Here is a 144,179-nt window from a genome sequence, read left to right as displayed (position 1 = left end):
AGGTGTTAATAATAAAGTTTAAAAAAATACAAAGACATAGAAAAAATATTTCATTTAAATAAAAAGACCCACACAACCCTCATTAGCCATTTTATTGAGAATAAAAAAAATATGCTGTCCTTGAAGTAGTCCTCGAATCTGATGTAGTCCAACGACCGAACTTGTAAAATAACACTAACACACAAAAATAATTAGTAACACATAAAGAAGCAAAACAATTATTATTCTTATCTTTACTGGGTCCAGCGCTGGAGCCACAATGTCAGCGAGCTGGGCCCTGTATCTAATCCTATCATGTGTGATACTGTCTACTGAGCCACTGTATCGAATCCTGTCATGTATGATACTGTCTGCGGAGCTGTGTATGTAATCCAACCATGTTTGATACTGTCTGCTGAGCCACTGTAACTAATCCTGTCCATATTTTATAGGGTCGTAGTGCTATAGATATGCTGTCTCCTATATATATATACACACACACACACACACACACACACACACACATATACATTTTTTTAAATATCCCACATGTGGCCGTAGTGTGCTACTGGACTGAAACAAAGGCCTCAGAAGCAAAGGTGCACCTTGTGGATTTTGGGGCCATCTTTTTATTAGAATATATTTTAGGCACCTTGTAAGGTTAGAAGTGGTCTTGTGGTGCCAAAACAATGGAAACACCACAAAAAAATGTTTTGCACCATGTCGCATTTTCAAACCCCCTAAGGTACCAGTACCATTTTGGAAACTACATCCCCCAAGGAATTCAGGAATTCATCTAGAGTTATAGTGAACATTTTGACCCCACAGGTGAATTGCAGAAATTAGTACATCATAGATGTTTCAGATTGAAAATTGCAATTTTTCCACAAATATTCTATTTCAGGGCCTAATATGTTGTGTCCAGCTTGTGCCACTGTAGACACACATCCCATAAATTGTTAAGCAGGTCCTCCGAAGTACGGTAATACCCACAGGACTCTGGTATAAACTGCTATTTGGACACACTGCCAGACTTTAGAAGAACCGCCATTTGGCAGAATTTCTTGGTAGTGGTTTTGTTTGGGGTTTTACTCGTGTTTCAGCTTATAATGTGGGGGCATATGTAGGCTGGGCGGAAATACATTAGGGTATAATAGGGTAATGTAAAAATGAGGTAAATGAATAATAAAATTAATAATCCATGTATTGGTGTAGTACGCTTTGTATCAATCCTTTATTCATAGGCCAGATTTTTTGAGGCAGGTGTTGCACTGATAAATGGTGTCCTTTCTTTTACCCTTTATGAAACACACTGCACTTTTTTTGCGTCCTTCCCTTGTTTACAGTTTGGGGAACTCACGGCATATGCATAAGCCATGAGTAAGGATGCAGGAGGTGTCTGAAACGCGTAGGCTATCTACACCATTGAACCTCTCTCTGTACTAGGATATTATCATGCCGATTTTGCTTTTAAATTATTAAATAAAACTTGGAAAAAGTTTCCTTTTTACCCTTATCAGCGCTGGATCCAATTTCTGTTCTCTGCTTCTACTTCCTGATCGTTTGCCGACACGAGGACCCGAGCGTGACTAGCAGTGCAAGTCTGCATACAAGGTGAGCTGGAGGCTTGCTCTTTCTTCTTTCATTCATATATACCACTTATGCTTATGTCTACATGCAAATTTCTTCATAAAACCACCAGATTTGAAGAGACCAAAAGCGTTTCAAACTGGAAATTAAAAAATAAGTAACAAACTATAAAATACATGGATTACACACCTTAAAAAGCGAGTGCAGCACCCAACCCTATATGTTTACTGAAAGCAGACAAGCTGACAATTGCAGTTGTCTTGACGTGCTGTTGGCAGCCATGTCCACCTTCTAGTAACTGATAAAAACAGGATTTTTTTTTACATGGATTAAAACATACCTTTGCAACTAAAACTCATATACAAGCAGAGGTTAACACACAAAAACACACAAAAACAATGTAAAAGTTATAGATCAAGGTGGGCAAACTTCATATACACAACAAAAGTCTACATTAACAACTAATGACAATTAATAACTATTTATGTTATGAGCTTGCTTCTGGCACAGCATCTATGCATAAGGCTTGCATCTAGAAGTGTATACCGTATATAGATTAAACTTTTGAAAGTGGCTTTTTTTGCTAAAGGGCGGGAGATTTGCTTTGAAGGGCTGTGCACACCGCACTGCTCTTCACCCTTATTACCGCGCACAGCCTAACTACATGGGCTGCGCACGCCTGGGGTACTGAATGTGTAAATATAGGACTATGCATAATAATTTCATATAACAACTGTGCGCACTGTAGGTAGGTATGTATGCTTACGTAATCAAATAGATGGTCTGTCAACCAAGCCTAGGCAGGGAGTCATACAAGTTTGGAAAGTTTATATGCTATTACTGATACATACACAAATATTTTCAGCTATTGTCAGCCAAATAGGGAACCTTTTGTTGAAAATTTGAATCCCACCCCTGGCTACTATGCTGCCTAGATGAAAAAAAACTATACTTTGCCTTGATTCTGCAAAAATTGAGCGAATAAACACAAAAAGACCGCAATGTGCGAGAACAGCTTTATCCTAATATATAATCGCAGATCCCCAAACCTAATCGAATGCGATTTTTATAGTGGAACTAGTTACAAGCGATTGTTTATGGCAACTGTCAGTGGATGAAAATGTATTTTCTAACTGATGGAAATCTTTTCCAGCCATCAGATATGTATTAGATATTCGTCTTTTTTCATTAGGTTTTTATTCTCTTGCAATGTTATAAATAATGTTCTTCTATTACTGATTTGGGATCGCTAATGGCGTTCTTACTATTTATTTCGGTATCCATTTAATAAAGGACACGTAGGAACTGGGAATCACCTGAACACCGTCTGCACTATTCCTATATTTTTTTATTTATGCAATGTAGGTAGCAATTATAGTTGTGGTAATGAAATTACTTCGTATCGTTTAACATGAGATGTGTCTATATGTATTGATGGATTTATATATATATATATATATATATATATATATATATATATATATATATATATAAAAACTAAAAATCCAGCAGCACCGATAGAGTTTTTAGGTGCAAGCCCTAAGGAACAGACCAAGGTCCCAACTTTATAGCCCCATGTGCAACGTTTTAGCTTTGTCCTCTAGAGCCTTTCTCAAACCTATATAGATATATATCTATCTATATATATAGATAGATAGATATATATCTATATAGATATCTATCTATATAGCTATATAGATAGATATCTATATAGATATATCTATATAGACAGATATATATATGTGGAAGTGTACTGTATCTATTTATTTAATTCTTCGATTGTTTTTTCTGTTTTTAGTTGTATGTAAACTAAACTAGATGGCCAAATTATGTGGCACTCCTCCTAATTATGGAGTTTATGTGTTTCAGCTACATTCAATGAAAACAAGTACACAAAATCAAGCACACTGCCATGTAACAAATATTACGGACATAAATTGGTAGTAGTATGGGTCATACTAAGGATCTTAGTGACTTTAAATGTGGCATCATAAGTGCCAGGTTTGGGAACAGGAGTTGATGAATGGATTTGGCTGGTTTTAATTGAAATTGGTGCCCATCACATACACTCAGAAGGTGGCGAGATGGGGTGAATACATCATTATTGACGTTAACTTTAATGTCCTGAATTTTAAGGATTATTTCAAAAGAACAATAATTCTCTGATCACTCAAAGTAACTAGCAACCTTTTCTCTGCAGAGATAGAATTTCTATGTAAGGGTATGTTCACACGCTTAACCAAAAATGTCTCAATATACGGAGCTGTTTTCAAGGGAAAAAAGCTCCAGATTTTCAGACGTTTTTTAAGCCACTTGCGGTTTTCTCTGCATTTTTGTAGCATTTTTTTACGGTCGTTTTTAAAAAAAACGGCCCGTCGGAACAGAACACCGTTTTTCCCATTAAAATCAAATGGCAGATGTTTGGAGGCATTCTGATACCGATTTATCGTCCGTTTTTCAGCCGTTTACGGCCTGAGAAACGTCAGAAAATAAGCCGTGTGTACATACCCCAAGGGGAAAAAAATCCAGGTACAAAATTAAATGGTGCAATAAACGTAATTTTTTTTTAAACTACATTTTACCTCTGTAAATCGCCTTATATAGAGTACCATGAAAAAATGCCTTTTCTATGGTCTTGCCAATAGGAGAGGAGGAACTCACACCCTCGTCTTGATGCTCCTTGGGAAATACAATGAAAGAAATAAACAATAATGTATCATTTATAATGGATTTCACCTCAATTACATCACATTAAACAGAAGAAGCACACGCTATATATCTTAAGGCCCTTTTTCACCGGCTGACACTCGGCCGGTGAAGCGAGCGCTGATCAACGAGACATGATTGATCGGTGCTCGCTTTCTCCAGTCACACGGAGCTATGGATGGGGATGAGCGGTAGTTACTCTGATTGCTTATCCCCATCCATCATTATCATGTTTACACAGGGAGAAGTGCTGCCGACAACGATAATCTTTTACTTTTTTAAAACGATACGAAAAGCAGATGATCGAGAGTTTGCTCGTTCATATGCTGACTTTCCCCAATTTAAACAGGGCAATTATCGTCAATGAGCGTTATATTAATGCTCATCTGCCCGATAATCATCTTGTGTAAAACCCCCTTTACCTGTCTCCTGCGTCAAAATCTGGCAAAGCTGATAATAGTGTGCATCATTTAGATAATGGTGGTCAACTTTAGATAAGAAAAACGAATGTCCTGACAAGACACCCTCTAAGGGTCCTTTTAGATGGCCCGATATGGGCCAAGAAAAATGAGCGCCAATCGAGACAGCATTGTTCGTTCATCGGCTGATCGTTACACTGTTTACACAGAGCTATGATCGAGAATGAACGTTTGTATGAACGCTCCTTCGCTTGATTATTAGCGCATGCAAAAGAACTTTAGCAGATTATCCAGAAAAAGGACCCTACAGTTTAGCCCAAGCACAGCTTGGGCAGAGTAACTGCAGTAGAAGCATCTTTTGTAAAGACTCTAGCTCCAGCTAGAACGGGGCTAAACGCGTAAGAATCTTGACTTTAAAACGAGAACGAGATTGCGGTTATAGGCCCGTTCTAACCAGAGCTAGCGCAGGTTAAATTGGGAGCTGCATAAACTGTACTTGCAGGCCTCACTTCAGCCTGTGTGGAGGAAGGGAGGGTGGCAGTGGGGGAAGTTCTGATAGTCAAGAGGGAGAGTAGAGCAATCTGTTATCCTTCTCCTGTCCCTGTATGTTTTCAGATGACCCAAAGTGGTTGGGTACCATGGACTTTTATTCATGATATCGACCCCGCCACTAGTAAACAGAGAGCAAGACATGACCCAGCTGTTTGACCCCCGTGACACCTAAGTGATTTTACAGAAAAAAAACATAAAAACAAACTTTTTTCACTTACACAATGTTTTATCATTGAAAAAATAAATAAAAAGTAACGACACATAGCTGGTATAGCAAGGCAAGTATTAATCATCAACAGTGATAACATAGCAATACATTATTGTGGATATGATGGCGCACAGTTAGAATTCTGAATCCAAGCGCTGCAAACTCAGGAATAAAAGTGAACCGTATGGTTCCCATAAACAATAGCTTTCTTGTACAAGAAGGTGGTATTAATTGAGGAAATAAGCTCTGTAAGAGACGGAATCGTTGAGCTCCGCCAATACCGTTTTAGGACTAGTTTAGCAATCAAAATTATTTTACAAACCAAGACAGGAAATTTCCCGAGTACCTATAAAAAGTAGGGCTTATTGGGTTGTGATGTTAATCTGCATGTGTAACATGTCCGATATCAACTGGAAAACAGAACACCAATAAGATGTTAGACTTGGGCATTGATAGAGGATATTGCATAGTGTACCTTCACAACTGTAGTTTATTATTTAATTATGTTTCTTATATAGCGTCAACAAATTCCACAGTGCTGTACAGATGTTGTCCTTACTAACTATCCCCAACTGTATGTTTTTTTGGGGTGTGGGAGGAAATCGGAGTACACAAAAGAAAGCAACGCAAACAGGGGAATAAAATACAAACTCCATGTAGATGTTGTCCTTAGTTGGATTTGAACCCAGGACACCAGTACTTCAAGGCAATCATCCAAACCACTAAGCCTTCATGCTGCCTAACTTCACCAGCATGTGTGTAGAGAGCTTGGATACATATAATGCAAACGATCAGGCGTAAAATACCAATGAATACCCATTCATTGTCAGTGAAAGATATGCCCATCTCCTTTTCCCATAATCTAAAGTTATAGGTTTTATTAAATTAACTATGGTCATTCAGTAGACTGCAGATAGGTTTAGGGTCCTTAATCCTCTTATTGTAGATATTGAATATAGAAGAATTGCAGAGGATTGAGACAATATTGCATGGACATTGGACATTGCATGACCGGAGGTGTCAAATTTGCAAATATTTGTAGCAGTCTCTTCGAGGAAGCGAAAACTGTATAGAGAGGTTTGTAAATGACATGAGAAGAACACCGCTAAAAAAGAGATACTGTTTTGGACCCATAAAGCAATATTTAAGTTAGGGATAGCTAAAGACAGTATTTCCAATTTAATGTGTGTTTTTGATATGACTATAATATTGTCTGAGTAGTTGTGAAATTTAATCCAACTAGTCAAGGATGCCCGTGTAAGTGGAGAGATATGAAATGCCACGAGGATCTTCCAAAGGATAGTGGAGACGATGGAATAGAAGAGGTCAAGTCCTGTAAGCAGCAATGAAGGAGGCTGTCATGTCCATGGCTGCGGGCCGTCAGGTTCACTCACCTCCTGACGGCCGCAGCCATGGGTCAGTGAGAGCTGGCCCCAGTCTCCTCCTCAGGAGACGCCAGTGCTCACTTCCACTCACATTGGCCAGGTCCCATAGGGTGCGTGCGCACGCTCGTGCCTGTTAATAAAGGGGCAGCGGACTTTAATGCTAAATTAGCCCATGAGCCCCCTAGACTATAAGAAGGGCCCAGCCCCTTCCTGCAGTGCCTGAGCATTGTTTGTCGTATCCTAGTTTGCCTAAGCAAATGGTCTCCCAGTGTTTTCCTGTTCCCAGTGTATCCTGTATCTTGTATCCCGTGCTATCCTGGTCAAGTGCCATGCTGTGCTGTGGTCGTGCTGTGCTGTATTCCACGCCTGTCCGGCTGCTCCACGCCTGATGTCTACCCGCTGCCTAGTCCCAGCCGAGCCTGCCTTGCTACTGTCCGAGCAGGCACAGGTACCCTATACGAACTATAGACTTTGACCTGATCCCTGTTGGCCAGCTGCCATACTGCCAAGGCGGTACGGCCCAGTGGGTCCACAAACCCTACGTGACAGTACGCTCAGGCCATGGACCCTGCTGGTCGATCCAAGACCAAGATGACATCACAAAAGATGCGGACGGATATGCTGGACCTCCGGTCTCCACAGGACCAACTCCTCCAGGCCTTGAACATTCTCGCACGTCGGCAGGAAACACGAGCTGCCGTTCTTCCTACTACACATCCTGGCAGTACTGATCCTCAGACTACACCTCCTGGCAGTGTTGATCCTCGTTTTTCTTTGCCACTTCCTGACCGCTATGATGGAGACGCAGGTACCTGTCATGGATTTTTGAACCAGTGCCAGATCCACTTCAGCCTGTATCCTAGGGCATTTTTGTCTCATGGCACAAGGGTCGCTTTCATCATCTCTCTTCTTACTTGCAAGGCCCTTGCATGGGCGAACCCTATCTGGGAGAGTCAAGGCCCATAGACCCGTGACTTCCAGGGGTTCCTCCGGACATTTTGCACGGTGTTTGAGGAGCCTGGACGAGTCTCCTCTGCAGTGGCTTCCTTGCTAAACCTACGCCAAGGAGACATCTCTGTGGGTGAGTATGCCATCCACTTCCGCACCCTGGCGGGAGAACTGTTGTGGAACAATGAGGCCTTGGTGGCTACATTCTGGTATGGACTGTCTCCTAAAATTAAGGACGAACTTGCCGCTCGAGACCTGCCATCTACCCTGGATGACCTCATCCTTCTGGCTGCCCGGATTGATAGAAAGCTCAGAGAACGGCTCCAAGAAGTTCATCGGGAGGGAGCCCTTCCTAGTCCGGTCCCTACCTTGCAGCAACCCCTGCCGTCCTCAGATGCCGATCCTCCTAAGGAGTATGTGAGGATGGACCAATGTATGCTATCTACCCAGGAGAGACAACACAGACGCACTTCGGGACTGTCTTTATTGCGGCCTCGGAGGCCATCTTGTGCGTCTATGTCCCCAAAAGCCCCAAAGCCTACTGTTAGTAGGAAAGACAACCTTGGGCAAAGAAGGACTCCCATCTAAACTGTCCATACCCTTGACCATAGTGTCCGATGAGAAAACGCATCAGGTCTCTGCGTATCTGGACTCTGGATCCGCTGCTAATTTCATTTGTAGAGACCTGGTGGACCTTCTTCAATTACCCACTACCCCTCTGGAGAGACCGTTGATGGTTGCATCGGTAAATGGACTACCTCTACCAGACCCAGTTATATCTGTCATCAAGCCGCTGAGGCTCCAAGTAGGGGCTCTCCACTCCGAACTTCTGTCATTTTATGTCCTATCCAAAGCCGTTAAACGTGTGCTGCTGAGCCATCCTTGGCTCTGACTACATTCCACAGTCCTGGACTGGAACTCTGGAGAGGTTCTCCAGTGGGGCCCTGAGAGTCACAGCCGATGCCTGGTGCAGATTCCTTCGGCTCAGCCTTCTCTTCCTCGGTCATTGGCAGGATTGCCTGGTTATTATGCTGTATTTTTGGACGTCTTCAGCAAAAGGGAGGCGTAGACACTGCCCCCACACCGGGCGTATGACTGTCCTATCGAGCTGATTCCTGGTGCATCCCTTCCCCATGGTAGGATATATCCTCTCTCCTTGCCAGAGACTCTGTCCATGTCCGCCTATGTTAAAGAGAACTTGGAGAGGGCTTCATACGGAAGTCTTCCTCCCCGGCAGGAGTCAGGTTCTTCTTCATCAAAAAGAAGGATGGCTCCTTGCGTCCTGGTATTGACTACCGGGGTCTCAATCAAATCACGGTGAAGAATAAGTATCCGTTGCCACTGATCTCTGAATTATTCGATCATATACGTGTTGCCAAGATCTTTTCCAAACTAGACCTGCGTGGAGCTTACAATCTGAATCCGGATTCGCTGGGATGACGAATGGAAGACTGCATTTAACACCCGTGATGGACGCTATGAATATCCTGTAATGCCCTTCGGCCTGTGCAATGCTCCCGCGGTCTTCCAGTAGTTCGTTAATGACATTTTCCGTGACCTCCTCTATGTTTGTGTTGTGGTCTATCTTGATGGCATCTTGATTTTTTTCTCCAAATTCTATGACGCATCAGAGACATGTCCATCAAGTTTTGCTGCGGTTAAGGAAGAATCGTCTGTACGCCAAGATGAAGAAGTGCGTGTTTGAAAAAGATGCTCTACCCTTCCTGGGCTACATTGTCTCGAATAGAGGTCTCAAGATGGATCCTCAAAAGGTAAAGTCTGTCCTGGAATGGCCACGCCCTCAAGGCTTGAGGGCCATACAGCGCTTTCTGGGATTTGCCAATTTTTACAGACAGTTTATTCCAAACTTCTCCTCACTGAATTCTCCTATCTCTAACCTCACTAAGAAGGGCATGAACGCCAAGGTCTGGACTCCTGAGGCAAAGTCCGCATTCAATAACCTGAAGAGTGCCTTCACGTCAGCCTCTTTCCTCCATCATCCAGAAGTTTCCCTACAGTTCTCGTTGAAGGTGGACGCATCCCCTGTCGGTGCTAGTTACATAGTTACTTAGTTACATAGTTACATAGTTTGTACGGTTGAAAAAAGACACATGTCCATCAAGTTCAACCAAGGGATGGGAAAGGGGAAGTGGGATGGGAAAGGGGAAGTAAAAAATTACTACACATAGGAGCTAATATTTTTTTGTTCTAGTAAATGATCTAAGCCTTTTTTAAAGCCATCTACTGTCCCTGCTGTGACCAGCTCCTGCGGTAGGCTATTCCATAAATTCACCGTTCTCACAGTAAAGAAGGCTTGTCGCCTCTGCAGGTTGAACCTTTCTTTTTCCAGCCGGAGGGAGTGCCCCCTTGTTTTTTGAGGGGGTTTTACATGGAACAGGATTTCACCATATTTTTTGTATGTGCCATTCATATATTTATATAAGTTAATCATGTCCCCCCTTAGTCGTCTTTTCTCAAGGCTAAATAGGTTTAGTTCTTTTAATCTTTCCTCATAACTTAGATTCTCCATGCTCCTTATTAGCTTCGTTGCTCTTGTTTGTATTTTTTTCCAACTCCAGGGCATCCTTTCTATGAACTGGAGCCCAGAATTGGACTGCATATTCTAGATGAGGCCTCACTAATGCTTTGTAAAGTGGTAATATTACATCCCTGTCTCGCGAGTCCATGCCTCTTTTGATACACGACAATATTTTGCTGGCCTTTGAAGCAGCTGATTGACACTGCATGCTGTTATTTAGTTTATGATTTACAAGTACACCCAGATCCTTCTCAACAAGTGAATCCGCCAGTGTAGCTCCCCCTAGGACATATGAGGCATGCAGGTTGTTCGTACCCAGGTGCATAACTTTACATTTATCTACATTAAACTTCATTTGCCAAGTGGACACCCAAACACTTAGTTTGTTTAAATCTGCCTGCAATTCACAAACATCTTCCATAGTCTGAACTATATTGCATAGCTTGGTGTCATCTGCAAAAATAGTAATAGTGCTAATAATCCCATCCTCTATATCATTAATAAATAAGTTGAATAATAGTGGTCCCAGCACTGAACCCTGGGGTACACCACTTATAACTGGGGACCATTCAGAGTAGGAATCATTGACCACAAATCCCTGGATACGGTCCTTGAGCCAATTCTCAATCCAATTACAAACTATACTTTCTAAACCTATAGTCCTTAATTTACCCATTAGACGTCTATGGGGGACAGTGTCAAATGCCTTTGCAAAGTCCAAAAACACTATATCCACAGCGACCCCTCTGTCTAGGCTTCTGCTTACCTCTTCATAAAAACAAATCAGGTTGGTTTGACAGCTTCTGTCCTTTGTAAAACCGTGCTGGCTGTCACTTATAATACTATTTATTGTCACATAATTCTGTATATAGTCCCTCAATAGCCCCTCAAGCATGTTCCCCACAATTGATGTTAAGCTTACTGGTCTATAATTACCCGGCGAAGACCTAGAGCCCTTTTTGAAAATAGGCACCACATTTGCCCTGCGCCAGTCCCTTGGCACTTTACCAGTCATGAGAGACTCTCTAAATATTATGAAGAGGGGGACAGAAATAACTGAACTAAGCTCCTTAAGAACTCTAGGGTGTAACCCATCTCTTTATATTTTACAAAGGCTACAGCTGTACCCTCAGATTTTTATTTTTTAAATGCCCTTTTTTTGTCATGTATTGCCCTTTTTACGGAAGGTGTAAGCCATGTGGGGTTTAATTTTAGTCGTTTATACTTGTTACCTGTAGGAATAAATTTTGCACTATAATTACCCAAAGTAGATTTGAAAATCTCCCATTTATCATTTGTCCCATTATTTAACATTAGTTCTTCCCAGTCTATATCCTGAATTTCAGCCCTCATCCTGGGGAAATTGGCCTTCTTAAAATTAAATGTTTTTGCCCTCCCAGCCTGCGTTTGTTTTTTACAGTATAGGTAAAATGTAACTATATTGTGATCACTGTTACAGAGGCTTTCACAAACATTGACGTTCGCAACAAGATCTGCATTATTAGAAATGACCAGATCCAACAGAGCTTCACCTCTAGTTGGGTCTTCCACAAACTGGCCCATAAAATTTTCCTGCAACAGGTTGAGGAAATGTCTCCCCTTTGCAGTTGAAGCCGAACCATGACACCAATTAATATCCCGGAAATTAAAATCTCCCATTATCACTACAGTGCCCGCCTGTGCAGCCCGCTCCATCTGTTTATATATTTGACCTTCTATCTCTTCAGTTATATTGGGGGGTCTATAGATTACACCAAAAGTATTTTTTTCAGTGTTTACCTCCCTTTCTAGTTCCACCCACAAGGTTTCAACCTCCTCACAGTATTCACCCACTATTGTCTCATTCACACTCGCCTTCATATCGCTTCCCACATACAGACATACACCACCGCTTTTCCTATTTGCCCTGTCTTTCCGAAACAGTGTAAAACCCTGTAGATTTACAGCCCAATCATGTGAAGAGTCCAGCCATGTCTCAGCAACACCAACTATATCTATATCTTCTTCCAGTATCAAGGCCTCCAGCTCCCCCATTTTGCTTGCTAGACTTCTGGCATTTGTGAACATACACTTTAACTTGCCTTTAAATGTTTCACTTTCAGTATCAGAAATGTGATTATTTGACATTTGGGCCTTTTTATTTTCACTGCTGTTTTGTAATGAAAGGATCTCCTTATCTTGTTGCCTAGTCCTCTCCCCAACTCTCCCCATTGGAACCTCTCCTGTTCCAGAGAGGTTCTAATGGCAAGTCAATGGTATGTGGATATTTCTCCAGGGAGGACCTTTGTGCGCCTGGCTCACAGAGGGAGAATCTTCCGCTGGGGACACTCCTCTAGACTGGCAGGTCACGCAGGGACCCGTTAAACCTGGGATCTGATTGCCTGTCATTTCTGGTGGTCCACGCTGCCCAAGGACATTATGGACTTTGTTTCTTCTTGCTCAGTGTGTGCAGCTAACAAAGTCGCTCACTCCAGACCTGCTGGCCTGCTCCAGCCATTGCCTGTGCCCGATGCTCCCTGGCAGCATATTGCTATGAACTTTATCACTGACCTGCCTCTCTCTGCTGGATGCAATACTGTCTGGGTGGTGGTCGATCAATTTTCGAAAATTGCCCACTTCGTTCCTCTGACCGGTCTTCCTCTGCCCAAGCTTCCTCTGCCCAAGCTTTTCATCCAACACATCTTCCACCTGCACGGATTGCCACAGCATATTGTTGCTCCCGTGGGTCTAATTCTCCTACAATAATCACACCAGCGTGTCTACAAGGAATACACCGTTCTTTATCGTCTATGGCCAACACCCACAAATTCCTCGCCTGATACGAGAAGAGTACCTCCTCAGTTTCTTCCTGGCATGAAGGTCTGGCTGTCCTCCAGGAATATTCGACTGAGGGTGCCATCATTCAAATTTGCTCCAAGGTTCCTCCCACCCTTTGAGATTTTGCAGCATATCAACCCTGTCGCCTACAAGATTCGGCTGCCTCCTACCCTCAGCATCCCCAACTCCTTCCATGTCTCTCTCCTGAAACCAGTGGTTCAGAACCGCTTTACCAAGACTCCTAGCCCTGCGGTTGCCTCCAGCAGCCCTTCAGACACCTTCGAGGATAAGGAGATCTTGGACACCAAGAAAGTGAGAGGAAAGACTTTTTATTTGGTGGATTGGAGGTGGTTTGGCCCTGAAGAGAGGTCATGGGAGCCAGAGGAGAACCTCAATGCTCCTACCCTTCTGAAGAAGTTTCTCTCTCGCTCTGGCCCCAAGACGAGTGGGCGTAAGAGGGAGGATACTGTCATGTCCATGGCTGTGGGCCGTCAGGTTCACTCACCTCATGACGGCCGCAGCCATGGGTCGGCGAGCGCTGGTCCCAGTCTCCTCCTCAGGAGACGCCATCACTCACTTCCACTCACCTTGGCCGGGTCCTGTAGGGTGCGCACGCACGCTCGTGCCCACTCTTAAAAGGGCAGCGCGCACCGGACTTTAATGCTAAATTAGCCCATGAGCCCCCTGGACTATAAGAAGGGCCCAGCCCCTTCCTGCAGGGCCTGAGCGTTGTTTGTCATATCCTAGTTTGTCTAAGCAAATGGTCTCCCAGTGTTTTCCAGTTCCCAGTGTATCCTATATCTTGTATCCCGTGCTATCTTGGTCAAGTGCCGTGCTGTGGTCGTGCTGTGCTGTATTGCACGCCTGTCCAGCTACTCCATGCCTGACGTCTACCCGCTGCCTAGTCCCAGCCGAGCCTGCCATGCTACTGTCCTAGCTGCCACAGGTACCCAATACGAACTATAGACTTTGACCTGATCCCTGTTGGCCAGCTGCCATACCGCCAAGGCAGTACGGCCCAGTGGGTCCACGAACCCTATGTGACAGAGGCCCTGTGGTCCCACCATCACATGATCCTCCCCATCTGAGTTCAGGTTAGTGGCATTATCCGGTAGCGGCAAAGCGGTCATGCTGTCTCTGGAAGGCAAGTAGCTACTTCTCTGAACAGGTATGGCATCTTCCCACTGCTCTGAATGTCCTGCCATTTGTTCAGATGCAAGGATTTCCGCTTGTGATTCCTTATTGGTGCCATCTTGGTCACACCTCGGCTTGTGAGGGAATTATAAATCACGGATTTTCTCCAGTCCTTTTTGCAGTTTCTTTCTCTGAGGCATTTCGGAACTCGTATGACTCGGTCAGAAGGTTCAGTTAAATCAGAGGTCGGTTGTAAATTGCTATAGTTGCGGTAAAGGTGCAGGAGCTAAGCACTCATGTGGCCATTTAGTTCAGAAGCCAATTCACGTCCCCATAACATATTATTTATACTGCCTTAAAAATAAATCCTGAAGAAAAAACCAATGGCATAATTGATTTTTTTTCCCAGAGTTCAGAAAATTAACACCTATCCTGTGGATACGTGATAATTTTCAGTTCTGGATCAACCCCTCTAAAGGGTTTGTGCCACAATGGACATTTATCACCTATCCCCACTACTGATCAATAGTACCAGGGTAACACAGCACATTACATCGACACTGCTGGGCTGCGTCAGGACATAATTTGCAGAGGGCAGCAGAAGAGGCCCAGGGAGCGAGAAATGGTAAATACAAGTAGGATGCCTTATCTGAGGGCTGAATATAGAATTTTTTCATTTTCTCTGGTCTGAAAATCTGATCAATTAAAGAGTCTCGTCTGGGGTCTGAATTTCTTTGTGTTGCTATAAAGGCTCAGGATTGTAGCAGAAGTGGGGAGCCAAAGATGTTTTGGCAGGAAACTCTGCAGTCATCAGGAGAAGTCGTCATGGCGCTCTGTCCGATTGAAAAGAAAAGGTTAGCGAATGACTATATTGAGAGAATACATCACCTGTGAGTCACTGGCTTTATAGAGGAGCTGTTGCCTCTCCTGACATGTCTCTTATAGGAAAAACTTGTATTCCCCATGAGAAAACAATTCTGAAGCATCTAACATGTGTTGTGAAAAAGGACTGGCCTACATAGTAGTTACATTGTTGGTAAGGTTAAAAAAAGACACTGGTCCATCAAGTCCAACCTATAATTCTATCGTGTTAATCCTGAGGAAGGCAAAACCCCCATGAGGTTAATGCCAATTGCCTCATTAGGGAAAAAATTACTCCCTGACTTAAAATATGGCAATCAGAATAAATCCGTGAATCAATTTCCCATCTCCAGAAGCTATTACTCATAACCTGTAATATTATCTTTTTCAAGAAAGGCATCAAGACTCTTCTTGAACTTGATCAAAGAATCAACCATCACAACATCCTGTGGCAGAGAGTTCCATAGTCTCACTGCTCTCACAGTAAAGAATCCCCATCTGTGAAGGTGGTGAAACCATTTTTCTCTAGATGTAGAGGATGTCCCCTTGCCCTTGTTACAGGCCTAGGTGTAAAAAGATCATTAGAAAGATCACTGAACTGTCCAATTATATATTTGTACATTGTAATTAGATCTCCCCTAAGCTGTTTTTTTTCCCTAAACTGAATAGTCCCAATTTTGATAAGCTTTTTTGGTATTGCAATCTGCCCATTCCCTTAATTACCTTGTTCACCCTTCTTTGCACCCGTTCCAGTTCATCCATGTCCTTCTTATACACAAGTGCCCAAAATTGTACGCAATATTCCTAGTGATTAGTATAAAGACAAAACTATATTCTTGTCATGAGCATCTATGCCTCTTTTGATGCATCCCAAGATTTTATTTGCCTTGGCAGCAGCTGCCTGTTACTGGTTGCTAAAGGTAAATGTACAGAATCAAGCTCAGCATATAAATACAGCACCAGAACCAAGCTCAGTACATATATACATCATAACAACCAAGCTAAAAACATGTATATATGTACGGAGCTTGGTTTTGGTGCTGTATTTATGTACTAAGCTTTGTTGTGGTGCTGTATATATATACTGAGCTTGGTTTGGGTGGTGTATATGTCTACGGCTATGGGGTATGTGGACTCACTAGGCTGCTCCGCCATAGCGGAGTAGCAGCTGGCCAAACAATAGTCAATGATAGTCTTTAGGACAAGAGTACCTGGATAGAAGATTCAACAGACTCTCGACTTGGCAAGCCGTAAAAAGGCTATTGCATCGGAATAAAGCCCATTAACTATTATTAAGCCCTGATGTACTCACATTATAAGCTGAAATATAAGTAAAACCCCAAACAGTACAACTGACAAGAAAAATCTGCGCTCCAAAAGCCAAATGGTGCTCCCTCCCTTCTGAGCCCTATAGTGTGCACAAACAGCAGTTTACGTCCACATATATGGCATCGCCATACTCTGGAAAACCAGCTTAGCAGTTTACTTGGTGTGTGTCTTCGGTGGCACAAACTGGGCACAACATATTGTGCACTAAAATGGCACATCAGCGGAACATTGAAATTTTCACTTTGCACCATCTGCTGCACATTAATTACTAATGAAAAAACACCTGTGAGGCAAAATGCTCACTACACCTCTTAAAATGTCTTAAGGGGTGTAGTTTCTGAAATAGGGTTCACTACTTGGGGGTATGTTTTACTATTTGACCTCAGAGCCCTGCAATTGTGTGCCAATGCTGTGAAAATCACCAAATAGAGACCTCAAATGCGCATGTTGCTCTTCACTGCTGAGCCCTGTCATATGTCCAGGCAAATGATAAATGCCTTGAGGGGTGTCATTTTCAAAATGTGGTCACTTCTTTGGGGCTTCCACTGTACTCTGGTACCTTAGGGTTTTACAAATGCGACGTGGTGCCCAAAAACCAATCCAGCAAAATCTGCATGCCAAATAGCGCTCCTGCCTTTCTGAGCCCTGCCGTGTGTCCAAACAGCAGTTTATGAACTCAAGTGGGGTATTTCCATACTCTGGAGAAATTGCTTTACAAATGTTGGGGTGATTTTTCTCCTTTATCCCTTGTAAAATGAAAAAATTCAACTATTAATTTTTACGGCCTAATTCCAATCAATTCTGCAAAAGACCAGTGGGGTCTAAATGCTAACTATACCCCTAGATAGATTCCATAAGGGGTCTAGTTTCCCAAATGGGTCACTTTTTGGGGGTTCCTACTGTTTTGGCCCCGCAGGTACTTAGCAAATGTGACATGTCACATGAAAACCATTCCAGCTAAATATTAACTCCAAATGGCGCTCCTTCCCTTTTGAGCCCTGCCATGTGTCCAAACAGCAGTTTATGACCACTTAGGGGGTATTGCCGTAATCGTGAGAAATTGCCAAATTTCGTGACAAGAGAGATGTTCTCATGTTAACATCCATTCACTCAGACAGCAGCAGCCACATTCCTGTACGCAGGAGTAGTAGTACTGTCCATAAGCCTGTGTGCATACAGGACTACGTGTGTATGGGTGGGGTGTACCTTGCAGACAGTGGCGGATTATCATATGGGCGGTTCGGGTGGCCGCCCGAGGCCCACGGCTCCCAGGGGGCCCATGGCCACCCGAACCGCACATCATTTAAAAAAAACTGCATTGCAGCGCGCTATCGCTGCTAATGGGGAGGAGGGGCAGGCTGAGAGGGAATAGGGCCGCACCGTCCGCCCTGCTGCCTTTCTCAGGGGGTGGTGGCGCAACTGAAACCAGCCACCGCCACCCCCTCCTGCACTAAATGTACCTGCGTCTATAGAATGCAGGTACAATTACATGCATAAGCGCTGAATGGCCGGGTATGTTCCATGCACAACCATTCAGCGCCTTACAATGACGGCAGGGCAGAATGAGTTGTCCCGCCAAACTTGTTGAAAGGCGCTGATTGGCAGGGGAAGTCATTCTGCCCTGCCAATCAACGATGGTAGCGATGTGATGACGTCATCGCACCGCTTCCATTGTTGAAGGGCACTGATTGAAGGGGCATGTCCTTCTGCCCTGCCAGTCAGCGCCTTTCAATGACACAAGCGGCGAGATGGCGTCGCTCAGCCTCAGCAGACTTGCTATGAAGAGAGCAGGCCTGCATTAACACAGGACAGCTTGGGAACGGGATCTCAGTGAGTATGTAAATTTTGTTGTTTTCAACTAAAAAGTGTGGGCAGCATTATATACAGGAAGGAGGGCTGTATATGGGGCACAATCTACAGGGCAGGCTTTATGTGGGACACAATCTACAGGGGAAGCTTTATGTGGGACAATCTACAGGGAGACTATATGTAGGGCGCTATATGTAGAGCGCCATCTACAGAGGGCTATATGTGGGGCACAATTTACAGGGGAGGCTTTATGTGGGACACAATCTACAGGGAGACTATATGTATGGCACTATATACAGGGTGCGCTATATGTAGAGCGCAACCTACAGGGGGCTATATGTGGGGCAAAATCTACAGGGGAAGCTTTATGTGGGATACAATCTACAGGGGGACTATATGTAGGGCTCTATATACAGGGGGAGCTATATATAGAGCGATATCTTCAGGGGCTATATGTTGAGCGCTATCAACAGGGGGGCTATATGTGGGGCACTATCTACAGTGGGCTCTATGGGGGCACTATTTATGGGAGCACTATCTACAGGGGGCTCTATGGAGGCACTATCTACAGGGGACTCTATGGGGCACGTTCTACAGGGAGCACTATGTGTGTGTGTGTGTGTGTGTGTGTGTGTGTGTGTGTGTGTGTGTGTGTGTGTGTGTGTGGGACACAGTGTATGGTGCAATTATAATGAGGGCACAGTGTATGGCGTTATTATAATTAGAGGTGCAGTGTATGGTACTATTATATATAGGGACGTATTGTGCGGCACCATGATAACTTTATCTTTGTTTATAGATGCAGAAATGTTTGAAAAGTGAGAAGCTGAAGACATCTGAGCGGAAACCTGCAGAAATGGGTCATTGCCAGGAGAAGTCATAGAGCTCTGGACCGGATGGAGAAGAAAAGAGAAAAAGAAGAACTAGAATCTGAAATGAAGTCACCGGTAAGTCACTTAATGTAAATTTTTATTCTGCCTCTAATCAGTACTGTAGTCACTGTATGATCTGCAGCGAGATGATGGGTGGTATGATTGGGAAACAGCAACTCCCAGCATATCCTTACCATTATTTGGTCCATGCCGGGAGCTGTAGTTTTATCCATACAAGCCTATACGGCAGTGGTTGTACTAAATTGAGCTGTATTTGTGCTGGTGCTGTATTTATGTACTGAGCTTGGTTCTGGGTCTGTATTTATGTACTGAGCTTGGTTCTGGGGCTGTATTTATGTACTGAGCTTGTTTCTGGTACTGTCTTTATGTACTGAGCTCGGTTCTGATGTTGTATATATGTAGTTAGCTCTGTTCTAGTACTGTATATATGTACTGAGGTTTGTTCTGGTGATGTATATATGTACTGAGCTTGGTTCTGGTGTTGTATTTATGTGCTGAGCTTGGTTCTGGTACACTGTTTCAGTAAGTCCCATAGAGCTGAATGGTAGTTACGTAATCAGCGTAGCTCGCATGCTACGCTGCTTCCGTAACTGCCATTCACTACTATGAGTTACAGAAAGTTCATGGTCAGGAAGTGGCCGAGAGGCAGTGATAGCAGAAAGAGGTAGAACATGGTTTAGGGGGCCCGGTACTAGAGATAGATGCGAGCCCCATCTCTGGGAACTGCACCTATCGGACAGGATCCACAGGAAATGTCATAAATTTCCCTCATGGGAAAACCCCTTTAAAGTGTAATTAAACTTCCAAAAAACTTCTGACATGTCATAGTGAAATGTCAGAAGTTTTGATCGGTGGCGGTCCGAGCACTGAGACCCCCATGGATCGCTAAAACAAAGTGGCAGAAGCGCTCAGGTGACCGCTGTGCCGCTTAGTTTCTGATCTTCTTTTCTCGGAAACCACTCCGTACATCACTCCGGGGATATTTTTGAACACAGGAGAAACAGCGTGATAGATTTTGGGGTGTGTTTCTTCATTCTCAAGTTCACTTTACCAAGAAATCTGATTTTAAAATTATACATTTGTGAAAAAATTTAAATTAGATGTTTTTACACCTGCTTTGCATGAATGCTTACAAAAAAACTATTGGGTCAAAATACTTACAACACCCTTAATAAATAACTTAAGGGGTGTAGTTTTCAAAGTAGGGTCATTTATGGGGGTTTCCATCATTCTGACACATATGAGCCTCTGAATACTTGGCTTGGTGCAGGAAAATAAAATGTACTTTAAAATTTATCAACTTATTATTACATTTATAAGTCTTCTAAATTGATATTTTTTTTTCAAAAGTGCTGCCAGATGAAAACATATATTTAATAAAAAAATTGTACATATATGACATATTGCAGTTCAAAATAGGGAAACATTTAAATTTTTACAAAATGTCATCAATTTTTTTATTTTTTAAAATAATTTACGCAAATCGTATCAGTCTATTTTTACCGCTAAAATTAAGTACAACACGTGACGAAAAAACAATGTCAGAATTACTTGGATATACAAAACGATTGCAGACATAGTAGCCTGTTAACGCGATGACATAATAGAACGTCAGTTTGCATTAACAGGCCAACGCCGGTGACGTAATAGTATGTCACATGGTGTTAAGGAGTTAAAGTTGGGTCCACACATACCAAAAATGCAGATTTTCCAAGTGGATTTGTTCATGGAAACTCCAAAGCAGATTAGATTATCAGTCGTGGGTGTCACGTTGGGTACGTGGACCCACTGGGCCGTACCGCCTTGACGGTATAGCAAATGGCCAACAGGACACAGGCCACAGTCTATAGTTCGTATAGTGCACCTGTGGTAGCTCGGACAGTTGTAAGACAGGCTCGGCTGGGACTAGGCAGCAGGCAGGCGCCAGGCATGGTATACAGCATAGCACAACTTCAGCTCAACACGGCACTTGACCAGGATAGCACGGGACACAGGTTACAGGTAGCAGGAACGGGAAACACTGGGAACTGGAAAAAACTAGGAGACCATTTGCTAAGACAAACTTAAGGTAAGACAACAACGCTCAGGCAAGGCAGCAAGGGGCTGGGCCCCTCTTATAGTCCAGGGTGCTCATGGGCTAATTTAGACTTAAACTCAGGTGCGCGCGCTGGCCCTTTAAGCGGAAGTGAGCGCTGGCGTCTCCTGAGGAGGAGGCTGGGGCCAGCGCTCGCAGATCCATGGCTGCAGCCGTCAGGAGGTGAGTGAGCCTGACGGCCTGCGGCCATGGGCATGACAATGGGGATAAGATTTTTAACTCCCTGTGAAATCCGCACTGAAAATAGCCAGCAATTTACAGTACAATATGTGTGGATAGGGTTTTAAAATCCATCTGTATATAGCTAAAAACGAATTTGTGATTTTCAACATGGATTTTTCACTTTGAAATGCGTGGGATGAAATCCACATCAAAATCAACACAAATGCGGATTTTGTCATGAGTTCGACATGGATTTTAAGCAAAGTACAAGGAAAATCTGGAGTATTTTTATTGTTTAATACAGCTTATTTTAAAGAGAGAACTTGTAGTAATAATAATAATAATAATAATAATAATAATAATAATAATAATAATAATAAGAAGAAGAAGAAGAAGAAGAAGAAGAAGAAGAGGAAGAAGAAGAAGAAGAAGAAGGTGTGGGACACTACCTATGGAATATGGACCACAGGACATTTGTATAAAGGTGGATGGACATGCTTTCCTTTCCCTGAGTTGGATTTATTATCGATTTTACCTGTTATGTTCACTAGAGTCAGGGTCTATTCACACATCACGGTCATATGACAGTTTCGTGAAAAATAACGGCAAAATTACAATATAACTGCAATGTGTGAATAGACCTTTAGGCCTCATGGACACGACCGTAGCCATGTGCACGTCCGTGATTTTTGGGTCGACCGGCCGCGGAGTTACACCCATGAGCCACCCGAAAATCGCGGGCCGTGCATATGGCCGCGTCCATTATTTGCTATGAACATGGACCGCAGAACACGGCCGTAATAAGACATGTCCGTTCTTTCCGCGGTCCAGGCTCCTGGGCCATGCACGGACCGTGGTTGTGTGCATGGGCCCATAGGAATGAATGGGGCCGCAATTCTCCGGTGGATTTTCGGGGGAAGTGTGGCTGCAAAAGCACGTTTGTGTGCATGGGGCCTTAGGCCACGTTCAGACATGGTTGAATTACTGTTGAATTCCGCTGCGGACAGTCCGCAATGGAATTCTGCAGCAGCCGTTTTTTACATTTGTTTCCATACATTTTTAGGAAACTTAGTTCAGACGTTGCGGAAAATAACTGTGCGGAAATTAGGCTGTGGTGCAGAATTTTCCCTCCAGAGTATGCTCATTATGTTGCAGAGAAGCAGCGGAATTCCACTGCGGATTTCAGCCTTTGCAATGCAAAAATTGAAATCTGTGGTAAGTCTGCTGTGATATCTACAACGTCTGAATTACCTGTTAAATATGCAAATGTTGGTGCAGATTTGTTACGTAACTGCCCCGAATCTGCACCAACATTTGAAGCGGAAAAATTCTGCCACGTGAGAACGTGGTCTTAGGGTATGTTCACACGCAGTGAGCAATAACATCTCTAAATACGGAGCTGTTTTCAAGGGAAAACAGCTTCTGATTTTCAGAAGTTTTTTAAGCCACTCGCGATTTTCGCTGCGTTTTTTACGGCCGTTTTTGGAGCTTTTTTCCCTAGAGTCAATGAAAAACGGCTCCAAGAACGTCCCAAGAAGTGACCTGTACTTATTTTTTGTGACCGTTTTTTTTACGCGTAAAAAAGCAGCGAAAAACGCTCTGTCAGAACAGAAAGCCGTTTTCCCATTGGGCAGATCTTTGGAGGCGTTCTGCTTACGATTTCTCGGCCGTTTTTCGGCCATTAACGGAATTAGGCCGTGTGAACATACCCTTAGACTATCTAGAAAGCTCATCAGAATTCCAAACCTATGCCCTCTGATCCCGTAATCATGGAATGGATAAGGGTATGTGCACACGGCTTTTTCGTGCAGTAAACGGCCGAAAAATGGCCGAAAAATCGGAAGCAGAATGCCTCCAAACATCTGGCCTTTAATTTGAATGGGAAAAACGTTGTTCAGTTTTGAAAAACGAAGTGCATGTCACTTCTTGAGCTGTTTCTGGAGCAGTTTTTCATTGACTCTATAGAAAAACAGCTCCAAAAATGGCCGTAAAAAACGCAAATGCAAGATGCTAAAAAAAAAGTCTGAAACAGCTCTGTATTTTCAGACATTTTTGGGTTTGTGTGTGCACATACCCTTAAGCCTTATATACATGAGTGTGGCGCATCTCGGACGTGAAAAACTACAGTTTTTCACATTCGAGGTGCATCCGTGCTCTGCGCTGCGGGACGCGATGTCTCACATCCCCCATAGATGAGAATCTATGGAGGGATGCGTGACGCGTGAAAAAATAGGACATGTCCTATTTTCTCACGGACCCTTCACACGGTCCGTTGAAACAACGGCTGTGTGAACGGCCACATTGAATTACAAAAGTCCGTGGGATGGCCGTTGTTTCAATGGCCGTCACACAGACGTTTACCACGCTCGTGTAAATAAGGCCTTAGTGAGATGAATATGTTGCTGCATACAGTGGAATTAGTGAAAGGGCATGACCACACGTGGCGGATTTCCTCCGCAACTGTCCGCATCAATGCCGCACAGAATCTGCGTTGCAGATTCTGCTGCGGATCTGCACAAAATGTGCAGTACATTGATGCGGACTAGCTGCTGCGGACTGCGGGAAAAGTGCTTCCCTTCTCCCTATCAGTGCAGGATAGAGAGAAGGGACAGCACTTTCCCTAGTGAAAGTAAACGATTTTCATACTTACCGGCCGTTGTCTTGGTGACGCGTCCCTCTTTCGGCATCCAGCCCGACCTCCCTGGATGACGCGCCAGTCCATGTGACCGCTGCAGCCTGTGCTTGGCCTGTGATTGGCTGTAGCCGTCACTTAGACTGAAACGTCATCCTGGGAGGCCGGACTGGAGACAGACGCAGGGAGTTCTCGGTAAGTATGAACTTATATATTTTTTTACAGATACATGTATATTGAGATCGGTAGTCACTGTCCCGGGTGCAGAAACAGTTACTGCCGATCGCTTAACTCTTTCAGCACCCTGGACAGTGACTATTTACAGACGTCTCCTAGCAACGCTCCCGTCATTACGGGAGCCCCATTGACTTCCTAGAAATACATAGGTCCAGCCAGAATGAAGAAATGTCATGGTAGTAAAACCAATACGCTCCGCAGCACACATAAGATCTGCGGACTTCATTGCGGAATTTTGACTCTCCATTGAAGTCAATGGAGAAATTCCGCCATGAGTCCGCCACTGCTCCGCAACAGACAGAGCATGCTGCGGACACCAAATTCCGCTCCGCAGCCTATGCTCCGCAGCGGAATTTTACGCCTCGTCTAAACGAACACTGCTAAATTAAAGTGTAAGTCAATGGACAAACGGCTCCGCTGCGGATTAACGCTGCGGAGTGTCCGCAGCGGAATTTAAGTGAAATTCCGCCACGTGTGAACCCAGCCAAACACACCACAAAAAAAAAAAAAAAAACTAGGACATTTTATTTTCAACTTTAAGCAAAATGAACCACATGGATTATTTAATATAGAGTATACAATATTTAAAATATTCTTTTAAAAAGTTTTTCTAAAGGGTGTGAAAATGGAATGCTTCCATTACATCTTCTAACTCCAAGATGAACAAAATAAAAAATAATTGCAGTAAGTTGTATCTTTGACCACTGCTTTTATAGTGGGTGAGATTCTATGATGTGCTCGGAAAGCATTGCTGTGCCCTTTCCTTGAATAGTCTGGCTGAGTGTGAAGGTATCCTCATTAAGAGAAAGTTAAAAGACTCTTGCTCGACAAGAAGTGGGCCAAATTAGGGGTATATAGAACAGCAGGTGAAAAACAAATGTCAGTGATCAAAGAATCTGCAATTCTTAAATAAAGCTATTACACAACCTTGAAATTTGTTCCAAGCTTGTAAAATATTTTGATCAAATGGAAGCAGTAAGAAGAAATCGCATGTATTTAAATAACTATATAAAGATACCTTATTAGTAAGATCATTAGTAATAACTGCTACTGTATTTAGATATTTATTTCTTAATAAGACTGTATTTATCATGAATGATGACTTTGCTCAATGACAAAAGAGATTTATGGTGCCCGTACATGATGCGGCTTAGCCACGGTAGTTGCCTAGAACCTTGCTACAAAACCGCACGTGGTTTCATCTAGAATTTTGCAATACTGCTTTCGCCCACGCCCTGTACAGGTAGAGAACGTTGTTTCTCAACCCTGCGGCAAATACCGCAGTGCGGTCAGATTATACATGGGCACCTTTAGGCCGGGTTCCCACGTAGCGGAATTTCGGCAATGGAATTCTGTGTGGAAATTCGGCAGCATTTACAGTAACAGAAAAGTGCATGAGATTTAGAAAATCTCATGCCCACACTGCGGATAAAATACGCAGCGACAACATTGACCTGCAGTGCAGATTTTAAATCCTCAGCATTTCAATTTCTGCATTTCCATTCCTTTTCTGTTGTGAGTTTTCCCCATTGAATTCAATGGGAATCTAAAAGCTGCAACAAATATCCAAATGTTGCAACTTTTGCAGCGGAATCGCAAACCATGGGAACCTGCTCTTATACTACATGCAGAAAATCCGCACTTTTATTTATTTATTCGTTTTTAGGTGTGGATTTTACATTTTGATGCAGATTTTATGCTGCAGATTTTGGTGCATTTTTTTTTATAAACTTGTAAGATACAATTCGCAAATGGAAATGCAATATAAATTGACATGCTGCAGATTTTAAAATCCGCATCACAGGTCAATTTGTGTGCAGAAAAAATCTGCAATGTGTAGCTAACATTACTTGAACTCTCATTTACTTTGCTGGTACTGTATTAGGCCTGATTCACACGAGCGCTGCGCATCTCGGACGTGAAAAACTGCCGTGATATCTGTCACGAGCATGGCATATGCGTGAAAATCACGCAGCCACGCAGCACATGCTAATGACACACGCAACTGCAACGCGCAAAAAACGCAGCGTGTGAATAAGGCCTTAATCAGTTGCAGAAAATCCTCAGTGTTTACGCTGTGTCTATTCGTATACTTAAAGCAGATCTGTCAGCTAAACCCTTTAGGCTGGGTTCACATGTGGCGGAATTTCACTTGAATTTCGTTGCGGACACTCCGCAGCGTTAATCCGCAGCGGAGCCGTTTCTCCATTGACTTCCACTTTAATTTAGAAGTGTTCGTTTAGACGTTGAGTAAAATTCCGCTGCGGAGCATAGGCTGCGGAGCGGCATTTGGTGTCCGCAGCATGCTCTATCTGTTGCGGAGCAGTGGCGGACTGGTTGCGGACTCATGGCGGAATTTCTCCATTGACTTCAATGGAGATTCTAAATTCCGCAATGAAGTCCGCAGCTGTCATGCACATGTTATGTGTGCTGCGGATGCGTCTTGCTTTTTTAACATGACATTTCTTCATTCTGGCTGGACCTATGTATTTCTAGGTCTACAGCCAGACTGAGGAAGTCAATGGGGCTCCCGTAATTACGGGAGCGTTGCTAGGAGACGTCAGTAAATAGTCACTGTCCCGGGTGCTGAAAGAGTTAAGCGATCGGCAGTAACTGTTTCTGCACCCTGAACAGTGACTACCGATCCCAATATACAGCAACCTGTAAAAAAATAGAAGTTCATACTTACCGAGAACTCCCTGCTTCTGTCTCCAGTCCGGCTTCCCAGGATGACGTTTCAGTCTAAGTGACGGCTGCAGCCAATCACATGGACTGCTGCGTCATCCAGGGAGGTAGGGCTGGATGCCGAAAGAGGGACGCGTCACCAAGACAACGGCCGGTAAGTATGAAATTCGTTTACTTTCACTAGGGAAAGTGCTGTCCCTTCTCTCTATCCTGAACTGCTAGAGAGAAGGGAAGCACTTTTTCCGCAGTCCGCAGCAGCTAGTCCGCATCAATTTACTGCACATTTTGGGCAGATCCGTAGTGTAATCCGCAACCCGGATTAGGTGCGGCATTGATGCGGACAGTTGCGGAGGAAATCCGCCACGTGGGGGCATGCCCTTAGGGCACATTCAGAGGTGGCGGAATTGCTGTGGAATTCCGCTGTGGACAGTCCGCAGTGGAATTCTCCAGCAGGCCATTTTTTACATTTGTTTCAATACATTTTTAGGCAAGTTAGTTCAGACGTTGCGGAAAACTCCGCTGCGGACCATAGGCTGCGGTGCGGAATTTTCAGTCCGCAGCATGCACTGTCTGTTGCGGAGAAGAAGCAGAAAGTCACTGCGTATTTCCGCCTTTGCAATGCAAAAACTGAAATCTGTGGCAAGTCCGCTGTGATATCTGCAACGTCTGAATTAACTGTCAAATATGCAAATGTTGGTGCAGAATCGTTGCGTAATTGCCCCAAATCTGCACCAACATTTGCAGCGGATAAAACTCCTCCACGTCTGAATGTGCCCTTAAAGACCCAGACATTTTTAAGTTTTTGTTTTTTTACTCCTTGCCTTCCAAGAGCCATAACTTTTTTATTTTTCTGTCAATAGAGTGGTGGAAGGCTTATTTTTTGTGGGGGGAGTTGTAGTTTCTATTGGCATCATTTAAAGTACCATATAATGTATTGGGAAACAGAAAAAAAATTATTTGTGGGGATATTTGGAAAAAACTCAAACCCCTGTTTTTTGGGTTTTGTTTTTACAGCTTTCACCATGCGTTAAAAATGACAACTTAACTTTATTCTGTGGCTCAATACGATTATGGTGATACCAAATTTATATAGTTTTTTTTTATATGTTACTACTTTTACGAAGAAAAGACTTATTGTTAAAAAAAAATATTTCACCACGTTGTTTTTACCACATTCTGAGAGCCATAACTGTTTTATTTTTTCGTCTATTGAGCAGTGTGACGGCTTATTCTTTCTGAGACAAGCTTTAGTTTTTTATTGGTACCATTTTTTTGGTATATACAAATTTTTTTATCACTTTTTTTACATTTTTTTACATTTACATTTTAGCGACCAAAAAACAACGATTCTGGTGTTTGAATTTTTTTCTTTTTACGTCGTTACTGTGCGAGTTAAATAATGGTATATTGTAATAGTTTGGTCTTTTATGGAAGCAACGATAGCAATTTTGTCTATTTTTTACATTTTGCTTGGGGAAAAATGAGAAAAGTGGGTTTTTAAATGTAATATTTTTTTTATACTCCTCTAAAAATGATTTATCTTTTTTTTTACACTTTTTATTAGTCCCAATTAGGAGACTTGAACCGGCACCCCTTATATTGTCATCTTAACAGACTTCTGCTAAGCCCTGCCACAAGCATGGCTTAGCAGAGGCAGACAAAAGACAATCCTGGGGGCCACCCCATCCTTCTAACGGTTTAAATGCCGCAATCGCTATTGACCGCAGCCAGGGCCGGCCTTAGTTTGGATGGCTCCCTGTGCGGGATTTTCTATTGCTGCCCTCCACAAACCCCAAAAATTAACCACATATATATATATATATATATATAGACACACGCACATACTGGAATATATATACTATACATACATAGAGGCACATATTTAGACATACAGGCAAATATACACACAAACAAACACACACGAGGCATGTATACACACATAATGGGTCTTATACAAATACATATAGGTAAATATATGGACATGCAGGCCCAAATATACCCACACAGGCACATATATACAAAGAAAAGATAGTTACCTGCAGTCCTATGTCACACCATAGATACACAGTGATAGCTCTCTGAGTACAGATAATGTAGTAGATGTTACCTGCAGTCCTATGTAACACTACAGATAACACAGTGATAACTCTCTGAGTACAGATAATGTAGTAGCTGTTACCTGCAGTCCAATGTCACACCATAGATACACAGTGATAGCTCTCTGTGTACAGATAATGTAGTAGATGTTACCTGCAGTCCTATGTAACACTACAGATAACACAGTGATAACTCTCTGAGTACAGATAATGTAGTAGCTGTTACCTGCAGTCCAATGTCACACCATAGATACACAGTGATAGCTCTCTGACTACAGATAATGCAGTAGATGTTACCTGCAGTCCTATGTAACACCACATATAACACAGTGATAACTCTGAGTATAGATAATGTAGTATATGCACACACAAAAATATATACACATACAGATACATATCTAGGCACTTAGACCCACAAATACACATACCTGTAGTCCTATGTAACACCACAGATAACACAGTGATAACTCTTTTAATACAAATAATGTAGTAGATGTTACCTGCAGTGCTATGTAACGCCACAGATAACGCACAGTGATAACTCTCTGATTACAGATAATGTATTAGTGTTACCTGCAGTCCTACGTGACACCGCAGATAACACACATAGTGATAACTCTTTGATTACAGATAATGTATTAGTGCTACCTGCAGTCATGGCCGGCCTTAGGTACGTGCACAGGGCGCCGCCCACCGCACCGTAAGGGGGGCGCCACCGGGAGTACATACCGCGCCATGGCCACTACTCGGGACGCCAGGGGGTCAGGTGCCACTCACTTACTGCACCGACCTCATACTGGCTGCCCCGCTCGTCCGCTCACCCTGTCCTGCGTCCTGAATAATGAGACAGGCGTGATGACATCATTCAGGACGCAAGACAGGGAGGAGACACCTGTGCGCTTCCAGGGCTGATTGAGACACCGAGGGAACGTTTTCTCCAGGGTGGCTCCAGCTCCAGCAGGAAGCGTTTGCCGGAAGCCGAGCAGATAAGTCACTGACTGAATGTGGGAACTGATGGGGTTCGAAAAAGGGCAATAATGACAAATGGACAGAGGATTCAGTGCCACCTTGGTGCCCATTTGCCACTTATTGCCCCTTTAATGTCCTTCTATAAGGTACCCCCTTGATGCCCATTTGCCATTTTGTTGCCCCGTTATTGTTCTTCTGTGACAAAAGATGCTCAAGGCTACAGGGGCAGTAAATGGCTATCAAGGGGCCACCAAACAGAAGGACGCTAAAGGGGCAATAGGTGGCAAATGGGCACCATGGTGGCACTGAAAGGCGCTAAAGTGTTAATAAATGTCAAATCGGCACAGAATTCAGTGCCTTCATAGTGCACATTTACCATTTGTTGCCCTTTTAAACCCCGTTCAGATTACGTGAACAGCTATGTACACCTTTTACATTTTTTTTATTTTTTTTCTATAAAAATCAGTGTGTTTGGTGCAACTTTGTAATTACATTTAAGGCTTCGTCCACATCTGTGTCAGGGCTCGATTCAGGCGTTCCATCTGAGCTTTCCGTCAGAACGGAGCCCTGACTGAAACCAACAGAAACCATAGGTTTCCGTTTGCATCACCATTGATTTCAATGATGACGGATCCGGTGCAAATGGTTTGCGTTTGTCTCCGTTGTGCAAGGGTTCCGTCATTGTGACGGAATCAAAAGCACAGTCGACTACATTATTGATTCAGTCAGGGTTCCGTTCTGACGGAAAGCTCAGATGGATTGCCTGAACGGAGCCCTGACGCACATGTGAACGGAGCCTTTTAAACTATTTTTACTTTTTGAGATACAGCTGTTTTGTATTCTATATAAAGAGCAGCCGTATCTAGCGCTGAGACCTGAGTTCGTCAGGTCGGTGGGAATGACGGGTTCAGTGTCAGCGGGTCCTGTGTGTCGACGGTTCATAACTTAGATGTGATTGATAACAGGTGGATCCTGCGTGTCAGAGACACAGGACCTGCTGACACTGAACCCGCCAGTCCCACTGGCCTGACGGATTGAGGGCTCAGCGCTAGATACTGCTGCGTTGTATACAGAATACAAACAGCTGTATCTCAAAAAGTAAAAATCGTTTTTAATAAAAAGTATTTATTTAGAAAGTTGCACAAAACACACTGATTATTTAAAAAAAAAAAAAAAAAAAAAAACGATTTCAAAGGTGGGCATAGCCTTTAAAGTGGTTGTCCAGAATACAAATTAAACATTTTGTTGAAGCAGCAGGAGGAGTTAAAATAAAAAAAATAACTTATACTTACCTCTCTCCTCCCAGACGTTCCTGCTCTGTGGGCTCCCGTCAGATCTGTTCTCTATTTGAACATACATCATCGCTGCAGCCTATTAATGGCCTCAGCGGCGTTCAGCTGAGACCAGTAATTAGCTGTGGTGGTGATGTACTGTCAACGTGATGTCACCGCTGCAATCACTCTGTGTACACACAGAACAGAGATGACAGAAACCCTCCTCACAGGATCGTCTGGGAGGAGAGCGGTAATTATCAGGGCCGGCTCCAGGTTTATGTGGGTCCTTGGGCGACACAAGACTTAGTAGGCCCCTTTGCGGGGACACTCACGGCGGCAGGAAAATGGCAGAAAATGTCACTTTGTGCCCCCATATAGACGTTAGGCCCTGTTTATGCCCCTATATAGAAGTTAGGCCCACAGTTTGTACCCCCATAAGTTTAGCACCCTCCGTAGATAGTGCCACACAGCCTCCCTCCCAGGTAGTGCCACACAGCCCCCACCTCCCTGGTAGTGCCACACAGCCCGCTCCTCCCTGGTAGTGTCACACAGCCCCCCTTCCTGGTAGTGCCACAAAGCGCCCCCTCCAAGTTAGTGCCACAAAGCCCCCACCTCCCAGGTAGTGCCACACAGCCCCTTCCTCCCCGATAGTGTCACACAGCTCCCCCTCCCTGGTAGTGTCCCACAGCCCCCCTCCCTGGTAGTTCCACACAGCCCCCCTCCCTGGTAGTTGCACCTTTGGGGTTCCCTCTAGGAGTGGAATCACCAGCCAGAACATTGCCGACACTCTGGGTGGGGAGTCCGCTTCAGGAGCAGCCCCTCACGTCACTGTCTATATATGGACAGTGTTTTACTAGGCAGCCCCAGAGCCATAGTCCTGGCAGAGCACTACTAGCACTCTGCTCTGGGACTGCTGCTCTGCTCCTGACATCAATGTTCATATATGGACAGTGATGCCGTGACGACGGCAGCATCAGCACCCGGCGGCTGAGTGGGCCCCCCAACGGTAGTGGGCCCCGGCACCTGCCTGGGTTCGCTGGGTGCTGACGCCGGCCCTGGTAAGTATGGGCTGCTTTTTTATTTGAACCCCTACTCTCCTACTGCAACATAAAAAGTTTAAACCCGGACAATCCCTTTAACCTCTTAACACTATCCATGTATGTATGGCGTATGTGCATTCCAATAATATTTCCAATCTGTGTTATCTGTGGTGTTAAGTAGGACTGAAGGTAAAACTAATACATTATATGTAATCAGAGAGTTATCACTGTGTGCTATCTGTGATGTTACATATGGCTGCAGTTAACACTACTACATTATCTGTACTCAGAGAGTTATCAATGTGTTATCTGCCGTCGGGCTCATCTATAACGAGACTGACAAGACTGCCTTTGCCGAGAGTCAGCTGGTGACCTTACGTCAGGGTAAGAGACCCGTTGAGGAGTACTGTTCTGACTAAAGGAAGTGGTGTGTAGCTTCTCGGTGGAATGACCCTGCCTTGAGATGCCAGTTTAGATTGGGTCTGTCGAACGCCCTGAAAGACCTGTTAGTTAGCTATCCCTCTTCTGACTCTCTAGATCAGGTTATGGCTTTAGCGGTACGTCTTGACCGACGTCTCAGGGAACGATGACTTGAACATTTTTGTGCCTTCTCCTCTGGCTCCCCTATGATGGCTCCCGAGGTTCCGTTGCTTCGTTCTTTCACGGAAAACTCGGATGAACCAATGCAACTCGGGGCCTCCGTGTCTCCCCAACAACATAGAGAGCTCCGCAGGAAGAATGGTCTCTGCTTCTACTGTGGGGATGAGAGGCATCAAGTAAACAACTGTCCTAGGCGTAAGAATAAGCAGCCAGAAAACTTCTGCGCCTAAGTGACCATCGGGGAGGTTGCTTGGGCGCACAGGTATTTCCCGTAAATATGAAACCTAATAAGATCTTGCTTCCCTTTCAGGTCTCTTTTGAGGGTAGGTCTGCCACCGGCAGTGCCTTCGTGGATTCAGGGTCTTCTGCTAATATTATGTCTGTGGAATTTGCAATGTCTCTAGCTATGCCATTGATTGATTTACCTAAACCTGTCCCGGTAGTGGGTATTGACTCATCTCCACTTGCTAATGGTTATTTTACGCAGCATACCCCTATTTTTGAACACATTGTTGGCTCCATTCTTTTGGAGCAGTGTTCTGTACTGGTGATGCAGGGATTATCGTCCGATTTGGTTTTAGGCCTTCTCTGGTTGCAGATGCATAATCCCACGTTTAACTGGAATACGGGGGATCTTACTAAATGGGGTAATGAATGCATGACGTCCTGTTTTTCTATTAATTTTATTTCTCTCCCTGAGGAGGTGAACACTCTACCTGAGTTTATTCAGGACTTTGCTGATGTTTTTTCTAAAAAGAAAGTTACCTCCTCATAGAGAATACGATTGCACTATCGATTTGGTACCAGGAGCTAAGCTCCCTAAGGGTAGAATATTTAATCGCTCTTGTCCCGAACGTGAAGCCATGAGAGAATATATCCAGGAAAGCCTGGCCAAGGGTTACATTCGCCCCTCTACTTCTCCTGTAGGTGCTGGCTTCTTCTTCGTAGGGAACAAGGATGGTGGTCTTAGGCCGTGCATCGATTACCGAAACTTGAATAAGGTCACTGTAAGGAACCAGTATCCCCTTCCTTTGATTCCTGATCTCTTCAATCAGGTTCAAGGGGCCCAATGGTTCTCTAAGTTTGATCTTCGGGGGGCTTATAACCTTATCCGAATCAGAGAAGGGGATGAGTGGAAGACTGTGTTTAACATGCCCGAAGGTCATTTCGAATACCTCGTCATGCCCTTTGGGTTGTGTAATGCTCCCGCGTTCTTCCAGAAGTTCATTAATGAGATTTTAAGAGACTACCTGGGGGTATGTCTTGTAGTGTACCTTGATGGCATACTTGTGTTTTCCAAGGACTGGTCCTCCCACATTGAGCATGTCAGGAAAGTGCTCCAGGCCCTTCGGGAAAACAAACTGTTTGCTAAAACCAAAAAATGTGTGTTTGGGGTGCAGGAGATACAATTTTTGGGTCATATACTCACTCCATATGAATTCCGCATGGACCCTGCCAAGGTTCAGGCTGTGGCTGAATGGGTCCAACCTGCCTCCCTGAAGGCGTTACAGTGCTTCCTGGGGTTTGCTAATTAGCACAGGAGATTTATTGCTAACTTCTCGGTCATCGCTAAGCCTCTTACGGATCTGACTCGCAAGGGTGCTGATATCCTCCACTGGCCTCCGGAGGCGGTCCAGGCTTTTGAGATCCTTAAGAAGTGCTTTATCTCTGCCCCAGTGCTGATTCAGCCTAACCAAATGGAGCCATTCATCGTGGAGGTTGACGCCTCCGAGGTGGGAGTGGGTGCTGTCTTGTCCCAGGGTACTAGGTCTCTCACACATCTCCGTCCCTGTGCCTACTTCTCCAGGAAGTTCTCGTCTACTGAGAGTAACTATGACGTTGGCAACCGCAAACTCTTAGCCATTAAATGGGCATTTGAAGAGTGGCACTACTTCTTGGAGGGGGCTAGGCACCAGGTAACGGTCCTTACCGACCACAAGAATCTGGTTTTCCTAGAATCTACCCGGAGGCTAAACCCGAGACAAGCTCGATGGGCGTTGTTTTTTACCAGATTCAACTTTGTGGTCACCTATAGGGCTGGGTCTAAAAATATTAAAGCTGATGCACTGTCGCGTAGCTTCATGGCTAGCCCTCCTTCGGAGGAGGATCCTGATGTGTTTTGCCCCCAGGTATAATCATATCCTCTCTTGATTCTGACTTAGTCTCCGAAATTGCGGCTGATCAAGGTTCAGCTCCCGGGAACCTTCCTGAGAACAAGCTGTTTGCTCCCCTGCAATTCTGGCTAAGGGTACTCAGGGAAAATCATGACTCTGCACTATCTGGCCATCCTGAGAGGACTAATCAGTCTCTAGAACAATATTTAAGGTGTTTTATCTCTGACTGTCAATATGATTGGGTCTCCTTCATTCCCCTCGCCGAATTTTCCCTTAATAACCGGGTCAGTAACTCGTCAGGGGTCTCCCCCTTTTTCTGTAATTTTGGGTTTAATCCACGGTTCTCCTCCGTTTCACCTGGTGGTTCCAACAATCCCGAGGTAGATGTAGTTCATCGGGAACTGTGCACAGTCTGGGCCCAGGTTTAGAATAACCTTGAGGCGTCCCAGAGCATACAAAAGACTCGGGCGGATAAAAGACGTTCTGCTAACCCCTTGTTTGTGGTCGGGGATCTGGTGTGGCTGTCTTCAAAAAACTTGCGCCTTAAAGTTCCGTCCAAAAAGTTTGCTCCCCGGTATATAGGGCCGTACAAGGTCATTGAGGTCCTTAACCCTGTCTCCTTCCGGCTGGAGTTACCCCCGTCCTTTCAAATACACGACGTGTTTCATGCCTCCCTCCTGAAACGCTGCTGCCCGTCTTTGGCTACCTCGAGGAAACCCCCGGTACCTGTTCTCACCCCTGAAGGGGTAGAATTCGAGGTGGCCAAGATTGTGGACAGCAGGATGGTCCAAGGCTCCCTCCAGTACCTGGTCCATTGGAGAGGATACGGGCCTGAGGAGAGGACTTGGGTACCCGCCCGGAATGTTTAGGCTGGGTTATTGCTCAGGAGGTTCCATCTTCGGTTCCCCAATAAACCAGGTCCACCTAGGAAGGGTCCAGTGGCCCCTCATAAAAGAGGGGGTACTGTAAAGGATCTGCCAGACACAGCTTCTGTGTCGACGCCCGTGGTTAATCAGTCAGCATCTGTCCCTAGGTCTGATAGAGTGACTCGATCTCCTACCACTCAGGGTAATAGGCTGAGGAGTGGGAAAACCTATCACAGCCTGGGAAGACGGTTCTAGCTCCCGCCCTTGGTCTATTTATACCTTCATTTGTCCTTTGCCTGTGATTCTAGTGATTTCTGGCTCTGCTGTTCCTGCTATCATTGACCTCTGCTTCATACTGACCCTGCTTGACTGACTATTCTCCTGTTCTCCTTTTATTATCGCATACTCTCCAGGATTGACTCGACTCGTTCACCACTCTGTTGCTCACTGTGTTTCCGTGGGCAACTTCCCCTCTTCCCTTGCTTCTGTGTTCCCTTGTCTTTTTTGTTTGTCGTTCACATAGTGAGCGTAGGGACCGTTGCCCAGTTGTACGCCGTCGCCTAGGTAGGCAGGGACTAAGTAGGCAGGGACTAAGTGGTGGGTAGATTAGGGCTCACCTCTCCGTTTCCCTACCCCGACATTACATTATCACTGTGTTATCTGTGGTGTTACGTAGGACTGCAGGTAACACTAATACATTATCTGTAATCAGAGAGTTATCACTGTGTGTTATCTGTGATGTTGCATAGGACTGCAGGTAACATCTACATTGTCTGTACTCAGAGAGTTATCACTGTGTTATCTGTGGTGTTACATAGGGCTGCAGGCAATGTCTACTACATTATCTGTACTCAGAGAGTTATCACTGTGTTATCTGTGGTGTTACATAGGACTGCAGGTAACATCTACATTATCTGTACTCAGAGAGTGATCACTGTTATCTGTGGTGTTACATAGGACTGCAGGTAACATCTACTACATTATCTGTAATCAGAGAGTTATCACTGTGTTATCTGTAGTGTTATGTAGGACTGCAGGTAACATCTATTACATTATCTGTAATCAGAGAGTTATCACTGTGTTATCTGTGGTGTTACATAGGACTGCAGGCAATATCTACTACATTATCTGTACTCCGAGAGTTATAACTGTTATCTGTGGTGTTACATAGGACTGCAGGTAACACTACATTATCTATACTCCGAGAGTTATCACTGTTATCTGTGGCGTTACATAGGACTGCAGGTAACATCTACTACATTATCTGTAATCAGAGAGTTATCACGGTGTTATCTGTAGTGTTATGTAGGACTGCAGGTAACATCTATTACATTATCTGTAATCAGAGAGTTATCACTGTGTTATCTGTGGTGTTACATAGGACTGCAGGCAATATCTACTACATTATCTGTACTCCGAGAGTTATCACTGTTATCTGTGGCGTTACATAGGACTGCAGGTAACTATCTGTTCTGTGTATATATGTGCCTGCGTGGGTATATTTGGGCCTGTATGTCCATATATTTACCTATATGTATTTGTATAAGACCCATTATGTGTGTATACATGCCTCGCGCGCGTGTGTGTGTGTGTGTGTGTATGTTTCTATATATATATATATATATGTATATATATATATATATATATATATATATATATATATATATATAGTATGTATATTTGCCTATATGTCTAAATATGTGCCTCTATGTATGTATAGCATACAGTGAAGGAAATAAGTATTTGATCCCTTGCTGATTTTGTAAGTTTGCCCACTGTCAAAGACATGAACAGTCTAGAATTTTTAGGCTAGGTTAATTTTACCAGTGAGAGATAGATTATATATAAAAAAAAAAAGAAAATCACATTGTCAAAATTATATACAGGGTGGGCCATTTATATGGATACACCTAAATAAAATGGGAATGGTTGGTGATATTAACTTCCTGTTTGTGGCACATTAGTATATGGGAGGGGGGAAACTTTTCAAGCTGGGTGTTGACCATGGTGGCCATTTTGAAGTCGGCCATTTTGTATCCAACTTTAGTTTTTTCAATGGGAAGAGGGTCATGTGACACATCAAACTTATCGAGAATTTCACAAGAAAAACAATGGTGTGCTTGGTTTTAACGTTACTTTATTCTTTCATGAGTTATTTACAAGTTTCTGACCACTTATAAAATGTGTTCAAAGTGCTGCCCATTGTGTTGGATTGTCAATGCAACCCTCTTCTCCCACTCTTCACACACTGATAGCAACACCGCAGAAGAAATGCTAGCACAGGCTTCCAGTATCCGTAGTTTCAGTTGCTGCACATCTCGTATCTTCACAGCATAGACAATTGCCTTCAGATGACCCCAAAGATAAAAGTCTAAGGGGGTCAGATCGGGAGGCATTTCTTCTGCGGTGTTGCTATCAGTGTGTGAAGAGTGGGAGAAGAGGGTTGCATTGACAATCCAACACAATGGGCAGCACTTTGAACACATTTTATAAGTGGTCAGAAACTTGTAAATAACTCATGAAAGAATAAAGTAACGTTAAAACCAAGCACACCATTGTTTTTTTTGTGAAATTCTCGAAAAGTTTGATGTGTCACATGACCCTCTTCCCATTGAAAAAACTAAAGTTGGATACAAAATGGCCGACTTCAAAATGGCCGCCATGGTCAACACCCAGCTTGAAAAGTTTCCCCCCTCCCATATACTAATGTGCCACAAACAGGAAGTTAATATCACCAACCATTCCCATTTTATTTAGGTGTATCCATATAAATGGCCCACCCTGTATATTTATTTGCATTGTGCACAGCGAAATAAGCATTTGATCCCTTTGGCAAACAAGACTTAATACTTGGTGGTAAAACCCTTGTTGGCAAGCACAGCAGTCAGACGTTTTTTGTAGTTAATGATGAGGTTTGCACACATGTTAGATGGAATTTTGGCCCACTCCTCTTTGCAGATCATCTGTAAATCATAAAGATTTTGAGGCTGTCGCTTGGCAACTCGGATCTTCAGCTCCCTCCATAAGTTTTCGATGGGATTAAGGTCTGGAGACTGGCTAGGCCACTCCATGACCTTAATGTGCTTCTTTTTGAGCCACTCCTTTGTTGCCTTGGCTGTATGTTTCGTGTCATTGTCGTGCTGGAAGACCCAGCCACGAGTCATTTTTAATGTCCTGGTGGAGGGAAGGAGATTGTCACTCAGGATTTGACGGTACATGGCTCCATCCATTCTCCCATTGATGCGGTGAAGTAGTCCTGTGCCCTTAGCAGAGAAACACCCCCAAAACATAATGTTTCCACCTCCATGCTTGACAGTGGGGACAGTGTTCTTTGGGTCATAGGCAGCATTTCTCTTCCTCCAAAAACGGCGAGTTGAGTTAATGCCAAAGAGCTCAATTTTAGTCTCATCTGACCACAGCACCTTCTCCCAATCACTCTCAGAATCATCCAGATGTTCATTTGCAAACTTCAGACGGGCCTGTACATGTGCCTTCTTGAGCAGGGGGACCTTGCGGGCACTGCAGGATTTTAATCCATTACGGCGTAATGTGTTACCAATGGTTTTCTTGGTGACTGTGGTCCCAGCTGCCTTGAGATCATTAACAAGTTCCCCCCGTGTAGTTTTCGGCTGAGCTCTCACCTTCCTCAGGATCAAGGATACCCCACGAGGTGAGATTTTGCATGGAGCCCCAGATCGATGTCGATTGACAGTCATTTTGTATGTCTTCCATTTTCTTACTATTGCACCAACAGTTGTCTCCTTCTCACCCAGCGTCTTACTTATGGTTTTGTAGCCCATTCCAGCCTTGTGCAGGTCTATGATCTTGTCCCTGACATCCTTAGAAAGCTCTTTGGTCTTGCCCATGTTGTAGAGGTTAGAGTCAGACTGATTAATTGGGTCTGTGGACAGGAGTCTTTTATACTGGTGACCATTTAAGACAGCTGTCTTTAATGCAGGCACCAAGTTGATTTGGAGCGTGTAACTGGTCTGGAGGAGGCTGAACTCTTAATGGTTGGTAGGGGATCAAATACTTATTTCTCTGTGCACAATGCAAATAAATATATATAATTTTGACTATGTGATTTTCTTTTTTTTTTTTTTAAATAATCTATCTCTCACTGGTAAAATTAACCTAGCCTAAAAATTCTAGACTGTTCATGACTTTGACAGTGAGCAAACTTACAAAATCAGCAAGGGATCAAATACTTATTTCCTCCACTGTATATGTTCCAGTATGTGCCTGTCTATATATGTATATATATATATATATATATATATATATATATATATATATATATATATACATATGTGGTTCATTTTTTTGTTTTGTGGGGGAGCAATAGGGAGTCTCGCACAGGGCACCATCCAACCTAAGGCCGGCCCTGCCTGCAGTCATATGCAACACCACAGATAACACAGTGATAACTCTTTGATTACAGATAATGTATTAGTATTACCTGCAGTCTTACATAACACCACAGATAACACACATAGTGATAACTCTCTGATTACAGATAATGTAGTAGATGTTATCTGTAGTTCTATGTAACACCACAGATAACACAGTGATAACTCTCTGATTACAGATAATGTATTAGTGTTACCTGCAGTCCAACGTAACACCACAGATAACACACAGTTGTACATGCAATATTGTTGGAATGCACATCTGCCATACATACACGGATAGTGTTAAGATGTTAAAGGGATTGTCCGGGTTTAAACTTTTTATGTGGCAGCAGGAGAGGAGGGCTTCAAATAAAAAAGCAGCCATACTTACCAGTGAGTAAAAATAGTTTAATAAGGCTCTGTTCACATGTGCGTCAGGGCTCCGTTCAGGCGTTCCATCTGAGCTTTCCGTCAGAACGGAACCCTGACTGAATCAATACTGTAGTCGACTGCGCTTTTCATTCCATCAAAACGACGGAACCCTTGCACAACGGAGACAAACGGAAACCATTTGCACCGGATCCGTCATCATTGAAATCAATGGTGATGAAAACAGAAACCTACGGTTTCCGTTTGTTTGAGTCAGGGCTCCGTTCTGACGGAAAGCTCAGATGGAATGCCAGAAGGGATCCCTGACACAGATGTGAACGAAGCCTTCAATGTAATTACAAAGTTGCACCAAGTTGATTTTTATAGAAAAAAAATTAAAAAAATGTAAAAGGTGTACATAGCTTTTCACGTAATCTGAACAGGGTTTAAAAGGGCAACAAATGGTAAATGTGCACTATGAAGGCACTGAATTCTGTGCCCATTTGACATTTATTAACTTTTTTAGTGCCTTTCAGTGCCACCATGGTGCCCATTTGCCACTTATTGCCCCTTTAGCGTCCTTCTATTTGGTGGCCCCTTGATGCCCATTTGCCAGTTACTGCCCCTGTAGCCTTTAGCATATTTTGTCACAGAAGAACAATAAAGGGGCCGCAAAATGGCAAATGGGCATCAGGGGGCACTGAATAGAAGGACACTAAAGGGGCAATAAGTGGCAAATGGGCACCAAGTTGGCACTAAATCCTCTGTCCATTTGCCATTGTTGCCCTTTTTAGAACCTCATCAGTTCCCCATTCAAAAAAGTCCAGTCAGTGACTTACCTGGGTTTCTGGCAAACACTGCCTGCTGGAGCTGGAGCCGCCCTGGAGAAAACGTTCCCTCGGTGTCCCCACCAGCCCAGGAAACGCACAGGAAGCGCAGTGTTTCCTCCCTGTCCTGCGTCCTGAATGATGTCATCATGCCTATCTCGTCATTCAGGACGCAGGACAGGGTGAGCGGATAAGCGGTGGCCAGGGCAGGGGCAGCCAGTATTGAGTTCAGTGCAGTAAGTGGGTGGTACCTGACCCGTTTGGCGCCCCGAGTAGTGGCCATGGCACGGGGCATGTACACGTGGTGGCGCCCCCCTTACAGCGCGGCGGGCAGCACCCTGTGCGGCCACACTAGTTGCATGTACCTATGGCCGGCCATGACCGCAGCATTTTACTAGTTAAATGGTCAGGTACAGCCTATGGGGCGGGAAAGGCATAATATGCTGCCCTATGTAAGGTCAGTATATTACAGCTACAGGTCTGAACTAGTAGCTGAAAACGCAACAAAAATGAGGCTATTCAATTTACAAAAAATATGGCTTAGCGGCAATCTAACTACAATAAACTAATTTTCCGCCACATAAATGACAACATCTGCTATTTGTTGCAGCTTTTACCTCCCCTTTGAACTCCAAGGGTATGTTCACACGCTTAACAATAAACGGCTGTAAATACGGAGGTGTTTTCAAGGGAGAACAGCCCCTGATTTTCAGCTGTTTTTTAAGCCGCTAGCGGTTTTTTGGGCATTTTTTACGGCCGTTTTTGGAGTTGTTTTTTCTATTGAGGCAATGAAAAACGGCTCCAAAAATGGGGCGTAAAATAACACCCCATTGAAATGAATGGACAGATGTTTGCAGGCGTTCTGCTTCCGATTTTTCAGCCATTTTTTGGGACTCAGACACAAATGAATACTATAGGCTGCAGGTCACGTTAGGCCTGCAGCCTATAAGGCTCCCTGCACAGGATGGCATGATGAGGTACTGCATCACGCCAGTCTGCGCGTGTGTCTAGTCTGGAGGATTCACACGCGTCCAGCTGGCGCGGCCGACACGGGGTAAGGTAAGTAAACCTTATATATTTTTTTAGGTCGGGACTATCGCTGTGTATATATTCAAGGAGGGGGGGATTGCTCCGTTACACTATATACAAGGGGGAGTGCTGGGTGGCCCTATGTACAAAGGGGGAGCACTGTGTGCACTATATACAAGGGGGTAGCGCTATGTGGCCCTATATACAAGGGGGGAAGCGCTGTGTAGCCCTATATACAAGGGGGGGAAGTGCTGTGTGACCCTATATACAAGGGGGGAGGGGAGCACTGTGTGGCACTATATACAAGGGGGAGGGGAGCGCTGTGTGGCAATATATACAAAGGGGGAGCACTGTGTGCACCGTATACAAGGGGAGGAGCACTGTGTGCACCATATACAAGGGTGGAGCGCTAAGTGGCCCTATATGCAAAGGGCGGAGCGCTGTGTGACACTATATACAAGGGGGGAGCGCTGTGTGACACTATGTACAAAGGGGAGGGCTGTGTAGCACTATATACAAGGGGGGCTGTGTGGCGCTGTCCAGCGGTATGTGTGTAGCGCTCTTTACACGGGGGACTCTGTGGCGCTTTTTACAAGAGGGGGAGGGCTTTGTGGCGCTCTCTACTGGGGGGGCTGTATGGCACTATCTACAGGGGGCTGTGTGTGGCGCTATCTATGGGGGTGTGTAATATCTACAGGGGCTGTGCTTGGCACTATGTACAGGGGGATGTGTGTATGTGGTGTTTTGCAGTATATGGTATTATTATATTCAGGCGCACAGTGTTTGGTGCTATTATATTTAGGGGCACAGTGTGTGGCACCATGATAATTTTATTTTCGTTTATAGGTGTGGAACTGTTTGAAAAGTGAGGAGCCGAAGACATCTGAGTGCCAAATTCTTGTATTTCACAAAAAGTCTTTCTGCATTCCAGGATGGATAGACAATTCCAATTGTCAGGAGGATGTGTCCCTGCACAGTTGTGAAGGATGGAGTGGACAGAAGTTAATGTTTATAATAATTTTCTTTCTTTCTTTAATAAAATATAGACTTAGGAGTTGTGTACATAATTGTGATGAAGCAATAGTAGGATTAGATAAGTATACGTGGCAAGATGGCCCCTGGACAGGGACTACGCCCTAATACAATAACAAGTCACTTCCTGGTATGAACGAACTATGAACTATGAAGACATATCTAAAGGACCAGATAAGGGTGAACCTATCCAAGGATGACACAAGTAACAAGAGGCTTATAGTGATACGTGCTTTTATAAAAGTGTGATAACATGTACCCACCCCCAGGAGAAAGGAGATATAGAACAAATGTGTGTAATAAAGCAGTGACGCCTCTCCTGACACTGAGTAAGGAGCTTTGTACCAGACTCTGTGTGGTGTGATTCCTTTCGTACGAACTCAGCGTATTATCCCTGCCGGTTGAGACTGATTAGTACCCGAACATTTGGCACCCAACGTGGGGCCACACTCGAGGGACAAGCCGTGTCCGTGATCAACGACCCCCAGACGCCTCAACATCGAATCGCCAGCCACGCTCCCAGGAAGTCTGATCAGCTTCAAATAAAACACGGTAAGGTTAAGTTCATGTTTATGAATATTGGCTCTTATTCGTGTGGGAGAGTGAGCAGGTGATAAGGTACCGAGGTATTTGGAGTCGATCCCGGCCACACTCTCAGCGACAGAGAGTTAACCCACTGTGTGGCTCCAAGAATCATAGTATAGATAGTCGCGTCTCGCCGGCATAGGTGATAAGTATAAGTGTAATAATTCAATTAGTCGCAGGGTATAGTTTGATACCATTAAGACGACAGAGACAGACAGTCAGTTATAATTGTGTTTTGTGTTCAGAAACATCGAGAATAAGGTTTCATTCTCAGGACGGTGTTAAATATAGAACAGTATGTTTAATGTGTTTAAAACAAAGAGACAGGCAAAGGAATGTGGTCTATTAACCGCAAAAGAGATAGTAGAAAAAAGAGAAGGCAAGAAGAATGTAGAAAATAGTAAGAAAGTTATGCACATATGTGGCATATTTATAGATGGAAGGTTACAACCAGGAGAATGGGCTGCAGCTCTTAGGGAAAACAAGGGAAGATTAAGTGACGAAGGAAAGTTAGATGAAGCATTAGCTTGGCAAAGAACAGCCATAGCCATAACTAAAGACAAGTTTACTGAGCAAGAAATACGAGACAGAAAGGGTAAAATCATCAAATATGTGTATTACAAAGAACGTGTCCAGCCACCGCCCTATAATGGCGACGGTGGAATTCTAACTTCGTGGGAGTGTCCCAGTTGTGGTCAACAGAACCCGCCCCAAGTTGAATATTGTGTATCATGTCACTTTCCACGCCCCGATCCTCCCATATATGCCACGCCTTCGGCACCACTCCCCGCCCCAGGAGGCCATCTTGGAACACCTAAACCTGTTGTTCCGTTATATCCGGTACTCACACAAGAAGGTGGATTTTATAAGCCCCCTCCGGAGGATAAGGTCACAGCTGACGTTCCTCTAATGCCAGTGACCACCCGTAGCGCCAACCCCCTTATATCCACTACACCCATCGCCCATCAATTAGCGGCCAGAAGGAGACGTATCCATCCTAATGATGATGCCCAATCCGAACATTCGGAGGGAGAATGGGGGGAAGAGATTACAATTACAATCCCGCCTGCTATACCTCCTTCACAGTCACCGCCTCCCCCTAGTCGTCCGCTACCCCTCCCTCTGGCTGTACGGCCACCCGTGGCCCCCCGACCACAATTCCCAGAATGGCCAGCGCCACCCCCTGAATCCTTTCCGGAACAATGGAATCCCCAGATACAGCGTATGATATGGGAAGGGAATTCACTTTTAACAGTGGGACACGGGAATATGGTCACCCAAAGGGTAGACGCCATAGTGAACGCTGCCAATATGAATCTACAACATAGGGGTGGATTGGCAAGAGCCATCATCGAACATGGCGGTGCTTCCATTCAATCCGATTGTGATGACATCGTCCAGCTTTTAGGGCCACTCCCAACAGGACACGCTGTTCTCACGCGTCCGGGCCTTCTCCCCTGTAAAGTTATTATTCATGCAGTAGGGCCCCTGTACAACCCTGCTAAACACTCCGAATGTGTAGCCTTGTTAAAACAAAGTGTCTGTTCAGTGCTTGACCTTGTTGAAAATAAAGTTTTCACTACGTTGGCCCTGCCCCTCCTTGGTGCAGGCATATTTGGATTTCCCCTCTATCAGTGTGCCGAGACTATAATCACCACAATAAAAGAACAGGCCCCCGTGCGCTCCATTCAAGAAATCCGAATCGTTAGTACTGACCCCTCAGCGATAGCGGCCGCAGTAACTGCCCTTAAATCCCCATTTTCGCCATCTCTACCCGTAGACCCTCCTTCTAATCCCTGTGATACTCCAGTTCTAGCCCACGAACCTACCTCCCCCGAATGTCCTAAACCTGGTGTCTTGACCCGAGCATCCCCGGTCCCCCTTCTCAATCACCTACCCCCAACGACCTATGCCCCGTTCACCCCACCCCAAGTCCAAAGCATATGTGCAATCCTAGAAGACCCAGAGAAAAATCCTATGGGATTTTACCGAAAGCTACGCCAAGTGCAGCAAACTTATTCCCCCACTTGGAAAGATTTGCTACACGTATCCAGTATTAAAGCCGGGGATAGGTTCTGGCCAATCATTAGCTCCGCTCTAGACACCGATAGAGTAGGTGACGACTGTACGTACCACTCCGGTGTTGAATTCACCCGCCAAATAAAAGCCTGGGCGCAGGACAGAATTGGGGACTCTACCACCAATATATCCGATTGCACAAAAGACAGTAGGTGTGATCCAGCGCAGGGAAAAATAAATCCAACTTCCAGGTAAGTTAAAACGGAAACTCGTTCCAATTTTATTGGTATGACATAAAAAACGCCAGGAGACTTGGCTCCTGCAGAGGAAAGGTGGATGAATGGAGAGAAAGTAGGTGTGTGGAGCCTACGCGTTTCAGACGATCTCCTCGTCCTTAATCATGGCTGAAAAATGAGTGATTTGACTGTTGGGGTGAGAACTTATATCCGGTTTAATGCAGGTGTGTTAAATTGCGGTTCAGGAGACTGGAGGTGGAACGCAACCACATGTCCAGTCTCTCGTCGTGTCCTATCCTCCGTCTAACCCAGACGTCTGTGAATCACAGCGCCAGGACCAGGGATGGAATCATGGTAAGTATATATGTAGCTATCTTATATATTTGTTAATAGCAATCAGCTACGTCCATATTGATCTTTTGAAAAAACGGGGGGGTTTCGGCGTATATTTAAGGAGAACAAAATTATAGGTATATTTGAACTAGACCGGATATAAGCTCTAGATGACAAACACCCCATTCGTCAAAATACGGTTTGGTGTGAAAAAGGATAGTGTGAATGCACCCTAGGTGCAAAAAATCTAAAAGAAATAAAATGTGACTAGCACTGGCGTATATATCTCCATGCATTTAAACTTTTGTTTGGACATCGAAGTAGTGTAGTGTACCAAAGCACAACAGATCAAATTTGACAGTTTGCGGTTGTTAGTGTACTGCTACCTGTACAATAAGAGTATATGGTCAGAGAACCTATAATAACCTTCTAACACCAGAAAAACAATGGCCATATATTATAGTTTGGACGAATCTCACAACATTTCTTACCCCTTGTACTTGTTGTTAATTTAAAAGCAAAAACCTTTTTGTTTGTATATAATACAATTCATAGGTATACAGGGAAAACTACCGCTCATAAGAATATATTTATATTAGTATGCTTATCAGATAAGGGGTTCGATCTTCAAAATTGAACTTTGCTTTGCTATTGATTTGATATTTTTTTTTTTTTTTTTTTTTTTACTATTAGATCAGTCCTATCATAACCCCCATCATGTAAATCATTGGCTCAGTCTCAATAAAATAAATATAAAGTTCGATCATAATATTAGAAATCCAGAACTCGTCAGATAATAAACTTGAGTTTTTATCCAAGAATTCCCTAGTGTCGGGGGTGGTATGCTAAGATTTACCCCGACGGCTTTTTCTCGTATAAAAATGCGAATATAATCCCAAGACGGAAGGGACATTATAGTCCTGGCCAGCTTTGTTTAAATTTGTTACTATGAACACTGTTTCGTTACAAAAAAAAAAAAAAAAAAAAAAAAAAAAAAAAATATGAAATCAATAGCAAAGCAAAGTTCAATTTTGAAGATCGAACCCCTTATCTGATAAGCATACTAATATAAATATATTCTTATGAGCGGTAGTTTTCCCTGTATACCTATGAATTGTATTATATACAAACAAAAAGGTTTTTGCTTTTAAATTAACAACAAGTACAAGGGGTAAGAAATGTTGTGAGATTCGTCCAAACTATAATATATGGCCATTGTTTTTCTGGTGTTAGAAGGTTATTATAGGTTCTCTGACCATATACTCTTATTGTACAGGTAGCAGTACACTAACAACCGCAAACTGTCAAATTTGATCTGTTGTGCTTTGGTACACTACACTACTTCGATGTCCAAACAAAAGTTTAAATGCATGGAGATATATACGCCAGTGCTAGTCACATTTTATTTCTTTTAGATTTTTTGCACCTAGGGTGCATTCACACTATCCTTTTTCACACCAAACCGTATTTTGACGAATGGGGTGTTTGTCATCTAGAGCTTATATCCGGTCTAGTTCAAATATACCTATAATTTTGTTCTCCTTAAATATACGCCGAAACCCCCCCGTTTTTTCAAAAGATCAATATGGACGTAGCTGATTGCTATTAACAAATATATAAGATAGCTACATATATACTTACCATGATTCCATCCCTGGTCCTGGCGCTGTGATTCACAGACGTCTGGGTTAGACGGAGGATAGGACACGACGAGAGACTGGACATGTGGTTGCGTTCCACCTCCAGTCTCCTGAACCGCAATTTAACACACCTGCATTAAACCGGATATAAGTTCTCACCCCAACAGTCAAATCACTCATTTTTCAGCCATGATTAAGGACGAGGAGATCGTCTGAAACGCGTAGGCTCCACACACCTACTTTCTCTCCATTCATCCACCTTTCCTCTGCAGGAGCCAAGTCTCCTGGCGTTTTTTATGTCATACCAATAAAATTGGAACGAGTTTCCGTTTTAACTTACCTGGAAGTTGGATTTATTTTTCCCTGCGCTGGATCACACCTACTGTCTTTTGTGTCTCTACCGACGTGTGCCGACACGGGGATCCTGGCGCAACGGGCACTAAACTCATTCATTGCCCTAAGGTGAGCTGGAGGTTCCCTCCTATCTTTTTTCTCCATATCCGATTGCACTCAGGAAGAGAAAGAATCTGTCGAGAAGTTTTTTACACGTATCCAAATGCTGTTTCAAGACCAAGGATATGACATGCAGAAGAAAGTACAGAAGACGCTTCTCGTATCATCCTTCGTTACAGGACTCAGAGATCCTGTAAAAACCAAACTTTGCACCACCCGCCCAGAATACCCCGACATGGAACCCCGTCAAGTTCTTCTCATTGCCAAGGCTATAGATAGACAACTACAAGCTTCCTTGCAACACCCGACACCCAAGCCCGGACCCCTTATGCTTGCGGACATCGGTCCCCATCCCTTTTCGTCAGTACCTACCCCTATGTATACTCATCCACCACCACAATTTTCTCGCCCATCATTACAGAATTACCCATATTTGCAGGAACATCGCCCCTCACCCCGAAGACGGGATGATATCGTTTGTTACAATTGTGGGCGACCAGGACATTTCCGTAGCCAATGCCGTTCTCCTAGAGAAACTCAAGACACAAGCCGCAACCATCCCCCACCACCTAGGTATCCTCGTCCACCTCCAACCTTTAACGGACCAGATAGGCATCCACCACTACAGCCAGACAGACCATAGGATAAAGGCAAGCCCGCAGAACTCATGGCCCTAACCAACCCCCGTATTGGACCCATTTCCTCCGTCTATCTCACTGTAGACGGCCATGAGCTTCCTTTTCTAGTAGACACGGGTGCAGCCACCTCCGTAATCAAGACTTCTGACCTACCCTCCTCCTGTGCTCTTTCTGAAGACTTTCTTTCCTGCATTGGAGTCGATGGAGTCGCCACTACGTCACTTCTTACGCAGCCTCTACCTATTGGGAAAAGTCAGAAATACGTCTCTCAATTTATAGTGTCAAAGACTTGCCCATTAAACCTTTTAGGAGCCGACCTCTTACACAAGCTCAAAGCCCATATTATATACGATGAATTGGGAATGCACCTTTCTACCAGTATCTCTCTTACGGACGAAGATACCTGTCTCCTCCGAACTGTACCGTTGTTTTTATCTGCTACGTGCACCACACTCCTCAACCTCGGATATTCCACCGGATGTAGCCAGTTCTTTACCCCCCTCCCTCTGGTCCACCGGACCTGACGATATAGGCAAGCTACCTGTCCCTCCTGTCCGTGTTTTTCTCAAAGATCCTACGGTGCCACCGCCTCGTATTCCCCAATACCCCTTACGTCGTGACCAAGAAACATCTCTGCAGCTACAAATCCAAGCCCTTCTGGACAAAGGTGCGCTAGTCCAGTGTATTTCACCAGCCAACACTCCACTTTTTCCTGTCAAAAAGAAATCAATACCGGGTTCCCCTACTGTTTATAGATTAGTTCAAGACTTACGCGCTATCAATGCAGTAACTATCATGGAAACTCCAGTGGTGCCTAACCCACACACGCTCCTCAGTAACATTCCCCCTTCACATTCGTCCTTCACCGTTATTGACCTAGCCAATGCATTTTTCTTTGTACCATTACATCAAGACTCCCAGTATCTTTTCGCTTTCACTCATCAAGGCGCCCAGTACACTTGGACTGTCATGCCTCAAGGTGCGCAGAACTCCCCAAATCACTTCACTCAAGCCCTCACGTCTTCTCTTCTACCATGGATAGCTGCACATCCGGAAGCCACCCTTCTCCAATATGTTGACGACTTACTCCTATCAGCACCAAACACCTCCGTGTGTTCAGTTCTCTCTCTAAGTCTTCTCACATTTCTCGCACAAATTAACTGCAAAGTCTCCAAAAAGAAACTGCAATGGTGTGCCCCCAAAGTTATCTTTCTAGGACACTGTATCTCACAAGGATCACGACATCTCACCTCGGAACGAGTCTCTACTATTCTTGCCATACCTCTCCCTACTGGCCTTACGCAATTGCAGGCCTTTTTAGGAATGGTAACCTACTGTCGACAATGGATTCCCAACGCATCTCAACTCATGCATCCTCTATACGCCTGCGTTTCTGATCCCTCCTGGATGCCCAATCTCCCCCTTATTGCTGTACAATCGTTCCGTGAACTACAACATACCATTTCTACAGCCCCAGCCCTGGGCATCCCCAACTACCAACTACCTTTCCAACTATACATCTCAGAAAACCAAGGCCATGCATCTGCTGTCCTCACTCAAACACATGGAGGAAAACCTAGACCTATTGGGTACTTCTCGGCAAAACTGGACCCTGTATCGCAAGCCGCACCCATGTGCCTACGAGCTGTGCTGGCTGCACAGATATTACTGGACAAAACATCACCCTTTATTCTCGGACATCCAGTCACCATTTTAGCTCCACATGACTTATCCGCAATCATACTTCAAAGTCAACAAAAACAACTTTCCTTACAACGACGTATGCGTCTTCAATGTTCTCTTCTCCTTCCAGACAACGTCACTTTACAGCGCTGCCATACGCTCAATCCGGCCACCCTTCTGCCCCTTGTAAGGGGGGATCAAGACCAAGAACCCCATACAGAATCAGATCATGCACAATCTCATGACTGCTTACAACTTATGCAGCAGCAAGCAACATCTCCCTCCACGGTATCTGACACTCCACTTGACAACCCGGACCTCATTCTTTTCACTGATGGATCACGTTATGCTGATGAACAAGGTAAATTCCACACTGGATACGCTGTGGTATCACTGCACGAAACCATCCGAGCAGGCCGGATGCCACCCCACAAATCTGCACAAGAAGCTGAATTAAAAGCCCTCACAGAGGCATGCCACGAAGCGGCCAACCACACAGCTAACATATATACGGATTCCAGATACGCCTTCGGTGTGGCTCACGACTTTGGACAGATCTGGGCAATCAGAGGTTTTGCAACAGCTGCTGGTACCCCAATCAGGCATGCGCAAGCTGTGGCTGAATTACTTGAAGCCTTGACTCGTCCAGAAAAAGTGGCCATACTCAAGACCAAAGCCCATGGAAAAGCCCAAACAGAAGAAGCACAAGGAAATAAGCTGGCAGACGAGACGGCAAAATGGGCAGCAACTTACGGAAAAGAGTCAGAAGGGAGTCCGGATCAAACAAGCTACCTTCAGATTATGACTAGGTCACGGGCCAGAGAACAGATACCAAATGTGGAAGGGACCGACACCATCAACCAAGTTACCATCTTCCAGAACAATAGTACCCCTGAGGACAGACAGCAATGGCAGACGGAAGGAGCAAGTGTGGATAAACAAGGAATATGGAGAAAGGACAAACGAGTTGCCCTCCCGAGAGCCCTGTACCCAGCAATTGTACAGTGGGCACACGGTCCTACCCACCGAGGGAAAAACCAGATGGTAACGGCAATCAACAAACTATACCTGGCCCCAGGAATATCCACCCCTGTCACCCAGTATTGCCGGACATGCATAATCTGCAATCGATGCAACCCTGGAAGGACTATGACCACTCCTGCAAAACACCTCGCCAGGACATCCTATCCGTTTCAAAGAATTCAAATAGATCACACACAACTGCCTAAAAGTGGCAAATACGAATATCTACTAGTGGTAATCGATATGTTTTCAGGATGGCCCGAGGCTTACCCGGTCACCAATATGACAGCCAGGACTACGGCAAAGAAACTTATGAAAGAAGTAATATGCAGATTCGGAATTCCAGAAGTAATAGAAAGCGATCAAGGACCAGCCTTTACTGCAGATATCACATCGGCAATTTGGAAATTAGTCGGGGCTGATCTAGGACTACATACTCCATACCATCCTCAAAGTAGCGGGAAAGTAGAAAGACTTAATGGTACCCTAAAAAACAAACTTTTGAAAGCCAGCCAAGAACTGAACATGGCATGGCCAGAACTATTACCTATAGCATTATATTCGGTTAGGAACACCCCTAGAGCCCCTACAGGATTGACGCCTTATGAAATACTATTTGGTGGTCCCCCGAGGTTAGGCCACTACTACCCCCAGCAGCTTAGCATGGGAAATGACAATCTAGTGAACTTTGTAATTGCATTATGTAAGGAACTGACAATAACACATTCTGCAGTATACTCCTCTTTTCCAGATCCGGAAGCAGATACTACCACCCACGACATTAAACCTGGAGAATTTGTGGTAGTCAAGAAGCATGTCCGAGGATCTCTAGAATCACGATTCGAGGGCCCATACCAAGTCATACTGACCACCCCTACCGCTGTGAAAGTTGAGGGTCGCCCTACTTGGATTCACGCTTCCCATTGCAAACGAGTGGAAGTTCCGAAATGATCCAGTATATCCTTTTGTGTGGTACAGCAGGGGTAGTAACCGGACAGGTAGCGGTCACTAAGATCGACGATATGACTGTCCTCTGGTTTAATTCAAGCAACACCCATGTAGCCACTTACACATTCGATTATTGTCAAATAATAGACTGTAACCATAGACAGTGGGAACACGGGTTGAACTATGATTGGGGAAGACACTGGATCAAAACCATAGGAGAAGGAGAACAATATATATGTGTTACGGATGATAATTGGGGAACTCAGGGTAAATGCTGGGGCTCCGTGGGATGGAACACTGGAAGAGATTGGGGATATCAACCCCCTAGCGCTTTAAACAAAAAGGATGATTGCGGAAAATCTCTAATAACTAGGATGACCCTTACTAAGACCCCATTTCGTAGCCAGTGTCAAAATGTAGGTAGCTGTAATCCACTGATTCTAACTATAGAAAATCCCAAACACACAGATGGGGGACAGTATTGGCTGTCGTCTTATACAGGAAATCTCGGCTATGTGGGACCTGAGGGTCCATTTAGAATTATGGATATGGTAAATTCCACAGAATGGGGAAAATTGATTATTGAACAGCCAAACCCCGTTGCCCCTAGGATCCGAACCATCTCACAAATAGTTGCAATCGCGAACCCAGGATTCGAAGACACTATGGCTATAGAAACTGGATTTGGGGATACAAATCTATGGTTGGAATGGATGAAATATTCCGCCACTAAAGTAAACAAAAGTAATTGCTATGTTTGTGCTGGGGCTAGACCCCATTTAGGTATGGTACCTTTAGAAATCCAAAAACAAATTCAGCCATGTTTTTTTAGTTTATTCACCAATACTACTACTGAACAAAATGAGTGTGAAAATTGGAAGAAAGAATATCCTATCATAACTGAGACCCCCAAGAATCGAGAGGGACTTACTATATACCCCGGGAACTACACCTGTTATGTAAATTATGAGGGAGAAGGGAGATTTGTAGGAAACTTTAGTAACCAATGGTGTGGGACGTATAGCTCAATAAATGGAAGCCTCCTTCAGAACCAGGTCCAGTCATTAGGGGATATATATTGGATCTGTGGGGACATGAAAATTAGAACTCGGATCGAAGGGAACTGGAAGGGAGAATGCACCCTGGCGAAAGCGATCATGCCTTTTCATATACTCTCTGAGACCCAAGAGACCACCTCTCAAAATAGTCACATATTAACAAGGGAAGAAAGAGATTTGAAAGGAAGTTTTGACCCCCATGTGTATATAGATGCTATAGGAGTCCCAAGGGGGGTCCCAGATGAATTCAAGGCCCAAGATCAGGTAGCAGCTGGATTTGAATCATTAATCCCTATGATCACAGTTAACAAAAATGTAGATTGGATAAATTATATCTATTACAACCAGCAACGGTTTGTTAACTATACTAGGGACGCTTTACAAGGTCTAGCTGACCAGTTAGGACCCACATCTACTATGACTTTCCAGAACCGTATGGCCCTTGATATGATACTAGCAGAAAAAGGAGGCGTTTGTGCCATGATAGGTACTACCTGTTGTACTTTTATTCCAGATAACACAGGACCAAACGGCAAAGTAACCATGGCAATCAAACAGATTGTTTCTTTATCCGAGGAATTAAAACGAAATTCAGGTTTCACAGACCCATGGGATCAGTATTTCTCATGGTTAACCGGATGGCAGAAAATTCTGGCCCAAATTGGGATTGTAATCTTAATTTTTCTAGTGCTTTTCGCAGTTATTGCTTGTTGTGTATTACCATGTATGAAGAAATTAATGACTAAAACTATAACTGAAGTAACTCCCACTTTTATGTTTTCTTCAGAAATTGAAGGACTTTTACCAACTCCATCCATGAAAACAACCACCCTTTATCGAGACTATTGTTCTGAAGATGAATAGATAGTGTAGGGTGTGCACCGACTCTTTAAGTCCAGCTACAAAGGGGGGTCTCCTAATAGGGGAGGCTCGTCTCAAACTGGTGAAAAAATCCTTTTACTCCCCTTTCCCAGAGCACGGACACACTTAGGTTAAGAAATGAAGAAAATAATGATAAAAGGGGGGACTGTGAAGGATGGAGTGGACAGAAGTTAATGTTTATAATAATTTTCTTTCTTTAATAAAATATAGACTTAGGAGTTGTGTACATAATTGTGATGAAGCAATAGTAGGATTAGATAAGTATACGTGGCAAGATGGCCCCTGGACAGGGACTACGCCCTAATACAATAACAAGTCACTTCCTGGTATGAACGAACTATGAACTATGAAGACATATCTAAAGGACCAGATAAGGGTGAACCTATCCAAGGATGACACAAGTAACAAGAGGCTTATAGTGATACGTGCTTTTATAAAAGTGTGATAACATGTACCCACCCCCAGGAGAAAGGAGATATAGAACAAATGTGTGTAATAAAGCAGTGACGCCTCTCCTGACACTGAGTAAGGAGCTTTGTACCAGACTCTGTGTGGTGTGATTCCTTTCGTACGAACTCAGCGTATTATCCCTGCCGGTTGAGACTGATTAGTACCCGAACACAGTGTGATCCTGTCAGTATGTAGGGACACAGCCCTATGACAAGGGGAATCGTAACACCCATTTGTTAATGCTTGCCCAAAAAGGTAGTGTTAAAAATAGTTACGGCGCGGCAGGGCGGAAGGGGGGCTCAAGTTTGGGTAACAGCCCAGGGCCTATGGTCTACTTAATCCGCCACTGTACTTGCAACAGAAAACCAGCGATTCCGCAGCATAAATTGACATTCTGCGGATTAAAAAACTGCACTGAAAGTCAATTTATAAGTGTTTTTAAGCATATTTTTTTAGACAGCGTGTGGATGAAATTTGTTTAAATCTCATCCACTCTGCTGCTACTGTATTACGCTGTGGATTTTCTGCAAAAAAATATGTTGCAGAAATTCCACAGTATTTACGCTACGTGTGGACATACCCTAAGGCCAGATTCACACGAGCGTGTGCATTTTGCGCGTGCATAAAACGTGGCGTATTGCGCGCATTGTAGGTGCGTGTGTCATCCGTTTCTGCTGTGTTTCTGCGGTTTTTACGCGCGTATGGCATGCGTTATTCACGCGCGTTAAAAAGACGGAGGCTGGCGTTATGGAGAGGCCAGCCTACAAAAAGGCACCCTTCACAAACACATGCTTGATGCGTGCACATGTTCTCATCGTTTTTGCAGCTTGACAAATATTTTGGGTACTTTACAGTGTTTACAGGCTTGTTTTCTTCTAATCGAAATTATGCTGTATACTCCGCTGGGCCGTGTGCTGCTAGCTTGGATGGTTTCTCGGCGATTTGGCGACCGCCGTCCCATGCTACAGGACCACACGCGGAGAATAGAGAGATTTTGGGTTCATCCTCTTGTGGCACAACGCACCTCCAAAGGGCACTTTCATACCCTCTATGATGACCTCCGGCGTCACCCAGAGAAATTTAGGACGTTTTGCCGCATGTCTGTGGCCACGTTTGGTATTCTGCTTGAGGACATTCGTACAGGAATCACCTACCAGGACACAAACATGCGGCGCTGCATTTCCCCAGAGGAGCGACTCCTTTTGACCTTGAGGTTTGTGTGTTGTATACAATTAGTGCTTACAGGATGGTGTGTGGGTGTCATGTCGTACATAATTTGTTTGTTTTGTTTGTGTTTTTTTCTCACCCATGTAGATTTCTTGCAACAGGAAATAGTTACCATTCCTTACATTTTGAATTTCTTCTGGGAGTGAGCACAATTTCAGGCATTTTGACAGGCACCTGTGTTGTGCTGTGGCAGAGAAAAGACCACGGTCATGCCTCAGCCCACGGCAGAAAACTGGCTTAGTATTTCTGAAGATTTTAGTAGCAGCACCCAATTCCCTCATTGTACTGGTGCCCTAGACGGGAAGCACATTCGTGTGAAGAAGCCCCCCCCCACTTTGGCTACAGATACTATAACTACAAGCAGTATTTTTCCATCGTCTTATTGGCCTTGGCCGACAGTAATTATTGTTTTACAATAGTAGACATTGGGTCGTATGGAAGCCCTGCTGATACACGCATATTTTGGTCATCCAGAATGGGTCATCGACTTATGAGCAATCAACTTTCTGTGCCTGAACCGACCATCCTCCCTGGCTCCAGTGGACCACCAGTCCCATATGTCATCGTTGCAGATGAGGGTTTTGGCCTGACAAGCCAAGTAATGCGTCTATTTGCAAGAAGGGGCTTGGATGACCGTAGGCGCATCTTCAATTACCGGCTAAGCAGAGCTCGAAGATGTGTTGAATGTGCGTTTGGCATAATGTCAAACAAATGGAGGGTCTTTATCACAACAATGCAAATGACGCCGCAGAATGTGACACGTGTCATACAAGCGTGTGTAGTTCTTCATAACTTTACACGCATACATGATGCGAGTTTTGATGCCGAATATATCCTGAGAAATGCAACCACATTAACCATTGTGCGGCCAATTCCACTAGGGAGGGCAAAAACATCTGGTATCCGAGTGCGTGAAATATTTGCGGAATATTTTGACAGCCCTGCTGGAGCACTACCATGGCAGGAGGATTCAATGTAAACGGTGGCATAGTTCTAACTATTCTCGAAATAGATCATTAGTGACCCAAATGTATTTTGTTTCTTGGGGGATTGTAGTATTAGGGACTCGCAATACATGAGGACCCTTGACGTGGGTTTCGAGCTTATATCTTTTGTAGTTTCGACTTAGTATTTAGCAGCCAAACAGGTAATTGTATGTGAAGCACATTGCCAATCCCAATGTTCTCTAATACAATCACAACTGTCCTTTGTGCGTCAAATATGATAGCACTGCACGGCCGCATAGAAGTCGATTTTGATTAGACCAAAACCCCAACAGATAAACTAATACCTCAATGATGGCGTGCAACAATATTGGGCCCTGTCCACCGCGTGGAAACGTTATATAAGGACATGATTTGCAAAGATAATGAAACATTAGAAATTTATGAAAACACACACACTTTTTTGCAAAAACAAAACCAGACTTTATGTTGATGCCACACAAAATCAGTACATACAACATATGTAAACGTAATATAAAACATCGCACCAACATGATGCAAATTCGCAAACACTGAATCCAAAGAGGCGTAAATGATAATATAAACTATTATAAAGTCACAGCACTACAACTCATGATATAGATGAAGCGGTAGCTGGCCATTTCAGCACCACTATGCTGTCCATGAGCCTGCAGAGAATGTTCCTCAACAACATAGTGGTGCTGATGCTGCATCTGATAGCCGTGAGGTGGGGCCTGAGGAAAGCTTTCCACCGGTCGGCTGTAGCCAGGGAAATGTCGCTCACGCCCCGGCACAGGACCAGGAGACATGCATGACGCCATTGGCCGATAATAATGTTGCCGTGCCAAGGGGGTGGCAGGCTGGGATGGGCCAGGTGCATTGAAGGCCACCGACGGCTCCGGCAATCCATACCAATGCCCAATTGCGTTGAAGCACTGGCGTGGATTGTTTGGAGGCGTGGCACTGTCAATGAGGGAGATAATGGAGGACTGGAGGCGCGCCATCCTATGGTCGGGTACCTTCCCCAGTAACGGGGCTATGGTGTGGCCAAAGGCGTCACAGGCGTCCTCGTTTGCGCAGCGCCGTAGGTACTCCAGTACCCTTGTGTCCACTTGTGCACCTGCGGAAGCCATGTGGTTGCGCCTGCGCCTGCCTGCTGCGGTGGTTTGACCACGTTCGTCCGGTAGCACCTGTGGTTGACTGGACGCTTGTGGGGCTGGTTCGGGAGCTGTCGGCTCGGGTGTTAAGGGCAGCAGGGGATTTGCGTCTTCTGGCGCGTGCGGCTCTTCACGGGCAGGCTCCTCTTCTGTATCTTGGAGATTGTCACTGCTTCTATAATACATATGTAGAGTGATTAGTAACATTGCCACAAGGGACAAACACCCTCTTTTGATTACATGACATGTGAACACAGACATTTCTTAAACGTACAGTATGATTACTTACGGTTGCATCTCCATGATGTGCTTGGGGAACATGAGCTGCTGGGTGTACATGTACTTCCTTTTTTGGTTCGACCCATTACCACTTCGGCTTTTGGCCCCATATTCCCGGCGGAATTGATCCCGGGTGCTCCTCCATCGGGTCTTCACATCATCTACTGTACAAAGGATGGTCAAAAAAAATGATCAGTCATTATGTTACAGCACACAAATCTACACTTGTTGTAAAAGTTTTCATTCCGTTACACACCAAGATACATTACACAAGCACAATGATGCTGTGACACGCTACGTTGGGCATTTGGAAAATGTTAACACAGGGACACACTACAGCATGTGGGTTTTTAACATGACATCTATAAATCAATGTACTTACCAATTGTCTTTCTGTTGCGTGTGCTGCCTTTAGCCCACTCCTGGCTGAATAGTGTCTGCGCGATGTGATGCCATGCCACTTTTTTGCCCGTGCGGTCGTGGTATGCCTCTGCCCGCGTGTCCCACAACTCTGGCCTCTCCTGAACAAGGCAGATCAGTTTTTCTCAACATCACAAACCCTAGGCATGGCTGCAGTTGTCCGTGTCCAGCTCAGTATGTGCTAAACAAGTGCAAAGCAACTTCCTGGTTTGTACTTGTTTGGACAAGTTTTCAAACTCATTTACAAACACTTAAAGAGGCTCTGTCACCAGATTTTGCAACCCCTATCTCCTATTGCAGCAGATCGGCGCTGCAATGGAGATAAGAGTAACGTTTTTTTTTTAAACGAGCATTTTTGGCCAAGTTATGACCATTTTTATATTTATGTAAATGAGGCTTTCTAAAGTACAACTGGGCGTGTTTAAAGTAAAAGTACAACTGGGCGTGTATTGTATTCGTTACATCGGGCGTTTTTACTTCTTTTACTAGCTGGGCGTTGTGTATAGAACTATCATCCACTTCTCTTCACAACGCCCAGCTTCTGGCAGTGCAGACACAGTGAGTTCTCGAGAGATCACGCTGTGACGTCACTCACTTCCTGCCCCAGGTCCTGCATCGTGTCGGACGAGTGAGGACACATCGGCACCAGAGGCTACAGTTGATTCTGCAGCAGCATCAGCGTTTGCAGGTAAGTAGCTACATCGACTTACCTGCAAACGCCGATGCTGCTGTAGAATCAAATGTAGCCTCTGGTGCCGATGTGTCCTCGCTGGTCCGACACGATGCAGGACCTGGGGCAGGAAGTGAGTGACGTCACAGCGTGATCTCTCGAGAACACACTGTGTCTGCACAGCCAGAAGCTGGGCGTTGTGAGGAGAAGTGGATGATACTTCTATACACAACGCCCAGCTAGTAAAAGAAGTAAAAACGCCCCGATGTAACGAACATAATACACGCCCAGTTGTACTTTTACTTTAAACACGCCCAGTTGTACTTTAGAAAGCCTCATTTACATAAATATAAAAATGGTCACAACTTGGCCAAAAATGCTCGTTTAAAAAAAAAAAAAAACTTTACTCTTATCTCCATTGCATCACCGATCTGCTGCAATAGGAGATAGGGGTTGCAAAATCTGGTGACAGAGCCTCTTTAACAAGTCCCACGGAAGTGCTTCTATGTGACATGCGTGGTTTTCACGCACCCATTGACTTCAATGGGTGTGTGATGCGCGAATTACACACAAAGAATGGACATGTCGTGAGTTTTACGCAGCGCACTCACGCTGCGTAAAAATCATGGACTGTCTGCACGGCCCCATAGACTAATATAGGTCTGTGCAAGACGTGTGAAAATCAAGCGCGTTGCACGGACGTAGATCACGTTCGTCTGAATAAGCCCTAAGGGTGGTTATTTGAAATGAAAATTTTGATGTGGATTGGCTACAGACTGTTGCGGTTTTCCCTCTTTGCAAAACAAAGTGTGAAATCTGCATCAATTCCATGCCAAATTGCAGAGGGTGAATAGCAAATGATATAATCCACAGAAGTCTGTGGCAAATCTGTATGTAAAATATGTGGATTTGCGGCAAATCAACTGCAGCCAAATCTATGGTGTAAAGTTACAGGTGTGGATCTCTAAGGCTGGGTTCACACACCCTATTTCCGGACGTGATTCGGGCGTTTTAACCTCGAATTACGTCCGAAAATACGGCTCAAATGCGCCGGCAAACATCTGCCCATTCATTTGAATGGGCTTTACGATGTTCTGTGCCGACGGTCATTTTTTTTACGTGCCGCTGTCAAAAGATGGCGCGTAAAAAAGACGCCCGCGTCAAAGAAGTGCCCGTCACTTCTTGGGACGTAATTGGAGCCGTTTTTCATTGACTCCATAGAAAAACAGCTCCAATTACGTCCGTAATGGACGCTGCGAAATACGCCTGCAACATGCCATTACGTCTGAAATTCAGGAGCTGTTTTCTCCTGAAAACAGCTCCGTAATTTTAGCCGTAATGGACGCTATCGTGTGAACATACCCTAACTATAAATAAGTTTAGCTAAATAAGTAACAAACAATTTTGTAAAATATATCAATTAGCCATTTCCTAACCTTCTTCTAAAATGTTGCTGCTGGTGCAGAGTGGGCTGGTTGGCTGCACCACACATAATTCTTATTAAAGTAGTTATCCGGGATAAAAAAAATAGGCTACATGGGGGTGATGGCATGCAATATTAAAAGAAGCATTACTTACCTTTTGAATCCAGCTATGCGGCTTCGGAGATCCCCTCCAGTCTTTGTTTAGTGAGCTGTTTCAACATACGTGAATGCAGCAGCCAATCAATGGCCTCAGTAGATCCTGCACCGGTCACATGGGTCAACATGACGTCATCGTTGCAGCTCAGTAAGCAAAGATCGGCGGGAGCAGTGGCGCTGGAGCAGCGGAGGATTTAGGACACATTCAGACGTGGCGGAATTGATGTTGCATTCCACTGCGGACAGTCCGCAGTGGAAATCTGCAGCAGCTGTTTTTTTAATTGGTTTCTATACATTTTTAGGTAACTTAGTTCAGACGTTGTGGAAAATAACATTGCAGAATTTAGGCTGCGGTGCAGAATTTTCACTCTGCAATTTGCATGCACATTCTGTTGCGGAGAAGCAGCGGAATTTCACTGCGGATTTCAGCCTTTGCAAAGGCAGAAATCTGCAGCAAGTCTACTGTAATATCCGCGACATCTGAATTACCTGTCAAATATGAAAATGTTACTGCAGATTCATTGTGAATTTGCAGCAACGTTCGCAGCGGAAAAATGCCACCATGTCTAAGCATGCCCTTAAAACGGTAAGCGATGCTCCGCTTGAATTTTTATGCCATATACCCCCCTTGATTTTTCTTGATGTCAGATTTTGATTATAGCTAGGGACCTAGTCACTCTGGGTTTGTGATCAAGATTATCTGAATGTGGCTGCTGATCAGACACTCAGAGAGTTGGCAAGGGAGAGAAGAGGGATGTATAATCCAGCAACAGCCAAGCGGCAGAGAGGAAGCAGTGCTTCCTCGCCCCAGAAGGACAAAACCCGCTCACCAGCCCAGCAATGGTTAGTTCAGTGCTTGGTCCGCTACGGTGGAGCTGCACCGGCGATTTTCAAACCCCACATTACATAAGATAAAGAGAGAATGGCACTACTGAGCCATTAAGCAGCCACTGGAACTGGCATGCAGCCACTGCTCAGTCCTGCCACTCTCTTTTACTGTCTCCACTTAACCAACAACTTCCAGTGGGTGGGACTTTGTCACAGTTTCCATCAGATTTTACGTGAAAAAGAAAGCTACATACAGCGTTTTTTTTTCCTGTCAAAATGACAGATGCCATGCCATGCACAGTTTATAGTGTTATTCATGTGTACAGTATATAGTGTTATTTATGTGTACTGGAAATATGGCACCATTATTCATGTGTATAGTGTCTATGGCACCATTATTCATGTGTACAGTATATATGGCGCCATTATTTATGTTTACGGTATGTATTTGTGTTATTTATGTGTATAGTACATATGGTTGCATTATTCATGTGTACAGTATACATCGCTACATTGTTAGTGTGTACAATATATAGTGGCATTATACAGAATGTAATCAATTTGGGTAGCAAGGATTACTAAAATATTAATTTAATTCACCTAATAATTAAACTAATATCAGATTTATCCTTACTGCACATAAATATAAAACGGACACTAGTTATATATCCTGGTGGTGTTTGATGTGTTATATCTGTTGCACACATATATTCTAAGTATTTTATTACTAGAAATTTAATTATTACTAGGGAAAGTACGTTTATGTCTATTGTCACTGTGAAAGTGATTAGAATATGTTTAAACGCATGTGTCAGTATTATGTTTGTGTAAATGATAACTTCTCAGTGCAAGTAGATTCCCATTTGAAAATATTTTTGTTGTGAAAGGATTCTGTGCAGTAAAAATATGTAAAGAAGAAGAATCAGTTTGTATGTATCAGTTTTAGTTACTGCCCAGTGTGAACATTTAACACAAATATGTAATTGTTAATGTTGTTCTTCAATTAAATTATCTGATTAAGATCAATTAATGGTTATCCGATGAAAAAGATTATTCTCCACAGGAAGTGTCCAACTGGGAGCGAAAGGAGTGAAAACCAGATTCTAACAGAATGTGGAGGATAAAGGAAGGTAAACCGGTAGGCACTCTTTATGGCACTTGTATTGATGGTGTATGACCTCACATATGCCCCAAGACTGCAAGGATCGATTTGGTGAGATCTAATTGGTATGTCCCAGGTTTTACAGCTGTTGCTGCTAAATTCTGTTAGAGCTGTTTAATTTGCCTACAGAACAGTCCTGGCAGACCGGTGCCAACCTTATCATACCCGCCTCCCACGAAGAGAACAGATCTTGAGAGGCCTTCCAAGGCAATACAAACCAGAGTAGGAAAAAATTGGTTTGAGACACTCGTCAGATAAAACGTATGGTATCTGTGAATATTTATGTGAGTAGGAGCTGTTAAAAGTAATCAGCTCAGAATATGGTACAAATCCTGCTGAAAAGTGTAAACACCAAGTGCAAATGAAATGTACCCAGTAATTACACATCTTCTAGGTAACTGTCCAGTGGAACAGAGAAGTTTTTCTTATATAAAGGTGTTTGTTTGATGTAGTTTAAGGGCCTGACATTATTATTGTATGTACTTAGAACAACGTTTATAGTGTATGCGGATGATGTTATCACCAGATTAGCATTTATTTTAACAATTGACGAGGGTTGGGGGTCCCCGGCAAGTGCCAGTAAACATGAACTAGAAGACTTTTAATATGATGAACTCCATCACTGAGATGCGGCAGGTGCAGCCTGAGCCAATACAACGTGTTTGTCATGAACTGACGGCAGTGTCACAATTCTAAGCAGCCGCCCAGACAAGTAACTTACCGGAGGAAGAGGACAGATACGGAGGGTTTGTGGTAGTCACAATAAAACTCCACTAATCCGTGGGATCTCACTCCAGGCTCACAGCATGAGGTGCTATGTACAGCCCGGTGACGTAAACTAAAAGAGACGGTGTCTGACAGATGAGAAGGACCAAACCAAGTCCTGATGACATCAGCAAAGTTCAATGTAAAGACCAAAGACCTGAGTGAATCCGTCAGCAGTAGCAGAAGACAGAAGAAGAGGACGATGATGTACAGGACTTGCAATGAACTGATGGGACCCAAAACTTGAGAGTTGATAGCATGAGATTGGTGATAGCATTATATTATTTTATAAGTTGAGGCCCTATTGTTTATATTGACTGAGGTTTATAATTATAATGTATGTAAACATGCCACGGTACTGTGAATAACAATTTGAGGTGTTTTATGTGGAGGTGTGAGGTGAAGGTCACTGGTTGTTGTCACTCATATGTAAGAAGTACATGGCAGCACTGAGAGCCCGTTGGTTATGTTACCTGGGTGTCTTTAGGTTTGGGGAAGATGCTGCCTATGAGCTGTTATATCTGCAGGGGTAAAAGTCCCATTAGGACAGTAAGTGACAGTGCGACAATTATTACCAATACAAGTACCGTAGAGGAGAAGTTTGGATTATTGCCAATATTAGTAGGTTTAACAGTAAAAAATGCTCATAATATAGAGAAAGTGGCCGACAGATTGGACATGGTTACAGATTATGTGTTTGATGTTTTGAATGCTGCCCAAGGGGGGACGTGCATGTGCCAAGTAGTTGATACAGCCTGTTGCCATTACATAGACCCTACTGGCATTAGGCAGGACAAGTAAGACAGAGATAAAGCTGAGAAAATAAAGAAAGAGTTCAGGAAAGACAATTCTAAAGATGATTGAACCTGGAGTGGCCGGATTGGTTGTCATGGCTCAATCCCTCTAACTGGTTTAAGGGTATTGGGGGATGGGCAATGGGTCTGCTCTAGAGTGTCCTGCAGGTTTATTATGTATTGCATTATATTTGCTTCTGAGGCTCATATTTTGAGGCCTGACAAAACTTTGGCAATGCTTCGCAGCAAAGGCTAAAATGATTACCTAGCATCCTGGATCTTTTAATCAAGTGTACCCCATGAGTGAAACAATTATGGGAAGGAATTTTGTTGAAATGACCAGGGGATGAGGTGAAATGGTTAGGTAAGTCCTCAAGGGGGGATGAGCCCTCCTTTAAGTACCTGGCGTGGATGCAAAATACACTCATATAAACAAAAGGAGGGAAATGTGAAAGTGATTAGAATATGTTTAAAAGATAACATTTTGCATGGACTCCATTTTGTATGGTAGGCGTCCATTTTGGATCGTTGGAATCCATATTTTGGCCTGAAGGAGCCTACTTGAGATTAATAAGTAAAAAGTAATATGTCAGCAGATGTCTTGAAGCAATTCTATGTTGTGTTCTTGAATTTAATGTTTTATTACTCTTGTGAGGAGCAGATCAAATAGCCTTGGCCGAATGAACAATGACATTGTTTACCATGAGGGAAGGGGATTCAGCCCTCTGTTTAAATGATTTAAACTTATCTGCAGTCTCCATTCTCTAGTGAGATAAGAAGGAGACAAATTAACTTGTGTCTCTGAAATGTGTGTCTTCCCATGGGACAAGGTTCAGGCCACCTGGGGCTTGGAGGGTGAAGAATTATTATAATGCATTGAAATATTCTCATTGGCTGAATTAGAGTCATTATCATATTGTAGATGATTGGCTGAAACCAAAGCCGGCACCTTTCCTGTCATTATACTTATATACTTGTTTGGATCAATAAAGATCAGAGAAGGATTTTGAGCATACAAGCATGGTCTCTTGTGTCGTCTTTTCTCTCAGATATATATATCTATCTATCACCTATGATTTGGAAACTGGATAAATCCCTGGAGGGCGGGTATCGGTTGACATACCCATTACAAATTTCAGTCTAATATATTTTGGCCCATGATTGCGTTAACAGTCACCATTGACTTATCTCCATCAGGTCCCCATTCCCGCTGCCTTCCCTCTGTGCTTCTCAAAAATGTTATAATCGGTAATCAGACACCATTTCCGTAAGAGAGTTGTAAGTGGTGTATACATTCAGTCCATCATTTTGCTTTATTCTGTGATTTAATGAATTATGAAGTATCTGAGTAGCACAACAAGGAGGCAGCATTTAGAAAAAAAAGGTTCAACCTTTTTGTATAGCTTAAAGGACGAGTGTCACGGAAAAAAAAATGTTGACATCAATTTGCATTTAGTGTTTTATTATAAAATCTTTTATTTATGTATGTGTTTGTGTTTTACGTTTTTATATTTTTTAACTTTTTCTTCTCTATGGGGGCTGTCATTTTTTTTGCCATCTCTGTATGTGCCGATTAATGACACATACAGTGATGAAATACGGCACACACATCCCCATAGAGAATGCGAACGGGAGCCGTTCCATCCACTATAGCGTACGGGGTCTGTTTGGGAGCGGCGCATGCGCCGCTCACACACAGACCAAAAGTCAGGTCTTCGCTAGAGCGAAATCCGGCGCCATGTTCATGTCGACCGGAAGCCGCGGCCGGACTGTGAGATGACGACTTCCGGTCGCGGCTTCCGGACTTGTGTTCTGAAGCAAGCACGAGGAGTGGAGGGAGCAGACCGGAGCGGACGAACCGGAGTGTATCGGCGGCGGCAGGAGCAGGTAAGTTAGGTCTGTGTATGTACGTGTTTTACTATGTGTTTACTACTGTATGTTAACCTACTACACTGTGTGTTAGCTCAAAAAATGGCGATACATAGTGTAGGAGGTTTGACCATTCAATCCCCTCCTTTCTCCTGGCACTAGCCAGGATAAAGGAGGGGTGATTCTGTGAGCTCACTAGAGCGAGTGAGTATTCCCAAATTTTGCAGCATAAAGCAATGTGGTTGCTTTACCACATGCAATGCTGCAATTTTGGGAATTGCTCCATCTAGTGACCAGCACTGGGAAATGTTATAAATTAGAATCTAATTTATAATATTTCCTGACTCATGAAAAAATTAAAAAAATTTGGACAGTGTTTAGGCATTCATACACTAACTGTTTAACTAAAAAATAAAAAAATAAAAATAAAAATTCTAGCGACACATTCCCTTTAAGGGTGGGCCCACAAACGCACAAACATATTTTTTGAACAGCAGGTAGGCCTTTGCGCTTTGAAATGCCAGGGCTGATGTTATGCCCCAGTATGGCCCTGGTGGCATCTACACTTTGTTTATCTGCGCCTCTGGAATTATTTTTCCAGCGCTCTGTGACACTGGACAACTGTTCTAAAATTGCAGGGAGAATCTGCCATTACATGCACGCTTTTGCTGCAATGAAAATATACAAATTGGCAACCAAGTCACCAGTCCTTGACTCTTAGGGTATGTTCGCACGGCTTATTTTCGGACGTTTTTCGGGCCGTAAACAGCCGAAACATGGGAAGCAGAACGCCTCCAAACATCTGCCCATTGATTTCAATGGTAAATACGGCGTTCTGTTCCGACGGGCCGTTTCTTTACGCGGCCGTTTTGAAGAACAGCCGCCTAAAAAAACGCCCGTGAAAAAGAAGTGCATGTCACTTCTTGAGCCGTTTATGGAGCCGTTTTTCATTGACTCTATAGAAAAACAGCTACAAAAAGGCTTTAAAAAATGCAGCGAAAAACGCGAGTTGCTTAAAAAATGTCTGAGAATCAGGAGCTGTTTTTCCTTGAATTTAGATATTAACTGCGGAATTACCTGCATTTAGTTTTGATGCAGATTTTCTTCACCAAATTACGCAAAGTGTGCAAATAGCCTAATACAATCGTTTTACGCTCCAAAATACGCCTGAAAATAAGCCGTGTGAACTTACTCTGACGTGTCTTTTTTCCAAGCTGAACAAGCAATTTTTCTAGCCTTTCATTGTAAACGAGACCTCCCATTCCATTTAATTACATTGTCCGCCCGCCTCTGAACCCTCTCCTGCTCTCCTATATTCGTTTTACAATGTAAAGCCCAAAATGGAATTCTATATTCAAGATGTGGCTTTACAAGGGATTTATAGAGGGGTATTATTAATTTTGAATCACAGGTTTTTGTTTTTGTTTTTAAACATCCTGAAATCCTATATGCTTTTAATCAGAATACCCAGGTACTTCACTTGTTCGGTTAGGGTATGTTCCCACGCTTAGGAAAAAACTTCTGAAAATACAGAGCTGTATTCAAGGGAAAAGAGCTCCTGATTTTCAGACGTTTTATAAGCCACTCGCGACTTTCTGTGTTTTTTACGGTCGTTTTTTAAGCTGTTTTTCTATAGAGTCTATGAAACATGGCTCCAAAAATGGCTGAAGAAGTGACATGCACTTCTTTTTCGTGGCCGTTTTTTTACGCGCCCGTTTTGAAAAACGGCCGCAAAAAAAAAACGGCCCGTCGTAGGAGAACTCCGTTTTTCCCAGTGAAATCAATGGGCAGATGTATGGAGGTGTTCTGCTTCCAATTTTTCAGCCATTTTTGGGATGTTTACGGCCCGAAAAACGTCTGAAAACACTCCTTGTGAACATACCCTAGTCCTGTTTTTTTTTTTTCTTTTCATGTACAGTATATGCATTAATGCCATTACTGTGGCCTAGATGAGTACATTTAGCAACATTAAAATGTTGCTAGCATGCAGCCTACAAAGTTGAACTAAGCCAGAGGCCCTGAAGGAATATGAACCTAAAACACCACTGAGTCTGGCAGTCCTAAAACAAAAGTTAACACCCTCCCACCCCAGGACATATACGTACGGCATGGGAGGGATGCGAGGCCGCCTTTATTGTACTAGGGCAAGAATTCAAATGCGCATGTTGCACATGTTGCTCTTTTCCTCCTGTGCCCTATTGTATGTCCAGACAAGCATTAGGGCCACATGTGTTCTTAAAATTGGAAAACACAGCATAAGGGTATGTTCACACCGCTTATTTTCGGAAGTTTTTCAGACCGTAAATGGCCGAAAAACGGCCGAAATCTGAAGCAAAATGCCTCCAAACATCTGCCCATTGATTTCAATGGGAAAAACGGCGTTCTGTTCCGACAGGGCATATTTTTACGCGCCCGTATTGAAAAATGGCCGCATGAAAAAGCCCTGCAGTGTGTTCAAACAGCAGTTTACGACCAGATATGGGGAATTGCCTTACTCGGGAGAAATTGCGTAAGAAATGTTGAGGTGCTTTTTTTCCCTATAGTTCTTGTAAAAATGAAAAGATTGAGCTAAAACTACATATTATTGTAAAAAAAATATATTTCTTTTTCACTGCCATGTGTGGTCAAAATGCTTACTACACCCCTAGATATATACCTTGGGTGCTGTTTCCAAAATGGGGCTTTTTTTTGGGTCTTTCATAAGTTTTGGCATGGCAAGGCCTCTTCAAACTTGAAATGGTGACTGGAAACATCCTAATAAAAAGGAGGTCTCAGAATCCACAAGATGCTCCTTCATTGCTAAGGCCGGTGTTTGACTCCAGTAGCATACTGGGGCCACATATAGGATAATTCTGAAACCTGCAGAATCAGGGTAACAAATGTTTTGTTTCTCTATTTACTCTAGCTTTGTTTCAGAAATAAATCATTAAAATTTAATATATGCAAAAAAAAATATTTGTAAATTGAATTCCTGAGACCAGTGCCACTGGGCTGGAGCGTGGGGCATTTTCAGGTAGTGAGTTTATTACTTTTTACCATCCCCTGCCCAAATAAAGATTTTGAAAAGTCCCAGAAACCCTTTTCATTTTTTATTGTAAAAAAATCCCTATTTTGTTCAATGCCAGTTGATCGTAAAGCACATGATGAAAATTGAATGCCAAAATGGAAATAAAATTAACACAATTTTTTATCTTAGCCACAGACATCTACATTTTAAACATAATTTTTCTTGTACAATTACTGTAGTATATTACTAGAAAAAACTTCCTTGTACATTTACAGATAGTGACTTGCGTTTATGTTGATAAATACTTGTTTCTTTATATTCCGTACTGTAGAAAAAAGAGCTGACACTTATTCTTAACTATGATTTATAATAAATCTTTGAAGCTTACAAAACTCACAAGAAGCATGCAGAATAATCATTCGAAAAAGTATCTATAAACACATATTTATTACTTTCCACATCCCCACATCAGGGGTGGAAAGCTGAAGCTTGTCAGAAAAAAAGCTGTTAAAGACTATGAGCTCTCTTTCATAAATCTAAAGTGTCTGACTTTGATTTTGCAGTTTACTGAAGTAAGCCTTTGTCCTGAAAAAGAATAAATCATGTTCCCTAAATCCAAAACCAATTTTGCTATACAGTGGATAGTCTTGGCCTCTTTACAATATCGAGTGATAATAGCCTGAGTAGTTTTATGAACTAGTTTTATCATATAAGATAATAAACTGGATTGTGGATATCACACAGAGTTAAAGCTGGCTAACATATATTTGTATAATTGTATAAGCATGCCCAGACAAAATTTCCAAAAGTCTCTTGAAATATCTTGAAATACATTGCTGTTATAAATGTACTTGTCACGCAATGGGGTGTGGACCCACTGGGCCATAACGCGTAGCAGGATGGCAGCTGGCCAAACAGGTATGGTACAGAGTCTATAGTCCAGAACGGGTACCTGAGGCAATGTAGACAGTAGCAAGGCAGCAGGTAGTCGTCAGGCGTGGAGTAGTAGCACACAGGGGTGAACCTAGCCCCTCTGCTACCTGAGGCGAACTATAAAAAGGCGCCCCCCCCCAATCTATCAGAGTTTTCTCATTACTACCTTTACACATCAAACACGCAATATATTAAAAAAAATTAAATAGGAAAACATTTGTTGTTTATTTGTAAAGTGCTGTTTAATGTATAGAGAAGATTTAAAGAACTCTTTTTAATGTATTACTTTAGTATCATAGATCAGCAACGCAGCATTAACACTGAAAATGGTTTAACATCTTCTATGCCCCCTTTTTATTACCTAATTGACTTATGATTTTTAACCGAGTTCAGTGGCCCGGCGTGGTCGGCATGATGCAGTGACGTCATCGTGCCGGGCAGTTGACGTCATCAGCGTGCTCCCGATCTCTTGTAGGCCTCAGGCCTAAACCAGGCTGTGGCCTACAAGAGCAAACGGCGGAGCAGGGGTTTCTATTGTGGCAAATTATTTATTTTTTTACATTTTATACTGCTAACTTTTTTTTGGTAAGTTCCGCTGGACCGTTTGGACTAAGTCGTAGATTCATTGGACTACTTCAATGATCTACTTTAAAAAAAAAAAAAAATTGTGAAAGAGGGTTGCATGGGGGAGTTTTGATTTCAATAAAAAAAAAATCTTATGTCTGGTTTTTTTAAATACTTTATTATGGCCTTAGTAATGGCAGCTGTCTGATTGACAGCGTTCAATTACTAAGGCTGGGGCTTAGCATTAGCCAGTAAAAAGGCTATCACTAACCCCTATTATTACCCCGGTTCCCACTGCCGCCAGGGATACCAGGAAGAGTCGAGTACGATTCAGTACCTGGCCATCTGAAACGACTGTTAGGCCGCAGGCTGGTATTATCAGGCTGGGAAGGGCCAAAAAAGTGGCCCTTCCCACCCTGGGGATGCTAGGCTGCAGCTGCTTTATTGTATCTGGCTGGTTATGAAAAATTGGGGAAACCCCTCGTCATTTTTTAAAAATAAATTGAAAAAAAAAGTACGTGAGATCTCCTCCATTTTTCATAGCCAGCCAGATACAATAAAGCAGCAGCAGCAGCCTAGCATCACCAGGGTGGGAAGGGCCATGGTTTTTGTCCCTTCCTAGCCTGTTAGTACCAGCCTGCGGCCACCCAAGTGCCCTTCTCTTCAGACAGTCGGGTGCTGGATCGTACCCAGCTCTTCCCGGTACTCCTGGTGGCGGTGGGTACCGGGGTAATAATAGGGGTTAGTGATAGCCTTATTACTGGCTAACACTAAGCCCCTTCTTAGTAATGGATGCTCTCGATCAGACAGCAGCCATTACTAAGGCGGTAATGAAGTATTAAAAAACAGAGACATAAAGTAATTTATTTTATTGAAATGACAACTCTTCCACACAATCCACTTTAACCATTTTATTAAAAAAAAAAGAAAAAAAGCTTACATCAGCGAAGTAGTCCAACGAATCTACGACGTAGTCCAAATGGTCCAGCGGAACCTACAAAACAAAAATTAGCAGTATGAAAAATAAAAATAAAGTTGGCTGCCCCCACAGACGTACAAACATATGAATAAATAGCTACCTTCGGGAACATATTAAAATAATAAGAAAAATTAAGCCCATAAAATAAAACATATCAAATAAAAAAAAAAAAAAATTATAACACCTTTCTTTTAAAGAGAACCTTTCACCTCCCCATACATGTACAGCTGAGTGCAGCATGTAATGGGGAGGGCCGCACAAACTCTGGGGCACTTTCCATTTTTTTCCTAGCCTCCTTCGCTATTTAGATATCGGTGCTGTAATATTTGGTGCCCGATATTTAAATAACCCCCTGAACTGTCAATGGGGAGGTAATTGGCAAGGGGGCGTGTAACATCGCTGTGACACTGTCCAATCAGCTACAGACAGTTTCAGAGCAAGAGCTGGACAGAGAGCGCGTGCGCGCGAGCGCGCAGCTCCGCCACCACTAAGGAACAGAAGAAGAGTGTGAATTCTTCTTCTTGCAAATCTGTGGGCAGGTGAAAGATTGTCTTTAAAGTGTAACAACTTTTTTAAAAACTTTTGACATGTCAGAAGTTTTGATCAGTGGGGTCCGAACACTGAGACCCCCCACTAGTCGCTAAAACGAAGCAACAGAAGTGCTCGGGTCAGCGGTGTGCCGCTTCAATTCTGTTTGGCTTTGCTTGGAGCAGTGTACGGCTCAATAGAAAGTCTATGAGTCCGTACACCGCTCACTCGGCTGAAAGTCGATCATAAATTAAGCGGCACAGAGCTCACCCGAGCACTTCTGCTGCTTCGTTTTAGCGATCGGTGGGGGCCTCAGTGCTCGGTCCCCCACCGATGAAAACTTCGGACATGTCACTATGATATATAAAGATATCTATTACTGCGATTGGTGCAAGTTTTAATTCGTTTTTATTGAAAATGATTTGTACTTTTTGAGATACAGCTGCTTTGTATCCTGTATACAGAGCAGCTGTATATTGCGCTGAGACCTGAATCCATTAGGTCGCCTATTACCGATCACATCTAAGTTATGAACTTAGATGTGATTGGTAACAGCTCGATCCTGCAGGACCCGCTGACCTGACGGATACAGCGCTATATACATTATATAATATATTTATTTTAATTAGCGGGGGCAGGTTTATGGGGAAGGATTAGGGCCTGTTCACATCAGCGTTGGCTTTCCGTTCCGGGGTTCCGTGGGAGGTTTCCGTCGGGTGAACCCCGCAACGGAAAGTCAAACTGAAACCACAGCTTCCGTTTCAGTCACCATTGAAATCAATGGTGACGGAAACATTGCTAATGGTTTCCGTTCGTCACCATTCCGGCAGGTTTCCGTTTTTGTGACGGAATCAATAGCGCAGTCGACTGCGCTAATGGTGACGGAAACGGAAGCTGTGGTTTCAGTTTGACTTTCCGTTGCGGGGTTACCTCCAACCGAACCCCAGAACGGAAAGCCAACACTGATGTGAACAGGCCCTAAGGCTGGGTTCACACGTGGCGGAATTTCACTTAAATTCCGCTGCGGACACTCCGCAGCGTTAATCCGCAGCGGAGCCGTTTGTCCATTGACTTACACTTTAATTTAGCAGTGTTCGTTTAGACGAGGCGTAAAATTCCGCTGCGGAGCATAGGCTGCGGAGCGGAATTTAGTGTCCGCAGCATGCTCTGTCTGTTGCGGAGCAGTGGCGGACTCATGGCGGAATTTCTCCATTGACTTCAATGGAGATTCTAATTTCCGCAATGAAGTCCGCAGCTGTCATGCACATGTTATGTGTGCTGCGGATCCGTCTTGCTTTTTTAACTTGACATTTCTTCATTCTGGCTGGACCTATGTATTTCTAGGTCTACAGCCAGACTGAGGAAGTCAATGGGGCTCCCGTAATGACGGGAGCGTTGCAAGGAGACGTCAGTAAATAGTCACTGTCCAGGGTGCTGAAAGAGTTAAGCGATCGGCAGTAACTGTTTCTGCACTCGGGACAGTGACTACCGATCCCAATATACATGTATCTGTAAAAAAAAATGAAGTTCATACTTACCGAGAACTCCCTGCTTCTGTCTCCAGTCCGGCCTCCCAGGATGACGTTTCAGTCTAAGTGACGGCTACAGCCAATCACAGGCTAATAACAGGCTGCAGCGGTCACATGGACTGCCGCGTCATCCAGGGAGATCGGGCTGGATGCCGAAGGAGGGACGCGTCACCAAGACAACGGCCGGTAAGTATGAATTTCTTTGACTTTCACAAGGGAAAGTGCTGTCCCTTCTCTCTATCCTGCACTGAATAGGGAGAAGGGAAGTACTTTTACCGCAGTCCGCAGCAGCTAGTCCGCATCAATTTACTGCACATTTTGTGCAGATCCGCAGCAGAATCTGCAACGCAGATTCTGTGCGGCATTGATGCGGACAGTTGCGGAGGAAATCCGCCACGTGTGGTCATGCCCTAAGGCTTCTTTCACACTAGCATTAATATACGTTTACCTCTCCTCCGTCAGAGGAAGAGAGGATCGATACGTTAAACGGAAAGCAACAGTTCCATTAGAATTACCATTGCTTTCAATGGTAATTCTTTTGTATCAGTTGCTTTCCGTTTGTCTCCGTTCGCTAAGTTTCCGTTTTTTTTTTAAGGAAACAAAAGTGCAGTCTGCAGAACTTTTATTTCCGTTCAAAAGAACGGAAACCTAGTGAACGGAGACAAACGGAAAGCAACAGATACAAAAGAATTACCATTGAATCCACTACACTATAGAAGCTGTTATAGACAATCCTTGTGAAACTGTAGTAGTTGAGGGTTTACTATTAGTCTCTCCTGTCTCTGCTGCGTGTGGGTGGTGACTGGTCAGAGACTCACAGTCAGACTGGCTGCCGCAGCTGCTGCATGCGGTGTGCACTGTGAGTGACTGTGAGACTCACCAGTCACAGCCCTATTTGTAGCTTTCCCACGCTAATTAAGCACAGGAAAGCTACAAAGCCAGGAGTATACTGCAAGGGGGGGGGGGCATTTTACTGACAGCAGAGGGCTCTATAGGGGGGAATTATCCCCCCACCATAGAGCCCTGACTAGTTACTATACTGAAAGGTTAGGGGGGTCTGGGCATCTGACAGACTGCTCTAAAGGGGGGGCGGGGGCAGAATCCCCTATAGAGCTCTCTGCAGTAAATCAGACGCTCAGACCCTCCCCCACCCACACTAATCCTTTCATTATAGTGATGTGAGGGCTCTATGGGGTGGATTATTCCAGCCCCATAGAGCCCTCTGCTGTTGGTAAAATGCCCAGAACCCCCCTTGCAGTATACTCACGTCACGGGTCCCGGTCCCAGCAAGGCAGGAACTTACCTCTGCTGCTCGTCGCTCCTGCAGACTTGCTCCTCTCTGCCTGCATGTGCTGTGTGCAGCGTCAGAGAGGAGGAGGAGTATTACAGACGTTCGGCACGTCTCTCCCCGGTCCAGTCCGTCCCGGGCTGAAAATGCCGCCCCCCCGTTTGGGTAGGTGGTGCCGCCTGAGGCCGTCGGCTCACCTGGCCTCATGGCAGATGCGGCACTGGTAGCACAGGCATGGAGATGCAGCAAAACACGACAACAGCTCAGCACGGAAGTAGACCAGGATGGTACTGGATAGCACAGGAAACAGGATACAGGATAAAGGTACGGGGAACACTGGGAAGCTGGAAGACACTTAGGAGACCATTTGCAAGACAAACTTTGGGAAACATCAACAACGCTCAGGTGAGGATAAGAAGGGCGTGACCTTCTTATAGTCCAGGAAATCATGAGTTGTTGATGATGATTTTCATGTGCGCGCTGGCCCTTTAAGAGCGGGCACAAGCGCGCGTGCGCACCCCCCGGGAGACAGGCTCGATACCCAGAAGTGAGTGGCGGCGCCTCACAGGGGGATGGCGCAGCACAGCAGCAGGACGTCCTTGGCCGCGGTCGTCGAGTGGTAAGTTAGAACGACCGACCGTGGCCATAGACGTTACAGTACTTATTTATTAACACACAGATTTGAACAGTTCCCAAGATACTACAGTAGGGGAAGTGAACCTAAGCAAGGTGTAGATCTACTATAGTTACTTGGGAGTATCTTGAAAATTTAATTATGACTAGACCATTCTCCCAATGGTGTGTAAGTTACCAGGGGCGTTGCTATGATCTTAAAATATACTGTGTCTAGGTGGATATTACTTTTTAAATTAAATTCAGCACTACAAAACATAAAGAAGAATCCAGTACTGATCAGCCAGGCAGACTATGAAACAAGTACAGCCAGTGACTTACAGATGACGTCTCCTCTGATTTGGTTTCTTCATGTTCTCTATTCGGCCCAGACAGTTAAGACGACTTCATCCAGCCAACACTCGTCTCTGCTGATATCGAACTATAATTGTAGCAAAAAGAGTGCCCCCATAGTCATACATCACAACTTTTAATAAGTAGAAAGAGAATGACTGCAGGTGGCACAACAATTTTATTTTTTTGGAGCCACACCTCTAGCCATACCGAATCTCCATCCAAGCAAACCCAATTGTACCCAGCCTCCTTCAGCAGACCAGCAAAAAAGAAAAAAAAACTCTACAGAGCACAACCCAACTCAGAACTACAGGTGGGGCAGGTTGCAGGAGCAAGCAGCCAGGAATACATGCTGAGTAGAGTGATGTGCTCACACTGGCATTACAGTGATAGAGCGAGAGGGACACAAGCGACGCTACGAGGCACGAAGCCAATAGTTCCTGTGCTCTGTCGCAGTTTTCAACTTTATCTGCATCCTGACAACATGGATAAAGTTGAAAGTTGAAGACACACGTCAGTGCTATAGACTGTGAAGGAGCGTCAGGGCACATGCTCGACTGCCGCTCCATTCAAACTCCTCTTAGCCATGGCCTTACGACTGGGTGACCAGGGTCCCAACAGTCAGACCTCCCACTGTCTAGCATTTATCAGCTTTTCAGGGGATAGTTGAAAAATGCTTTACATATAAATATGTTTTTTTAATTGTCACATTTCAAAAGCCATAACTTTTTTATTTTTCCGTAGAGATAGTCGTGTGAGGGCTTGTTTTTGTGAGACACGTTGTATTTTTTAATGCCATCATTTTGAGGTACATATAATTTATTGATTAACTTTCATTAACTTTTTTTGGGAGGTAATGAAAAAACCCCTGAAATGTCACTATTCTTTTTTGCATCTTAAATTTACGCCATTTACCATGTGGTATAAATAACATAATCATTTTATTCTGTGGGTTGTTACAATTACGGTGATACAAAACTACTAGCTGTAGGAGGACTGATTTTTTGTGGGTCGACTTGTAGTTTTAACTGATACCTGTCACGGAGCGGGGTGTGGATCCACTGGGCCGTACCGCGTAGCAGTATGGCATCTGGCCAAACAGGTAAAGTACAGAGTTTAATAGTTCAGCGAGGATACCTGAGGCAATGTAGACAGTAGTGAGGCAGGCACGTCCTGGACCAGGTGGTGGAAAGACGTCAGGTGAGGCGTAGCAAATCAAGCGTAGACTGTAGCACAGCACAGCAACAGCACAGCACTACACTAGAACTGGGTAACACGGAAACAGGATACGTGATACAGGAACAAGGTACATTGGGAAACTGGAAGACACTGGGAGACCATTAGCACGACAAACTATGGGTAACAAACAACGCTCTGGCAAAGAGCAAGAGGGCAGAGCCCTTTTTATAGCCCAGGACATCCTGGGCTAGATTGCAGACTTGCTGCAAAATGCGCGCACTGGCCCTTTAAGACCGTGCACGCGTGGCCGCGCGCGCCCCCCGGAGATAGTCTCGATGTCCGGAAGTGAGTGCCGGCGCCTCACAGGAGGACGACGGTGCACGCAGGTAAAATGTCCATGGCCACGGCCATCGAGGTGTAGCAGTACAAGGAAGTATAATCGCCAGGGCCGGCCTTAGGGGTGTGCGACCTGTGCGAGTGCACAGGTCACTGCACCCTCCCAGCATGTAGGAGCCGCCACTGGGCTCTGCCTCTACTGTGTCCTCTACTCTTCGTTACACAAACAGAGTAAATAGGAGCCAAGGAGCAAGAGAAGAGGAGGAAGCTCTGCCCACAGCCCATCCAGCAACAAACCTGTGATCCTGTCAGCAAGGAGAGATGGTAAGTTTCTATGTGCATCTGTGTGTCTCTGTGTGTATATGTGTGTGTATACAGCATGTGTCTCTGTGTTTGTATGTGTATATGTTACAGTGTGTGTGTGTGTGTGTGTGTGTGTGTGTGTGTGTGTGTGTGTGTGTGTGTGTGTGTGTATATGTGTCTACAGGTGTCTATGTCTCTTTGTAAAAGTGTGTGTTCAATATTAAAGAACAGAAAAATGAAGATATCTGTGCTGCCCCTATATACCCTGCTGCCCCTATATACCCTGCTGCCCCTTATATACCCTGCTGCCCCATATACCCTGCTGCCCCTTATATACCCTGCTGCCCCTTATATATACACTGCTGCCCCTTATATACCTTGCTGCCCCTTAAATACCCTGCAGCCTACTATATACCTTGCTGCCCTTTATATAACCTGCTGGCCCTTATATACCCTGCAGCCCCATATACCCTGCTGTCCCTATATACACTGCTTCCGCTATATACTCTGCTGCCCCCTATATACCCTGCTGCCCCTTATATACCTTGCTGCCCTTATATACCCTGCTGCCCCTATATACCCTGATGCCCACTATATATCCTGCTGTCCCTATATATCCTGCTGCCCTGCTGCTTCCTATACCCTGCTGCCTCCTATATATTCTGCTGCCCCCTATATATCTGCTGCCCCTATATACCCTGCTGCCCCCTATATATCCTGCTGCCCTGCTGCTTCCTATATACCCTGCTGCCTCCTATATATCCTGCTGCCCCCTATTTATCCTGCTGCCCCTATATATACTGCTGCCCTGCTGCTTCCTATATACCCTGCTGCCCCTATATACCCTGTTGCACCCTATATAACATGCTTCCCCCTATATATCCTGCTGCCCCTATATACTATATACCCTGTTGACCCTATATATCCTGCTGCCCTGCTGCTTCGTGTATATACCTTGATGCCTCCTATATACCCTGCTGCCCCCTATATATCATGCTGCCCGCTATATATACTGGTGCCTCCTATATACCCTGCTGCTTTCAATATACCCTGCTGTCCCTATATCCACTGCTGCCCCTTATATACCCTGCTACCCCTTAAATACCCTGCTGCCTACTATATACCTTACTGCCCTTTATATAACCTGCTGGCCCTTATATACCCTGGAGCCCCATATACCCTGCTGTCCCTATATACACAGCTGCCGCTATATACTCTGCTGCCCCCTATATACCCTGCTGCCCCTTATATACCTTGCTGTCCTTATATACCCTGCTGACCCTATATACCCTGATGCCCCATATATATCCTGTTGTCCCTATATATCCTGATGCCCTGCTGCTTCCTATACCCTGCTGTCTCCTATAAATTCAGCTGCCCCTATATATAGGCTGCCACTATATACCCTGCTGCCCCCTATATATACTGCTGCCCTGCTGCTTCCTATATACCCTGCTGCCCCTATATACCCTGCTGCACCCTATATACCATGCTGCCCCCTATATATCCTGATGCCCTATATACTATATACCCTGCTGCCCCTATATATCCTGCTGCCCTGCTGCTTCGTATATACCCTGATGCCTCCTATATACACTGCTGGCCCCTATATATCCTGCTGCCCCCTATATATACTGGTGCCTCCTATATACCCTGCTGCTTTCAATATACCCTGCTGCTACTATATACCCTGCTGCCCCCTATATATCCTGCTGCCCCTATATATCCTACTGCCCCTTATATACCTTGCTGCCCCTAATATACCCTGCTGACTCCTATATACCTTGCTGCCCCTATATATCCTGCTGCCCCTATATATCCTGCTGCCCCTTATATAACCTGCTGCCTCCTATATACCCTGATGCCCTATATATCCTGCTACTCCCTATATATCCTGCTGCCCCTTATATAACCTGCTGCCCCTTATATACCCTGCTTCCCCTATATACCCTGCTTCCTCTTATATAGCCTGCTGCCCCTTATAGGCCTGCTGCCCCTTATATAACTTACTGCCCCTATATACCCTGCTACACCCTATATACCCTGCTGCCCCTTATATACCATGCTGTCCCTTATGTGCCTGTGTGTGTGTGTGTGTGTGTGTGTGTGTGTGTGTGTGTGTGTGTGTGTGTTCATATGTGGCTGTGGGTATAGTTATCATCTACTACATTATCTGTACTCAGAGATTTATCGCTGTGTTATCAGCAGTGTTACATAGGATTGCAGGTAACATCTACTACATTATCTGTACTCAGAGAGTTATCACTGTGTGTTATCTGTGGTGTTATATAGGACATAGTTTGTGAATGTGTCTTTGTGCTTGTACTGTATATATGGGCCTTTAACGTATTTGTATATTTTCCTGTCTGTGTATTTATTTGTGTGTGTGTATATGTGTCTGTATCTCTATATATTTACCTGTATGTATATATTCCAGATGTGTATATGTATATTTGCCTGCATGTCTAAATATCTGTCTTTATGCATGTACAGTATATATGTTTCAGTATGTGCGTGTCTATATATGTGGTTCATTTTTGGTTTGTGTAGAGGGCGGCAATAGAGAGTCCCGCACAGGGCGCCATCCAACCTAAGGCTGGCCCTGGGAGGGAGGCTATGTGGCACTTTATACAGGAGAGGGGGCTGTGTGGCACTATATACAAGGGAAGGCATTGTGGCATTATATACAAGGGGGGTTTGGCACTATATACAAGGGGGGCTGTGTTGCACTATATACAAGGGAGGGGGTGGTGTGGCAATATACAGGGGGGATTGTTGTGTAGCACTATATACAAGGAGTGGGGTGGCACTATCTGCAAGAGGGGTGCCGTGTGGCACTATATACAAGAGGGGGGCTGTATACAAGGGAGGGGGGCTGTGTGGCATATATAAGGGGGGCTGTTTGGTACTATATACAATGGGGGCTGTCTGGCACTTTATACAATGGTGGGCTGTGTGGCATGATATATACAAGGGAGGGGCGCTGTGTGGCACGTTATAGGAGGGAGTGGGCTGTGTGGCACTATATATAAGCGGGAAGTCTGCGGCATTATCTACAGGGGAACAAAGGGGGCATTACTGCTGTGGGGGCACAAAGGGGGCACGGTTACCTGGACACCTATGTCGAGCACTGAGGGATCATTTTTACCAACTGGGGAATTGTTGATTACGAGTTTGTTTAGAGGATGGGGTATAGGTGGGGATGGTGCTTGAAAAGTGAGAAACTAACATGTCTGTGCTGTGTGTCAAATTCTGCAGAGACAAGTCGTGACTGGAATTAGTCGTCACAGTGGTCTGGGCCGGATGGAGAAAAAAAGGGAAAGTGAATGACTCTAATCAGAGAAAACATCACCCGTGAGTCACGAGATATAAATGTGCTGTAATCACATATCATCTGCAGAGCTCCTGTGTATAACTGGCATCTACCACTATATGGTCACTATATGTTGTTAATATTATATCGTCTGCCGAGCTCCTGTGTATAACTGGAATATTCCACAACATGATCACTACATGGTGGTAATATTGGGCATTGTATAGTGCTTTTTTTATTCAGTAACAGTATGTGGTTATGGTGTGGCAGTATTATTCAGTAACAGTATGGGGGTTTTAAGCAGTTTCTATGTGGTTATGGTGTGGAGGTATTATTCAGTAACAGTATGGGGGTATTAGTCAGTCACTATGTGGTTATGGTGTGGAGGTATTATTCAGTAACAGTATGGTGGTATTAGTCAGTCACTATGTGGATATGGTGTGGCGGTATTATTCAGTAACAGTATAAGGGTATTATTCAGTAACAGTATGGGGGCATTATTCAGTCACTATGTGGTTATGGTGTGGCGGTATTATTTGGACCTTATATTTTGTTATTATTGGTAATATTGGTCTTATAATAGTGAGTTGTATTCAGTAACAGTATGCAGGTATTATTTCATCTGGCATAGTGGTATGATCTAATAACTGTATATGTATATATATATATCATTTTTTTGTGAGAGGGGGGACATATGCTTTGGGTATTGCAACACTCCTGGATGCGCTAGAAATCAGTGATGCAGTTCTCTGCACATCGACTTCCGAGTCGACTGCGCTATTGTTTCCGCCAAATAAACAGAAACCCTACGGAACGGAGACAAACAGAAACCATTTGCAACAGAAACATTACAATTGAAATCAGTGGTAATGCAAACAGAAGCTATAGTTTCCGTTTGGTTTGCGTTCATGGGTTCCGGAAAGGTCTGACAGAAGCCATCAATGGAACTCCAACGCAGATGTGAACAGGCCTTAATTTAGAATTCGGGGCCCCACTTTTAACCTTGCCCTGGGCCACACTTTGTCTAAAACTGGCGCTGACTGCTGGGTAGGTGTTTTGTGCTGCATTGGTGCGTTTGTTTAGCACTTCTAGAGAGGTATTCAGTGCTGCACTGTGATATTTGTTGACGCCGCTGGAAAATAATTCTTTTCTGCACTATGGTATTCTTTGTTTGGCATTCAAGTAATTTGAAAGACGCTCCAGTACCCAGAACAGCTGCTTCTAAAAGTACAGCTTTCTGAGTACAATCTGGCGTTGCAGTGAATTCATACACTGATTGGCGGGGGTGCCAGGTGTCAGACCTTCTCAAATCTAAGATTGATGGCTTATCCTACGGATATGCCATCAATTTTAACAATTTAATGACCATTTTTCATTTTCATTTTTTCCCTCTTTGCCTTCCAAGAGCAATAACGCTTGAATTTTCCATTGATATACACTACCGTTCAAAAGTTTGGGGTCACCCAGACAATTTTGTGTTTTCCATGAAAACTCACACTTATATTTATCAAATGAGTCGCAAAATGACTAGAAAATATATTCAAGACATTGACAAGGTTAGAAATAATTATTTTTATTTGAAATAATAAGTTTCTCCTTCAGACTTTGCTTTCGTCAAAAAATGCTCCATTTGCAGCAATTACAGCATTGCAGACCTTTGGCATTCTAGCTGTTAATTTGCTGAGGTAATTGGGAGAAATTTCACCCCATGCTTCCAGAAGCCCATCCCACAAGTTGGATTGGCTTGATGGGCACTTCTTGCGTACCATACGGTCAAGCTGCTCCCACAACAGCTCTATGGGGTTGAGATCTGGTGCCTGCGCTGGCCACTCCATTACAGATAGAATACCAGCTGCCTGCTTCTTCCCTAAATAGTTCTTGCATAATTTGGAGGTGTGCTTTGGGTCATTGTCCTGTTGTAGGATGAAATTGGCTCCAATCAAGCGCTGTCCACAGGGTATGGCATGGCGTTGCAAAATGGCCAGCATCCCGGAGTCGCCTCTTCATTGTAGACGTTGACACTGGCGTTTTGCGGGTACTATTTAATGAAGCTGCCAGTTGAGGACCTGTGAGGCGTCTATTTCTCAAACTAGAGACTCTAATGTACTTGTCTTGTTGCTCAGTTGTGCAGCGGGTCCTCCCACTTCTCTTTCTACTCTGGTTAGAACCTGTATGTGCTGTCCTCTGAAGGGAGTAGTTCACACCGTTGTAGGAAATCTTCAGTTTCTTGGCAATTTCTCGCATGGAATAGCCTTCATTTCTAAGAACAAGAATAGAGTGTCGAGTTTCACATGAAGCTCTCTTTTTCTAGCCATTTTGAGAGTTTAATCAAACCCACAAATGTAATGCTCCAGATTCTCAACTAGCTCAAAGGAAGGTCAGTTGTATAGCTCCTCTAAACAGCAAAACTGTTTACAGTGGTGCTAACATAACTGCACAAGGGTTTTCAAGTGTTTTCTAATCATCCATTAGCCTTCTAACACAGTTAGCAAACACAATGTACCATTAGAACACTGGAGTGATGGTTGCTGGAAATGGGCCTCTATACACCTATGTAGATATTACATTAAAAACCAGACGTTTGCAGCTAGAATAGTCATTTAGCACATTAACAATGTATAGAGTGTATTTCTGATTAATTTAATGTTATTTTCATTGAAAAAAAACTGTGCTTTTCTTTCAAAAATAAGGAAATTTCTAAGTGACCCTAAACTTATGACCGGTAGTGTAGCTGTATGAGGGCTTTTTTTGTGGGACAATGTACCATATGACATACTGGAAAACTTTAAAAATTCTTTTGTTGTGTAGAATGGAAAAAAAATAGCAATTTCCCCATATTTGGGGGGTTTCACCCTGCGGTAAAAAATTACATGTTGACTTTATTCTGCAGGTCAATACGATTTGGCAATTCCAAATTTAAATAGTTATTTTAGGTTTTAATACTTTTACCAAATAAAAAAATGTTGTTAAAAATCTTTTTTTTGTGTTGCCAAATTCTGAGATCCAGAACTTTTTTATTTTACCGTCGATGGAGCTGTGTGAGGGCTTGCTTTCCATTTTGGGGTACATACAACACTTTTTATTTACATTTTTGTGGGAAACAAGGTGATTATAAAACAGCAATTCCAGAGATTTTATTTTCCTTTTTTTTACGGCGTTCACCGTGCATGTTAACCCCTTAACGCTCCAGGACATACTATTATGTCATGGTAAGTGCATCGTTCGCGCTCCATGACATAATAGTATGTCATGGAGTAAACACGGCGCCGTTCGCGCGGGGCGCGTGCATGAGCTGTGATAGCTGCTGTTTCCGACAGCAGACTATCACTGCTCAATGTGCCGGGACCGATCGCGGTGGTCCCCGCAGATTTAACCCCTCAGAAGCCGCGTTCAATAGCGATCGCGGCTTCTTAGGGGTTAATCCGCCATCGCCGGCCTGCTACACGATAGCGGCCGGCGATGGTGACTATGGCAACCGGACACCAAAAAATGGCGTCCGGCTATGCCATAGACGGAAGCCTAGTGGGTCCTGACAGAGTCAGGACCCACTATGCTTGCTGTCAGTGAGTAGCTGACAGTTCTAATACACTGCACTACGCATGTAGTGCAGTGTATTAGAATAGCGATCAGGGGCTCCTGCCCTCAAGTCCCCTAATGGGACAAAGTAAAAAAGTTAAAAAAAAGTAAAAAAAAGTTGTGTAAAAATAAGAAAATAAAAGTTTTAAAAGTAATAAAAGTAAAAAAGAACCTTTTTCCCTTGTCAGTCTTTATTATTAAAATAAATAAATAAATAAACAAATAAACTATACATAATTGGTATCGCCGCGTCCGTAACGGCCTGAACTACAAAATTATTTCGTTATTTATCCCGCGCGGTGAACTCCGTAAAAAAAAATAATAATAAACCGAACCACAATCACAATTGTTTGGTCACTTCACCTCCCAAAAAATGGAATAAAAAGAGATCAAAAAGTCGCATGTACCTAAAAATGGTACTGATCAAAACTACAGTTCGTTACGCAAAAAATAAGTCCTCGCTCGGCTTTTTTGAAGGAAAAATAAAAACGTTCTGGCTCTTAGAATAAGGTAACACAAAAAGTAAATGATTTATTACAAAACGTATTTTATTGTGCAAACGCCATAAGACATAAAAAAAAACTATAAACATCTGGTATCTCCGTAATCGTATCGCCCCGCAGAATAAAGTGAATATGTCATTTATAGCGCACGGTGAACGCTGTGAAAAAAATAGAACAAAAAAACAATAGTAGAATTGCGGTTTTATTAGTCACCACGCCACCTAAAAATAGAATAAAAACTGATCAAAAAGTCGCATGCACCCCAAGAAAACTACAATGGATTCCTCAAGGGGTCTAGTTTCCAAATTGGGGTCACTTTTGGGGGTTTTCCACTGTTTTGGCACCACAAGACCTCTTCAAACCGGACATGGTGCCTAATAAAAAAGAGGGCTCAAAATCCACTGGGTGCTCCTTTGCTTCGGAGGCCGGCGCTTCAGTCCATTACCACACTAGGGCCACATGTGGGATATTTCTCTAAACTGCATAATCTGCGCAATAAGTATTAAGTTGCGTTTCTCTGATAAATCCAATTGTGTTATAAAAAAAATGGTATAAAGAGGATTTTCTGACAAAAAAAGAAAAGTAAATTTCACCTCTACTTTGCTCTAAATTTCTGTGAAACACCTAAAGGGTTCATAAACTTTCTAAATGCTGTTGTGAATACTTTGATATGGGTTTCTAATATATGGGCCCCTCAAAGCAACTTCAGAACTGAACTGGAACCTAAAACAATAAATAAATGAGGCAATACTTCGCTTCTTACATTATACTGATAATGAGCCTTGCCCACCCCGAGATGACCCCAGTTTTGACCGTTTGTATAAATGGAGACCCCTATTAGACCGTTTCAGTGCCCGGTTTTCCCCAGCATACACCCCCGAGAAGTGTATTTCTATTGATGAGTCCCTGGTACATTTTAAAGGGAGGGTTCAATTCCGCCAGTACCTGCCGGGTAAGAGGGCAAGGTATGGCGTGAAGATGTATAAGCTGTGCGAGAGTGGATCCGGGTATACCTACAGGTTTAGGATATATGAAGGAAAGGCCACCCCCAAACCAGACTGCATCCTGGACTACAATAGGTACATGGGAGGGAAGGACTTGTCAAATCAAGTCCTGAAGCCCTACAGCGCCATGCGGTGTGGTATAAGAAGCTGGCCGGGCACATCATACAGATGACTTTGTACAATGCGTATGTGCTACGTCGATGTGCAGGCCAGAGGGGAACTTTCCTGGAATTTCAAGATCTAATCTTTAGGGACCAGGAAGGGGGGGCACCCAGTACTTCTGGAAGCGAGGCCACACGCATCGTACCAGGGCAACACTTTCCAAGAGAAGTTCCCCAAACCGGTGGAAAGGGAAAGAGTCAAAAGAGGTGCAGAGTCTGCTATAAGAGGGGGATAAGGAAGAACACAATATACCAATGTGACACGTGTCCCGAAAAACCAGGGCTCTGTATAAAAGATTGTTTTAAAATGTATCATACATCCCTTGATTTTTAATTTACCCTGATGCACTCCGCACAGCTTATCCCCCTCATCTTTCCCTTCTGAGCCCTGCCGTATGCCCAGGCAGCTGATAACAGCCACATTTAGGGTATTGCCATACCCAGGATAACCCACATTACAATTTAAGGGGTGTATATCTCCGGTGGCGCATGCTGGGCACACTATATCGGACACTGACATGCCATATATATATATAAAATTGCAAATCTCACTCTGCACCATCTGCTGCGCATTATCTTTTACACAGTACCTGTGGGGTCAAAATGCTCACTACACCTCTAGATGAATGTCTTAAGAGGTGTCGTTTTTAAATAACTATATATTGCAATATATATATATAGATTTTTTACTTTCCAGAAGCCATAACTTTCTTATTTTTTCATCAATGTACTGTATGAGGGCTTGTTTTTTTGCAGGACGAGTTGTATTTTTTAATGGCTCCATTTTGGGGTACATGTAATTTTTTTATTAACTTTTATTTACTTTGTTTTTTGTAAGAGAATGTAAAAAACCTCAGCAATTCTGCCATAGTCTTTTGCAGGTTTGTGCAGTAAGCATAACATGCTAACTTTATTTCACAGGTTTTTAAGAAAGCGGTAATTTCAAATATGCCACTTCTGCGTTTGGGTTCCGTTCATGTGTTCCGTCAGAGTTTTCCATCAGGGAAACCCATGAACAGAAATCAAACAGAAACCATAGCTTTCCGTTTGTATTACCATTGATTTCAATGGTGATGATTCCATTGCTAATGGTTTCCGTCTGTCTCCGTTCCGTAAGCTTTCCGTTATTTCGGCAGAATCAATAGCGTAGTCGACTAGGGTGGCTCACTAAGTGGGTGCCCATGTGGGTCTCCAACTTGTTGTGAACAGGAAATGGACCTGGGACTGGAGGAAAGTAAGGCATTTCCGGCCAACAACAAGCCCACGCCGCCCATCCTTCCCATAACGCCTGCCCCGTCCAACCATCACCCGGCTGTCTGCCGATTGTTTCGCTATGCTTTTACCTCCCTTTCGCCATTTTCTTCAGCTCCTTTTTTGCAAGCCAGGATCCTGACTGCGTCTTCAGTGACGTGAGCGTAATTTCCTGTAAAGTGTCCAATAGCGTGAGTCCCCTTTTTACTGGTCGCCCAGGATTGGTCCTCCTGCAGCACATGAGCGCTGCTGTCCAATTGCACCACATCGGGGGCTGGACTTATTCCTTCTGCTGTGACTCTCTTCTCAGCCAGACATACGAGCAGCGAGGACACAGGACCTCCTGCTAGGTTACTGCTGTTAGTCTAGAACAACAAGATAATCCCTGGAATCGGGTAGGAGCAGAACTAGGGCCCAGTTTTTCTTCTACAGGTACCCTCTTCCAGAGTCTGAGCATAAATTCTCTGCAGTAGAGGCCATTATACTAGCAGAACCTAGGTAGCTCTGAGCAGCCATTAATTTCTTTCTTAAGGTGGAGTAGTTGTTGTAGCATGGGACGTTGTTGTAGGCAGAAATCCGGCTTCTGCTGGAAGCTACCAGCATCATTTACCTCTATGCTGGCTTACTCCTCCTTCTCCTCTCGGGGATGTACTGTTTTTGCATGCTGCTCTATCCCATAGGGTGCGTGCGCACCCTGATCTTCTCTTAAAGGGTTAGCGCGCACCACTATTACATTCCCTATCCTATCCCTGTGCATCCTGCTGTAATGATGGGGGTAGGGAAACGGAAAAGTGAGCCCTAATCTACCCGCCACTCTGTCCCTGCCTACTTGCAACGACCCGCCCTAGGCGACGGGGTACAACTGGGCGGCGGTCCCTACGCTCAGTAAGTGCACGAGACAAACAGACAAGGGTACACAAAGCTAAGGGAAATGGGGCAGCTGCCCACGGCATCACCGTGAGCAACAAGAGTGGTGAACGAGCCGAGTCAAGCCAGGAGTGCACGAGGTACCAAACGCAGAGCAGGAGAGTAGTTGTAGCGCCCATGGCCGCGGGCCGTCGGGTTCACTCACCTCCCGACGCCCGCAGCCATGGATATGTGAGCTCTGGCCTCCGTCTCCCTCCTAGGAGATGCCAGCGCTCACTTCCGCTCCGTCCGGCTGGGTCCCGTAGGGTGCGCGCGCACGCTCGCGCCCGCTCTTAAAGGGCCAGCGCGCGCACATGAAAACAATGATCATTAACCCACGTGATTCCCTGCCCTATAAGAATGCCCCAGCCCTTCTGATCCTTGCCTGAGCGTTGTTAGTCTTTCCCTGTCTGTCTCGCAAATGGTCCCTTAGTGTCTCCCGTTCCAGCTGTTACCCGTGCCCTGTTACCGTTCCTGTATTCCGCATTGTTCCTGTGCCTACCCGTGTTCAAGTGCCATCTGCCACGTCAAGTGCCATCTGCCACGTCAAGTGCCATCTGCCACGTCAAGAGCCATCTGCCACGTTCAAGTGCTATCTGCTCATCGGATACTGCCCGCCACGTCTGGCGCCACTTTCCGCACCTGCCTCCATCCGTGCTGAAGCCACAGTCACCGTCCGGACTATTTCAGGTACCTAAGCATTACTGTCTGCTATCTTACTTTCAAATAGACTGTGACCTGGTCAGCTGCCTCCCCGCTACGGCGGAGCGGCCTAGTGGGTCCACAAACCCAGTGTCCGTGACAGTAGTCAGTAAGCCAGGGTCAGTATGGAGCAGGATCGAATAGTAAGAAGCTGTAGCTGGGCCAGGAAACCACACGAGAAGAATCACAAGCAGAGGAGGAACAGGAAAGGCAGGTATAAATAGACAGAGGGCGGGAGCTAACTCCGTCTTACCAGGCTGCGATAGGCTCTCCCACTCCTAAGCCTGCCATCCTGAGTGGTGGAAGATGGAGTCAGTCTCAGAGACATAGACTCAGGTGCAGACTGATTACCTATGGGCGTATCCACAGAAGTTGTGCCTGGCAGATCCTTTACAGTACCCCCCCTTTTATGAGGGGCCACCGGACCCTTTCTAAGTGGACCTGGTTTATTGGGGAAACGAAGGTGGAACTTCCTGACCAATACCCCAGTGTGAACATCCTGGGCGGGTACCCAAGTCCTCTCCTCAGGCCCGTATCCTCTCCAATGGACCAGGTACTGGAGGGAGCCTTGGACCATCTTGCTGTCCACAATCTTGGCCACCTCGAATTCCACCCCCTCAGGGGAGAGAACGGGAACAGGAGGTTTCCTCGAGGGAGCCAAGGACGGGGAGCAGCGTTTAAGGAGGGAGGCATGAAACACGTCGTGTATTCGAAAAGATGGCGGCAACTCCAGTCGTAAGGAGACAGGATTGAGGACTTCAATGACCTTATACGGCCCAATAAACCGGGGAGCAAACTTCTTGGACGGGACCTTAAGGCGCAAGTTCCTAGACGATAACCACACCAGATCCCTGACCATAAACAAGGGGTTAGCAGAACGTCTTCCATCAGCCTGAGTTTTTTGTACGCTCTGGGACGCCTCTAGGTTCTTCTGAATCTGGGCCCAGACTGTGCACTGTTCCCGATGAACGACCTCTACCTCGGGATTGTTGGAACTACCAGGTGAAACAGAGGAGAACCGTGGATTAAACCAAAAATTACAGAAAAAGGCGGAGACCCCTGACGAGTTACTGACCCGGTTATTAAGGGAAAATTCGGCGAGGGGAATGAATGAGACCCAATCATATTGACAGTCAGAGATAAAACACCTTAAATATTGTTCTAGAGATTGATTAGTCCTCTCAGTTTGGCCATTAGTTTCAGGATGGAAGGCAGAGGAGAAGGACAGATCAATCTCCAACTTTTTACAGAAGGCTCTCCAAAACAATGAAACAAATTGTACCCCTCTGTTCGAAACAATATTGACAGGGACCCCATGGAGACTCAGGATGTGTTTGACAAACAAGGTAGCTAACGTCTTGGCATTGGGTAGTTTCTTGAGGGGCACAAAGTGGCACATCTTACTGAAGCGGTCTACTACAACCCACACCACCGACTTGCCTTGATATGGAGGCAAATCGGTGATAAAATCCATGGAGATATGGGTCCAAGGTCTCTGGGGAATGGGCAAAGAACGTAGTAAGCCCGCTGGTCGGGACCTGGGAGTCTTGGACCTAGCACAAACCTCACAAGCGGCGACGTAGGCCTTAACGTCTTTAGGCAACTCAGGCCACCAATAGTTTCTGGCAATAAGGTGTTTGGTACCCAGGACACCTGGATGACCAGATAGTGCGGAGTCATGATTTTCCCTAAGTACCCTTAGCCGGAATTGCAGGGGAACAAACAGCTTATCCTCAGGAAGGTTCCCGGGAGCTGAACCTTGATCAGCCGCAATTTCAGAGACTAAATCAGAATCAATAGAAGAAATGATTATACCAGAAGGCAAAATACAAGCAGGATCTTCCTCCGAAGGAGGGCTGGCCATGAAGCTATGCGACAGTGCATCGGCCTTAATATTTTTAGACCCAGCCCTATAAGTAATCAAAAAGTTGAATCTGGTAAAAAATAGCGCCCATCGAGCTTGTCTCGGGTTTAGCCTCCGGGCAGATTCTAGGAAAACCAGATTCTTGTGGTCGGTAAGGACCGTTACCTGGTGCCTAGCCCCCTCCAGGAAGTGGCGCCACTCTTCAAATGCCCATTTAATGGCTAAGAGTTCGCGGTTGCCAATATCATAGTTACTCTCAGTGGGCGAAAACTTCCTGGAGAAGTAGGCACAGGGACGGAGATGGGTGAGGGACCTGGTACCCTGGGACAAGACAGCCCCCACTCCAACCTCGGATGCGTCAACTTCCACGATAAATGGCTCCATTTGTTTGGGCTGAACCAGCACCGGGGCCGAGATAAAACACTTCTTAATGACCTCAAAAGCCTGGACAGCCTCAGGAGGCCAGTGGAGGAGATCAGCACCTTTGCGAGTGAGTTTCGTAAGAGGCTTAGCGATGACCGAGAAGTTAGCAATAAATCTCCTGTAATAATTAGCGAACCCCAAGAAACACTGTAACGCCTTCAGGGAGGCAGGTTGGACCCATTCCGCCACAGCCTGGACCTTGGCGGGGTCCATGCGGAATTCATGAGGAGTGTGGATTTGACCCAAAAATGGTATCTCCTGTACCCCAAACACACATTTTTCGGTCTTCGCAAACAGTTTGTTTTCCCGAAGGACCTGGAGCACCTTCCTGACATGCTCAATGTGGGAGAACCAGTCCTTGGAAAACACCAGTATGTCATCAAGGCACACTACAAGAAATACCCCCAGGTAATATCTTAAAATCTCATTTATGAAATTCTGGAAGACCGCAGGAGCATTACACAACCCAAAGGGCATGACGAGGTATTCGAAATGACCTTCGGGCGTGTTAAACGCAGTCTTCCACTCATCCCCCTCTTTGATGCGGATAAGGTTATACGCCCCCCGTAGATCAAACTTAGAGAACCATTGGGCCCCCTGAACCTTATTAAAGAGATCAGGAATCAAAGGAAGGGGATACTGGTTCCTTACAGTGACCTTATTCAAGTTACGGTACTCAATCCTTCTTCCCTACGAAGAAGAAGCCAGCACCTACCGGAGAAGTAGAGGGGCGAATGTAACCCTTGGCCAGGCATTCCTGGATATACTCTCTCATGGCTTCACGTTCGGGACAAGAGAGATTAAATATCCTACCCTTAGGGAGCTTAGCTCCTGGTACCAATTCGATAGCGCAATCGTATTCTCTATGAGGAGGTAACACTTCGGAGGCCTCCTTAGAGAAAACATCAGCAAAGTCCTGAACAAACTCAGGTAGCGTGTTCACCTCCTCAGGGGGAGAAATAGAATTAACAGAAAAACATGACGTCAAGCATTCATTACCCCATTTGGTGAGCTCCCCAGTATTCCAGTCAAACGTGGGATTATGCAACTGCAACCAGGGAAGGCCTAAAACCAAATCGGACGATAATCCCTGCATCAACAGTACAGAGCACTGCTCCAAATGCATGGAGCCAACAAGGAGTTCAAAAACAGGGGTATGCTGTGTAAAATAACCATTAGCAAGAGGAGTGGAGTCGATACCCACTACCGGGACAGGTTTAGGCAAATCAATCAAAGGCATAGCTAGAGATATAGCAAATTCCACAGACATGATATTAGCAGAAGACCCTGAATCCACGAAGGCACTGCCGGTAGCAGACCTACCACCAAAAGAGACCTGAAAGGGAAGCAAGATTTTATTACGTTTCATATTTACGGGAAATACCTGTGCCCCCAAGTGACCTCCCCGATGATCACTTAGGCGCGGAAGTTTTCCGGCTGCTTATTCTTACGCCTAGGACAGGTGTTCACTTGATGCTTGTCAACCCCACAATAGAAGCAGAGACCATTCTTCCTGTGGAACTCTCTACGTTGTCGGGGACACGGAGGCCCCGAGTTGCATAGGTACCTCCGAGTCTTCCGTGGAAGAGCGAAGCAACGGGACCTCAGGAGGCATCATGGGGCAGTCAGAGGGAAAAACACAAAAACTTTCAAGTTGTCGTTCCCTGAGACGTCGGTCAAGTCGTACCGCTAAAGCCATAACCTGGTCTAGGGAGTCAGAAGAGGGATAGCTAACTAGCAGGTCTTTCAGGGCGTTCGACAGACCCAACCTAAACTGGCACCTTAAGGCAGGGTCATTCCACAGAGAAGCTACGCACCACTTCCTAAAGTCAGAACAATACTCCTCAACAGGTCTCTTACCCTGACGTAAGGTCACCAGCTGACTCTCGGCAAAGGCAGTCCTGTCAGTCTCGTAATAAATGAGTCCGAGAGCAGAAAAGAAACAATCAAAGGAGGAAAGTTCAGGGGCGTCAGGAGCCAAGGAGAAGGCCCACTCTTTCGGCCCTTCCTGGAGCCGGGACATAATTATACCCACCCGCTGGCTCTCAGAACCTGAGGAGTGAGGCTTTAAGCGAAAGTAGAGCCTACAACTCTCCCAAAAGGAGAGAAAAGTCCTCCGGTCCCCTGAGAACCGGTCAGGCAACTTGAGGTGGGGTTCAAGAGGTGAGGTATGGGGCACTACCATGGTAGCGTCAGGCTGGTTGACCCTCTGAGCGAGGGCCTGGACCTGTAGAGAGAGACCCTGCATCTGCTGGGCCAGGGTCTCAAGGGGGTCCATAGTAGTGACAGGGACCAGGGTAGACTAGGTATATGGGCTTGTGATTATGTAATGATGGGGGTAGGGAAACGGACAAGTGAGCCCTAAACTAACCGCCACTCTGTCCCTGCCTACTTGCAACGACCCGCCCTAGGCGACGGGGTACAACTGGGCGGCGGTCCCTACGCTCAGTAAGTGCACGAGACAAACAGACAAGGGTACACAAAGCTAAGGGAAATGGGGCAGTTGCCCACGGCAACACCGTGAGCAACAAGAGTGGTGAACGAGCCGAGTCAAAGCAGGAGTGCACGAGGTACCAAACGCAGAGCAGGAGAGTAGTCAGTAAGCCAGGGTCAGTATGGAGCAGGATCAAATAGTAAGAAGCTGTAGCTGGGCCAGGAAACCACATGAGAAGAATCACAAGCAAAGGAGGAACAGGAAAGGCAGGTATAAATAGACAGAGGGCGGGTGCTAGCTCCGTCTGGCCAGGCTGCGATAGGCTCTCACACTCCTAAGCCTGCCATCCAGAGTGGTGGAAGATGGAGTCAGTCTCAGAGACAAAGACTCAGGTGCAGACAGATTACCTATGGGCATATCCACAGAAGTTGTGCCTGGCAGATCCTTTACTCCTGCCCTACTTAAATTCGTCCTGCCCTCCTCCCTAAGGCGGAGCGGCCTAGTGCGTCCACAAACCCCACAGCTGGGACAGTACACTCAGGCCATGGTTGCTGCTGGCCAACCCAAGTTGGCGGACCAGATGATGCAAATGGACATGCGTGACCTCCGGGCATGCCAGGATTAGCTCTTACAGGCAGTAAACTCGATCATCTCCCATTTTTATAATCCTACTGCATCTCCTCTGGATGCTTCCGCTGTTCCACTACCTGTTAGCCCTCCAGCCTACCCTGAACCTACAATTTCACTGCCTCTACCATCTCGCTACGTCAGGGATCCTAAGGCCTGTAGAGGCTTTATCAATCAATGCATGATCCACTTTAAGTTATGTGCCCATCTCTTTCCCTCTGATGAGGGCAAAGTATCCTTTTTTTATTTCTATTCTCACTTGCAAATCCCTGGCATGGGCAAACCCCATCTTGGAAAGAGAGGGTTCGGAATTCTCTGATCTATCACTGTTCCTAGAGACTTTCCGTAAAGTGTTCGAGGAACTCGGGCTGAAGATCCTCTGCAGCTGCTTCCCCTCAATCAAGGGGAGTCAACTGTAGGGGAGTATGACATCTCCTTCCATACACTGGTGGCAGAGCCGACTTGAAATAATGAGGCCTTGGTGGCTACTTTCTGGCAAGAACTGTCTCCACAAATCAAGGATGAGCTTGCAGCTCATGACCTCTCATCCACCCTGGATGCCCTTGTCTTGTTGGCAACCCAGATCGACATGAGGATCCAGGAACGTGCTCAGGAGGTCCGCCAGGAGAGATGGCCCTATAGGCTGGCACCAGAGTTTCAGAGACCCCTACTGCCTTCTTCAGTTATTGCTCCTGAAGAGCCCATGCAGGTGGACAGACTCAAATTTTCTGATCAAAAGAAACAGCGCAGACGCTCTCCAGGCCTATGTCTGTGTTGTGGTCACAAAGGTCATTTTGTGCGTCAATGTCCACAGGAGCTGGGAAACTCCAGCACCTAGCGTTGGTTGGAGAGACAATCCTAGGTGGAATGACGCCAAATGCCAAATCCTTTCCATACTATTCATTCCTTAACCATTCTTTCTGGTAAGAAATCACACACCGTCACTGTTTATCTGGACTCAGGAGCGACTGCAAATTTTATTCTGCAAGACATAGTAGATCGTCTCCATCTGGCCACGGTTCCTCTGGAGAGACCATTGGCAGTCACCTCTGTGAATGGGCAACCACTGCCCGATCCTATTTTGTCCATAACTGAACCATTGAGACTTCAAGTCGGAATCCTCCACTATGAAAAGATTGTCTTCCTCATCTTGACACAAGCTATCAACCCTATTCCGCTGGCCCGGCCTTGGCTTCATCTACATGCTCCAGTTCTTGACTGGAGTTCCGGAGAGGTTCTCCAATGGGGATCCAAGTGTCTTCCCCGCTGTCTGCCACAGGTTCATCCTGCTCTGCCTCCACTGCCTCATTCACTCTTTGCAGACATCTTTAGCAAGAGGGAGGCAGAGGTTCTCCCTCCCGATCGTTCCTATGATTGTCCTATTGAACTGCCGTCTCACCCCATCGTGGACGGGTCTATCCTCTATCTTTGCCAGAAACCCAGGCCATGTCTGCTTACGTCAAGGAGAAACTTGAGAGGGTATTTATAAGGAAATCTTCTCCGGTCGGAGCCTGATTCTTCTTGGTCAAGAAGAAAGATGGATTCTCCTTAATATAGGCGGACATGGACTGAGTCTCTGGCAAGGAGAGAGGATATACCCTACCACGGGGAAGGGATGCACCAGGAATCAATTCGATAGAACAGTCATACACCCGGTGTGGGGGCAGCATCTCCGTCTCCTTTTTGCTGAAGACATCCGAGAACGTAGAATAATGACAAGGCAAACCTGCCAAGGACTGAGGCAGAGGAGACTGGGCCAGATGAATCTGTACCAGGCAGCGGTTGAGACACTCGGGACCCCACTGGAGGACCTCTCCAGAATTCAAGTCCAGGACTGAGGCATGTAGTTGGAGCCGGGGCAGTCCCAGCAGCACAGGGTTGATGGCCTTAGAGAGGACAAAGAATGAGATGAGCTCGGAATGAAGGGCTCCCACTTGGAGCTTCAGTGGCTTGGTCACAGCTACAACTGGGTCTGGCAGAGGTAGACCATTCACCGATGCAACAATCAAAGGCCTCTCCAGAGGGGTTGTGGGCAACCGGAAAAGATCCACCAAGTCTCTCCGAATAAAGTTAGCTGCGGATCCAGAGTCCAGATAAGCAGAGACCCGGTGCGTTTTTTCGCCGGACACTACACCGCGTTCCAAATTATTATGCAAACTTTATTTTTCGCTGATTTTCCTAAATGACAGTCAGTATAATCTTCAAGACATCAACCGTTGGAGTATAATGCAAATTTTATTGAACAAATCTCCTAATGATAACAGATTTTTTTTTTAGAAGTAAAAAACTCAAAATGCACTATTTCTAATTATTATGCACTACAGAGATCAAAACATTTTAAAGGTTGTAAAGAGAACTAAAATGGTAATTTGTTGAATTTGCAGCATCATGAGGTCATATTTACAGAAATCAAAAGCTCTTTCAATCCAAAAAAACTTAACATGCCAAGTTACATGTTAACATAGGACCCCTTCTTTGATATCACCTGCACAATTCTTGCATCCATTGAATTTGTGAGTATTTGGATAGTTTCTGCTTCAATATCTTTGCAGGATGTCAGAATAGCCTCCCAGAACTTCTGTTTTGATGTGAACTGCCTCCCACCCTCATAGTTATTTTGCTTGAGGATGCTCCAAAGGTTCTCAATAGGGTTGAGGTCAGGGGAACATGGGGGCCACACCATGAGTTTCTCTCCTTTTATGCCCATAGCAGCCAATGACACAAAGGTATTCTTTTCAGCATGAGATAGTGCATTGTCATGCATGAAGATAATTTTGCTACGGAAGGCACGGTTCTTCTTTTTGTACCACAGAAGAAAGTGGTCAGTCATAAACTCTACGTACTTTGCAGAGGTAATTTTCACATCATCAGGGAGCCTAAAGGGGCCTACCTGCTCTCTCCCCATGATTCCAGCCCAAAACATGACTCTGCCACCTCCTTGCTGACGTCACAGCCTTGTTGGGACATGGTGGCCATTCACCAACCAACCACTACTCCATCCATCTGGACCATCCAGGGTTGCACGGCACTCATCAGTAAACAACACGGTTTGAAAATGAGTCTTCATGTATTTCTGAGCCCACTGCAACCGTTTCTGCTTGTGAACATTGTTTAGGGGTGGCCGAATAATAGCTTTATGCACACTTGCAAACCTCTGGAGGATCCTACACCTTGAGGTTCGCGGGACTCCAGAGGCACCAGCGGCTTCAAATACCTGTTTGCTGCTTTGCAATATCATTTTAGCAGCTGCTCTCCTAATCCTATTAATTTGTCTGGCAGAAACCTTCCTCATTATGCCTTTATCTCAACGAACGAACGAACGAACGAACGAACGAACGAACGAACGAACGAACGAACGAACCCGTCTGTGCTCTGAATCAGCCACAAATCTTTTCACAGTACGATGATCACGCTTAAGTTTTCTTAAAATATCCAATGTTTTCATACCTTGACCAAGGTATTGCACTATTTCACGCTTTTCGGCAGCAGAGAGATTATTATTCTTTCCCATATTGCTTGAAACCTGTGGCCTGCTTAATAATATGGAACGTCCTTCTTAAGTAGTTTTCCTTGGATTGGGCACACCTGAAAAACTAATTATCACAGGTGTCTGAGATTGATTACAATGATCCAAAGAGCCCTAAGACACAATACCATCCAGTTTAATTGAAAAACTAATAATTAAATGTTTATGGCACTTAAATCCAATGTGCATAATAATTTGGAACATGGTGTATTGTTACGGGAATGGACAATTTAGAAGAAAGTCCCTCTTCACCCAGGGTTGTCTCTCCAACCAGCCCTAGGCTCTGGGGCTTTGGGGGCACAGACACACAAGATGGCCTCCGAGGCCGCAATGCAGACAGAGTCCCGAAGTGCGTCTGCATTGTTTCTCCTGGGTAGACAGCTTGAAATGGTCCATAAACAAAGACTCCTTTGGAGGAACAGCTGATGAGGACAGCAAGGGTTGCTGCAAAGTATGAGCCGGCTAGGGGGTCCTCTCTCCCGACGGGCCTCTTGGAACCGTTCTCAGATCCTTATGTCAATCCGGGCAGCCAGACGGATGAGGTTATCCAGGGTAGATAGCAGATGTCTGGCCTCATTGTTCCACAACAACTCTCCAGCAAGGGTGCGGAAGTGGATGACGTACTCGCCCACGAATGTGTCTCCCTGGCGAAGGTTCAGCAAGGAGGCAGCTGCCGACGAGACTCATCCAGGCTGCTCAAACACTGTGCAAAATGTCCGTAGGAACCCCTGGAAGTCTCAGGTCTCTGGTCCTTGTCTCTCCCAGATAGGGTTCACCCATGCTAGGGCCCTGCCAGTGAGGAGAGAGACGATGAAAGTGATGCTTGCGCCATCAGTAGAAATTGCCATTGCATACAGACTGAAGTGCATCTGGCACTGGTTCCAAAATCCCCGGCAGGTCCTCGCGTCTCCATCATAGCACAACACGACTCCAACTCTACACGGCACTGGAACAAGATAACACGGGATACAGGGTACAGGTAGAAGGAACGGGTACACTTGAACAGGAAAACATTCAAGGGACCATTTGCAGAGACAGACATCGGTAGGTACAAACAACGCTCAGGCAATGCAGGAAGGGGCAGGGCCCTTCTTATAGTCCAGGGTGATCTGGGAGCAATCAGCTCAAATCTAAAACATGTGTGTGCCCTGGCTCATTGAGGCCGATAATGAGCTTGAGCGTGCACCCTAGTGGTCACTGCAGGGCAGGACGTGCTGAAGGACGACGTCTGCAGGAAGATAGGAGTCTGCGGTCTGTGACCGCGGACGTTACACTATGCAAGTAGACTGCCTCAAATTGTTTGTCCAAGAAAAATGACGCAGACACACTTCGGGACTATATCTGTATTGCGGCCTCGGAGGCCATTTTGTGCGTCTGTGTCCCCAAAAAACAAAAAAGTGCCTAGGTTTGGTTGGAGAGACAACCCTAGGCAGAAGGGTGCTAAATAAAAGACTCTCTCCTAAATTTTGAATCCCCATGACCATAGTGTCTGGCAAGAAGACGCACCAGGTATCTGCCTATCTGGGCTCAGGACATGGAGCAAATTTCATCTAGCAAGATCTAGTGGATCATCTCCAATTTCCCACTGTTCCTCTAAAGACATGATAGGCCGTTGCCTCAGTGAATGGTCTTCCTCTACCCGATCCGATCGTGTCTGAGACCAAGCCACTAAAGCTCCAAGTTGGAGCTCTTCACACAGAACTGATTACATTCCTTGTCTTGCCTAAAGCCGTCAATCCGGTTTTGCTGGGTCTGCCTTGGCTCCAGTTGCATGTTCGAGTCCTGGATTGGAATTCAGGAGAAGTTCTCCAATGGGGCCCCAAAGTTGCCACCACTGCCTGATGCAGATCCATCCAATCCAGCCTCCGCTGCATCAGTCATTAGCAGGATTACTCACAAATTTTTCCCAGTTTGCAGATGTCTTCATCAAAAAGAAGGCTGAGATGCTTCCTCCCGTCTTACGACTGTTCGATTGAACAGGTTCCACACACTTCTCCTCTCAGTGGACAGGTATATCCTCTCTTCTTGTTGGAGACTCAGTCCATGTCGGCCTATATCAAGGAGAATCTGGAGAGGGGTTTTATAAGAAAGCCGGGGCCGGGTTCTTCTTTGTTACGAAGAAAGACGGATCTCTTCGACCCTGCATTGACTAATGTGGTTTCAACCAGACCACAGTCATGAACAAATACCCGTTGCCACTAATATCAAAACTGTTTGACCGCATACGAGGAGCCAGGATTTTCTTTAAACTAGACTTGCGTGGGGCTTACAATTTGATCCGAATCCGTCAAGGTGACGAGTGGAGGACAGCATTCAACACTCGAGACGGGCACTACGAATACCTGGCGATGCCCTTCGGTCTGTGTAACGCTCCCGCGGTCTTCCAGAAATTCATCAATGATATCTTCCCGAGATCTCCTCTATGTCTATGTTCTGGTCTATCTCGATGATATTTTGATTTTCTCTCCAGATCCGACGACTCATCGGAGGCATGTTTGTCAAGTTCTGGTCCGTTTATGGGAAAATCGCCTCTATGCCAAGCTATAGAAGTGCGTCTTTGAAAAAAATGTTCTGCCATTACTGGGCTACATCATCTTGGATCAAGGTCTCGAGATGGATCCTGAGAAATTAAAGGCCACGTCCTCAGGGTCTGCAGTCCATACAGTGTTTTTTGGGATTCGCCAACTTCTACCATCAGTTTATCCCAAACTTCTCATCACTGACGGCTCCCATCTCTACGCTTACCAAGAAGGGTGTAAACTCCAAGGTGTGGACCCCAGAGGCAGAATCTGCATTTAATAGCCTCAAGACAAGAATGCCTTTACCTCAGCCTCAATCCTCCATCATCCTGACATTTCTCGACAGTTCTCGTTGGAGGTGGACGCTTCCTCTGTTGGTGCAGGTGCACTTCTGTTCCAGGGAAGCTTCAAATGAAAGGCTGTGGTGTGTGTCTATTACTCAAGACTTTTTTCCTCTGCTGAGCGTAATTACCCTATTGGGGATTGCCAGTTATTGGCCATGAAATTGGCGCTGGAGGAATGGAGACATCTGCTGGAGGGCACAGCTCATCCCATCCTGATATACACTGACCACAAGAACCTCACTTATCTCCAGTCGGCTCAATTTGTGCTCCACTACTGTTCTGCTGACAAAAATGGGAGGGTCGATGCCCTATTTAGGTCGTTTGAAACAGAGCATATTGTGGAGTCCCCCCAATGTATCATAGACCCGTCCTGCATTATTACGGCTAATCCCATGCAAATTAGAGACATCCCTCCGGGAGGACTTTTGTGTAGTTGGCAGACAGGAGGAGAATCCTTCGCTGGGGACACAGCTCCAAACTGGCTGGACACGTGGGTGTTCTTACGACTCGAGACCTGACAACTCGTCGTTTCTGGTGGTCCACCCTGCCCAAAGATATTATGGACTCTGTCTCTTCCTGCACTATGTGTGCTTCAAACAAAGTTGCTCACTCCAGCCCTGCCGGTCTGCTCCAACCTCTGCCTGTTCCCAATGCCCCTTGTCAGCACATTGCAATGGACTTTGTCACTGACCTCCCTCCCTCAGCTGGATGCAATACTGTCTGGGTGGTGGTGGACCGGTTTTCAAAGATGGCACATTTTATTCTGCTGATGGGCCTACCTTGTGCTCCCAGACTGGGAAGTCTTTTCATTCAGCACGTCTTCCGCTTGCATGGCTTGCCCCTTTGCATCGTGTCCGATCACGGGGTTCAATTTACCTCAAACTTCTGGAGAGCCCTCTGTAAACTCTTGGATGTGAGATTGGACTTTTCCTCAGTCTATCACCACCAGTCCAATGGGCAAGTCGAGAGGATTAACCAGATCATGGAAAATTATCTCTGCCACTTCATCTCCATGCAGCATGATGACTGGGTACAGCTTCTTCCATTGGCCGAATTCTCGTATAACAACCACACAAGTGGGTCCACCACTTCCACACCATTCTACATTGTGTATGGTCAACATCCTAGAATCCGTCTTCCTGTGTCGGCTACATCTCATGTACCCGCAGCTGACTCTGCATTTGGGGACTTTCTGCAAGTCTGGCAATAGGCCCGGTCCTCTATTCCGCTGGCAGTTGATCGCATGAAGTGAAAGGTGGATAGAAGAAGAGAACCGCCCCAGTATCGTCCAGGTACCAAAGTCTGGCTGTCCAGTACAAATTTGCTCCCAGGTTCCTCGGACCTTTTGAGATCCTGCAAAAGATTAACCCTGTCTCCTACAACCTTCGGCTGCCTCCTACCCTCAGAATCCCCAACTCCTTTCATGTGTCTCTCCTGAAGCCTGTGGTCCTGAACCACTACACTAAAACCCCTAGCCCCGCAGTTGCTCCCAGCGGTTCGTCTGATGTGTTTGAGGTAAAGGAGATCCTGGACTTCAAGAAAGTAGGAGGAATAACTTTTTATTTGGTGGATTGGAAGGGGTTTGGTCCAGTGGAGAGGTCCTGGGAGCCAGAAGAGAACCTCAATACCACTACCCTGATGAAGAAGTTCCTCTCTCGCTCTGGCCCCAAAAAGAGGGGCGTTTGAGGGGGGGATACTGTGACATCTGCGGGCCGCCAGGACTACTCACCCCCTGACGGCCGCAGCCATGGACTTGTGAGTTTGCCGCTCCACTTTGCTGTGTCACATAAGGGTGTGCGCACACGCTCGCACCTGGCCGTAAAGGGCCTGTGCGCGCACATGTTTAACATCACTAATTAGCCGATGATCACCCTGGAAATAAGTAGGGCCCTGCCGTTTTGCTCATTGCCTGAGCATTGTTCGTATTCCTCTGTTAGTCTTGCAAACGGTCCCTTAGTGTTATCCTGTTCCCGTTGTTCCCATGCCCTGCTACCTGTATCCTGTATCCTGTGTTGTAGTTGTTCCTGTGTCCGCTATAGTGTTGAAGTTGAGTTCTGCCATCTGCCACGTCTGCTGTGTTACACTACGTCTGGTGTCATCTGACTCGTCTACATCACCTGCCATCAAAATCCCATCTGTTCCTAGCCATTGCTACTGTCTGGACTGTAACAGGTACCCTTGTGCTTGTACTATATATATTATCTTGGTACACTGTAGTTTGGCTAGCTGCCATCCCGCTATGGCGGTGTTGCCCAGTGCCTCCACGCACCCACAGATCGTGACACTACCCATGCATTTTAATCTGTAGTGTGTTAATTTAGCAGAACAGCTATTCCTGAAGGGGCAGGGAACCATACTCAGCAAGCAGCTCTGAAAAATGAATAATTTGTTTTCAGTGGTTGGTTCTAAACTCATTTTTTCCCAAAAATGATCCTCTTCTATATAATCAGATAAAATTAATGTAGACTCGGGTTCTTCTTTGGTGGTGGATACACTTGTGTCTTGGATTTGTTCTTCAGGACGTCTTGCTTTTATATTATTTTGATATATTGGTTTTGGGAATGGTGAATTTTTCCCCATCTCTGATGGTAAAGAATCACATGTCTCCAGGTGTAAATTTGGTAGAATTGTATGATTTTGAAAGTGTGTTCATGAAGAACTCCCTTTGCGTTCAGTTACTGGTGAGGGTGATAAGAAATCATTGAATTTCAAGTTTAGGGGAGCGTTGTCTTTAGTTGGTGTGGAAGTACAATAATTGGGTAACAGCTGGCGGTTGAATACCCCTTCCTTTCTATCATACACTTGTAGAAAATTGCCATAGAGTCATATACTCTACTTGACACTGTTGTGATGCATCATCATTTTCGTCTAACAAAGAAACCATTTCCACTGGTTGCAACACTTCGTCCTGAGGAAGTGATAATGTTTCTTAAAAAAACGCTAAAGGCATTTTTTGAAAACCAATTGAAGTGTTATCTATTAAAAGGTTGAATCACCTGTTAAAAGGCTTCACTGACCTGGTGCATCCTGTAACGAATTGTAGTTTGGGTAGAAGCATTTGATTTACAAAATTTTGGTTCAGTTCTAAATGCAACTGCTTTCTGTAAATATACACATCAGTGTTCACACCCTAGTCTGCTAAAAAAAACATTCTTAGTATGTTCCTCCACTATCTTGAACAGGGGCTTCCATGATGCTTAAAGGCTACTTCAGGACAATGGTGTTTCCTTCACATTGAATCTAAGCCGGAACAGAAATTGTGGAGGCCTGAGTAAGCTCTGTAGGCTCACTTGTTAGTGTCGCTAATTTGTTGATTTTACTTTTCCATTGTTTGGTCTACAATCCTGACGTCCATTATTTTCTTATGAAGTGGAAGCCAAATGAGTAAAAATAGTAATAGTTACATTAGGTCGTAATCAACATTTTTCCCCTTCATGAATGTAGATGTCATATGTGAAGCGGTTGGAGCATAATCTGTACACGTCATTTCTCTTGCTCTCATACATTTTGTTAACCATTTCATCTAGGTTGGAAAAGTGTTCAGGAGATTGTTCTAACCACATTCTTTTATTTACTTTTTGTTTTGGAAAGACATACATAATAACATTTTTGTCTCTACCTTGCCATGTGCGGCCACATGCTTTTTGTGATGCAAGTTGGCATTGTTGGTTTTTATTCCTGAAGCATAAGAAAAAATTTGTGAAATTTACACCCGTGTGAAAATAAGACTTATGAGGATTTGTATTACAAAATGTATCGCCCATGGGAGGGCAATCTCCATCTCTTGGTTTTGTGTCCCACCCACCTGGGTCCCTGAAAGACAGTCTATCACCTACTTCATGCTGCCCTTTCTGAGAGCAGCATGCAGTAGTGACAAGCACACTGATTTCAGTAGGACATCTTTTTTGTGTGAATATGTAGATTAGCTAAATTTGTTATTTGGAGCATGTTGTGCACGCTGTGAGCCCGTAGCAATGCATAATCATAACTTACTGTGCATTGGTAGAAAGCTGTCAATCATTTTTCAGAGAGTGCAGCATGAAGAAGGTGACATATTTGGTTTAAGTTCAGGATTATAATTCCCAGATAGAATATCATATAATGTTCTTCTGTTGCTAATTTTGCCAACAATCACAGGTGTTCATATTTATACAGGTGTCACAAATTTACCAGGCAGCACTTCTTGAGGGCTCCTTGCAGAGTTTTGAGGCATATTGGTCAGGTTATCCATTCATGTTTGTGCCACTGTACCGCATACCCAGTTCTGCCTAACCAGTGTTACTTGACATTTGTTGTCTAATTATGTTCACGAATGTTCCACGGTATAACATACCCGATTCTGGCTCAGCTATGTTACCTGACCCTGGCATGTCTGGCTATGTTCAGACCTGTTATACTATACCACATACCCTTTTCTGCCTGAACTACTTTACCTAACCCATGTCTTGTCTCACTATGTTCGCGTCTGTTCCATGGTACCGCATAATCCAGTTCTGGATGACCAATGTTACCTGTCCCATGGCTTGTCTGACTACATTCAGGCCAGTTACACTGTACCACTTTCATGATTCTACCTGACATACTTTACCTGACTTATGGCTTGTCTGATTAGTTTCAGGTCTGTTCCACTACACCGCATACCCGGTTCTGCCTTAGCTGCCAGAGGCTTATTATATACAAATTGCCAGAGGCGTAACTACCGCTTGCAGCTGCTACGGGGCCCATGGCATAAGAGGGCCCCCCATGTAGCCTGCTGGCACGGCCCCCCACCCCGTGACGGGAGGCTCCGCCAGAAGCCGCTATGGCTGCTACAGCGGTAGAAAAGTCACATTTAATAGTATCTGCATCCTTCGGACACAGATACTATTGAACGCTATAATAGAGCATGGAGGTATCTCCCAGCTCTGCCATAGGCTAATAGTGGCATAACTCCCAATTCAGCGCCGGTGTCCCTGGTGGGTACTGTAAACGGTGTCCCGCTGTCCCGCTGTCAACTGTATATGCATCCTCCGGACGCAGATACAGTTGAACTCAATTTTGAAGCTGGGGACCATCAGCTCCCTGCTTCATAATTAGTTCAGAGCAGAGGAGCAGAGGGAGCTCCTCCTCTCGCCGAGGGCTCCCCGGGCACAGCACTATTTTTAGCTCTGTGCTCGGTGAAGCCCTGATGTCACCGTCCATATATAGACAGTAACATCAGTAGCTACTCCTTGAGCGGAATCCCTGTTGCCGTTGATCTGGCCGGGAATTCCGCTCCTAGAGGAATCCTCCTGGAGCAGAATCCCCAGCCAGAGTCGGCAACAGGGCTTCCTTCTAGGTGCGGAATCCCCGGCATACACTCTGGCTGAGGATTCCGCTCCTAGAGGGACAACCCCTATATTACAGGGGGGGGGTGGCGCTATCTTCAAGGAGGGTGTGGCACTACCTACATAGACATTGTTGCACTAAATAATGGCACTATCTACATGGGCACAGTGTCACTATCTACAAGGGCACTGGCACTAGGGGCATCTAAGAGGGCATTATACTGTAAAAGGGCAGATAGGGGGCATTATACCCTATGGGGGAAGCTATTGGGGCATTATGCTGTATGGGGGCAGCTTTGGGGGCATTGTACTGTATGGGGCAGCTATGGGGGCATTATACTACATGGCACACTTTTGGGGGCATTATGCTGCATGGGGGCAACTATGGGGCATCATGCTGTATGGGGGAATTTGTTTGGGCATTATACTGTGTGTGTGCATCTGTGGCCATTATACTGTATGGGGGCACCTGTGTGGTTAATATACTGTATGGGGGCCATCTGTGTGGGCATTATACTGTATGGGGGCATCTGTGTTGGCTTTATACTGTATGGGGGCATCTATGGGTCAGTATACTGTATGGTGGCAGCTGTCCGGGTATTATACTGTGTGGGGACAGCTATTTGGTATTATACTGTGTGGGAGGCACTATGGGAGCATGATATTGTGTGAGCTGAATCGGGTGTGTCTGGGCGGGGTTTGGGTGGGATTAGAGGCGTGACTTAAAAAAATTAAAATTTGTGGATTATTTATTTACCACATTATTATACCCTCTTATTATGCCCTGATGTACTCCACACAACTTACATGATATATGGAGAGGGTTGATGTGCTTAACCTGCTCAATATGTGTGTGTCAGCTGTGTATTACAGTTGACACTCGGGCCTAACGGACGGGAACAGCGATCACGCTGTTACAGAAGTCTGTAAAAATGACAATATATTGCAATACATTGCTGGTTCAAGTCTCCTATGGGGAATAATACAATTCCTCTAAAGTAATGTAAAAAATAATATAAATAAACAATATTGGTATCACTGAGTCCGTAAAAGTCAGAACTATTACAATATGCCATTATTTAACTCGCACGGTGAACGGCGTAAAAAATAAAGACGCGAAAATCGCTGTCTTTTGGTCACATTAGCTCTTAAAAAAAAAAAAAGGTCATCAAAAAGTTTGTATGTACAGATGTGGTCGTCTTTATCTTGACTTTTATCGCATTAAATACACAGTGGCAAAATCGTTTATCTTGACTTTTTTCAATGACTTTACAATGGCTTTTGTTGTGTCATATCACGCTGCAGCAAGTTATCAGAGCCAAGATAAAGATGGCTACATAATAAAATCTACAGCTCGTTCTTAAAAAATTAAGCCCTCACACCGTTCAATCGACCAAAAAGTAGTTATGACGCTTGGAATGTGATGAAACAAAACTATTTTTTTTCTAACAAATAGTTTTTTCTTTGTAAAAGTAGTAATATATAAAAAAAAATCAATATCAATTTGGTATCACCGTAATTGTATTGAGCCTCAGAATAAAGTTAAGTTGTCGTTTTTGCCACAAGGTGGAAGCCGTAAAAACAAAACCAAAAAAACAATGGAGTAATCTCAGTTTTTTCCAGTTTCATCTCACAAAGTATTTTTTTAATTATATCAATAGAAACTACAACTCCTCCCGCTGAAAATAAGCCCTCACACCACTCTATTGACGTAAAAAACAAAAATGAAAGAGAGTTTTTAAAGGGTTAATCTAATTCTAATCCAAAAACACCTGTGGGGTCAAAATGCTCATTGCACCCCTTAAAATGCCTTAAGGGGTGTAGTTTTCAAAATAGGGGTACTACTCGAGGGTTTGTTTTACTATTTAACCTCAGAGCCATGCAATTGTGGGCTAATGCTGTGAAAATCACCAAAATAGGCCTCAAATGCGCACGTTGCTCTTCACTTATGAGCCATGTCGTATGTCCAGGCAAATGCTAAATGCCTTAAGGGGTGTAGTTTCCAAAATGGGGCCACTTCTTGGAGGCTTCCATTGTACTCTGTGACATAGGGCCCAAAAAGCAATCCACCAAAATCTGCATGCTAAATAGCGCTCCTGCCATTCTGAGCCCTACTGTATGACCAAACTCATTGCCATACTCAGGAGAAATTGCTTCACAATTGTTGGGGTGCTTTTTCTTCTTTAATGAAAATATGTAACATTTTAGTGAAAAAAATGTTGATATTAATTTTCACGGCCTAAGGATTCACACGAGCGCAATGCAACGTTACATTTTTTCATCTTTCATGTGTAAAACGGTGCATCCATGCTTTTCACAGTCTGACTAGAGTCTATGGAGGGATGTGTGAAGCGCAAAAAAATAGGACATGTCCTATTTTCTCACGGACCCTTCACACGGTCCGTTGAAACAACAGCCATGTGAACGGCCCCATTTAATTACATAGGTCCGTGTGATTGGCGTTGTTTTAACGGCCGTCACAAGGACCTATAACAAGTTTGTGTGGATAAGGCCTATTTCTAATAAATTCTGCAAAATACATGTGGGGTCTAAATGCTCACTATACCCCAGGATAGATTCATTAACCCCTTCCCGACATTTGCCGTATGAATACATCATGGAAAGCTAGTACTTCCTGCATTTTGCCGTATCCATACGACAAATGGTTGACACCGGCTCAGAAGCTGGGCCGGTGCCTTCATCGCCGGATGTCAGCAGTGTATTACAGCTGATATCCGGCTGTTATGGCGGGGACCAAAATTAGCTTCGATCCCCGCCATTAACCCCTTAAATGCAGCGATCAAAAGCGATCGCTGCATTTAAAGAGGCTCTGTTACCACATTATAAGTGCCCTATCTCCTACATAAGGAGATGGGTGCTGTAATGTAGATGACAGCAGTGTTATTTATTTAGAAAAACTCTCTATTTAAGTTATGAGCGATTTTAGCTTTATGCTAATGACTTTCTTAATGGACAACTGGGCGTGTTTTTACTTTTGACCAAGTGGGCGTTGTAAAGAGAAGTGTATGACGCTGACCAATCAGCGCCATACACTTCTCTCCATTCATGTAATCCGAGCATAGTGACCCTGCGTTGTTCACTATGTGCTGTCACATACTCACTCATTAACGTTACTGAAGTGTCTTGACAGTGAATAGACATCACCTTCAGCCAGGACGGGATGTCTATTCACAATCCCGACACTTCGATAACGTTTGTGTGGTATTTACAGCACAGCAAGCATAATCTCGCGAGATCATGCTGTAAATTATAGTTTACAGCGAGATCACGCTTGCTGTGTTGCAAGTACCACACAAACGTTGACATTGCAACTGGAGACCTAATACTGGCCTGCTGTTATGCCTAGCACGGAAGCCTTCCAGGACCCACCCGGCAGCGAAGCCTGAAATACTTCCGTAGCCGACGGCAAGATGGCGCTGGCTCAGGAGCGTCATCAGTGGTGGATGTCAGCTGTATGTTACCGCTAACATCCACCTGTAACGGCAGGAACCAGAGCTAGCTCCGATTCCTGCCATTAACCCATTAGATTCAAGGAATAAACCTGAACGCACTCTAGTAATCCTTGATTTTCAAAATAATTTTATTGTATTTAATTCGTAAATTTCGTCATCCGATTTTTGGCGAAATCGCCAAAAATCGTATGACGAAATTTACGAATTAAATACAATAAAATTATTTTGAAAATCAAGGATTACTAGAGTGCGTTCAGGTTTATTCCTTGAATCTTTAGAGTGGGTTTTCCAGCCCGAACCTCTACAGCACCATTACAGCGCCAATTTTAGGAGTGCATCCTTTCATATTGATAAATATTAACCCATTAGATGCAGCGATCTCAAGCGATCGCTGCATCTTACAGGTTGCTAGCAGATCGGCAGCCCTGCCATGCAATCAGGGCTGGCGACTGCTGCTATGGCAACAGGAGACCTAACAATGGCCTCCTGCTCTGCCATTATGGAAGCCCATTAGGCCCCGCCGGGAGGCGAAGCCTAATCAGCTTGCTGTCAGTGAATGACTGACAGATCTAATACATTGCACCATGGCCGGCCTTGAATACGTTCGACCAGTGCGTTCGCACAGGGCGCCAGCCGCCACACTGCAAGAGGGGCACCAGCGGGTGTGTGTATTCCCGCGCCGTTGCAACTACCAGCGGTGATATACACACTAACTGCAGTCGCCTTTCCGCCCGGGAGCTTCTTTACTTAGTGGCCGTCGCTACCGCTGTAGCAGCCATAGCGGTGACACCGGGCATGAGGGCGGTGGCGCCACTAGCAGCCGCTGCGGCTGCTATAGCGGTAGCGATGGCACTATAGCAGAGCAGGGAGGTATCTCCCTGCTTTTCTATCTACTAGCGCCACTGCAGCTCCCTGAAGGAGCGGAATCCCCATGTGGCCGGGGATTCCGCTCCTGGAGCGCTGCTTGATATCTCTGTCCATATATGGACAGTGACATCAGGGGAAACTCCTATGACCGGGGATTCCACTCCAGGAGAAGCCAATGACGTCATGGACACAGACGACAGGAGCTAAGATATAACTTTTATTTAATCTAGCTAAAAGCATTAATAAGTTATATCTTAGTTTATTTCCACACATTTATTTGATATCTGGGAAAGCTGGGTATTTTGTGTGCTCCTGCACAGTTGTCCTTTTTTGAATGTCTATTTCCCTCCAGCTATCAGGGTCATTTCGTAGTGCAGTGTGGCACTACCAACCAGGGGGCTGTGGGCTGTGTGGCACTACCAACCAGGGGGCTGTGGGCTGTGTGGCACTACCAACCAGGTGGCTGTGTGCTGTGTGCCATTACCAACCAGGGGGCTGTGGACTGTGTGGCACTACCAACCAGGTGGCTGTGGGCTGTGTGGCACTACCAACCATTGGGCTGTGGGCTGTGTGGCACTACCAAACAGGGGGCTGTGGGCTGTGTGGCACTACCAACCAGGGGGCTGTGGGTCACTACCAACCAGGGGGCTGTGGGCAGTGTGGCACTACCAACCAGGGGGCTGTGGGGCACTACCAACCAGGATGATGTGGGGCACTACCAACCAGGGGGCTGTGGGCTGTGTGGCACTACCAACCAGGGGGCTGTGGGCTGTGTGGCACTACCAACCAGGTGGCTGTGTGCTGTGTGCCATTACCAACCAGGGGGCTGTAGACTGTGTGGCACTACCAACCAGGTGGCTGTGGGCTGTGTGGCACTACCAACCAGGAGGCTGTGGGCTGTGTGGCACTACCAACCAGGGGGCTGTGGGCTGTGTGGCACTACCAACCAGGGGGCTGTGGGTCACTACCAACCAGGGGGCTGTGGGCAGTGTGGCACTACCAACCAGGGGCTGTGGGGCACTACCAACCAGGGTGATGTGGGGCGCTACCAACCAGGGGGCTGTGGGCTGTGTGGCACTACCAACCAGGGGGCTGTGGGGCACTACCAACCAGGGGGCTGTGGGCAGTGTGGCACTACCTACCAGGGGGCAGTGGGCTGTGTGGCACTACCAACCAGGGGGTTGTGGGCTGTGTGGCACTACCAACCAGGGGGCTGTGGGGCACTACCAACCAGGGGGCTGTGGGCAGTGTGGCACTACCTACCAGGGGGCTGTGGGCTGTGTGGCACTACCAACCAGGGGGCTGTGGGCTGTGTGGCACTACCAACCAGGGTGCTGTGGGGCACTACCAACTAGGGGGCTGTGGGAAGTGTGGCACTACCTACCAGGGGGCTGTGGGCTGTGTGCCAATACCAACCAGGGGGCTGTGTGGCACTACCAACCAGGGGACTGTGTGGCACTACCAACCAGGGGGCTGTGTGGCACTACCAACCAGGGGGCAGTGGGGCACTACCAACCAGGGTGATGTGGGGCACTACCAACCAGGGGGCTTTGTGGCACTCCCTACCAGTGGGCTGTGGGCTGTGTGACACTACCAACCAGGGGTCTTGTGGCACTCCCTACCAGGGGTCTTTGCGGCACTCCCAACCAGGGGGCTGTACGACACTCCATAGCAGGGGGCTGTGCGGCACTTCCTACCATGAGGATGTGTGGCACTCCCTACAGGGGGCTGTGTGGCACTCCCTACAGGGGGCTGTGTGGCGCACTCTATAGGGGGCTGTGTGGCGCTCTTTACAGGGGGCTGTGTGGCGCTATCTACAAGGGGACTGTGTGGCGCTACCTACAAGGGGGCTGTCTGGCGCTACCTACAAGGGGGCTGTCTGGCGCTATCTACAAGGGGGCTATGTGGTGCTACTTACAAGGGGCTGTGTGGTGGTACCCACAAGGGGGCTGTGTGGTGCTATAAACAAGGGGCTGTGGGGCGCTACCTACAAGGGGCTGTGTGGCGCTACCTACAGGGGGAATCTGTGGGCTGATGGTCATTTTACTGTGAGTGGTGGGCTGATGGTAAGTTTACTGTGAGTGGTGGGCTGATGGTCATTTTACTGTGAGTGGCGGGCTGATGGTCATTTTACTGTGAGTGGGGGGCTGATGGTCTTCAAGTGGTTTCCGCCTCTGACCTCCAATTAAAATTAATAGGAGGCAGAAAATACCTGCGGTGCTCGTTTGGTGCTTTTTTTCCCTGCGTCTTTTGCATTCGCTTCAACAGCTTAAAGGGAATGTGTTGCCAGAAAAACATGTTTTTTTTTTAAAAATTAAACATTTAGTGTGTGGGTGATTAAACATTGTTCAAATTTTTTTTATTTTTTTCGCGAGTCAGGAAATATTATACATTTTTTCTAATTTATAATACTACCCATTTTTGGTCACTAGATGGAGCTAGTTCCCAAAATTGCAGCATTGCAACATTGGGTTAAAAGCCCTCGCTCTAGTGAGCTCTCAGCATCCCCCCCCTCCTTTATCCTGGCTAGTGCCGGGATAAACGAGGGGTTTGAAAGGTTTAACCTCCTACACTGTGTGTCGCCATTTTTTGAGGTAACCCACAGTGTAGTAGGTTTACATACAGTAGTAAACACACACAAACACTAACATACATTGAAATCTCTTACCTGCTCCTGCCGCCGCGGCTCCCTCCGGCCCGTCCGCTCCGTTTGCTGCCGCTGTTCCATGTGCACAAGTCCGGAAGCCGCGACCGGAAGTAGTAATATTACTGTCCGGCCGCGACTTCCGGTCCACAGGAAAATGGCGCCGGACGGCGCCAATTTCGAATAGGACTGTGTGGGAGCGGCGCATGCGCAGTTCCCACACAGACGCCGTACACGGCAGTCAATGGGACGGGAGCCGTTCACAGTCCCTATGGGACTGTGGCTGCCGTATTCCATGTCTGTGTGTGTCGTTAATCGACACACACAGAAATGGAACAAAAAATGGCAGCCCCCATAGGGAAGAAAAAGTGTAAAAATAAGAAACAGTAAAACACAAACACACAAATGAATATAAACGTTTTTATTAAAGCACTAACATCTTTAACATATAAAAAATTTATTTGTGATGACACTGTTCCTTTAAGAAAAAACACAAAAAAAAGGTCACACAAAGTGTTTTGTTTGGGGGTACTGTCTACAAGGGAGAGGTGGGAGACTGTATGGCACTGCCTACAAGGGGGAGATGGGGGACTGTATGGCACTGTCTACAAGGGGGAGGTGGGGGACTGTATGGCACTGTCTACAAGGGGGAGGTGGGGGGGCTGTATGGCACGATCTACAAAAAGGAGGTGGGGGATTATGGCACTGTCTACAGGGAGGCCATATGGCAAAATCTACAGGGGGCACTATACTGTGTGGGGCCACTAAGCGGACATTATACTGTGTAGGGGTACTATAGATGGCATAATACTGTGGGCACAATTAGAGGACAAAATACTGTGTCCTTGAAGGGGTTGTAATATATTATGAAATATTATTATTATACTGTATGGAGGCACTAAAGGGACATTATAATTTTTTTTGGGCTATTTTTTTTTAATAATGGGGTGGGGCGCTGAAAGATAATTTCACACAGGGTGCCATCTATCCTATGGCCGGCCCTGCATTGCACTATATAGGTAGTGGACAACTTTATTTGCTGCACATACCGTACAGAAGGAGACAAAGTCCATGACGTCTTTGGGCAGCGTGAGCCACCAGAACTGACGGGCAATTAGGTCTCGGGTCTTACGGGCACCCACGTGACCTGCCAGCTTGGAACTGTGACCCCAGCGAAGGATTCTTCCTCTATTTGCCAGACGTACAAAAGTCCTTCCCGGGGGAATGTCTCTAACTTGCAGAGGTTTGACAGAGAAGATGCAAGAAGGGTCAATAATATTCTGTGGGGACTCCACAGTGTCCTCTGTCTCAAATGACCTAGACTCATCGGCCCTCACATTCTTGTCGGCAGGTCGATAGTGGAGCTCAAACCGGAACTGAGCAAAGAACAGCGATTACCCGGCTTGACGAGCATTCAGCCGTTGAGCCGTCTGAAGATAGGTCAGCTTCTTGTGGTCCGTGAAGACAAGGATAGGATAAGCTTCTAGTAGGTGTCTCCACTCCTGCAGGGCCAGCTTTATGGCCAGTAACTCCCGATCCCCAATCGAGTAGTTGCACTCTGTGAGAGAAAAAAGCTAGTAGTAGAAGCCACATACCACAGTCTAGCCTTTCGAACCTCTCTGGAACAAAAGTGCGCCAGCGCCAACAGAGGAGGCGTCCACCTCCAACGAAAACTGTATGGATACATCAGGATGATGAAGAATAGAGGCTGACGTGAAGGCCTTTTTTAAGGTATTCAATGCGGAAGTCCATACCTTAGCATTCATGCCTTTTTTGGTGAGGGTAGAGATGGGAGCTGTCAATGAAGAGAAGTTGGGAATGAACAGCCGGTAGAAGTTGGCGAATCCCAGGATGCGTTGTATGGCCCTTGAGCCTTGAGGGTGTTGCCATTTCAGGACAGCCTTTACCTTCTCAGAGTCCATTTTGAGGCCCTGATCGGAGATGATATAGCCCAGGAAGGGTGGAGACATTCTTTCAAACACGCACTTCTCCAGCTTGGCAAAAAGATGATTCTCCCTTAATCAAAGCAAAACCTGGCGGACATGTCTCTGATGATTTACTGGATCTGGGGAAAAAAAATTAAAATGTCATCGAGATACACCACAACACAGACATAGAGGAGATTACGAAAAATGTAATTGACAAATTCTTGAAACACCGCGGGGGCATTACACAGGCCAATGGGCATAACCAGGTATTCGTAGTGCCCATCATGTGTATTAAATGCAGTCTTCCACTCGACACCCTGACTAATCCGGATTAGATTGTAGGCCCCCCGCAGGTCTAGTTTAGAAAATTGTTTTGCCCCCCGTATGCGATGAAATAGTTCAGAGATCAAAGGCATTGACTAGGTTTCAGGTAAGGGGACAGGGTATACTCTACCGCGAGGTTTGGACGTATCAGGAACCAAGTTGATAGGACAATCATACGCTCGATGTGGTGGCAATGTCTCTGCTACCTTTTTGTCAAAGACATCTGAGAACAGAGAGAAACAAGGAGGCAACCCTGCCAATGACTGATGTGGAGGAAGCTGAGGCGGATGGATATGCCCCATACAGCGGTTGGGACACCTGGGACCCCACTGGAGAACCTCTCTGGAGTTACAATCCGGGACTGGGGCATGTAGACGGAGCCAAGGCAAACCCAGCAGCAAGGGTTTGACGGCCTTAGACAGGACAAACAGGGAGATGAGCTCAGAGTGAAGGGCTCCCACTTGAAGCCTCAACAGCTTGGTCACAGATAAAATTAGGTCAGGCAGCGGCAGCCCATCTACTGAGGCAACGATCAGCGGACTTTCCAGCAGAACAGTGGGCAAGTGAAGGAGATCCAGAAGGTCTTGGCAGATGAAATTGGCCGGATGGGGCCTCTCGCCAGCGACGATGGTCACAGGAATGAACAGTTTGGAGGAGAGTTCTCTATTAAATGCTGTATCGCCCAGAGTTGTCTCTCCAATTAATCCTAGGCGTTATGGTTTTTTGGCTTCTGGGGACACAGATGCACGACATGGCCAGCGAGGCCCCAATATAGGCAGAGTCCAGAGGTGTGCCTGCGCTGTTTCTCCTGAAGAGACAGTTTAAGACGATCCACCTGCATTGGGACCTCGGGTGGAGCAGTAGAAGAAGGCAAGAGGGGTTGCTGGAAGTTGGGCGCCAGTCTAGGAAGCCGTCTCTCTTGTCGAACTCCTTGAGATCTTTCTCTAAACCTTATGTCCACTCGAGTGGCAAGTAGAATCAGGTCGTCCAAGGTAGATGGTAGATCCCGAGCAGCAAGTTCGTCCTTGACCTCTTATGATAGGCTCTGCCAGAAGGAAGCTACCAACGCCTAGTTGTTCCAGGATAGTTCTCCTGCCAGGGTCCGGAACTGGATGGTGTATTCGCCAACGGAGGCGTCCTCCTGGTGAAGGTCCAGCATAGCAGTGGCAGCCGACGAGACTCATCCAGGCTCCTCGAACACCGTACGGAATAACCGCATGCACCCCTGGAAGTCTCGGGTCTCGGGTCCCTGTCGTTCCCAGATTGGGTTCGTCCACACCAGGGCCTTGCCGGCAAGTAAGGAAGTAATGAAGGAGATCCTGGCTCCGTCTGAAGCAAATGCTCTGGCGTGCAGGGTGAAGTGGATATGACACTGGTTAAGAAATCCCCTGCACATATTTGCGTCTCCATGGAAACGAGGTGGCAATGGCAGCGAGAACCCAGGATCAGAACCGGCGCTGCCAGGAGGTGTAGCAGGAGGTTCAATCGGAGAAGCTTGAACAGGAGCAGAGAAGGAAGCAGCTAGCGCCCCAAGCTGCTGTGCCATGGAATCTACTGCCACAAGAAGTTGATTCTGTCGTGCTCGCAGATCCTGCAGGTTCGCCTGCATGGCTTAGGAGGGTGAGGCCCTTGAATTGACCAGCGGGGACCATGGAGTGTACTGTCACGAAGCGGGGTGTGGACCCACTGGGCCGTACCGCGTAGCGGGAAGGCAGCTGGCCAATAGGTACAATACAATGTCTATAGTCCAGAAAGGGTACCTGAGGCAATGTAGACAGTAGAGGTGATTCAGGCTTAGGAAGAGGCTCCGGTATCAGACAGACACAGTAGATGCAGGGGACTTCAACTCTAGACGGCACAGAAGTACGGTAGCACAGGATACAGGGTACAAGCAGCAGGAACGTGTAACACTGGGATCTGGAAAACACTAGTAGACCATTTGCAAGACAAATTTTAGGTAACACAACAACGCTCAGGCAATGATCAAGAGGGCAGAACCCTTTTTATAGTGCAGAAGAATTCTGGGCTAATTGCAGATTCTCTGCAACTGGACGTGCACTGGCCTTTTAAGTCTGTTCACGCACTGGCGCGCGCGCCCTGCGCGAGACAGTCTCTGAACCAGGCAGTGAGTGCAGGTGTCTCTCAGGAGGGAGATGCCGCAGAGAACTCACACGTCCATGGCCGCGCCCATCAGAGGGTAAGTCAGAACGACGGTTCGTGGCCATAGACTTTACAATAACCACATAGTGAATGAATAATACCCCCATACTGTTAATGAACAATACAGCCACACCATTATCACAGATTGACTGAATAATACCCCATAATGTTACTGAATAAAAACCACTATTTAAAGACCAATATTACCACCATGTAGTGACCATGTAGTGGTAGATGCCAGTTATACACAGGAGCTCTGCAGACAATATAATATTACCACCATATAGTGACCATATAGTGGTAGATGCCAGTAATACACAGGAGCTCCGCAGACGATATAAGTGATTACAGCACATTTATATCTAGTGACACACAGGTGATGTTTTCTCTGATTAGAGTCATTCAGATTCCCTTTTTTTCTCAATCCAGCCCAGACCACTGTGACGACTTATTCCAGTCACGACTTGTTTCTGCAGAATTTGCCACACAGACATGTTAGTTTCTCGCTGCCCCAGTTGGTAAAAATGATCCCTCTGTGCTCGACATAAATGCCCCATCAGTAACCGTGCCCCCACAGCAGTAATGCCCCTTTGTCCTCCTGTAGATAGCTCCACAATCCTCCCGCTTATATATAGTGCCACATCCCCCTTGTATATAATGCCACAATGCCTCTCCTTGTATATAGTGCCACACAGCCCCCCTCCAGCATATTTATTGACTTGCAGGTGATGTTTTCTCTGATTAGAGTCAGTCACTTTCCCTTTTTTCTCCATCCGGCCCAGAGCACTGTGACGACACATTCCAGCAACGACTCGTCTCTGCAGAATTTGACATATAGACATGTTGGGTTCTTATTTTTCCTGCATCCTCCACACCTATACCACATCCTCTAATCAAACTCGTAATCCACAGTGGCCCAGATGGTAATGATAATTCCTTAGTGCAGTGCTCAATATAATAAAACTACCCCATCAGTAACCATGCCAATTTTGTGCCCCCACAGTAGTAATGCCCCCTTTGTTCCCCCTGTCAATAGCGCCACACACAGCCCCCTGTCGATAGCAGCACACACAGCCCCCTATAAATAGCGCCACACACAACCTCTAGAAGGCAGTACCATATAGCCCTCCTTAGTAGATAGAGCCACACAGCCCCTCTTGTAGTTAGTGCCATACCGCCCCCCTTGTATATAGTGCCACACAGTCCTCCCTTATATATAGTGCCACACAGTCCCCCTCTTATATATAGTGACACACAGCCCCCCTTGTATATAGTGCCGCAAAGCCCACCCTTGTAAATAGTGCCAAACAGCCCCCCCCCCTTGTATATAGTGCCACACAGCCAGGGCCACTTCTAGCTTTTCTGCTGCCTGAGGCGAAAATTTAAATGGCACCCCAAGATTTTGTTTGACATACCCAAGGCTGTTCTACATCACTACCAGCCTCCTCCAACTCTTGCGGATCAGCCATTGCCTTGTACTCCCCTGGCATGAGCGGTGCAGCTGGGCAGAGTACACCTTGCTGCTTGGTGCGTGCCCAAGTAGTACAAGGCAATGGCACATCCGAGAATTTGGAGGAGACTGGTAGTGATGTATAACAGCCAGGGGGATGTCAAGCAAACATGGAAAGGTGGGTTTGGAGGCAGGACTATGTGACTCCTCATGATAGTGGCACCTGACAATGAACCCTTTAATGAGTATTTAGCATATAGAATGTGCCGCTTTAAAAGTTGATTATATAGATACAGGGGAATGTTTGGAAATATTGTCAGGTCATGGATTATTTCATGATGGCGGTTCAAGGGGTTAAAACTTTCAGACAGGTTCCTATTAAATATACAATAAATTGAAAATAATTCCATCTGCCCTGCAATTTTGTTATTATAAATATATCCTATGTACTTACAGAACCAAGCTCAGTACATAAATACAGTACCAGAACCAAGCTCAGTACATAAATACAGCACCAGAACCAAGCTCAGTACATAAATACAACACCAGAACCATGCTCAGTAAATATATACAGCATCAGAACCAAGCGCAATACATAAATACAACACCAGCAACCCCTGCCGTATAGGTTTGTACGGCATAAAACTAAAGCCGCCAGCATGGCCCGAACAATGGTAAGGATATGCTGGGAGTTGCTGTTTCGCAAAAAATAAACATACCACACATCATCTCGCTGAAGATCATACAATGACTACACTACTGATTAGAGGCAGAAAAATAATTTACATTAAGTGACTCACCGGTGACGTCTTTTCAGATTCTAGTTGTTCTTTTTCTCTTTTCTTCTCTGGTTCAAGCCTTTATGACGACTTCTCCCGGCCACAGCCCATTTATGCAGTTTGCCGCTTAGATGTCCTCAGCTGCTCACTTTTCAGATATATCTGCACCTATAAACGAAGTTAAAATACTCATGGTACCACACATTACGCCTCTAAATAAAAATATAATACCTCCATACACTGCACCTCTATTTATAATAGGGCCATACACTGTCCCCCTGATTATAATTGCACCATACACAGTGTCCCACACACACAGTGTGTAGATAGTGCCCCCATAGATACCCCTGTAGATAGTGCCCCCATAGCCCCCTGTAGATAGTGCCATACATATAGCTCCCCCTGTAGTGTCCCACATATAGCACCTATGTTGACAGTGCCCCACATATAGCCCCCTCTGTAGATAGTGCCCCACATATAGGGTCCCCATTATATAGTGCCCCACATATAGCATCCCCAGTATATAGTGCCCCACATATAGCTTGCCTGTGATAGTGCCCGCATATAGCCCCCTGTAGATAGTGCCCCACATATAGCTCCTCCCCATAGATAATGCCCTCTGTAGATAATGCCACTCACACTTTTAAGTGAAAAAAAACAACTTTACATACTCACCTTGATCCCGTTCCCACGCTGTCATGTGTTAATGCAGGCCTATCTTCAGGGGCTGAATGAAGCTGAAAGGCGCTGATTGGCGGGGAATAGTTCAGGAGGGGATGGCAGCGGCTGGTTTCAATTGCGCCACTGCCTCCTCAAAGAGGCAGCAGGCCACCGCCTGAGGCGAAAAACTCATTTCACCTTGTGAGTGCAATTTAGCAACCCACTACGCCTTGAGTTCCATCCAGCTCCAAATTAGCTTTTAAAAATCAATTTATGAATACGAGCAGCTCGGAGGAGCAAATACACACAGACACGTTATTGTATGGAAATGCTTCCAGTTTATTCTTATCAGCAACAAATATTTGTAGTCAGACAATAACAAATGACAATAACAAATGAGTCAGAAAGTTTAGATATAGTTCCAAAACTTAATTGGTTCTTAGAGGGGCCGTTCCCTCGTTACCTATTATTGCTGCGTGGTGTTTTGAACACGGCACTACTGCCTTAAAGTCCCAGAGCATCTACCTTCTAATATAACTAACTTGTACAAGCATATAAGGATATGAGTAAATAAGGTATACAGTAGGTATAAAACACTTTGGAAAAAAATATACATTTCCTTTCACATTTCCCCCCTTTTGTGATTTTATAGGTCTGGTAATCATTACCTGCCTCTAATTTCACAACAACCTGTCACTTCTTTCCAGAGGTCTCGCTGTGAAAGCTCTCCGTATCTTATTAAACACATAACAATTACAAAAGTCATAATGACAAAGACAATCATAATACATATTAGTGGTTGGAATAAGTAGCTTAATACTGAACTGGAAGTCGGTAAAAAGCCTGTAAATATTACATACCAGTGATGAGCCGTGTCATCCTTAATCTGGGATCCTAAATGTCGCAGCGTTTTCCCACTTATAGCAGCATTCATTTTGACTGTTTGTGTGTAACATTATGTCTCCTAACCATCTATTTTACCTCTTCTGCGTCTTTTAGAACTTTATTCAACTCATCTAAGGGGAGACTAATATTAGGTGTTGGCAATGGGTCCGGTACCCATACTGTGCTTACAATCTCATCCAAATCCGGGAGAGATACAATAGTCCGGTTCTTCCATTCTATATGACTAATATTAAATATACAGTGAAGGAAATAAGTATTTGATCCCTTGCTGATTTTGTAAGTTTGCCCACTGTCAAAGACATGAACAGTCTAGAATTTTTAGGCTAGGTTAATTTTACCAGTGAGAGATAGATTATATTTAAAAAAAAAACTGAAAATCACATTGTCAAAATTATATATATTTATTAGCATTGTGCACAGAGAAATAAGTATTTGATCCCCTACCAACCATTAAGAGTTCAGCCTCCTCCAGACCAGTTACATGCTCCAAATCAACTTGGTGCCTGCATTAAAGACAGCTGTCTTAAATGGTCACCTGTATAAAAGACTCCTGTCCACAGACTCAATTAATCAGTCTGACTCTAACCTCTACAACATGGGCAAGACCAAATAGCTTTCTAAGGATGTCAGGGACAAGATCATAGACCTGCACAAGGCTGAAATGGGCTACAAAACCATTAGTAAGATGCTGGGTGAGAAGGAGACAACTGTTGGTGCAATAGTAAGAAAATGGAAGACATACAAAATGACTGTCAATCGACATCGATCTGGGGCTCCATGCAAAATCTCACCTCGTGGGGTATCCTTGATCCTGAGGAAGGTGAGAGCTCAGCCAAAAACTACACGGGGGGAACTTGTTAATGATCTCAAGGCAGCTGGGACCACAGTCACCAAGAAAGCCATTGGTAACATATTACGCCATAATGGATTAAAATCCTGCAGTGCCCGCAAGGTCCCCCTGCTCAAGAAGTCACATGTACAGGGCCGTCTGAAGTTTGCAAATGAACATCTGGATGATTCTGAGAGTGATTGGGAGAAGGTGCTGTGGTCAGATGAGACTAAAATTGAGCTCTTTGGCATTAACTCAACTCGGCGTGTTTGGAGGAAGAGAAATGCTGCCTATGACCCAAAGAGCACCGTCCCCACTGTCAAGCATGGAGGTGGAAACATTATGTTTTGGGGGTGTTTCTCTGCTAAGGGCACAGAACTACTTCACCGCATCAATGGGAGAATGGATGGAGCCATGTACCGTCAAATCCTGAGTGACAACCTCCTTCCCTCCACCAGGACATTAAAAATGGCTCGTGGCTGGGATGTGTGCAACCTCATCATCAACTACAAAAAACGTCTGACTGCTGTGCTTGCCAACAAGGGTTTTGCCAACAAGTATTAAGTCTTGTTTGCCAAAGGGATCAAATACTTATTTCACAGTGCACAATGCAAATAATTATATATAATTTTGACAATGTGATTTTCTTTTTTTTTTTTATATATATAATCTATCTCTCACTGGTAAAATTAACCTAGCCTAAAAATTCTAGACTGTTCATGTCTTTGACAGTGGGCAAACTTACAAAATCAGCAAGGGATCAAATACTTATTTCCTTCACTGTACATCCGGAAAGGGGTACCTGTAATAAAAAGATTTTGTGTGTTGGGGTCATCAGTAACCATACATACACTCTGTGGTTTTATCTCTATATACAAGAATGTTCCTGTAAGATGGGGGAGGCATTCCCACAAGCATATTTGCCTCCCTCCCATCTCACTCCCTGTGCCTTCCCTGAAAGCTTCGTATGGGAGACAAGGTCAAATATAATGACTAAGAAACATTCAAAATCAACATTAATATACTTGTGTTAAAGGAACAATGACTTTCTTATTCACTACAAAAGAAACAAGATGGGAACTACAGACAAGTTGGCTGCTGCACAAAATTAAATCATTTAATTATTATTATAATCACTTTCACAGAATACATATCTTAGTAATTCGGCATCCTGCTTGATAATTCATAATGTAATTTCATATAGAGAATATAAGCAAATAAACCATCCTTCACAAATTCCCCTTTTTCTCATATTAAATTACAGAAATTATATATTATGATTATAAAACTTAAACAATATATCAGTGGGCCACAACTAATATGATGCCATCACCAATGTCCGGTTTGGGTATAGGGTCCCACCAGTGCATTGACAAATCCTGTACATTTTCATCCTCTTCTATCTTCTGCTCTTGGATTCTGCTAACGAGTTCACTTCGTTTTTTTTTTCGGTCTTTGCTTTACTTTGAACTTCGCTGATGTCATTAGGACTTGGCTTGGTCCTTCTCATCTGTCAGTCACCGTCTCTTTTAGTATACATCACCGGGCTGTACATAGCACCTCATGCTGTGAGCCTGAGGTGAGTTCCCACGTAGACGGATTAGTGGAGTTTTATTATGACTACCACAAACCCTCCGTATCTGTCCTCTTCCTCTGGTAAATTACTTGTCTGGGCGCTGCTTAGAATTGTGACACTGCCGTCAGTTCAGGACAAGCGTTGCATTGGCTCCGGCTGCGCCTGTCGCATCTCAGTGATGGAGTTCATCGTGTTAAAGTCTTTTAGTTCATGTTTACTGGCACTTGCTGGGGACCCCCAACCCTTATCAATTGTTAAAATAAATGCTAATCTGGTGATATCATCTACGTTATATAAAAGTTGTTCTAAGTACATACAATAACAATGTCAGGCCCTTAAACTAAATCAAACATACCTTTATATAAGAAAAACTTCTCTGTTACAATGGACAGGGCACCTAGAAAATGTGTAGTTACTGGGTACATTTTATTTGCACTTGGTGTTACATTTTTCAGCAGGATTTGTACCTTGTTTTGAGCTGATTACCCGGAACAGCTCCAACTCACAAAAATATACACAGATTCCACATGTTTATCTGACCAATGTCGCAAACCAATTTATCTTACTCTAATTTGTATTGCCTAGGAAGGCCTCTCAAAGTCTGTTCTCTTTGTGAGAGGCGGGTATGATGATAAGATTGGCACCGGTCTGCCAGGACTGTTCTGTAGGCAAATCAAACAGCTGTAACAGAATTTAGCAGCATCAGCTGTAAAGCCTGGGACATACCAATTAGATCTTACGACATCGATCCTTGCAATCTTGGGGCATATGTGAGGTCACACCATCAATGCAAATGCCATCAAGAGTGCCTTGGGTGCTACCGGTTTACCTTCCTTTATCCGTCCACATTCTGTTAGACTCTGGTTCTCACGCCTTCCGCTCCCAGTGGGAAACTTCCTGTGGAGAACAATCTTTACATCCCATAATCATTAATTGATCTTAATCAGATAACTCAATTGAAGAAAAACATTAACAAATAACAAATTTACATTAAACATTCACATTGAGCAGTAACTAGAAATGATACATGCAAACTGATTCTTCTTTATATATATATCTATACATACACATATACACTGCACATAATTCTCTGCTCTAAAAGTTTCCTTTCACAACAAGAAAATGTTTTCAAATGGGAATATTCCGCTGCTGTACCTTTTATCTGACACCTCCGATAGTCCAATGCTGAGGCTCGTCTAGAACTTTACATAAAACTTAACCTCAGTTTTTACTTCTTGAATACAGTTATTAAACAAAATAACTTTAGAATAACATCTGGAGAACTGCTGACATCTTATTGTACAAACACCAGTTCAATACTTGTGATAAAAACTATTCCCCTGAAGATACAGGCCGGGCTTAAGTCCACCCTGAGAACAGATCTACACACACGAGCACCTTTTCATACACTTTTACCTCGGGTAGTTGTATGTTCTGCAGTCGCTGGGACGGGTAATCTGGCCGGGGTGCACTTTTCACAGGTACCTTTGCTGTTTTACCTATATCACGCCGTACGCATATCATGCAGGCTGCTACAAATCTAGTGGTGGCATTATTGAATCCAGGGACAAGTCAATTTGCTGACACCTGGCTGCACATACCCTTATTTTCAGGTCTGTCATCTTTTGCTCTCTCAATTGGCTTACTCGATGATCCAATAACGTTCCTACTACCAATGGGCCCATAATTGTGGGCGATGCCAAAAGCGTACCTAGAGTCAGTGTAAATGTCAGCCGTCTTACCTTCTGCCAGGTTACAAGCCTCAGCGAGCACCTCCAGCTCCGCTCCTTGAGATGAACAAGAAGGTGAGAGTGGTTTCTGGATGATTTACCTTGTGTCTCGTATCCTGTCTTGTACATACTGTATATGATCAAGTATTTCTACATTACAAATTTACATTAAAAACCCATGTCACATATAGATAGAACATTTCAAAAGGATGGAGTTTTATTTTCCCACATTCATCTGATGATCCAGGACATTTGTAAATCCCAGCCACCAGGTCCTGTAAATACCTGATTAATACAAAAACAAACAATTTATGTTACTGAAATCTGACATAAAATGAACAATGTAAACCTACAAAGAACCTCAAAACAGGGTAAAGCAGAAAGGAGAATCCCCAATATGACTCAGAAGCAACCTACAAAGCGCAAAAGCGCAAGGGGATATAACATCCCAATAGAGTAGAGGTAGAAAGGAAGTTAGGTCCAGCGCTTTGGTAGAGGTAAAACGGAAGGAATTTCCAAGTTTAATGAAGTTCCATTAAAAAGTCCATTGGAGTATGGTCCTGGTGTGTGGGTAATGGGAGGAATGATCCTGTAAAGCCTACGCGTTTCGGACGATAACGACGTCCTTAGACTTGGCTGTAGTGTGATTTGAAACTGGCGCCCTGGCCCATTTATACTATATCCGGTGGTAACAGCTGGGTCCTGATTGCGTTCCACGGCTCAACGCGTCACTTGGAACGCAATCCGGAAGTGGAAAGGTGTTGAAGTTAGATGCGCCTGTTCACGTATCTGGTGAGTACTAATCATATACAATACTACATATACAGCAAGAACATCTTATTGTCAGTTATTTGGTGATATTTGAGATTATGTCTTGTTTGATGCAATACTGAAATGTAGGTGAGAGCTTTATGATATAAATCGTGATTGGTGGTCACATGTGCGTTCCAGATCTCGTGACCATATGGAACGCAAGATGCAGGACGAATCACGACGTGCCATCTGCTCGGGCAAAAATCATCCCAGTCAGACAAACATAATAGGTAAGAAATGAATTTCTTTATGATTGACATAACTTATGATTGAATGATGCTTTACGTAATATGTTAATCATGGCAAGGCCGGGGCTATGAACGTTGTTAATTACCACTTGTAGAAGAGTGTGTTGTAATATAAGTATAATGAAGAAGAGCCAATTTATGATATTAGGCGTATCTATAGTTCAGTCATCACTGGTTTACATCGTAGGATCGTGAGTGCATAGGTAAGGAAAAAAGTGAAGTGAAGGCTAAAATCAAGAATGTGGGGATGTAATGCATGTCATTTAGCATATATTGTGCATGCACCACGGGGGATGGTTGTTAAAATTACGGGTGAATGGAGACCCTCTAGCTAGGAAAAAATGTCAAATATATTATTTTAAGTACTGTAATACAGTTATTGGGATTGTGTACTGGGGGGTGGTTATACACTGGTGGCCTCTCTGGTTTCTCAATACTGGAACATGAGTTCCTTTCTTAAGTTAAGGCCATCCGGAAATCTTGTTTTTAATCTATATATCCAATAGGCTTCTCTAAGGTGGGTTTTATTAATTATATCTCCTCCTCTTTTCGGCAGATGGATTTTTTCGATAGCGTAGCAACGAAAGGTTCTGGTTGTCCTATTGTGTTTGTGTATAAAATGTTTTGATACATTAGAAATATTGACAATATTCGGATTCCTGACATAACTGAGATGTTCCAGTATTCTGGTTTTAAGTTTTCTGTTTGTGCAGCCCACATATTTCAATTGGCAATCTGTACACTCAATTATGTAGATAACAGATTCTGTGTTACAATTAATGTAATTTTGGATGATAAATGTATCTGTTTGAGTGGAGTTGCAGAAATTTTTGGTGGGGTGTGCATAAGTACAAACTTTGCAGGGGTGTTGGCCACACTTGTAAAAACCTTTTGTTTCTAACCATGTTGTTTTCGTTTTATCATTAGAGCTGAAGAAAGACGGAGAAAGAACGCTGCCCAGGGACGGTGCTTTGCGAGCTACCACTCTAATCCCTCCCGCTAGGATGGTACGCAGACTGTCGTCCTCCATAAGAATCGGTAGGTATTGGTTTACTAGGCTTTTGATTTGGGAAAATTGGTTGCTCTGTTGAAGGATTAATGTGGGCTGACCTTTGGTGGTTTGCTTGGTGGTGGTCTCATTATGATATTCAAGTAGCTGTGTTCTAGGTTTTTTTGACATGATGTCACTTGCTCTTTTGAGTGACCATTGGGGATATCCTCTTTTTGAAAGTCTGGATTTGATTTGATCTTCTTCTAGTTTAAACTGATCGTATGAGCTACAGTTCCGTTTCGCACGGTGCATCTCTCCCACTGGTATGGCCCGAATGGTTTGTTTAGAATGATTGCTTTTGGCATTGAGTATGTTATTGGATGCTGTAGGTTTGCGGTATGTTTGGGTAGATATAGTCTGTCCTACTATGCCGCTTAGCTTTAGGTCCAGAAAGACAATCTCAGTGGTGTCATGGTTGTAAGTAAATTTGAGGTTACATTGGTTGTGGTTTAAGCTCTCAACAAACTCCGGGATGATGTTAATGTCCCCTTTCCATATGAGTAAGATGTCATCAATGTATCTACCGTACCATTCGATACAGTTGCCATATAGGTTGTTGCTGGAAAAAATGTAGGACTGTTCCCACCACGACATAACCAGGTTCGCCACTGAGGGGGAGAATTTGGCCCCCATGGATACCCCTCTTAATTGGAGATAATATTTTCCATCAAATTGGAAGTAGTTATTCGTCATTAAAAACACTAGAACTTCCAGAATGTATATTTGGAATTTTTTATCATAACTGCTATGCATGGACAGATATTCTTCCAGAGCAGTATAAGCTATTTGATGGGGGATTGAGGTATATAATGAGACCACATCACAAGTGAGCCATGTATAGTTTTCTTGCCACCGTAAGTTGTATAGTGAGTTTAGGACATTTTTAGTATCACTAAGAAAACCGGGTGTTCTTTGTACTAGCGGTTGCAACAATGTATCGAGCCATTCAGATAATCTCTCTAGTATTGATCCAATACCTGAGACTATTGGTCTCATCGGTGGAGGAAAAATTTTTTTGTGTGTTTTTGGCAGTGCGTGGATTATCGGAGTGATAGGTTGTTCAATGTAAATGAAATCCAGCTGTTTTTGGGTAATGAAGCCTTGTATTAGGCCATCATTAAGTAGTTTTTTCATGTTAGTTTTGATTGTTTCCACTGGATTTTTGTCTAGAATTTTATAGGTTGTTTCATCCGATAGCATGGTCATGATTGATGATTTATAGTCGTGTTTATTCATCACCGTAACATTGCCGCCTTTATCCGACATCTTAATGATTATTTCTTTGTTGTCCTGTAAAGATTTGACTGCTTTTTTCAGACCTACTGTCATGTTGGTTTGTTGTTGTTGAATTTTTAGTCCATCTGCCAGAATTTGTAATTCTTTTTCCAGTACCATTTGGAATTCGTCCATTGAGTCTGTCCGTGAACTGGTTGGATAAAACTTAGGATTTGATGTTTCAAAGTTGACAGCAGTCGTGACTAATTGGTCAGGTTTTTCAGTGCACAGGTGTTCTAGGCACACAATAGTTGAAAGTTCCTGAAATGAAAGTTCAGGCTGGACATGAGATGTGCCTGCTGGTAATTCTTCAATGGCATTAATGGTGTTTGGTAAAGATGTCGTGATATTGGTGACCTCAGTGGTTGTTTCTGGTACAAGGAAATGTTTTTTAACCGTCAAGTTGCGGATGAATTTATTGATGTCAAGTATTGTATTGAACAGGTTGAAATTATTTTTTGGGGCAAAATTTAGGCCCAATGATAATACTTGATTTTGTTCCTTGGTTAGAGACATGAGGATAAGTTGGTAACATTTGACTCTAATAGTGTTGGAATTTTCGGGGACGGAGGCGGCGGTTTTGATCTTGATTTGGTCTGTTTGTGTTTCCTACCGCCCCTCCTTCCTCGTTTTTTGACTGATGACCTGTTGTGTCTTGTCAACGCGTCACTTGGAACGCAATCCGGAAGTGGAAAGGTGTTGAAGTTAGATGCGCCTGTTCACGTATCTGGTGAGTACTAATCATATACAATACTACATATACAGCAAGAACATCTTATTGTCAGTTATTTGGTGATATTTGAGATTATGTCTTGTTTGATGCAATACTGAAATGTAGGTGAGAGCTTTATGATATAAATCGTGATTGGTGGTCACATGTGCGTTCCAGATCTCGTGACCATATGGAACGCAAGATGCAGGACGAATCACGACGTGCCATCTGCTCGGGCAAAAATCATCCCAGTCAGACAAACATAATAGGTAAGAAATGAATTTCTTTATGATTGACATAACTTATGATTGAATGATGCTTTACGTAATATGTTAATCATGGCAAGGCCGGGGCTATGAACGTTGTTAATTACCACTTGTAGAAGAGTGTGTTGTAATATAAGTATAATGAAGAAGAGCCAATTTATGATATTAGGCGCGCACATCATCAGCCATTGACAAACTCGATCGTTCTATAGCAGAAACGAAAAAAAACAAGTTTAAACGAGATACTAAGGATTATGCACGAAATGAAATCTATACCTGGAACAAGAAAGAAAGAAATTACAATAGACCTAGACCCATCCTCAAAAAACGAAATTTTCAATACAAACAATACAAAGATCTACCCAACAGAGTAAGCTTTAGCTCAACTGAGCCAGACTCAGCTGAAGGCTTCTCAGAAGAGGAAATCATGAGAACACGGTCTTACTCCAACCACAGACAAGACACAACAGGTCATCAGTCAAAAAACGAGGAAGGAGGGGCGGTAGGAAACACAAACAGACCAAATCAAGATCAAAACCGCCGCCTCCGTCCCCGAAAATTCCAACACTATTAGAGTCAAATGTTACCAACTTATCCTCCATGTCTCTAACCAAGGAACAAAATCAAGTATTATCATTGGGCCTAAATTTTGCCCCAAAAAATAATTTCAACCTGTTCAATACAATACTTGACATCAATAAATTCATCCGCAACTTGACGGTTAAAAAACATTTCCTTGTACCAGAAACAACCACTGAGGTCACCAATATCACGACATCTTTACCAAACACCATTAATGCCATTGAAGAATTACCAGCAGGCACATCTCATGTCCAGCCTGAACTTTCATTTCAGGAACTTTCAACTATTGTGTGCCTAGAACACCTGTGCACTGAAAAACCTGACCAATTAGTCACGACTGCTGTCAACTTTGAAACATCAAATCCTAAGTTTTATCCAACCAGTTCACGGACAGACTCAATGGACGAATTCCAAATGGTACTGGAAAAAGAATTACAAATTTTGGCAGATGGACTAAAAATTCAACAACAACAAACCAACATGACAGTAGGTCTGAAAAAAGCAGTCAAATCTTTACAGGACAACAAAGAAATAATCATTAAGATGTCGGATAAAGGCGGCAATGTTACGGTGATGAATAAACACGACTATAAATCATCAATCATGACCATGCTATCGGATGAAACAACCTATAAAATTCTAGACAAAAATCCAGTGGAAACAATCAAAACTAACATGAAAAAACTACTTAATGATGGCCTAATACAAGGCTTCATTACCCAAAAACAGCTGGATTTCATTTACATTGAACAACCTATCACTCCGATAATCCACGCACTGCCAAAAACACACAAAAAAATTTTTCCTCCACCGATGAGACCAATAGTCTCAGGTATTGGATCAATACTAGAGAGATTATCTGAATGGCTCGATACATTGTTGCAACCGCTAGTACAAAGAGATACTAAAAATGTCCTAAACTCACTATACAACTTACGGTGGCAAGAAAACTATACATGGCTCACTTGTGATGTGGTCTCATTATATACCTCAATCCCCCATCAAATAGCTTATACTGCTCTGGAAGAATATCTGTCCATGCATAGCAGTTATGATAAAAAATTCCAAATATACATTCTGGAAGTTCTAGTGTTTTTAATGACGAATAACTACTTCCAATTTGATGGAAAATATTATCTCCAATTAAGAGGGGTATCCATGGGGGCCAAATTCTCCCCCTCAGTGGCGAACCTGGTTATGTCGTGGTGGGAACAGTCCTACATTTTTTCCAGCAACAACCTATATGGCAACTGTATCGAATGGTACGGTAGATACATTGATGACATCTTACTCATATGGAAAGGGGACATTAACATCATCCCGGAGTTTGTTGAGAGCTTAAACCACAACCAATGTAACCTCAAATTTACTTACAACCATGACACCACTGAGATTGTCTTTCTGGACCTAAAGCTAAGCGGCATAGTAGGACAGACTATATCTACCCAAACATACCGCAAACCTACAGCATCCAATAACATACTCCATGCCAAAAGCAATCATTCTAAACAAACCATTCGGGCCATACCAGTGGGAGAGATGCACCGTGCGAAACGGAACTGTAGCTCATACGATCAGTTTAAACTAGAAGAAGATCAAATCAAATCCAGACTTTCAAAAAGAGGATATCCCCAATGGTCACTCAAAAGAGCAAGTGACATCATGTCAAAAAAACCTAGAACACAGCTACTTGAATATCATAATGAGACCACCACCAAGCAAACCACCAAAGGTCAGCCCACATTAATCCTTCAACAGAGCAACCAATTTTCCCAAATCAAAAGCCTAGTAAACCAATACCTACCGATTCTTATGGAGGACGACAGTCTGCGTACCATCCTAGCGGGAGGGATTAGAGTGGTAGCTCGCAAAGCACCGTCCCTGGGCAGCGTTCTTTCTCCGTCTTTCTTCAGCTCTAATGATAAAACGAAAACAACATGGTTAGAAACAAAAGGTTTTTACAAGTGTGGCCAACACCCCTGCAAAGTTTGTACTTATGCACACCCCACCAAAAATTTCTGCAACTCCACTCAAACAGATACATTTATCATCCAAAATTACATTAATTGTAACACAGAATCTGTTATCTACATAATTGAGTGTACAGATTGCCAATTGAAATATGTGGGCTGCACAAACAGAAAACTTAAAACCAGAATACTGGAACATCTCAGTTATGTCAGGAATCCGAATATTGTCAATATTTCTAATGTATCAAAACATTTTATACACAAACACAATAGGACAACCAGAACCTTTCGTTGCTACGCTATCGAAAAAATCCATCTGCCGAAAAGAGGAGGAGATATAATTAATAAAACCCACCTTAGAGAAGCCTATTGGATATATAGATTAAAAACAAGATTTCCGGATGGCCTTAACTTAAGAAAGGAACTCATGTTCCAGTATTGAGAAACCAGAGAGGCCACCAGTGTATAACCACCCCCCAGTACACAATCCCAATAACTGTATTACAGTACTTAAAATAATATATTTGACATTTTTTCCTAGCTAGAGGGTCTCCATTCACCCGTAATTTTAACAACCATCCCCCGTGGTGCATGCACAATATATGCTAAATGACATGCATTACATCCCCACATTCTTGATTTTAGCCTTCACTTCACTTTTTTCCTTACCTATGCACTCACGATCCTACGATGTAAACCAGTGATGACTGAACTATAGATACGCCTAATATCATAAATTGGCTCTTCTTCATTATACTTATATTACAACACACTCTTCTACAAGTGGTAATTAACAACGTTCATAGCCCCGGCCTTGCCATGATTAACATATTACGTAAAGCATCATTCAATCATAAGTTATGTCAATCATAAAGAAATTCATTTCTTACCTATTATGTTTGTCTGACTGGGATGATTTTTGCCCGAGCAGATGGCACGTCGTGATTCGTCCTGCATCTTGCGTTCCATATGGTCACGAGATCTGGAACGCACATGTGACCACCAATCACGATTTATATCATAAAGCTCTCACCTACATTTCAGTATTGCATCAAACAAGACATAATCTCAAATATCACCAAATAACTGACAATAAGATGTTCTTGCTGTATATGTAGTATTGTATATGATTAGTACTCACCAGATACGTGAACAGGCGCATCTAACTTCAACACCTTTCCACTTCCGGATTGCGTTCCAAGTGACGCGTTGAGCCGTGGAACGCAATCAGGACCCAGCTGTTACCACCGGATATAGTATAAATGGGCCAGGGCGCCAGTTTCAAATCACACTACAGCCAAGTCTAAGGACGTCGTTATCGTCCGAAACGCGTAGGCTTTACAGGATCATTCCTCCCATTACCCACACACCAGGACCATACTCCAATGGACTTTTTAATGGAACTTCATTAAACTTGGAAATTCCTTCCGTTTTACATCTACCAAAGCGCTGGACCTAACTTCCTTTCTACCTCTGCTTCTGCTACGTGTGCCGACACGAAAAGGATCCAGGCGCTGACAGCGACACTCATACTGTGTCAGGTGAGCTGGAGGATTCCTCCCTTTGTTTTCTACCATCCCAATAGAGTATAAAGATAACTACCATGAATAGTAAAAAATATACATCTTTATTAATACATAACGATGCATGTTATTACAATAATAAATGCGACAAAAAATAAAGGATCATACATAAGGAGAAACAGCAGTCAGGTAAAGGTGACAGCATACCATGAGGGAAAATAGAGACAACCAAACTCTGAAGCACGTCCCAATACTACACCTATCATACACACAAGTATCGTATAATACCAAAAAGGTATATAAAGTGTATGTATATGAGGCTATATCTCATACAGAAATACTGCCCGTTGTAAAATATGCATAAAAAAAGCCCGCTACAGATCAGCGGCACAGAAACAGGCAAAAGTAGCAGATATATGCCAAAAAGAATAGTATACCTGTGGACATGATGGCAGCACGGGACGTGGAGAGATGGCACACATGTGTGTATGATAGGTGTAGTATTGGGACGTGCTTCAGAGTTTGGTTGTCTCTATTTTCCCTCATGGTATGCTGTCACCTTTACCTGACTGCTGTTTCTCCTTATGTATGATCCTTTATTTTTTGTCGCATTTATTATTGTAATACCATGTATCGTTATGTATTAATAAAGATGTATATTTTTTACTATTCATGGTAGTTATCTTTATACTCTATTGGGATGTTATATCCCCTTGCGCTTTTGCGCTTTGTAGGTTGCCCATAAAATGAACAATGTTCAGACAATTTTTTTATTTTGCTTTCTCCCCATCTAAATCTGTAAAGACACATATGTGAGTGACGTCACCTCGCCTCCTGTGTAAATTTGCTGGAGGGGGATGGTCTCTTACACAATACCTCATATTGGGTGGAGACTACAGCCCAGCATACCCAGTGCCATATTAACCATTCTGGAAGGATCTGGAACTATCTATACAGAAATATCTCAAAATGTAGGTTACTGTCATACACATTAAATCTGGATTACTCATTGGGGTCTCATACACATTTTGTAGACCTCCTAGAACCAAATTCATTAATTCAAAACAAAATAAAACACAAAACAAAATTGTACCTGATCAGTAATGTAGCAGGGTGTTCAAAACTACATATCTCAACATAATAAGGTCGGGCACTCTATCGGGGGGGGGGGGGGCACTAGTTTAGCCCCCTGTAATACACAACAGCCTAGAACCAAAATGAATTTCTCCTGACAAAAATACATTTTATCTTTAAAATGACTTGCAACCATTTACCTGTAAAACATCTCACATTTTCAAAAATAACATTGAGGGTATGTTCACACGATGAGAGGCATTTACGTGTGAAAAGACAGACTGTTAACAGCTGCCTCGTTTCACACGTAAATGCTCCTCCTCGTAATTTACGAGGCGTCTGAGACGCTCTGAGACGCTCGTAAATCTTGAGCTGTGCTTCATTGAGTTCAATGAAGAACAGCTCAAATTACGTGGCAAAGAATTGCCCTGCACTGCTTTGCCGAGGCAGTCCATTTACGCGTCGTCGTTTGACAGCTGTCAAACGACGACGCGTAAATTACAGGTTGTCTGCACAGTACGTCGGCAAACCCATTCAAATGAATGGGCAGATGTTTGCCGACGTATTGTAGCCCTATTTTCAGACATAAAACGAGGCATAATACACCTCGTTTACGTCTGAAAATAGGTCGTGTGAACCCAGCCTTAGGCAGCACTATAGCACGCGCCTGCATGTGTGAAAACAAAAACAAAACAATTGTAATTAGTTATTCAATAAAACAGAAAATAATATATCTGGTAATATTAATTACTGCAAACCAAAAAACTATACATAAGAATAGGGAACAGTGGGGACACATACATTTTCAAGACCCCGTGTCTCACAATATCTGTATATTAATTTACTTGAATCAACATCAAAACATTCCAACATTAAATCTTATCACATCATAACACATAAATATGCAGCATAACTTTTATCTTTTTGCAGACAAATTCAGCCGGCCGTAATATTTTTCTCACTTGGTGAAGTTACGGACAACAGCGCATGCGCAAAGATAAGAAACATTCCTCAATGAAGAGGAACTGATTTTAACCCCATACACAAATCACTAACATTACTGCTGTTAAAGATAAGAACATACAATATAGATCTGCTTTATTGTGGCAACTAGTTTCACACATGTTACATTACACACATGTCTCACATATCACACAGATGTCGTATCACACCCGTTCACATTACACTCCCCACTGTTCTGACCTACGTTAGTCACTGCAATGTACCCGGCTGCTCCGTTTTCTTCACTCTTCCTATCAAAATTTACACCTTTTTCCAAGTTGTTCTTTCTCACATCAACTTACTTGTAACCACCTGTAATCACCTACTTTGTCATTTTAACTTATGCCTTGTCCTGGCCATCCACTGTCCCTTTCCCAACATTCCACAAACCATTCTATTTATCACATGCAAACATCCATCTTGCGGCTGCCAGCCACTTCAACAATTTTTGTTACAGTGTGTTATTTTGCCTTCACATACTTTACAAACCTCCATTGAATCATACAGGAGTTGGTCACATTCATTTCAAACATCTACTAACCCCTCACTGCCGTGGTATAGCTTTTGGTACTACAATCCTTTCATTTCAAATACTTCCCATGTGAGTTACAACTTTTCTCCGCCATGCACAACGTCACTGCATTCCAAAGGGGGAGGTATTACACTCCTCACTCCTGTTTTATTTTCCCTCTGCTCTAGTAAATAGGTTACACAACCAAAAATTGTTCTGGTTCTCTTTCACCCCAGAATCTTGAGTCACTGATAGACAATCACTTTCTATCTATTTTCTACAGTTACCGCAAACAACTAAATTAAAATTGTTCTGGGTCTCTTTCACCCCAGAATCTTCGGTCACTGATAGACAATCACTTTCTGTCTATTTTCTACAGTTACCGCAAACAACTAAACTAAAATTGTTCTGGGTCTCTTTCACCCCAGAATCTTCGGTCACTGATAGTGATAGACAATCACTTTCTGTCTATTTTCTACAGTTACCGCAAACAACTAAAATTGTTCTGGTTCTCTTTCACCCCAGAATCTTCTAACCGGAGTTTCCTCCTTGAGCAGCGCTTTCCAACACACACACACACACACACACACACACGCACACACACACACACACACGCACACATCCACACCCACAAAATAGATTAGAAGTATAACAATTATCCCCCTGCACAAAGCAATTCCCCTATAACATGCTCAATGCTGCTACCCATTCCTCATTCACACAAACGGAGATGGAAGTCAGGCACTTAGTTTCTAAGGGAGTACAGAGTTCTGGAACTGCGGCTTCATACACTACTCCCTAAGCTGGAAGGTGGAGCCTTAGTCATCCGAAAATAGGGAAGGGCAGACGGGGAAATGCAGAGCAAAATATAAGAATCAAATCTTCGTACATTATGCTGCAGCTTTTGGTCTACACGTTCCCGTCCGGTCTCCTCTGCCTGGTTCGGGTGGTCTCAGGGTCCTAGTGACGCAGTCCCTGTTCGGGCGCCATAAACTGTGAGTGCAATTTAGCAACCCACTACGACTTGAGTTCCATTCAGCTCCAAATTAGCTTTTAAAAATCAATTTATGTATACGAGCAGCTCGGAGGAGCAAATACACACAGACACGTTACTGTATGGAAATGCTTCCAGTTTATTCTTATCAGCAACAGATATTTGTAGTCAGACAATAACAAATGACAATAACAAATGAGTCAGAAAGTTTAGATATAGTTCCACAACTTAATTGGTTCTTAGAGGGGCCGTTCCCTCGTTACCTATTATTGCTGCGTAGTGTTTTGCACACGACACTACTGCCTTAAAATCCCAGAGCATCTACCTTCTAATATAACTAACTTGTACAAGCATATAAGGATATGAGTATATAAGGTATACAGTAGGTATAAAATACTTTGGAAAAAAAAATACATTTCCTTTCACAACCTCATGGACGGTGTGGTCCTGCACACAGCCTCCCTTGTATATAGTGCCACATTGCCCTCCCCTTGTATATAGTGCCAGACAGTTCCCCCTTGTATATAGTGCCACACAGCGCCCCTCCTTTGTATATAGTGTCACACAGCCTCCCTTGTATATAGTGCCATACACCCCCCTCACTTGTATATAGTGCCACACAGTACCCCTCCCTTGTATATAGTGCGACACAGCGCCCCTCCCTTGTATATAGTGCCACATAGCACCCCTCCCTTGTATATAGTGCCACACAGCCCTCTTATATATCGTGCTACACAGCAATCCCCCCCCTGTATATTGCCACACAGCCCCCCCCCCCCCAAAAAAAAATTGTCTTTTCCATGACATTCCCATGTCATCATGCCGGCCTGCGCAGGGAGTCTTCCCAGTGCCTTATAGGCTACAGGCCTAACACGGCCTGCAGCTTATTGTATTTATTTGTATCTGCATCCTGAGGACGCAGATACAAGTGAATGTGGTACTCGTTACCACAGGGATCCCCTCCGGTGCTAGCGACACCTCTGGACATGAGGGGGTCCGTACCACCCGGCCTATAAATGTTATGGGCATTGCGGCTCAGGCCCCCTCAGGCCCCACAGCAGCCGTGGGCAGGGTGCCCTAATAGGATGGGGGCCCTGGGCAATTGCCCAGTTTTCCTCCCCCTAATGCTGGCCCTATCGGCAACTCACAGATCAGGCCCCCTGCTTTAAAATATGTTATTGATGGCATCAATAAGGGGGCTCGATCTGTGAGTTGCCGAAAGTGCACAGGGAGGGAAGGCTGCCCTTCTTCATCTGCCACACGGCTGTGCTGATCTATGCACACAGTGTTTAGGACAGCTGAGCGGACCCTTACCGCCTCTGGACCCCTTTGCAGCCGAACTCGCTGCACCAGCTATGTCCACCCCTGGGTTTTGCCAAGGAAGGTTTTCCCATTGACATGAGGATTATTAGCTGCAGCATTTATGAGTTGTTTTTGCCTTCCTCTAGATTAACTTTGTAGGGTAATAGGTTGAAATGGTTAAAAACTTTTATTGAGGTAATAGAAGTTCGTTTTGATGATTGAGGTTTATGTTATTTTGATAAAAAAGTCATACTCCAAAATGATACCATTACACTGATAAATCAACAGAAAAATAATAAAGTTATGGCCCCCCGAATATGGTGACACAAAACAATGTTTTTAGATAAAAGAAGAGAAAAATAAAAAAGCTATAGATTTGCCGTAATCGTATCAACCTATAGAAGACGGGGAGGAAAAGACGAAAATAAGAAAAAGAGACTTGGCCATGTCATTACAGGGTTAAAGAGTGCACTTTATGATACTTTTATTAGCAATCCTAACTGCAAAATGTTTTCATGTTTTTTCTCATTCTGTTTCTTTTATTTTTTTGATAAAAATTTTATATTTTCCTAGTATTAAGTGTTAGGCTTATTATTACGATAATGTACTTGCAGGTTAAAAATGTAAACAAGGTGAGATTTTGGTTTTGTCATAAGTGGGGGTCCCAAGATGAAAATATGCACCATAGCCCATAAACCTTTATAGAGATTGCCTCTATTAATCTCTAGAAAAGTATGTGGTACAGAATTTAAAAACTCGAATTGATAATTGCAAACCCCATATTCTTACGATCAATAGAGATCTCAATGAGATTTGAGAAGATTTTTAAAGGTGTATCTTCACTTTAACCCCTAAGGGTATGTTCACACGGCCTATTTTCAGACGTAATTCAGGCGTTTTACGCCTCAAATTATGCCTGAAAAGACGACTCCATTACGCCTGCAAACATCTGCCCATTGCTTGCAATAGGTTTTACGATGTTTTGTTCAGACGAGGTGTAATTTTACGCGTCGCGGTCAAAATAAGGCGCGTAAAAAGACGCCCACGAAAAAGAAGTGCATGCCACTTCTTTGGACATTTTTGTAGCCATTTTTCATTGACTCCATTGAAAAACAACTCCAATTACGTCCGTAACGGACGCCGCGAAAAACGCGAGTACTTGCAAAAATGTCTGAAATTCAGGAGCTGTTTTCACCTGAAAACAGCTTCGTCATTTCAGACGTATTTTGCGTTTGCATGTGAACATACCCTAAAGGATGTGGCTCACTTTGGCCTTGAGTATTTTTCTGTTTTGCTTCACTGCATTCCTGGAGTCATAACTTTTTCATTTTTTTACTGTGTGAAGTTTTGTTTTTTGTGTTTTGGGGTGTATTTAGAATTTTTTTGGCATAATTTTTCAGCACATAACAATTAGTTATTGTATTTATATACCTTTATTTTAAGTTGAATGTGCAAAAAATTTAATTCTGCCATTGTTTTAGTAATGATTATGGGGATATATAATATATGTTTTGTTTTATTGTTCATAACTTTATTTAATAAAAACTGATTTATTTTTATTTTTTAAATAATAGTGCAAATTCTTTTTTTGTTTTTACTTGCTTTTTACATATTTTTATACTTATGTATTCCAATGCTGTTAGGGCATACCTAAACATACAGTATCTCATACCTTAACAGGGAATTACACAGGACAGCCCTGGGGTCCTTTGTTGAGCCCCGGGCTGTCCCTTAAAACCATCAACATTGTTATCGCCAGGGCTGAGGATCTGGTTTAGAAAAAACCCTACCTTCCTTGTGAGGAGGGGGGTGTTGAAGGGCCTAGATTGGAGTTATCTCTGTTAATGGGTTAAACGAGTGATCGCGCTGGTGCGACCTATGTGCACCCGTCATCATAGTACCATAAAAGTACTGCTCTGGGTGCAAACTATTAGCTTCAAGAGCCGTGCATTTATGGTGGATGTCGCCAAGGGGTTAAAGAATAATGTTATTGTGAAAACTGATCATATCTTTATGCCACATTGATTTTTAAAATGATTTACTGAAAAAGTTTCTTTACATTTTCTGTATTATATGTTCTCAAATGAACTTTGTATTGTGCTATTTTTATTTAAATTCAGCATTCTGTAACAATTCAGAGGGGCTTGCGCTTAATTGAATTTCTCAGAGGAATACTTTAGGTAGAAACATATGCTCTGAATTTCTAAGTAATTGCAATATCACTAAAAGCTCTACAATGAAATTACAGAGACTAAATGTTATAGAAATTAGATTTTTGTTGATCTAATTATATCAGTTTAATTTTAATATCTGTGATTGATTCTAGAATATTCTGCAATACAATGTCAAAAACTGTTTAAGTCAAACAAAGGATACACCAGGCAACTTATTCGGTAAAATGTATTTTTCAAATAAATAATTGGGTTTTAGTTTGCAGGTTCAAATTTTACCTTCTAGCTTTATATATGAGTTCTTAGGTTTTCATATAAAATGTTTTTTTAATTATATCAAAACAAACCAATGCTTTTACTTTTTTTTTTTTTTTTTTTTAAAAAGCAAAGCAAGTCTTTACAAAAGCTCTAGGTCTGGTTGCAAACAGGTAATTGTCCAGATTTTTTTTTTTTTTTTAACTCCATAAGACCACCTGTCTGGACTTTGAAATTGGCGTTCTTGGAATATGACACTAAGGCTAGATTCACACGAACGTGTCCATTTTGTGTCCGCAAAAAACACAGAGTTTTTTACTGTGTTAGGGCATGGCCCCACGTGGCGGTTTTCCTCCGCAGCTGTCCGCATCAATGCCGCACAGAATCTACCTGGATGACGCGGCAATCCATGTGAAAGCTGCAGCCTGTGATTGGCTGCAGCCGACACTTAGACTTGAAACGTCATCCTGGGAAGCCGGACTGGAGACAGAAGCAGGGAGTTCTCGGTAAGTATGAACTTCTATTTTTTTTACAGGTTGCTGTATATTGGGATCGGTAGTCACTGTCCAGGGTGCAGAAACAGTTACTGCCGATCGCTTAACTCTTTCAGCACCCTGGACAGTGACTATTTACTGACGTCTCCTAGCAACGTTCCCGTAATTACGGGAGCCCCATTGACTTCCTCAGTCTGGCTGTAGACCTAGAAATACATAGGTCCAGCCAGAATGAAAAAATGTCATGTCAAAAAAGCAAGACGCATCCGCAGCACACATAACATGTGCATGACAGCTGCGGACTTCATTGCGAAATTTAGAATCTCCATTGAAGTCAATGGAGAACTTCCTCAATGAGTCCGCAACCAGTCCGCCACTGGTCCGCAACATCCATTGTATGCTGTGGACACCAAATTCCGCACCGCAGCCTATGCTCCGCAGCGGAATTTTCAGCCTCGTCTAAACGAAGCCTACTAAAAATAAGTGGAAGGCAATGGAGAAACGGCTCCGCTGCGGATTAACGCTGCGGAGTGTCCGCAGCGGAATTCAAGAGCAATTCCGCCACGTGTGGCTTTGCCCTTACAGTTCCGTGTGCCATCAGCGTGTGTTCCGTGTGGCATCAGTTTTTCATGTCAGTGTTGCTTCACATTTTTTAATTAATTTATTTTTTTCTCTGCATTTCTTTAGCAACTGGTGCGTGATCCACAAACACGCACAGAATAGGACATGCATTGAGTTTCACACAACGGAAACATGCTGTGTGAAAAATCACGCATGGCTATTGGGCTATTCACACATGCGTGAGTTTTCACGCAGCGAGTGTCTGTTGCGTGAAACTCACTGCATGTCCTAAATTGGAGTGTCATCACACATCCGTGTGCTGTCAGTGTTTCAAGCATCAATTACATTGAAAAAAAAAGAAGTGCTTGCAAGTGCGTGAAAAACACATACCACACGACAAAAAGCACACTGATGCAAAAAACGCAATGCACACGGATAGATTTACGCACGTTTTTTACGCACATAAATTTGTCACGCACGTGTGAATGTAGCCAAACAATATCTGGATTGCCCAAATATGTTTTCTTTTTTTATTGCTACAAATTGACGTCTTTCTCAGCATTTGTCCTTGTTTGTTTAAACTTGTAGTCCTATGCTGAGCTCCAACTGTCAGAGTGAGGGCTTATTCAGGCAAACAGGATATACGTCCCTGCAACGCGCGTGATTTTCAGCGCTTCGCACGGACCTATATTAGTCTATGGGGCCGTGCAGACAGTTGCGTGATTTT

This window comes from Rhinoderma darwinii, chromosome 4 (genome assembly GCF_050947455.1).
Source record: "Rhinoderma darwinii isolate aRhiDar2 chromosome 4, aRhiDar2.hap1, whole genome shotgun sequence".
Lineage (NCBI taxonomy): Eukaryota > Metazoa > Chordata > Amphibia > Anura > Rhinodermatidae > Rhinoderma > Rhinoderma darwinii.
Note: the sequence above shows the minus strand (reverse complement) of the source record.